Below are 144,179 nucleotides of genomic sequence, written 5' to 3'. Positions count from 1 at the left end.
TCATGCAGTGCAACACATCTCCTTTGCATAGAGTTGATCAGGTTGTCAGTTGTGGCCTGTGGAATGTTGGTCCACTCCTCTTCAATGGCTGTGTGAAGTTGCTGGATATTGGCAGGAACTGGTACACGCTGTCATATACGCCGGTCCAGAGCATCCCAAACATGCTCAATGGGTGACATGTCCGGTGAGTATGCCGGCCATGCAAGAACTGGGACATTTTCAGCTTCCAAGAATTGTGTACAGATCCTTGCAACATGGGGCCGTGCATTATCCTGCTGCAACATGAGGTGATGTTCTTGGATGTATGGCACATCAGTGGGCCTCAGGATCTCGTCACAGTATCTCTGTGCATTCAAATGCCATCAATAAAATGCACCTGTGTTCTTCGTCCATAATAGACGCCTGCCCATACCATAACCCCACCGCCACCATGGGCCACTCGATCCACAACATTGACATCAGAAAACCGCTCACCCACACTACACCACACACGCTGTCTGCCATCTGCCCTGAACAGTGTGAACCGGGATTCATCCGTGAAGAGAACACCTCTCCAACATGCCAAACGCCAGCGAATGTGAGCATTTGCCCACTCAAGCATCTTGATATGGCACACCTGTGAGGTGGGATGGATTATCTCAGCAAAGGAAAAGTGCTCACTTATCACAGATTTAGACTGGTTTGTGAACAATATTTGAGGGAAATGGTGATATTGTGTATATGGAAAAAGTTTTAGATCTTTGAGTTCATCTCATACAAAATGGGAGCAAAACAAAAAGTGTTGCGTTTATATTTTTGAGTGTAAGTAGATCAGATCATCTTAAGGCACTTCTATCTTCCAGTATTTTTCAAGATTAAAAGTCTTAAAATGCAACAAAACCAGGAGCAATTTAAAACAAAAATCTACATTTGTGTAAAATGTCATTCCTCTCGATCATTACAATAATTCAGTTATGTTTCTGGTTCATCCTCAGTTAACCCTCTTTCCCTGAAGCAAAGGATGACTTCTTTTGCCAACCACCTCCTCATGCGTATGGTAATTTATGGAACCTCTGGCAGCTTCTTGTGAAAGGCCACACAGTTGGATTGGAGTATGTTTTGACAAAATACAGGTTTTAAGGAGAGTAGTGAGTGAAGTATAATAATTTGAAGTTGTGCAATATGCTGCCTGGAATCGGGAACAAGCATATGTATCACCAAAAGGATTCCGATGGGCGGAAGTCACAGCATTTTTTACTTCCAGGATGGTAATAGAATCCAGATGAATGATCCAAGGGTAGCGCTCAGACCACCAATCCATCCCCACCAACTAGGGGTGGATGGAACGATCCCAAAATATTAAATAGATGATTCTATACCATGAATAGAATAAATACCTGTTTGTATTTCTCCCTTCTGTGTGGCACACATTTCATCAGAGTACAACTGTCTGAACAACTAATGTCCCATTGTTATAAACACATACAAGTGCATCTTATGTACTGATGCTGCTGCGTCACATGCATTCATCCATGCGCATGCATGTGTGCATTGTGTACCCAGCTACCGATGAAACACAAAGGCATTGACTGCATGAAGCAGGAGCATAGTGTGGAGATACTTTACAGTTCTAAAATGAAAATATTGTGAGTTGTGATGGATACAAGAAGGCTACTCCCTGTTTTATGGCAGGACCATGCACTGGTGCCATTTGTTGCCACATCCACAAAACTGCACAGCAATCTTCTCAACTGCAACCGCTCAGACAGTCGGTCCACACCTCCTGGAAGTAGCCATGTCTGCTACAGCCAGGTGAAACGTGGGTGTCGTCTTGGCCTTTTCCATTTTATTGTGATCCTCAATACTTGGAGACCTACATGCCAGATGATGAGAAATACAATGTATGGCCAGAATGTTGCAGCTGATGTTCCCTTACAATGCAAGTGGCATGCCTCATCTGCATCTCCATAAGTATACAGTTGACTGACACAAAGTCACTCCAGCAGTACTCAAAGATCCTCTGAAAAGACCCAGTGCCAAAGACATCCAGTGATCCAGCTCTAGGTGTTCTAGGCATGTGATGAGGGGAACCCCTAGTTATCTTCTTGAGGTCTTTCAGACAAATTCAACTGGTAAGAGAGGCCCCAGGGAAGACCCAGGACTCAGTGAAGGCATTACATTTCCCACTTTTCTTCTTAACATCTCAGGATCCCCCAGGAAGAGTTAGAGGGTGTGGCCTAGGATAGGGAAATGTAGGCTGAGGTGCTTAGTCAACTCAGGCTGAGATAAGACATAGCTAGAGAATGAATTAATGATTTTTTTGATTCGTCTGTCTTTTGATGTCTTCTGTTAATCTGCCAGATGGCTTTATCAGACAGTGACCTCTGATGCTCACTGAGCAGGTTTGAGGGTGAGTATGAAGCGGCTGGGATGAGAATCAGCATCTTCAAATTTGAGACCATGGTCCTCTGTCAGAAAAGGCTGGATTGTCTGCTGTGGGTAAGGGGAGAGTTACTGCCACAGGTGGAGGAGTTTAAGTATCTCAGGGTCTTGTTCACAAGTGGGGGAAAGACAGAAATTATGAGATTAAGCCGCAGATTTAGAAATCATTTTTCAGGGCATGAATTGTCTTTTTTTTGTGTGTGTGTGTGTGTGTGTGTGTGTGTGTTTTACTGGCTCTTGCAGCTGAACTTACTGCTGGTCAACCGTCAGCACCTGCCTGAAAGTACATCTTGAGTTGAGCGTGACAAATATAAACTTAAAAACATGACTGTACCACTCTCCGGATGTACTTCCAGTTCGAGGCTACTGGTCAGGATGTTCTGTACGATGCCTCTGTAGAAACATATGAAGACAGGTAGGAGAGTTTTGCTCTCTCCAACATTACCATGGATTATGAGTAGAGTAAATGCCATGCACTTCCCTCTGAAGTCAACAATGATCCAGATCCTTACTGTGGATGGCATTACCCTGACCTCTAGTAATACTGTGAGAAATCTTGGAGTCATTTTTGATCAGGATATGTCATTCAAAGCGCATATTAAACAAATATGTAGGACTGCTTTTTTGCATTTACGCAATATCTCTAAAATCAGAAAGGTCTTGTCTCAGAGTGATGCTGAAAAACTAATTCATGCATTTATTTCCTCTAGGCTGGACTATTGTAATTCATTATTATCAGGTTGTCCTAAAAGTTCCCTAAAAAGCCTTCAGTTAATTCAAAATGCTGCAGCTAGAGTACTGACGGGGACTAGAAGGAGAGAGCATATCTCACCCATATTGGCCTCTCTTCATTGGCTTCCTGTTAATTCTAGAATAGAATTTAAAATTCTTCTTCTTACTTATAAGGTTTTGAATAATCAGGTCCCATCTTATCTTAGGGACCTCGTAGTACCATATCACCCCAATAGAGCGCTTCGCTCTCAGACTGCAGGCTTACTTGTAGTTCCTAGGGTTTGTAAGAGTAGAATGAGAGGCAGAGCCTTCAGCTTTCAGGCTCCTCTCCTGTGGAACCAGCTCCCAATTCAGATCAGGGAGACAGACACCCTCTCTACTTTTAAGATTAGGCTTAAAACTTTCCTTTTTGCTAAAGCTTATAGTTAGGGCTGGATCAGGTGACCCTGAACCATCCCTTAGTTATGCTGCTATAGACGTAGACTGCTGGGGGGTTCCCATGATGCACTGTTTCTTTCTCTTTTTGCTCTGTATGCACCACTCTGCATTTAATCATTAGTGATCGATCTCTGCTCCCCTCCACATCATGTCTTTTTCCTGGTTCTCTCCCTCAGCCCCAACCAGTCCCAGCAGAAGACTGCCCCTCCCTGAGCCTGGTTCTGCTGGAGGTTTCTTCCTGTTAAAAGGGAGTTTTTCCTTCCCACTGTAGCCAAGTGCTTGCTCACAGGGGGTCGTTTTGACCGTTGGGGTTTTACATAATTATTGTATGGCCTTGCCTTACAATATAAAGCGCCTTGGGGCAACTGTTTGTTGTGATTTGGCGCTATATAAAAAAAAAAATTGATTGAAAAAAAATTGAATTGATCTCCATCTTGTTGACATTCATTGACAGTTTGATGATGTCGTCACACTAGATAATGAGCTGGTTCAACTGGTCTGTAGACAGTCATCTTCATTGCTGATAACAGCAACCGCTGTTGTATCACCTGAGAACCTGATGAGATGGTTCCAGCTGTATTAAGTACAGCAATCATGGGTCATCGGAGTGATCAAAAGAGGGTTTAGAACACATCTGTGGGGTATCCCAATGTTTATGATGATGGTGTCTGAGGTGGTTTATCCAACAAGTACTGTCTGGGGTCTGGTAAAATGCTGTCAGTATTGCATAATCAATAGAGCAGTTGGGTGGTATGCAAACTGGAGTGGATCAACAGTAGGGTGGAATCTGGATGTTATGTGGCCATTCAAAGTACTTCATCATGATGGAAGTGATGGTAATATAGGATGGTAATTATTGAGTGTTAATGCTGGTGACTTCTTTGGCCATAATATCATAGTAATGACCTTGAAGCATGAGGGTACTACACCTTTGGTCAAGGAGATGTTGTAGATGTCTTTCAGGATGGGTGTCAGTTGGTTGGCGAGTTCCCTGAGCACACACACTGGTATGATGTCAGGACCTGGTGCTTTCCATGGGTCGAGCTTGTGTAGACTCCTCTAGACATCATTTGGGTCATGCAGAGCACTTCATCCTCTTCATGTGTCTGCCTGTTAGCAGGATGATGCAAAAACTCCTTAAAAGATTTCCTTGAATCTTGGAAGGGTGAGGAGTGGGCCATGGAAGAAACTATAAAATTTTCCTTAATATTGTGAGATAGGACATTTTTCCGAATTTCTCAAGAGATATGGTAGATTTTAGCACTCTACATATGCTTGATTGTTATTTTATTATTATTATTTTTTTATTAAGATCTGTGCATTATCACTTGAGAAATTCACTGAAAGGTGTCATCTGGCTAACATTGCTCTCTGGCCGAGGTATGTGTTCTTGGAGCATTCTCTTTTCAGATTGTGTTGTACTCGTACATTGCCAGTACTCTGGTAAATGAAACAAATGGAAAGGCTGTTCCACGGATATGCCCTTCTCTGCCGCACTGTGCAGATTGTGCAGTTTCAGTGTAACCACCTGGAGTTGAGTCCTAATCATGATGTTATTGAGCCAATATTAGTCTACTCCTGGAATACCAAATTTGATTCCACCTGCTGTGGACTGTGAATGACAAATAGCAAACAGATTGCATTTACATAGCAATTTTTATTGTGATGCAGATGCACAAGGCACATTGTGACATCTCACAGTAGTATGCATCAGTGGTGGCTGCTGGTCTGTCAAAAAGGGAAAGCTCAATGTTGGCTTACATCATAAAATTTGTCAATTTATTTATATGCAAATTCAAATATGGAAAATGGAAATAACAGTCCCTAGTTGCATTTCACAATTTATATCTGTATTACATACAGTATTTTATGATGGCACAATTACCAAGTGGTTAGTGCGCTTGGTTTCAGCACGGAAGGTTTCCAGTTCAAACCCCACCCCTGCCACATTTCTCCATGTAATTTGGAGTTGCGTCAAGAATGGGAATCCGGCATAAAACTTGAGCCAGAAACAATATTGCAGGTCCACCGTGGATCTGCTGTGGTAACCCCAAGTGAAAACAATGGAACAGCCGTAGGGACTTACTTTTACAAGAATATTATTAATGTTTTCAACAAAAAAATCATCATATTTCAAGAAACACACAGAACCTTTATTAAACTTAGACTTTCTTTATTGTCATTGCACAAAAACACAACAGTGAGTCTGACAGCGAAATGTCGTTGCTTGGCTACCGGAGTACACAGCAAAAACTGGAACAAGTTACATATATATAATACTTGTATAATATAAATTAGTGCAAATGGAGCTAAATTTAAAAATAGTAAAAAAATAATTAAATATGTAATTAGCAGCAGTGTCTGGAGTATTCCACAGATAGTATTGCACTCAAGTTTTCTTCAAACAGTACCGGAGAAGGGCAGGGAAATGGGGTGAAGTGGCATTTAACAGTCTGATGGCCAGTGGAAAAGAACTGTTTTTGAATCTGGCTGTTCTGCAGTGCATGCTGCGGAAACTCCTGCCAGAAGCCAGCGGGGGAGAACAGTCCATGGTTGCACAGGGGAGTGTTGAGGCCCAGTTGGCCAATTTACATACCAGGTCCTGGGGGATGATCGTGTTGAATGCTGAGCTGAAGTCCAGGAACAGCATCCGCACATGGATGTTCTTCTCCGCCAGGTACTCCAGGCTCAGATGGAGAGCAGTAGAGATGGCGTCCTCAGTGGAGCAGTTGGGCTGGTATGCAAACTGGTATGGGTCAAATGATGGGGGCAGTATGGAGAGGATGTGTTCCTTAACCACCGGCTCGAAGCACTTCATGATGGTGGATGTGAGTGCAACAGGGCAAAAGTCATTAAGGCACGTAATGGTTGACTTCTTGGGCACAGGAATGATTGTGGCTGACTTGAAGCACGGGGGGATGACGGCCTGGTTGAGTGAAGTGTTGAAAATGTCCGTGAGCACGTTGGCCAGCTGGTCTGCACACTCCTTGATCAACCGACCTGGGATGCTATCAAGGCCTGTAGCCTTCCGTGCATTGACCTTCCTCAGGACTCTCCGCACAGCAGTGGTCCCGAGCCTGAGGGCCCGTTCATTGAGGTGGGGGGTAGCTTTCCTCGCAGTGGTGTTGTTTAAGCCTCTTTCACATTGGCGTATTCGTAGAGCTGCTCATTGTAGCGTATCGTCTACGCTGAGTTGAGCAGCTATACGTTGAGTTTTTTCCCCCCCCCATGCAGGAGTATGTTGAGGGCTATGCGCGTAGGACGGAAGAAATTAAACGTTTAATTTTCTTCGGCGTAGAGCGCTGGACACAGTTTTAAGCAGGTCTGCGCAGCACAGCGTTACTGCATGCAAGTCTGTGCAACACTGTGCTTCTGTACACAACCAAAAACTGAGTGCGTGAATCCAGAGTGAATCAGCTGAAAACATGATCACACAGCCCACAGCACCTGTGTGTGATCAGAACAGAGAACAGCAGGTCGGTCGCGCTCTCTCTCTCTCTCTCTCTCTGTGTCTGATCGAACCTGTGACTTTAAAATAAAAGCGCACTCGCTGCATGTCGGTGCACTCATCAAACGCCCTGATCAATCAGGTCTGATCAAACCTGAAAAGAGCTGTGACTCTTTAAAATAAACATGCACTCGCTGCATGTCGGTCGGAATTTTTTTTCCCCTCAAAATTCTACCCACAACATCCCATAATGACAACATGATTGTTGCATGTTTGTTAAAGTTGATTTAAATTTATTTAAGTTTTGCAAATTTATTAAAAATAAAAACTAATATGATGCCACAAGCTTGGTGCACCTATCTTTCGGCAGTTTTGCCCATTCCTCTTTGCAGCACCTCTCAAGCTCCATCAGGTTGGTTGGGGAGTGTTGGTACACAGTCATTTTCAGATCTCTCCAGAGATGTTCAATCAGATTCAGGTCTGGGCTCTATATCTATATCTATAAAAACTGAGTGCGTGAATCAGCTGAAAACATGATCACACAGCCCACAGCACCTGTGTGTGATCAGAACAGGGAATCGAACCTCAACTCAGAAATCCAGAAACACAACAGAAACAGCAGGTCTCTCTCTCTCTCTCTCTATCTATCTATCTATCTATCTATCTATCTATCTATCTATCTATCTATCTATCTATCTATCTATCTATCTATCTATCTATCTATCTATATATATCTATCTATATATATCTATCTATATATCTATCTATATATATCTATCTATATATATCTATATATATATATATATATATATATATGAGGGCTGTCCATAAAGTATAGGTCCTTTTTATTTTTTCCAAAAACTATATGGATTTCATTCATATGTTTTTACGTCAGACATGCTTGAACCCTCGTGCGCATGCGTGAGTTTTTCCACGCCTGTCGGTGACGTCATTCGCCTGTGAGCACTCCTTGTGGGAGGAGTCGTCCAGCCCCTCGTCGGAATTCCTTTGTCTGAGAAGTTGCTGAGAGACTGGCGCTTTGTTTGATCAAAATTTTTTCTAAACCTGTGAGACACATCGAAGTGGACACGGTTCGAAAAATTAAGCTGGTTTTCGGTGAAAATTTAATGGCTGATGAGAGATTTTGAGGTGATACTGTCGCTTTAAGGACTTCCCACGGTGCGAGATGTCGCGCAGCGCTCTCAGGCGCTGTCGTCAGCATGTTTCAAGTTGAAAACCTCTTCAGAGCCTGGTGACCATTGATCTGTCAGTTTGTGGTGAACAGATTAGTAAATGTGATTGAGTTGAAGAGGTAGTTAGGTTGCATTATGCGGCATTAGACCGCATTAGGGAGCATTAGTAACATACTGTTGGAAACAGAAGGCCACAGCACTGGGTGTTACATAATGAGTGAAATGGGTAAAAGGGCTAAGGGTTAGGTTGTCTGAGCGAGCAAAACACATAGGAGGCCCTAAGGGTAAACAGAAATGGAATATGATGTGGGGAAGAGAGTAAGAGTCTCAGAAGGTCATGATGTTTAATCAAAAAAGAGGCATCTCACAAGGACAGCAGACCTCATACAAAGAGGGTGATCTTCTCCCCAGAATAAGCAAAGCTGGAGAAAGTAATACACAAAGTACTCAACATTCTTTAGGCCCTGTTATTCCCTCGAGTACTGTTAGAATATTGTGGGTCTCACTCATTAATTTGAAATGTATAACAATACTTATTAAGATGGTATCATGGAGAGTTGTTGGCAGTTATCCCTTTAACCCCTTTAGTATTACAAAAGTTGAGTTAGAGGGTAGAATGTTTGCATCAGGTAGACTACAGGGCCCTGGAGATGATTTTAACCTGATTACAGTTACATTTGGTCCAATATCTCTGTGCAGCTTATGTCTCACCTCCTTTGGGTTGTGGATCAAGTTATCATGCACTAGTGCCACCTGTCGCCACATTAACTGTACCACAGATCAACCCCAGGTCAAAAAGGTCAAATGAAATGATGATAGCCATCTGAAGCTGCAGCATAGTATATTCCTTTGCTTGGTTTTTGACTGGGGATCATCACAAACCTTCTTCAAATGACCACCTCCAGAGGTAGTTTGGCCAATTGGATCACATGAAGAAAAAATGGAGATGGTATTGTGGGAATGAGGTGTTCAGATGTTTCATGTCAGGGTGCTGTGGTGGATGACAGTTGCTCCAGCCTGGGTACAGATACATTCCTTGCCTGAAAACCTCTCACTTTTGCGTTCACCATACAAGTAGCACCACCTGTTGCACTTGTGACACTCTGGTTTATTGTCTTACAAAACACACCCATGATGAATTAGGTGAAAAAGCTCTATTTGGACAGCATTAGTTTCACATGGGGAGGTGCCAAAATGCAGTTATTAGCAGTTTCTCAATTATTTTTGTCTCATCTGAATGGGCTGTGGACAACCATGTCAGCAATGATTCCTGCAACTTTTACCTTCTGGAAAATTATTCAAATTACAAAACAAAGTATCTTAGTTATGCGAATTCTGTGTGAATACACTCACTCACCCACTCATCTTCAACTGCTTATCTGGGATCGGGTCACAGGGGCAACAGCTCCAGCATGGGACCCCAGGCTTCCCTTTCCTGGGCCACATTGACCACATCTGACTGGGGGATCCCGAGGTGTTCCCAGGCCAGTGTGGAGATATAATCTTGCCACCCTGAATTTTATTTTGAAAACCTGTTTTGTTTTTGCTCAGGATGTGTTTGTATTATAAGATGAATAAATAAATAAATAAAGTAAAATAAATATCTGAAACTATTACGTCTGACAAATATATAAAACTATAGTAAGGTAGGACGGAGTTAGAAACTATAGCTTTGATTGAAAACAAATCAGCTTTTTTCTTTTAAATAAAAGATATAGAATTTAATAGAGCAGTTGACTACACCAATACACACTTACAGTTCATTTTCTATGGACAAAATATAAATCCAACTTTCTATAACACTTAATTAATTCTGTGAGTATTGTTATAGGGGTAACTGTCCATTACCTTTGGTATTACTTAGAATCTAGGGGTGTGACTTTTAAAAAAAAATAATGTTTACACGTTTTACTTTTCACATGCGATTTAAATGTCCCCCCTCCTTCTCCCCGCTTTACCATCACCACCATAAAAAACTAATTCTAGAAAGAATGGTTGTATTGCATTTACAAGATCATTTTATTTCTGGAGTTGCATGAATCATATGAATACTTTAAAACATATTTGGGATATTTTCTGTGGACAGTTTGAATGCACATTGATGAATGAACATTTATGACATTTATGAGGGCTTGAATCTACTCAGAAAGGACACATCCATCCACATACAAGGACATAAAAAAGGGAGGAATCAAAGACCATAGTTTTCATAACTTTGAGTTGAACAAATGTTTCTGAAATATTTTGGTTTTTTATTAGAAAACTTTATTACAGAAGTGTGGAAGACTTTCTGAAAACACATTCACCAAGAGCTGAAAAGAGTCTGTCTTTAGAAATCTTTGAATGAAGCATTTCAAGATTATACTTCAGACAGTAGCCCTGAACACTCACTCACTCATCTTCAGTAGTTTATTCAATCAAATTCAGTTTATTTAGACAGTGCCAAATCACAAGCTAAGTTGGTCGAAGGTGCTTTACGTGAGTGGGGTTTAAATCTGATATTTAATTCAAAAGCTGCTCTTGGTCCCCCTAAAAGATAAAAAAAAAAAAAGCGCAATCTGAGATTTCTGACATCCACCAATCCCGATCCGGATCACCTCTAAAATTCAGTGTAGTTTTCCATGGCCTAATATCTATCTGTAGTGCGAATCTGGTGAGAATCCATGAAGTAGGTTTGATATAAGTAGTTTTGACGTAACCCTTAAAAGTCTACAAAATAAAATCCAGATCCAGATCACCTCCAAAATCCATTGGAGTCTTCCAAGGCCTAACACCAATGTGTAGTGAAAATCCATGAGGTAGTTTTGACGTAATGCTGAATATCCGACAAAGTGAAGCGTACAAATTGAAATCCTGATCCAGAATACAGATCACCTACAAATTCAGTGGGGGCTTCCATGGCCTAATATGTATCTGTGATGCAAATTTGCTGAGAATCCATGAATGAGCTTTGATGTAATCCTTCAAAGCCTATACAAAGTGAAATCTTGATCCAGATCTAGATCCGGATCAGGATCACCTTCCAAAATTTAATGACTTCGTCTGTAGTGAAAATTTCCTCAAAATCTGTCCAGTAGTTTTGACGTTATCCTGCTAACAGCCAGACAAATAAATAAATGCTGATGATTTTATTACGTCCTTTGCAGACGTAACAAAGAAAAAAAAATACAATAACGAATAGCCAAACATATCAATACCACTGTTGTGACAAAGCACCCATATGCATATAAAGCCCAGGAAACCAAGAAGTGAAGAAGAGCATAGCTTGAGCACAATGAACTCCAACTGGTGAGTCAGCTTTTGTATTGATTCTAGAATGTCATTGAAATAGGACAGATTTTTACTCCAGCAATAATACAAGTCCAAGCTCAACCCCATAACTGTAACTGGGCAATCATGTGCCATGAAGGGCCGAGGCACTGCAGGTTTTCCTTGCTACCAATCACCTCAGCAGGTAATTTCATTGACGATCAGGTGTTTATGTTCAGGAGAAACCTGTTGCAAGGAAAACCTGCAGTGTCTCGGCCCTCATCGCCAACCCTGTGATAGACTGTGCACTGCAGCCCAACACAAACAACTGAAGCCCTGGTTCCACCAAATAATGAAGGATGAATCATGAGCCACGCAGCCTGTTTTTTGCTATGAGAGGTATCGTGGGAGAATAGAGGCTCTTAGAGGCAGTATCTTCGGTTAACGAGGCTCATCTCTTAATGTGGCGCTAATTTTAAGATGTTCAAAATTTTGCAACAACAGCGTGGCATTATTTGTGTATGAGGACTAACGAGGGTTATAGAAGCATATGTGTGGCAGCTACGGGATTATAGATGCCTCTTATCTGAGCTACCTGGCGGTTACGTGGACTAGCATGCCTCGCTATGTCTCCTATTTGCCCCGCCCAAACCTCGCATGGGCCAGGATAGAGGGCTATATTACCCACGCATTGCATACACGTGGTATGTCCTCATAGGCGTGGCGTATCGGCTATGTTGTGCCACATAAAGCCACGCCCGGAGCCACACAGGCACCATGTTGAGACTCGTTAGTCCCGCTAATACAGAAACACGTGACCATGACGCTCCCCCTCTTTATATAAACTTGTTCCGCCCGGTTGGCCACCATTTAACGACGGACCACGCACGCCATCAGACAAAGGACACATGAGGATGATGATGAAGAGAAGGATATTTGAAAAAGCAAGCCAGAAAAGTGCAACCTGGGCAACAGGTGCAGCTTCACCTCCATCTCCCGCACCATCTGAGCCTGGTTCCCCAGCTGTAACATCAGAGGAAGCCCTGAAGATGGCGGCGGATGTCTCGGTCAGACCGACCCCAGTAGCTGGGCAGCCAAGCCGGACTCAGGAGGTGCCAAACGCAGGAAGATAAGGCCTCCAGTTATTCTGCCGGTGGAAACAACGGCTGAGTTGTGGTGCGGTGCAGCCTATCTGTACAACGGGCGGGACGCACGGTACCATCGCATTGAATGGAAGAGGGCCGAGATAAGCAAAAAAGCAGAGGAGCATGGCCTAACATGAGTCTGACATTACCCTTCTTTTTTTTTGTGTGTTTTCGAATGTGTTTGCAGCGTGCATGTCTTCTTGAGTGTGTTTGGTGCATGCTTTTTTCCGAGTGTGTCTCATTGAGTATTAGGTCACAGCGTGGGGTGTCCACTCGTAGTAATATTGATGTATTTGTTTGTTTTATTTAAATAATTGCAAATGAACAGCTCGACCAATGGATGAAGAGGATTCACTCTCGGTTCGGTCGGAGGGAACCACCTCCAAAGTCAGGCTCTGGAGCTGGAAAAGGCCTGACAGACCCAGAAAAGAGGATCAAGACCATGTTCTCTTTTCTGAGGGACCATATTTATCAACAGCCTGGAGGGCAGTCTGCAAACATATGTTTATTTATGCTAACTTAATAATGAATTATTCCACTTCTTTTTTGTGCTTCTTTCTCTTTGTAAAATACACTAATACGTCACCGGCTGCAGACTGTTCGATTGTGATCAGCTCATCCTCGGCATCAGAGGAGAAGGGGGACTCCGCTGCTGACCCTGAGAACGCAGAAACCCAGTACTCAGACCCAACTGCGGCATCAGGGGGACATCAGAGCCTGGGTTAGAGCCAGAACCTTGTCAAGGGTGAAGGATGAAAGGATGGTCCTGGCAAGGCAATGCCTCACCCCAGGAAGAAGCGCCACGATTATCCGGGTCCTGTTGGTGCCCACGCATCATCTTCAACATCGTTGGGTGCTGCACTGACCAAGATAAATATCTACAGTACACGCAGCACTCTAGAGTAATAGAAATATTCTGAAAATCTGTGGAAAAATGCATGTTTTATGTATGTGGTGTCTGTTAGCTAGCTAACTCCTTTTGTTTTTGTCTTTGTAGTTCCTTGATGCAGCTGACTAGTCATCACTCCAACTGGTGGCAATGTCAGCACGACCATCAGGGTACGAGGGCAGAGTGGCATTGTTTATGGAACACACGAGGTCCACTATTGCTTGTCAGGTCAGAGAAGAGGACTTCATGAGTCTCACGTTAGAGCTAACGGCGTGGGTAAATGACTGGGTGCTGGCGAAAAACTAGCAGCACGAGAGGCAGCAGCAGGTTCAGTTTCAGCACCAACAGCAGTAGTTTCCTTCTCCTCCTCCACCACAGCCCCATCCAGCCCAACCCGGTTGCAGCCAGTGGTACTGGGTGCACACAGATGTGCGCTACCAGGATTGGGCTCCACAGCACTACCAACCAGAGGCTCAACCACCGCTCCAGACACCAGCAAGATCCTCCACACTATGAGCCTCCAGCACACCAGTGGCAAATAGAAGCCAAGAGTCCGCGAAAAAAAAAGAGGAAAAAAAAGAAGAAAAAAATGAAAAAAGAAAGAAAAGAGAAAAAGGAAAAAGAAAGAAAAAAGAAAAAACAAAAAAGTAAAAAAGAAAAAAGGAGAAAAAAGAAAAAAAAAAGTCTGCTAATGTCACTGGACTGAGTGGCTTCGGTGGTGGGGATGGTGACTTGCATCCATACACTGACTGAACCATGCCACTAGTCATTGTTTCACCTGCACATACCTCAGTTCATACATTTTTCACAACTTTTGCGATCTGTTTTTTGTACAACTGTTTTTTTAACATACTGTTAATTTTTTTTTGTTTGTTTTTTGCAACTGCACATAGTTTAAAAATAGTTTTTTACAACTGTACATAGTTTGTTATTTACAATAAAAGCAGTTACATTCCAACCAGTGCTTGTGCATTTTTGTAAATGCTGGTTTGACTGAAATAGTATTATGTGGTGAAATGTGCAAACATAGAATTCTAAATGACTTGATTTGAAAATGGTGCACAAAGCTGTTATGAAGCTCAGCTGACCTTGACACAATAGATCCCAAACATTGTTGGTGCATATTTTTTAATGCGGTTTTTAACTTTTCTAGTACTATTTTCATGATGCTACATTCATGGTAAATGTGAAATTTTTAATTTACAACAGGTTTTAGAATAAGCAGGTTTTCAGACAGGTGACAATATTAAATTGCTTCTTGGTAAATATGAAATGTTTGATCATTTTAAAACAGGTTTTAAAATGATCAGGTTTTCACACAGGTGTCAGCTTAAAATACATAGAATAACACCTTGAAACAACACAGAACAGAAATTTAAAAGGGTTTATTTGCAAATGGTACAAAAAAATGTTTAATACGCATATGGGCTTGAAACAACGCAACTACTTTTGAGGCACCATCCTGTCTTGCCATGGCACAGCACCAGCTTCTAAAGTATAGTAGGTCTTTAGGTACTCTCATCAGCTTTCCTGTTTTGGATGGTTGGAGAGCCTCCATTCCTCTCCATGCTTCATCTGTGAATTTATCTCTCCAGGTTCCTGGTATGAAGTTTCCCTCTTCATCTTCATGATCACCTTCTGCGAGTGCCTGGTTTGGATACCTCAGGCTAAGAAGGTTATGAAGAACACATGCTGCGAGGGTGATAGACGCAACATTGTCAGACCGCTGTGCCATGGTTATCAGGAACACCCTCCACCTGCTTGCAAGAATGCCAAAAGCATTCTCCACCACTCTCCCTGCTCTTGAGTCGATAGTTGAAGATCCTTTCCTCATGGCTTAGCTTCCTGTAAGGGAAAGGCTTCATCATCCACATCCTGAGGGTGAAGGCATCATCAGCAACCATGTGGTAGGGAATATCCTTGTCATCACTGGGCAGGGGCTCAGCAAGAGGAAATCCTGCATAGTCTTCATCCAAGGCTTTGTAGAGGTCAGTCTCTCTAAACACCCCACCATCAGAAGCACTGCCAACAATGCCAACGTCCACAAACAAAAACCTGCAGTTGGCATCTACAACGGCCATCAGGACAATAGAATTTTTTTTTTTTGTAATTGTAGTTCTCTGAGCCTGAGCCAACTGGTTTGTGGAGAGCAATGTGCTTCCCATCTATAGCCCCGCAGCAATTGTGGAACTGCCATCTGGTGCTGAATCCCTTTCTCTACCAGCTTCCACTCCTCCAGTGTCTTGGGGCACTGCAGAACTTCCTCCATATACTCTGAAATGATGGTCTCACAGGTTTCAGAGATGACACAACTGATACTGTTGTGACCAACTCTAAACCCATAGGCCAGACTTCTGTAGGAGTCTCCTGATGCCAAGTGCCTCAGTGTGATGGCCCGCCTCAGGCCAGGGCTGAGACTGAGTCTGTAATTAGTGTCTTGTTTCATGATTCTCGGGCCGACTCTGTCCACCAACTCCTGAAACAGAGCAGGTTCCACTCTGAGAAAGCCCTTGTACCCTTTTGCATCTGTTTCCTGCATTTCTTTCACAAGAACATCATATTGTCCATATTGTGGCCGATGCAGGATCCACTGTCTGACCCAGCACCTCCTCTTCCTTTGTTGCACTTCTTGCGTGTTGATTTCTGTCTGCAGTAAAACGCCAGCAGCAGCCATATTGTGGGTGAAGTTCTGAAAAGCAATCCTGATGTTCCTCTCATGCAACAACATCTTGAATGGATGCTGGGAATTGTAAACCCACGCTTTAATATAGGAAACTAGAAGCACTCAGAGAGTGCAAACCTCCACTAAGGCCATGGGGTCACTGATGCCATAACATCTAGATGCCGTGGAATCATTGAACCTAAAATGTGAAAGTGTCGTGTCACGGACCCACAACAGGGGCCGTTAATGAACGGACAATGGATAAGCCAAAAAGTAACAGTTTAATGTTGTGAATCACACAACGATGTACAGACAATAACAATACAGTGACTGTCAATCATACACCAGGTGACGTGTGGGCAGGCTCGACGATAGAAGATGCCTGGCGAGAGAAAAGCCGGATCCACACAGCTTCCACCGCCAACGGAGCTGAAGAACACCGGAGCCACCAAGCCCTGCGCCCCAGGTGGCCGCTGTCTTCAACAGTCAGACCCGGTACTGCTGGCAGAAAACAAACAGTCCAGATGAGTGTGAGGTCGCACACTCAGTAATCCCACAGTCTGTATTCAGTAAAGGAGGGAGAACCTCCACCTCCAATCATACACTCGTGCAGCTCCTGAGTTAACCACTTATCTGAGTGGGGTGTGAGGCGAATCCGTCGCAGTCCACACCAAACGCCAACTCCGCAGATAAGGCACACCACAGGAAAACGGCTGCAAAAAGAGATCAGACTAATACTCAAAGTTTAAGTCAGCAGAGAAAATTACCTGATTGGTAGTTGATTTCTCGACGGGGAGGTGGAGTTGCAGTCCGGCCTTTATGGTGGTGGTGATGAGTAGTGGATGAGTGACAGCTGGTACGGATGATGAGTGACAGCTGTCACTCCTGGTCGCTCCGACGCCCTCTCATGCTTGAAGCCCGCACTTCAAGCAGGGCGCCATCTTGTGGTGGTGGGTCAGCAGTACCTCCTCTTCAGCGGCCCACACAACAGGACCCCCCCCTCAACGGGCGCCTCCTGGCACCCGACCAGGCTTGTCCGGGTGCCGCCGGTAGAAGTCGGCCAGGAGGGCCGGGGTCCAGGATGAAGCTCCTCTTCACCCAGGAGCGTTCTTCGGGTCCATACCCCTCCCAGTCCACCAAATACTGGAACCCCCGGCCCTTCCGACGGACATCCAGGAGCCGGCGCACGGTCCAAGCCGGCTCCCCGTCAATGATCCGGGCAGGAGGCGGCGCCGGTCCGGGGGTACAGAGGGGTGAAACGTGGTGAGGTTTGATGCGTGACACATGGAAAACCGGGTGGATCCGCAGTGAAGCTAGCAGCTTCAGCTTCACTGCGGCTGGACTGAGGATCTTGAGTATGGGGAAAGGTCCAATGTATCTGTCCTTCAACTTCTGGGATTCCACTTGCAGGGGAATGTCCTTTGTGGAAAGCCAAACCTCCTGCCCAGGCTGATACGCAGGGGCCGGGGCACGCCGGCGGTCTGCATGGTTCTTGGCCCTTGTCCGGGCTTTGAGCAGGGCAGAGCGGGCGGTACGCCACACCCGACGGCACCTTCTCAGATGGGCCTGGACCGAGGGCACCCCGACCTCTCCCTCCACTAGCGGGAACAATGGGGGCTGGTACCCCAAACACACTTCAAACGGGGAGAGGCCAGTGGCAGACGAGACTTGGCTGTTATGAGCGTACTCGATCCAGGCTAGATGGTCACTCCAGGCCGTCGGGTGCGCGGAGGTCACGCAGCGGAGGGCCTGCTCCAGTTCCTGGTTAGTCCACTCTGCCTGCCCGTTCGTCTGGGGGTGGTACCCAGACGAGAGACTGACGGTGGCCCCCAGTTCCCTACAGAAACTCTGCCAGACCTGGGAGGAGAACTGAGGACCACGATCCGAGACAATGTCTGATGGAATCCCATGCAGACGCACGGCGTGGTGGACCAGGAGGTCTGCAGTCTCCTGGGCCGTCGGGAGCTTCAGGAGGGCCATGAAGTGGGCCGCCTTGGAGAACCGGTCCACTGTCGTTAAGATGGTGGTGTTTCCCTGGGACGGCGGGAGGCCCGTGACAAAGTCCAGGCCGATATGAGACCAGGGGCGATGAGGCACAGGCAGAGGCTGGAGGAGGCCTTGGGCCTTGTGGTGGTCGGCTTTGCCCCTAGCACAGGTGGTGCAGGCCTGGACATACTCCCGGACATCGGCTTCCATAGACGCCCACCAGAAGCGCTGCCGGACCACTGCCATGGTCCTTCGCACCCCTGGGTGACAGGAGAGCTTGGAACCGTGACAGAAGTCAAGGACCGCAGCCCTGGCCTCTGGTGAGACGTACAGTTTGTTCTTCGGACCTGTCCCCGGGTCCGGGCTCCGTGTCAGGGCCTCCCGGACGGTCTTCTCCACGTCCCAGGTAAGGGCGGCCACGACAGTGGATTCGGGGATGATGGTTTCAGGGGGGTCTGACAGCTCGGTCTTGACCTCCTCTTCGTGCACCCGGGACAGGGCGTCAGATCATTGGTTCTTTGTCCCGGGGCGGTAGGTGATCCGGAAGTCAAAACGCCCGAAGAACAGCGACCAGCGGGCTTGCCTGGGGTTCAGACGCTTCGCGGTCCGGATGTACTCCAGGTTCCGATGGTCCGTGAAAACCGTAAATGGTACCGATGCTCCCTCCAACAGGTGTCTCCACTCCTCAAGAGCCTCCTTCACCGCAAGAAGTTCCCGATTGCCGACGTCATAGTTCCGTTCAGCTGGGGTCAACCTGCGGGAAAAGTAGGCACATGGATGGAGAACCTTGTCGGACTCCCCGCTCTGGGACAGCACGGCTCCTATCCCTGAGTCAGAGGCATCCACTTCAACAACAAACTGGTGCTTGGGATCGGGCTGCACCAGAACCGGTGCAGTCGAGAACCGGCGTTTCAACTCCCTAAACGCGGCTTCGCACCGATCCGACCAGGTGAAGGGGACTTTTGTGGAGGTCAGGGCTGTCAGGGGGCTAACTACCTGACTGTAGCCCTTGATGAACCTCCGGTAGAAATTTGCAAAACCGAGGAACTGTTGTAGTTTCCTACGGTTCGTTGGTTGGGGCCAATCTCTCACCGCTGCAACCTTGGCCGGATCAGGGGCGACGGAGTTGGAGGAGATGATGAACCCCAAGAAGGACAAAGAAGTGCGGTGGAACTCACACTTCTCGCCCTTCACAAACAGCCGGTTCTCCAACAACCACTGTAGGACCTGACGTACATGCTTGACATGGGTCTCAGGATCCGGAGAAAAGATGAGTATATCGTCTAGATATACGAAGACAAACCGATGCAGGAAGTCCCGTAAGACGTCATTAACCAAAGCTTGGAACGTCGCGGGCGCATTGGTGAGGCCGAACGGCATGACCAGGTACTCTAAGTGACCTAACGGGGTGTTAAACGCTGTCTTCCACTCGTCTCCCTCCCGGATCCGAACCAGGTGATAAGCATTCCTAAGATCCAATTTCGTGAAAATTTGGGCTCCATGCAGGGGCGTGAACACTGAATCCAACAGAGGTAACGGGTATCTGTTGCGAACCGTGATCTCGTTCAGCCCTCTGTAATCAATGCATGGACGGAGTCCGCCGTCCTTCTTGCCCACAAAAAAGAAACCAGCACCTATCGGGGAGGTGGAGTTCCGGATCAACCCGGCAGCTAACGAGTCCCGGATGTAGGTCTCCATTGATTCGCGTTCCGGACGTGAGAGGTTGTACAGCCTGCTGGACGGGTACTCAGCGCCCGGTATCAAATCAATGGCACAATCGTACGGACGATGCGGGGGCAGCGTGAGTACCAGATCCTTGCTGAAGACGTCAGCAAGGTCGTGGTACTCGGCCGGCACCGCCGTCAGATTGGGGGGGACTGAAACCTCCTCCTTAGCAGTCACACCGGGTGGAACCGAGGATCCTAAACACTCCTGGTGGCAGGTTTCGCTCCACTGAACCACAACCCCAGACAGCCAGTCAATCCGGGGATTGTGTTTTAACGCCCATGGAAAACCCAAAATCACTCGGGAGGTAGAAGGTGTTACATAAAACACAATCTCCTCCCTGTGATTCCCAGACACCACCAATGTCACTGGCTGTGTCTGGTGTGTGATTAGTGGAAGAAGGGTGCCATCTAGCGCCCGCACCAACAATGGTGACGGTAAGGCCACTAGAGGGAGCCCAACCTCCTTTGCCCATCTGCTATCCAGCAGATTCCCCTCTGACCCCGTGTCCACCAGTGCTGGGGCGTGAAGGGTTAGATCCCCACTCAGGATCGTGACTGGGATTCGTGCAGATCGTCGGGGTTTCCCCACGTGGATGTTGTGACCCACCCTTAGCCCAGTCTCTAAGGACGAGTGCTGTTGTTTTGACCGTTTGGGGCATTCTCTCTGTATGTGCTCGGTAGAGCTGCAGAGAAAACACTCTCCACGGATCAGCCTCCTTTGTCTGTGATCTGATCATTTTTTTGCCCTGCTCGTTTCCATAGCAGCATCAGCAGGGGGAGCTGTTGTCACGTGGAGAGCCCTGGCAGTGGAGCGTGGGGAAGTCGGCTTCCTTTCGGACCCGGGAGGAAGAGGGACGGCTTGTGCCTGGCCACGCCCCTCGTCTCGTTCCCGTTGGTGTTCCGTTAATCGGTTGTCTAACCGTATAACCACGTCGATAAGCCCATCTAAATCCCGCGGCTCGTCCTTCGCCACCAGGTGCTCCTTAAGGACCAGAGACAATCCATTTACAAAGGCGGCGCCGAGCGCAACAGCAGGTGCTCCTTAAGGACCAGAGACAGTCCATTTACAAAGGCGGCGCGGAGCGCAACAGCATTCCAGCCGGCTCGCGCTGCCGTGATGCGGAAGTCGACTGCATACTTCGCTGCGCTCCGACGCCCCTGCCGTATCGACAGCAGCACACTTGAAGCGGTCTCGCCTCTACGAGGGTGGTCGAACACCTGTCGGAACTCCCTCACAAACTCAGTATAAACCGTTAGGAGCCGTGAATTCTGCTCCCAAAGCGCCGTAGCCCAGGCGCGTGCCTCTCCTCGAAGCAAATTGATCACATAAGCCACCCGGCTGGTGTCTGCTGCGTACATGACGGGACGCTGTGAAAAGACGAGCGAGCACTGCATCAAGAAGTCCGCGCACGTCTCCACACAGCCTCCATACGGCTCCGGAGGACTTATGTATGCTTCAGGGGAAGGTGGGGGGGTTCGTTGAACGACCAGCGGAATGTCTGTTTCTGGCACGCGGTCAGCAGGAGGAGGTGCTGCAGCAGCGCCCTGAGCACGCGCTTCCACCTGGGCGGTGAGAGCCTCCATCCTACGATTGAGAACACTGCTCTGCTCGGTAATTAAATCCAACCGAGCGGTAAAGGCGGTTAAGATGTGCTGCAGCTCACCCAACACGCCTCCTGCTGGCGCCTGTGCACCTCGCTCTTCCATTGGCTGTTCAAGCGATGGTTGACGCCCCTCGGGATCCATGACGCTGGCCGAGAAATCCTGTTGTGAAAGTGTCGTGTCACGGACCCACAACAGGGGGCGTTAATGAACGGACAATGGATAAGCCAAAAAGTAACAATTTAATGTTGTGAATCACACAACGATGTACAGACAATAACAATACAGTGACTGTCAATCATACAACAGGTGACGTGTGGGCAGGCTCGACGATAGAAGACACCTGGCGAGAGAAAAGCCGGATCCACACAGCTTCCACCGCCAACGGAGCTGAAGAACACCGGAGCCGGCAAGCCCCGCGCCCCAGGTGGCGCTGTCTTCAGCAGTCAGACCCGGTACTGCTGGCAGAAAACAGACAGTCCAGATGAGTGTGAGGTCGCACACTCAGTAATCCCACAGTCTGTATTCAGTAAAGGAGGGAGAACCTCCACCTCCAATCATACACTCGTGCAGCTCCTGAGTTAACCACTTATCTGAGTGGGGTGTGAGGCGAATCCGTCGCAGTCCACACCAAACGCCAACTCCGCAGATAAGGCACACCACAGGAAAACGGCTGCAAAAAGAGATCAGACTAATACTCAAAGTTTAAGTCAGCAGAGAAAATTACCTGATTGGTAGTTGATTTCTCGGCGGGGAGGTGGAGTTGCAGTCCAGCCTTTATGGTGGTGGTGATGAGTAGTGGATGAGTGACAGCTGGTACGGATGATGAGTGACAGCTGTCACTCCTGGTCGCTCCGACGCCCTCTCATGCTTGAAGCCCGCACTTCAAGCAGGGCGCCATCTTGTGGTGGTGGGCCAGCAGTACCTCCTCTTCAGCGGCCCACACAACATAAAAAAGTCTAACAATGATGTTTGCTCAGTAGTAAAAAAAAGTTTCATCTGCTGTGACTGGATAGCATGTATCCTTAGCACTTGGCATCACAGTTTATTGCAACTTGCACCTTTCCCAGAAGCTACTGTCATCTGAGCACTGATATTGATATTGCATGTGCTTACAGACAAAAACAAATAAGAGACAAAATTCAATTTATTATTCAACTAAACTGTAAATATATGAATTTTTAAACATTTATGAAACACTTCTCTAAACAAGGCCATAGGGTCACTGACCCTAAAGAGATTCCCTCCTTGGCACAGTGATCTATTCAACAATTCAGTGTTACAACCAAAACTATGATACATACACTTTTCTTTCCTTTATATTTGACATCCTTGACCATGAAAACATACCACTAGAACTTGGAATCACTTTTATGTCTTTATTAGTTCAAAAGTTATTGTATAAAAACGATTTTTCGGTAATGGCGGTTTTCTTCGGGATCTAGCTCCATAACATTTGAAGCTACATCAAATCTGATGACACCTTACTGAATCAGTACAGATTCAGCTACAATTTGGTGTTAGTTGTGCATCTCTAGCTTCATTTGTCACCTCACACTGACACATTTTCTATTTTCCCTATATTTTTACATATTCAGATCACCAGATCCGGAATACGGATCCGATCATCACCAAACTTTGTTGTTTGATAGAACATTTGACTATGTTACACCTTAATTTTTTTCAAGCCTTTCTGCCTTGTTTTTGTGGAGTTAGAAACTAGAATGTCAAAATTCCCCCTATCCCGCAATGGTGAAGAATCCTTAAAAAAAATTCCTGGATCCGGATCGTGATCTGGATCACCACTAAAATTTAATCACTTGTTCCTCTTGTCATTTCCAACCACTCCACAAAATTTCATCAAAATCCGTTCAAAACGTTTTGAGTTATCCTGCTGACAAACAAACAAACGCGACCGAAAACATAACCTCCTTGGCGGAGGTAACAAGTGTGGGAGGGGCGGAGGGTAGGATGAAGCATGTGCGTTTGCACACTGACGTCGTGCTACACGACACTGCATGGCTCATACGTGGCCCTACATGGCTTAGTGTGGCTAAGTTCCTGCACCTGCTGTCTGTCCTTATATGACCAAGCACATGAACGCTACACTCACTGGCATCTATATTCGGTACACCTAGCTAGTACCGGGTTGGACCCCCTTTTGTCTATAGACTTGTCTTAATTCTTCATGGCATAGATTCAACAAGGTGTTGGAAACATTCCTCAGATATGTTGGTCCATATTGACATGATACCATCATGTCAATATGGATCATTTAAATCCTCTTTCTTCCCCATTCTGATGCTCTGTTTGAACTTCATCAAGTCGCCTTCACCACGTCCAGATGCCTAAATGCATTGAGTTGCTGCCATGTGATTGGCTGATTAGCTATTTGTGTTAACAAGCAATTGAACAGGTGTATCTACTAAAGTGACCAGTGAATGTAGATGTTATGTCAAATGCTCTGGACCCACATGAACATTTAACATAGTAGACTGGCAAATCTCATCTTGCGGATAATGGAGTTCCCTATTACTATACAGTCTGCAGTGCTTCAACCTATCAGCAGGTGTTAAAGAAGTCTTCAAGTCAGTATGATACCCAACAGGGCTTGCAAGAGAAGAAAAATGGTTTGCAGTTCAAAGCATAGGCTCAGAACTAGGAAACACAATCAGTTGCTACACTCTACATGCATTCTGAAGCCACTCATACACAAACTCTGTGAGAGTGTGTGTGTATGTCTGTGGCAACCAATGGTGTGCTATACTCACCAACACATTTGTGTTTGCAGGGTGTGTAATCACTGTGTGTGAATGTTTGTCGTAGTGTGCAATCTGGGCGTTGTCTGCTGTTTCCTGGCCTGTGTTTTATCAACCTTATAGTTTCTGATCAACCTGCTGCTTTCCAACCTGTCACACAGACAGTGTGTGCGTGGCGTGTTAGTAGCATATAAGGGGCGACCATGCAACAAGTGAAGTTGAGTGGTGAGTGTTTTGGTCATAATCAAAACACTCACTACACCTTGACAAGTGCCGGGAACCATGTAATGTGTTGGTGGCAAGTAATTACATATTTGTGGCAAGTTGGGTGGCGAGTGCTACACGTGGCTGTGAATGCCACAAACATGGCATTTGTGTGACGGGAACTTTACTGTGCAAGAAATTACAGAACTTGACAGAATCCAACAAGCACAAGTTAATGATATCTAGTGCTGTAGCCGGCCTGAAGTCATGGTTGTTCATGGTTTTCCGAAAACAGTAGATGTCGTAAATAACAAACTAAATCTCACTAACTCTTGACACCTACTTAAGAATTTCAATTCACAGCTGCAAAAAACAGCAAATATGACTTTGTAAACTTTGTGCATCTCACGGTGTTGAAGGATGTGATGAAAGCACCTGTGTCTCACCCGTAGATTGGGGTCTACATGCACTGTCAAACTCAGTCAGACACAGGCCACCGTCACATTCAGGGAACTCGTCCAAGAACTAGGGATTGCTGTCAGTCAGAGTCCATGTAAAATTTAAATTTCTTTCTTGGATGAGAGCGGGAAATAAAGATAGCAAACTCAGAAAGTGATTCTGAAAGGGAAAAAAAAGTCCATGTGTGCAGCTGTTGGGTTCAAAGTCAGTCATTTCACACCATCATGATTAATTCAGGCAAATGAACCCAAATGTACAATCAAATGCATACTACTGTTGGTGAATGTTTTTTTAATTTTAGCTTTGCAGAAAGGTAACAACAACCCAACGGAGTACAGGTCTTGGGATGATTTGGCAAACAGGAACAGTGTGCACAAACTGGAAACTGGGACAGACAAAGGAGCAGGAGGCAGATTATTGACACAGCAGAACAATGACGTGCATTGATGAACACTGACAACAACCTGTCAAATGATGACCGAAAACAAGGAACTGAAATGGTAGGAGTGAGAAAAAATGTGCTTGAATAACAGTGAAAGACAGATACACAAACAAGACAGAAACAACTAAGGATGCAAATACTACAAATACTTAAACAATTAATGCTCACACACAGGAAAAGAAAACAAAGGTACATCATCATATTCTACTCGATAGGCTGAAGAATTATTTTGGGGTTACTGGGAGTGCCCCTGCACTCCTGACCAGTTGTTGTCACTGTGTGTCGTACAATAACACTACCTCTAACCTTAGTGACCTGAAATTTGGGGTTCCACAGGGGTCCGCCTTAGCCCCCTGCTTTTCTCCCTTTATATAGCACCCCTTGGGCACATATTGCAGCATTTTGGGATTACCTTTCACTGCTATGCTGATGATACTCAGTTATACTGTACATGCCGAAGATTAGAAGATTGCCTTGCATCAGTGAGAAGCTGGATGTCTAGCAATTTCCTACTTTTGAACGCCGATAAGCCTGGTCCATCGAGACATGGGCATCAATTTGACCAGCTAACACTTAGTCTAGGCTCGTGTGTCATACATCACACTGACAAAGTGAGGAACCTTGGAGTAACTTTTGATCCTGTGTTGTCCTTTGATCTCCACATTAGAGATATTACGAGGACTGCTTTCTTCCACTTGCGAAATATCGCGGATTCATCCCATCCTGTCTATGACTGATGCTGAGACCTTGATTCATGCGTTTGTCTTTTCTAGATTGGACTACTGCAATGCTCTATTTTCTGGTTTACTGCAGTCGAGCATTAGGGCTCTCCAGTTGGTGCTGCTGCCAGACTTTTGACATGAAGCAGAATGTTTGACCACACTGCACCCATTTTGTCATTTCTTCACTGGCTTCCTGTCCCTGTGAGATCAGATTTTAAGGTTTTGCTACTAACCTATAAAATTATTCATGGACTGGCACCTCCCTACTTAGCTGCCCTAATTAAACCCTACGTACCGGCCCAGTTCTCAGGGTGCAGGACTACTTTGTGTCCCTAGGGTGAATAAAAAGTCTGCAGGTCACAGAGCTTTTTCTTGTGCCCCTGTTCTGTGGAATGATCTCCTTGCATCAATAAAACAGTCGGATTTCTGTAGAGACTTTCAAGTCCAGACTTAAGACACACTTATTTTCCCTTTCGTATGGCTAGCACATTGGCGTAGTGTGTTGCTATGCTTTTTAATCTTTTAATTTATTTTATTCGGAAATGGAGCGTGCCGTGGCCTTAACTTTATCTAGATTCTGGGTCTTTTGGTGAGGCTTGGGGCTGATGGCCTGCAATTACCTTTGTATTTCTTTTGTTTTTCTTGTTGCTTAATGCTTGTTGCTTCCAACTGCGCTTGAACTACTGAAAGAACCTTTTATGTTTTCAACATTTTTTTTAATCATTTAACCACAGACAGCAACACATCCAAGTACAGGTGCTATCAAAATAAATATAAAATAGTTAAGCTATCAAATTTACATAAATTTACAGTTTATGATGACTCATTTAATTAATTTAAACCCTGATTTATGCTTCTGCAGCTCTGCAACTCTGTGTCATGCAATGATGTGTTTGACGGTTTTAAAGTTCTCTCACTGGATTACGCTTTATTCTGGACTAATTTGAGCCTCAACAAGCTTTTCTTTCTACAATCATCACTTCCAATTCAATTTCGTCTTTTTCCGACTTTGCTATGAAGTTGCGGACTTTCCTGATCCGTTTTTAATCAGCGTGTGCACTGCACAAACTATTAAAATATGATAGCAAATGAAGCAGTGAAAGCAGAAAAGTGTCAAATCACAGCCTTTTGCGCGGTCTGATTTAAGAGGTGCACGTCAGGCTGCGGCTCCAGGTCTGAGCATGATGTGAAAAAAATAAACGGTCAGGCTTTTAATCACAGAAATGACTCCAGTCTTACATGCGAGGGGTTTTAATGGAAATCCATTGTGATCAGATGAGACATTTTATCTGATGTGAGCGAAAAATCGGTTGTACAAAATCCGTTATATACGGTGTTTATTAGATGGAAAACAATACAAGAATTTTGGGACCTTTTTTTATCTGGTGACTGCGAATATACGGTTTATATGATGATGGTTTAGGTGAGTTTTACTGTACATGGGACTGAACAATAAATTAACATCTCAAAGCTTTGACAATGAAATCGGCTTCCATCTCACACAGCTGACTTTATTTTCCCAAATATTTTTTCTGTTCAGATCTAAAGGGAATCGGTACATCTTGAAACCCTTGCTGTGAATATTTGTGCATCCAAACACACAACAACCCGTAATTTTCAGCGAATAAAAAAATAAAATAGCTGGATTTCCATGCAGACAGATTAACAGCGAACCCAAGATGGCACCATGAGTCACATGATTGTTTTTTTGATTTGTCATGTCACCACTCTCTCAATTAAGTTACTCTAGTATGTGTGTTCCTCAAGGCAGGGCCCTCTACCAGAGGCCTGAGAGTTTGAGGGTTCGACAGAGTATCTTAGCTATTCCTCCTAGGACTGTTGTCTTCTGGACAGAGACCTGTGATGTTTTGCCTGGAAGCTGCTGGGTTACAGCTCCTAGTGCTCCTGTTATCACTGGGACCACTTTGGACTTTACCTTCCACTTCTGTTCCAGTTGTTCCTTCAGCCTCTGGTATTTTTCTTATTTTCTCATGCTCCTTCTTTCAGATGTTGCTGTCAGCTTGGATATCCACAACTGCGTTTTTTTCCCTTGTCAACCACCATTATGTCTGGTTGGTTGGCCAGCAGCTGCTTATCTGTCTGAAATTTGAAGTCCCACAGGACTTCAGTCCTGTTGTTCTCAACCACCTTTGGTGGCATCTCCCATTGGGACTTGGGGACTTCTAATCCATATGTAGCGCAGATGTTCCTGTACACGATTCAGGACACTTGTTTGTGCCTCTCAGTGTGTGTGTGTGTGTGTGCGCACAAACACACACACATACACAAACACCCTCTATTTAGATAGATAGATAGATAGATATATACTTTTAATGTCCCCATGGGGAAATTTGTCTTGGACGTCTCAAAAATCATGACCCATACAAAGATACAGAACAAGACATAAACAGTTCATAACAATAAATAAAGAATAAAAATAAATAAATAAAAAACATACAAATACTAAAACCTCCTAATGTGCCTGATTGTTAGCGGTGTTTATTATATTTGTTAAGGGCTATGATTGATATAGGAACAAAAGAGTTCCTATATCTATTCAGTCTGCAATGGGGGACTCTGAAATGCCGGCCCGATGGTAGCAACTCGTATTGCGTGTGCAGAACATGGGAGGGATCAGAAAGAATTCTGTCCGCTTGCTTCATCACACACTGATCAAAAATTGACTGAGGATTGTTATACTGTTTCAGATCAATGATTTTCATTGCTGTAAGAACAAGGTAGTTTAATTTTGATCTTAGGGACACAGGAAGGTTCCCAAACCAAGTGGTTATGCCATATCTTAGAATGCTTTCAAGAACTGCCTGATAAAACAGTAACAGAATTTTTTGGTCGACTCCATGAAAACGCAAACGCCGTAGAAAATAGAGTCGTTGATTCAAGCGGGAACATAACCAGTCAACATGAGTATTCCATGTAAGGGAGCTGTCTATACAGACACCAAGATATTTGTACGATTGCACCTGTGTGATTGGTTGCTGGTGTATAATTACAGGGTTGTGATTGCCAACTAACTTTGGATCAAAAATGACTTCCTCTGTCTTTTTAACATTTAAAGTAAGGTAACTGGAATCACACCAGCTATTTGACTATATATCACACCAGTTATTTATTTGAATAAATGAAGTGGCCGACATCAAAAAAGCTGGGACAGTGGTATGTTTACCACTGTGTTACATCACCTTTCCTTCGAACAACACTCAGTGTTTTAGAACTGAGGACAATTCATGATTGTGTATAAAAGGAGCATAAAAAAATGTGAGACTGGGCTGGACAATCCCACCTGTGTTGTGCGCTGGACGCTGTATATAAAATAATTATTTTGGAGGGGATTAATCTGTCCGAGTTTGGTTGTTGAAAACACCTCTAATCGCATCCGGAATCACAGAGGGCCGCTTCAGCTGCCGCTTTTCTTTCTCTCCCTCCTGCGCTGCATGAGGTGGAGAATGTATTTGGAACAGCCTACTAGCTTGGTAAAACAGTTGCATGTTCATTCCTTCTTATGAGTAGTTGTAAAAGTGTGTTTATGATAGATTTAACATCTCATTTATAATCGATCAGATGAGCACCGCTGTGTGCGCTGATGCAATCACAATCAATCAATCAATCAATTTTTTTATATAGCGCCAAATCACAACAAACAGTTGCCCCAAGGCGCTTTATATTGTAAGGCAAGGCCATACAATAATTATGTAAAACCCCAACGGTCAAAACGACCCCCTGTGAGCAAGCACTTGGCTACAGTGGGAAGGAAAAACTCCCTTTTAACAGGAAGAAACCTCCAGCAGAACCAGGCTCAGGGAGGGGCAGTCTTCTGCTGGGACTGGTTGGGGCTGAGGGAGAGAACCAGGAAAAAGACATGCTGTGGAGGGGAGCAGAGATCGATCACTAATGATTAAATGCAGAGTGGTGCATACAGAGCAAAAAGAGAAAGAAACAGTGCATCATGGGAACCCCCCAGCAGTCTACGTCTATAGCAGCATAACTAAGGGATGGTTCAGGGTCACCTGATCCAGCCCTAACTATAAGCTTTAGCAAAAAGGAAAGTTTTAAGCCTAATCTTAAAAGTAGAGAGGGTGTCTGTCTCCCTGATCTGAATTGGGAGCTGGTTCCACAGGAGAGGAGCCTGAAAGCTGAAGGCTCTGCCTCCCATTCTACTCTTACAAACCCTAGGAACTACAAGTAAGCCTGCAGTCTGAGAGCGAAGCGCTCTATTGGGGTGATATGGTACTACGAGGTCCCTAAGATAAGATGGGACCTGATTATTCAAAACCTTATAAGTAAGAAGAAGAATTTTAAATTCTATTCTAGAATTAACAGGAAGCCAATGAAGAGAGGCCAATATGGGTGAGATATGCTCTCTCCTTCTAGTCCCCGTCAGTACTCTAGCTGCAGCATTTTGAATTAACTGAAGGCTTTTTAGGGAACTTTAGGACAACCTGATAATAATGAATTACAATAGTCCAGCCTAGAGGAAATAAATGCATGAATTAGTTTTTCAGCATCACTCTGAGACAAGACCTTTCTGATTTTAGAGATATTGCGTAAATGCAAAAAAGCAGTCCTACATATTTGTTTAATATGCGCTTTGAATGACATATCCTGATCAAAAATGACTCCAAGATTTCTCACAGTATTACTAGAGGTCAGGGTAATGCCATCCAGAGTAAGGATCTGGTTAGACACCATGTTTCTAAGATTTGTGGGGCCAAGTACAATAACTTCAGTTTTATCTGAGTTTAAAAGCAGGAAATTAGAGGTCATCCATGTCTTTATGTCTGTAAGACAATCCTGCAGTTTAGCTAATTGGTGTGTGTCCTCTGGCTTCATGGATAGATAAAGCTGGGTATCATCTGCGTAACAATGAAAATTTAAGCAATACCATCTAATAATACTGCCTAAGGGAAGCATGTATAAAGTGAATAAATTGGTCCTAGCACAGAACCTTGTGGAACTCCATAATTAACTTTAGTCTGTGAAGAAGATTCCCCATTTACATGAACAAATTGTAATCTATTAGACAAATATGATTCAAACCACCGCAGCACAGTGCCTTTAATACCTATGGCATGCTCTAATCTCTGTAATAAAATTTTATGGTCAACAGTATCAAAGCAGCACTGAGGTCTAACAGAACAAGCACAGAGATGAGTCCACTGTCCGAGGCCATAAAAAGATCATTTGTAACCTTCACTAATGCTGTTTCTGTACTATGATGAATTCTAAAACCTGACTGAAACTCTTCAAATAGACCATTCCTCTGCAGATGATCAGTTAGCTGTTTTACAACTACCCTTTCAAGAATTTTTGAGAGAAAAGGAAGGTTGGAGATTGGCCTATAATTAGCTAAGATAGCTGGGTCAAGTGATGGCTTTTTAAGTAATGGTTTAATTACTGCCACCTTAAAAGCCTGTGGTACATAGCCAACTAACAAAGATAGATTGATCATATTTAAGATCGAAGCATTAAATAATGGTAGGGCTTCCTTGAGCAGCCTGGTAGGAATGGGGTCTAATAAACATGTTGGTTTGGATGAAGTAACTAATGAAAATAACTCAGACAGAACAATCGGAGAGAAAGAGTCTAACCAAATACCGGCATCACTGAAAGCAGCCAAAGATAACGATACGTCTTTGGGATGGTTATGAGTAATTTTTTCTCTAATAGTTAAAATTTTGTTAGCAAAGAAAGTCATGAAGTCATTACTAGTTAAAGTTAATGGAATACTCAGCTCAATAGAGCTCTGACTCTTTGTCAGCCTGGCTACAGTGCTGAAAAGAAACCTGGGGTTCTTATTTTCTTCCATTAGTGATGAGTAGAAAGATGTCCTAGCTTTACGGAGGGCTTTTTTATAGAGCAACAGACTCTTTTTCCAGGCTAAGTGAAGATCTTCTAAATTAGTGAGACGCCATTTCCTCTCCAACTTACGGGTTATCTGCTTTAAGCTACGAGTTTGTGAGTTATACCACAGAGTCAGACACTTCTGATTTAAAGCTCTCTTTTTCAGAGGAGCTACAGCATCCAAAGTTGTCTTCAATGAGGATGTAAAACTATTGACGAGATACTCTATCTCCCTTACAGAGTTTAGGTAGCTACTCTGCACTGTGTTGGTATATGGCATTAGAGAACATAAAGAAGGAATCATATCCTTAAACCTAGTTACAGCGCTTTCTGAAAGACTTCTAGTGTAATGAAACTTATTCCCCACTGCTGGGTAGTCCATCAGAGTAAATGTAAATGTTATTAAGAAATGATCAGACAGAAGGGAGTTTTCAGGGAATACTGTTAAGTCTTCTATTTCCATACCATAAGTCAGAACAAGATCTAAGATATGATTAAAGTGGTGGGTGGACTCATTTACTTTTTGAGCAAAGCCAATAGAGTCTAATAATAGATTAAATGCAGTGTTGAGGCTGTCATTCTCAGCATCTGTGTGGATGTTAAAATCGCCCACTATAATTATCTTATCTGAGCTAAGCACTAAGTCAGACAAAAGGTCTGAAAATTCACAGAGAAACTCACAGTAACGACCAGGTGGACGATACATAATAACAAATAAAACTGTTTTTTGGGACTTCCAATTTGGATGGACAAGACTAAGAGACAAGCTTTCAAATGAATTAAAGCTCTGTCTGGGTTTTTGATTAATTAATAAGCTGGAATGGAAGATTGCTGCTAATCCTCCGCCCCGGCCCGTGCTACGAGCGTTCTGACAGTTAGTGTGACTCGGGGGTGTTGACTCATTTAAACTAACATATTCATCCTGTTGTAACCAGGTTTCTGTTAGGCAGAATAAATCAATATGTTGATCAATTATTACACTCAACAAAAATATAAACGCAACACTTTTGGTTTTGCTCCCATTTTGTATGAGATGAACTCAAAGATCTAAAACTTTTTCCACATACACAATATCACCATTTCCCTCAAATATTGTTCACAAACCAGTCTAAATCTGTGATAGTGAGCACTTCTCCTTTGCTGAGATAATCCATCCCACCTCACAGGTGTGCCATACCAAGATGCTGATTAGACACCATGATTAATGCACAGGTGTGCCTTAGACTGCCCACAATAAAAGGCCACTCTGAAAGGTGCAGTTTTATCACACAGCACAATGCCACAGATGTCGCAAGATTTGAGGGAGCGTGCAATTGGCATGCTGACAGCAGGAATGTCAACCAGAGCTGTTGCTTGTGTATTGAATGTTCATTTCTCTACCATAAGCCGTCTCCAAAGGCGTTTCAGAGAATTTGGCAGTACATCCAACCAGCCTCACAACCGCAGACCACGTGTAACCACACCAGCCCAGGACCTCCACATCCAGCATGTTCACCTCCAAGATCGTCTGAGACCAGCCACTCGGACAGCTGCTGAAACAATCGGTTTGCATAACCAAAGAATTTCTGCACAAACTGTCAGAAACCATCTCAGGGAAGCTCATCTGCATGCTCGTCGTCCTCACTGGGGTCTCGACCTGACTCCAGTTTGTTGTTGTAACCGACTTGAGTGGGCAAATGCTCACATTCGCTGGCGTTTGGCACGTTGGAGAGGTGTTCTCTTCACAGATGAATCCCGGTTCACACTGTCCAGGGCAGATGGCAGACAGCGTGTGTGGCGTCGTGTGGATGAGCGGTTTTCTGATGTCAATGTTGTGGATCGAGTGGCCCATGGTGGCGGTGGGGTTATGGTATGGGCAGGCATCTGTTATGGACGAAGAACACAGGTGCATTTTATTGATGGCATTTTGAATGCACAGAGATACCGTGACGAGACCCTTAGGCCCATTGTTGTGCCATCCAAGAACATCACCTCATGTTGCAGCAGGATAATGCACGGCCCCATGTTGCAAGGATCTGTACACAATTCTTGGAAGCTGAAAATGTCCCAGTTCTTGCATGGCTGGCATACTCACCGGACATGTCACCCATTGAGCATGTTTGGGATGCTCTGGACCGGCGTATGACAGAGTGTACCAGTTCCTGCCAATATCCAGCAACTTCGCACAGCCATTGAAGAGGAGTGGACCAACATTCCACAGGCCACAATTGACAACCTGATCAACTCTATGCGAAGGTGGTGTTGTACTGCATGAGGCAAATGGTGGTCACACCAGATACTGACTGGTATCCCCCCCCCAATAAAACAAAACTGTACCTTTCAGAGTGGCCTTTTATTGTGGGCAGTCTAAGGCACACCTGTGCACTAATCATGGTGTCTAATCAGCATCTTGATATGGCACACCTGTGAGGTGGGATGGATTATCTCAGCAAAGGAGAAGTGCTCACTATCACAGATTTCGACTGGTTTGTGAACAATATTTGAGGGAAATGGTGATATTGTGTATGTGGAAAAAGTTTTAGATCTTTGAGTTCATCTCACACAAAATGGGAGCAAAACCAAAAGTGTTGCGTTTATATTTTTGTTGAGTGTAAGTGGCCTGAATGAACTCAGATAATCATGCACAGTGAACCAGCAATGACAAATGTGTATTTTCTGGGGGTGATTGAAAGTCTTTGGGTGGCTGCAGCCCCAACACCCCTCCCGCTAGAGCCGCCTCTGCTCCTCAAGCACGAAGATTCAAACCTCTCTTTTAACTTCTCACAGTACAGCTGTGGGTGAAGGATGTGCGCGCGTCTGAGTGTGTGTTTGTGAACAGACTGACTGATACGCGCATGAACACAGACATTGCCCGGAGCGCGGATTGGACGACACGCGCACAGCCAAAGTGTTTCCACCCCTCAGTGTTGCACATGAGCGTGTCAGAGGAGGGCATGGAGGCAAACCGGCCACTCGGAGTCTGGTAGATCACCAAACCTGGACTCCGCTCCACCACCTCTCACACCAAACTGCTCCTCGTTCGTGGACGCGTGATGGATTCTCGCTCGTGGGTCCCCACACCGGACCCAAACACCGGCGCAGCCTGGAACATCAGCTCCATCAGTCAGCACCACCGGATCACCGAGCTGCCTCCAGTGGTCACATCTGTAAGTGCTGCTCCCTCCTTTTCTCTCTCCCTCTCCCTCTTTCTCGCACATGGCGGAGTCCCCGCTGTTCGCCGCAGCGATGCGTAACTGCGCCAAGATCCGAACCAAGAGCGACATCCTCCTCACAACTGCCAAATCAAGAATCAGACTTTTCGCTTGTTTAAAAAAAATTCCTCCATCAGCTTTCTTTTAAAAAGTTCTTAAATAAATGTAGAATTGGAGACAGAAGTTTCCTCTCACGCGTGCGTCTCTGCGCACCGCTTCACCTCACACAAAACAATCAGGACGCAAATCACGTTTTTTTTCTGCTCTCTTATTTCAGCTTGCGCCAAAAATAACAGCAGAAAGTTCTCTTGCCACGTGGAAGTGCGCGTCGGTTTACTGTGCCACATGCGCGCGTCAGGTCATCCACAGAGAATCAGTGCGCACGTGAATATTCATCCTTCGTCAACAAATGTGAGCGTGATGTTTCGTTAACATTCGGCCTCTTTGGCGCTTTCAACTTCTTCACTGATCAAAATGAGCGACGCGCGTAAATCAGTGTTCCGCCGACCTGCGGCACTTTGACTTTGCGCCGCAACAGCAGCACAGATGATTTTAGAGATAAACTAATAAGAACAATGAAAACATGTGCTGCCAATGTAAATCCACCCTGACCTTGAAGTTTAAATCCTGTCTGTGCTGGAAATTTTTTGTTTTCTTACTGGGAGCGCAGCAGAGGTCCCTGAAGGCATCTTCGAATACAGATGGAACAACCCAGTTTTGCTTACAACAGTTTGATTAAAAAATAATCCTGCGTTTTTTGTCAGTATAAAGTTAAATTCCCAGCAGCAGCGTGTCCAGATTGATTTGGGGGGTGGCCCCAGAGGGGGCCACTGATTCGTGGGGATTCATCAAATTAATAACAAAAATGCAAGGAAGGCCCTCTGTCCATATAGTGTTTTTAACCCTCCCACCCCGTATGAATAGAAATCAGCATGCGTGTACTTTGGCCATTTTGTTAGGGCGATATCTCAACCAGATGACCAATTTCATTCATATTTAGCATAAGAGTGCACTTGGGTGACCCCTGACACCAGTCAATTATGGTGACCTTGGGGTTAATTTCAAGGTCACAATGAGAAATTTAAGACATTGTCATTGCCACCCTTGTTGGCTCAAGAACCAGTTGACCAATTTCACTCATATTTGGCATAAGAGTGTACTCTGGTGATCCCCAACACTTTGTATTACTGATTTGTGGTGACCGGGGGGATATGTTATCTGTTGATTTTTGATTTGTTTATTTTTTTAAATTTGTTTATTCGGCAGATAATGCATACAAACATGCAACATGTAAATATGACATTATAAAGCAGGATAATGCATGAAAGCATAAACGCTTATTTCCAATGTGGTCCTTACAAGTCAACAGGCAATCATGGTTACAGGTACAGTGTTTGTAATGCTAACAATAAAAAACAAAACAAGACAAAAAAACGAACAAATACATATTAATAGAGAAATAACAATCCAAAAGTAATGATGACAATATCTATAATAATAATATCTATAGTAAATATAATAACTAAGAATAATAAACAAATAATTATGACAAATAATGATAAAAAGATTGGCTAGAAAAACAAAAAAGATAGGATACTAAAGAAAAACACAGAAAACTGCAACTAAAACAAAAAGAAAAAATAGAAAACTAAATGACTTGTTTCAATTAGAATGACTAAAAAAAAAGAGAGAGAGAACAAAACCAAAAAGAAAAACCTGACTTTGCTAAAAATACATAAGTGTTTTGCTCCTGGTGAGTTAATTCCCTAAAAATTCTTGTTTGACAGGCAGCATTTTTTTTTTTTTTTTTTTTTACAGTTGAAAATCTATGAATTTTACAAAAAGGTGCTGTGTTGTCAGGGCAACACCCTTTCAGGCATCCAGTCAGATGCAGCAAAACATGCCACTCTCACAGAAGGAGGTTTTTTGTTTGTTTGTGTGCAATTTCTGTCTACAATGAGCTGATATGAAACAAAATCTATCACAGTAGAGACAAAAAAAAACAAAAAACTAATTTGTAATAGCAGATTAGACAGATGCTCTACTCCATCTGAGAGTGAGTCCATTTTATCACTGTAAATTATGATCTTGGCATTAGCTGTTTATTGTCATATAAACCACTCCCACAAGAAACAATTATTTTTTAGGAGTTGAGATGAGTTGCTGAAGGATGAAGTTCTTCTGGGTGCTATATGGACATGGGCTCGAAGGCCCATGTCCATATAGCGACAATCATCCAAGCTTAACTTGGATGATTGTCATGACCTAAAACATAAAATAAACTAGAAGCACTCAGAGTGCAAACCTCCGCCAAGGCCATGGGGTCACTGACGCCATAACATCTACACGCCGTGGAATCATTGAATCTAAAAAAGTCTAACAATGAAGTTTGCTCAGTAGTAAAAAAAAAAAGTTTCATCTGCTGTGACTGGATAGCATGTATCCTTAGCGCTTGGCATCACAGTTTGTTGCAACTTGCACCTTTCCCAGCAGTAATATTGATATTGCATGTGCTTATAGACAAAAACAAATAAGAGACAAAATTCAATTTATTATTCAACTAAACTGCAAATATATGAATTTTTTTAACATTTATGAAACACTTCTCTAAACAAGGCCATAGGGTCACTGACCCTAAAGAGGTTCCCTCCTTGGCACAGCGATATATTTCTTTTTGTCTCTTTCTCTAAAATTGTAATAATTATTACATTATTACATAATTGTAAAAAACTCCAACCACACACGAGAAAGTATTTTTTTTAACAGTTCTTGTTATTGAAAGAAACCGCATCTCCCTAACCGGATAGAGTTGTGACATCATCACGCCATGCGCTTACGCTCTGTTGAGCGGGATCTTGAAACTCCTCCATTACAATTTAACAGACTTTTCGGCTTTACAAATGCCTTTTTTTACAAATGAAAAAATAACATATTTTACAAAAGCACATTTATTTGTAAACACCAACACACATTACATTGATTCACTTGTATTGGTTTTTACATAGAATGAATTAGTCAACCAATCAGTAGGAGCAAAGGCTAAATTTACCCATAATCCCTTTGGGCATTTGTGTGTTAATGTTCAAATCTTCAGAATTAGTGCATTATTTTACAATTAACAGGTATGTGTTATATATCACTTTGTACATTTTAAGAGTTTACATTAATGTAGTTATTTTATCTGGATTAATTTGATTTATAAATCAAAACCATAAGTCAAACCTGCTTTCTGTTTCAAGACCTCCGCCTCATGGCTGGACCACTGTATGGTGTCAAGGTAGAAGCTTTGGCAATGTTTAAAATAGATATGTATTTATAAGACCCTTGTGAATGCAGTAAAGTAAATCTGTAAGCCCAAATTTGTAATTCAGCAGAGAAATCTTCATTTAAAAATGACAAATTTGCAGCTAAAATTTAGCCCTCTGTGAAAACAGCCGTATCATTTCCATGACGTCAGGGACAAGACGACGCGCTCCCGCCTTCAGTCCGATCCCACATTGAAATTGATTTTATCTGTTAGTAATGTTACTTATACACGTCCTGGTTTCAACATCCAAAAGTAAGCTGCAATGAATGTGAGATACAGATCTGTGTGCTCAGATCAGCAACGACATCGACAGCGGGCGCCGTTCTTCCTCTCCCGCTCTCTGCCTCCGCTGCGCTTATTAAGTCTGCGGGCTCGTTAACGAGCTCGTTAACCGCCGACGCGGGCCACTCACACCGCCCATGTCTGCTTTGCAGCCGGTGTTGTGCTAGATTCAGCGCACAACACTGGCATCACCTCTCTGTCTACTGAATGGAGGTGCAGCCAACTTGGAACAAGTCCAGAGACTACGCTCGCCGTTTTGATGTGGAGCGGCCGGTGACACCTGTTGCTGCAAGGACAGACTTCTTGCTGCAAAATCCACAGCACCGCACGTCTCGGCAATCGGAGCCCCAGAGCTCCATGGACGCTGAGAGAGGTTTATATATTTTTAATGACTGGGATTCTTTGCGGGTCTCGCCTCCATATCTCGCGATGGTACCGGAGGCGAAAGACAGTAGATTTTCATTGCGACACCACTCAATGAAATGGGCGTATGAAAAAGTTCCCCCAAAATAATTTTCAAGCACAAATAAAAGAAATGTGTACTCACCAAACGTGCCGCAAGACAATATGAAGTTTTAAAAAAAGTAGATCCTTCCGTATAAGGCAAGTAAAAGGTGCAGATGCAAACTGACGTAAATCTACAAATTACATTTGGCGCAATGCATGCTGGGAGAGGGTCTTGTCCGTGACGTCTCGGCAGCGTCCATGATGAGAGGGTCAATTTGCGGAGGGCTAAATGTTAGCTGTAAATTTGTCATTTTCAAATGAAGATTTCTCCGTTGAATGACAGATCTGGGCTTGCAGATTTACTTTACTACATTCAAAAGGATCTCATGTGTAAATGTAAGTCATTTTTTGTTCAAAAAATCTGACAGCATTTTTTTCAATGCAGGTCTCCTTTAAACTTGAAATCAGCTTGTTAGTAGTTGAGAGTATACGGGAGACAAACTTGAAAGTTATCAGTTAGCTGTAGCTTCCGATAAGTTTTCAGGCAGTTTATCGGTTTAGTATTATAAAAGATAACTTTTCAGTTAGCTGATTACCAGTTATTGAAGCTAATGTTTTGGTTAGCTGTGCCCACTATTGGTGAAAGGTCTGTACGGGGAAATATCAGACCTCGGTCTTTTTCACACAGACCTCACTGACACTTGGTCCGCACTTACACCTCTGTCTGATATTCCCGTACAGACTGAGCAAACAAGGTTAATAATTCACTTATTACATGGCTATTACATATATAAACACGCAAACCTACAGTATCGCTCTAATATGCTGCTGACGGTGTTGAGGTTGCCCGGTCATTAGCTGGTAAGCTTTCAATCTGTGGGTTTTTTTCCAATGCTGTTTAGATATTTATGGAGTACATTCATGTCTGAGTTGGTTGTTCTAATTGTGTTTTTAGATTACTGGTTTGTAAAGAAAATACACGTTGCGGGCCGATTGTCATGGTAACCAGTCTGATATGGGAAAATATCGGTAATCAGCCAACCACAGCATGCGCAGCATCACAACCATATAATAAATCTTGGTTAGTGGATGCTGTAATGATGATGGATTAGGAGCAGGTGTTGTTGTCAGTGACAGATTCAAAAATGTGCTAAACCATTGCTTTCTGATTGTTTCACAGCGTCCATGGTCTAAAAGTCAACACTGTCAAAACTTCACACAACCCTGCAGAAAGGATGTTGTAGAAATTTAGCCATAGCAGATATGGCGTAAATGTGATGTGAGAGAGAGAGAGAGCATGAGAGCACAATGTTTACAGTTATATTCTACATCTGAAATAACACTCATGCAGCCACACAACCCTGCTGACAGGACATTGCATGAATGTTGGTGAAACACTTCTTTAATCTCTTTCTCTTTCTCTCAACATATGTGTGGTTTTGTAACCAGTGGTGGGCACAGGTCCGCTAATCCACTAATTATCGAAGCTAATGTTTTCATTATCGGGTTAGCTTTTCCGATAACTTTAAAAACCATCAGTGGACCAATTAACTTCCGATAAATTTAGGTCCGATAATTTTTAGGCCGCTAACATATTTTTGCAGGCATAGTGAATTAAGCTTAACAGTTAAAAAAAATTGTGAAGTCTGAAACTAAAGACTTTAGTACCTACCTGTTAAATGTTTTTCAGCAGATAGACAGCTCTATCCTCTGCAGTCAGAGAAGAGCTGGTTACAGGAGCGAAAGGAAGGAAGGGAGAGCAAAAGAAGATTATTACTCTTTACACCATACCGACTCGCCGGAGTATCACGCAAGTCATCAACAGGCATACAGTTTTAATTTATGGTTAAAATTTTAACCAAACTAATTCCAGACAAGCTATTTAAATTAATGTCACATCTGGGATTTTATAAAGTGAAAATATCAGCTTTATGTTTTAGTTTTAAAGTAATGCACTAATTTTGAAGGTTTTAGTGTTTGGGAGACATATGCTGCAGTGCATTATGGGTAAAGTTTGTGGGTAAAGTTACATAAAACAAACACAATAACAACGTCTATAAACCCAGAGAATATATTCACCAGAGTTTTAGGCTCAAGAGTTGATGCTGTTGTCCATGTGCAGCGGTTAGAGTGCACCCTGAACAGTGTCTCAATGCATTTCTCCATTGTGAAACTTTACCCATAATGCACTGCAGCATGTGTCCCAAACATTAAAACCTTTAAAATTAGTGCATTACTTTAAAACTAAAACATATAGCTGATATTTTCACTTCATAAAATGCCAGACGTGACCTTAATTTAAATAACTTGTCTGGAATTAGTTTGGTTAAAATTTTAACCATAAGTTAAAACTGTTGCCTGTTGATGACTTGTGTGATATGCCAGTGAGCTTGTATTGTGTAAAGAGAAACTGTCTTTATTCCTCCTTTTTCTTGGTCACCAGGTCTCTTTTGCTGACTGAAAGCTAATCTGACACAGAAGCACTGGCTCATTATTGTGTCAGTAGCTGTTAGTGTACTGAAATCAATACTGAAAGTTATCGGTTTAGTTTTTATCTGTAACTTCCACCAAACGTTTAGGGGTTTATCAGTTTAGCTTATAAAAGGTATCTTTTTATTTAGTGGATAAACTGTTACCAAAGCTAACTTTATGGTTAGCTTTGCCCACCACTGCATGTAGCTATTTTTCAGTTTTTCATTTGTGAAGCTGAGGTCTGGTGCCACTAGTTATTAAAACTTCTTTTTTTCATGGGCTTCTTGTTAATCTAGCTGATAGAACAGAAACGTGAGGCAGAGTAATAGGAAAACAAGAGCAATCTGAGATTTCTGACATCCACCAATCCGGATCCAGATCGCCTCCAAAATTCAGTGCAGTCTTCCATGCCCTAATATCTATCTGTGGTGCAAATTTGGTGAGAATCCTTGAAGTAATTTTGACGTAATCCTTCAAAGCCTATATAAAACGAAATCTTAATCCAGAATCCAGAATCAATCCAGTTCACCTCCAAAAGTCTTCCATGGCCTAATATCTATCTGTGGTGAAACTTTTGTCAAAATCTGTGCAGTAGTTTTGACATAATGCTGCTAACAGACAGACAGACAGACTAATAATAATAGTTAGACACAGTTGAGACAGAAATTAGTTCACCCTAAGGACAGGATCCCTAGTTACAAACAGAGCAATGTAGGGTATTCTATCAGATGTCAGGAAAACTGTAACGAAGACTACATAGGTAGACTAAGCAACCTTTACACAAAAGGCTATACCAGCACCGCAGAGAGGGCGCCAGTGGACCTCAGTCTGCAGTTCATCTCCACCTGAAAGACACTAACCACACGTTTGAGGACAAGGAAGTTAAAATCTTAGCCAGAGAGAAGAAATGGTTTGAGAGAGGGGTCAAGGAGGCATTCTATGTGAAACAGTTGAAACCCAGCCTTAACCGGGGAGGGGGTCTGAGACACGCTTTGTCCCCTGTTTACAATGGGGTACTCAGGTCAAAGCAGTTTCAGTCTTTTGTTCATGGTAATGAGTCATTCACGTCATCAGGAGAGTCGTCAAGGTAGCCATCAGGAGAGGCGTCCATCCCATCATTAGGAGGGACAGCTGCCCTGTCATTAGGAGGGTGCTAACTAGAGCACAATAGGTGCTAATTAGAGCTATTGTTTAGTCACTAGCCTATAGCAGTCGGCCTCTCGGTAGGAGGGGTCTGGTTATGTTTAAAACTCCAGCTTTTGTGGCTTCTGTTTGTTCTTCTACAAGAGTCAAGACAGAAGTCAGACTACCAGAGCAGAATTTTAGCTGAGGAAGCTTCTGCGATTTGAAGCAAAACGTCCTCGCATCAAGCAACCCAGTCCAGTCGAAGATTCAAGCTTCTCTACTATCCATCCATTTCTACACCCGCTTACTCCAATTAAGGGTCACGGCAGTGCAAACCACTAAGCCAACGTGCTGCCTGGTGATTTTTTTTTTAAATATGCTATGCAATAATGCTGAGAGAATGTTTACTTTTATGATATCCTCTGTGCCATGGGGTTGTGCTCATTTTATGGAGGCTATAAAATGATGCTCTAAAATCTGCATTCAGGCTTTCTGCTGAGCGACAGGATGCCCCGATGCCTCACCTTTTGGGTGGGCTGTGCTGTGGGAATGCTTGCTGCAGGAAGTTCTGCTGGAACTATTGCCAGAGTTATGAATGCAATAACTCTCCATAGGACACCTACAAATCAGCAGCCTGTTCAAAGGCAAGGTCACAGCTCACATTAAATCAAAAGTAAAGATGTAGTTGAAAAAAAAAAAAAGCCCAACACAGAATTATGTTGTTTTTACTGTCAGAATATTTTCATAATAAATATGTCAGATGTCTTCAATCACACTACCACTCAAATCATTCCTGGAAATTAACATGAAAATATGAATTAAATATTTATTAGGGAGCCGTCCAACAGACAAAAAAGTCTTTGTGAATCCTCGTTTGGAATGGCACAGCAGCACTTCTCTTCAGGCCAATGTGTTATTTGTGAGCAGCTTTGGTAATTCGGGGGCGGGTGGGAGCTTTAAGGTGAACAGGAGCACTGTAAAAAAGAAAGCTTGAAATTGCTGAAGAAATACATTAATTGGCTATGAAAGCATATATATATATATATATATATATATATATATATATATATATATATAATGTGTGTGTGAAATGGAATGGCTCAGAGACTGCTGCTTTGTTTGATCAAAATTTTTCAAAACTGTAAGGCACAACTGAGTGGACACCATTCGATAAATTCAGCTGGTTTTCGGTAAAAATTTTAACGGCTGATGAGAGATTTTGGGCTGGTAGTGTCGCTTTAAGGACGGCCCACGGCGCCTGACGGCGATCTGCACTTCGAGGCGGCAGCGTCTCGCCGTTTCAAGTTGAAAACTTCCACATTTCAGGCTCTGTTAACCCAGTAAGTCGTCAGAGAACAGAGAACTTTCAGAAGAAGTCGGCATGAGGAGTTTATTCGGACATTCCATTGTTAACAGACATTTTGTAATGAAAGAACGTGCGGGCAGAGTCGCATGTTGGGCTGGACCCGACCACGGGGGGTCACGACAGGAAAAACACCTCCGTTGGAAACCTTAATGGGCAAGTTGGAACATGCCCAAACTGTTAAACAGTTTCTCAGTTACTCACTTGTTGAAAGCCATCAAAAGCCGCCTGAATTTTACAAATGGTTTTCAACACGGAGGTGTTTTTCCTGTCGCGGCGCACACAGATTCGCCGAGTCGTCACGGAAATGACTCGGCGAATTTGCGCGCACGTCTTTCATTAAAAATGTCCTTAAACAGTGGAATGTCCGCATAAAGTCCTCATGCCGACCTCTTCTGAATCTTCTCTGTTTCTCACGACGTCCTGGGTGAATTAAGCCTTAAATTAGGATGTTTTCAGGTCGAAACAGGCCGACGACGGCGCCTGGAAGTGCTGCACGACGTCCCGCTGTGTGGGAAGTCCTTACACTGACAAAAACACCCCATAATCTCTCATCAGCCGTTAAACTTTTCACCGAAAACCAGCTTCATTTCTTGAATAGTATCCACTCGGATATTCCTCACAGATCCAGAAAAAATTTTGATAAAGCAATGCACTCCGTCTGGAGCAGCGTGTGAAACAAAGGAATTCAGCCGAGAGGGCGGGACCACATCTCACTCAAGGCCTGCCCACAGGGAAATGACGTCACCGACACGCGTGAAAAAACTCATGCATGCGCACGAGGGTTCAAGCATGATTGGTGTAATCGCATGTCAATCAAATCCAGAATTTTTTTTTTTTTTTTATAAAACTGCCGATTAGTTTTATAAGATACCTCATGTATATATATATATATATATATATATATATATATATATATATATATATATATATATATATATATATATAATTTTGTTTTTATTATTAACTTGCGTTTGCCTGTGGGAATCCATGGGTTCTAGATTGGGTAGTGCTTATAAAAAAGGTTGCTCAAACTGAGCATCACAATGAGGAAGAAAGGGGATTTAAGTGCCTGTGAATGTGGTGTGGCTGTTGGTGTAAGACGGGCAGGTCCGAGTATTTCAGAAAATGCTGCTCTACTGGGATTTTCCACACACAACCATATATATATATATATATATATATATATATATATATATATAATGTGTGTGTGTGTGTTCATGACAGTCTTGCCGGGTTTACCCCATAACTTCAGAACATTCAGTCATAGATAGTCCAAACTATACCTGTTTGGAATCGTTATGATCAGACAAATAATGTGGTGTTGTTTTCAACATGACTGGAGCATTTTTAAATTTTGACCCTGTGTAATTCTTTATTGACCCCTGCAGCTCATTAGAGGTCAGCTCCAGGATGGCTCCGTATCTGAAAATAAACATGAGTTAATTTATAATATGCGTGCCAAATTCCATGCTTTTATCACAAAAATTTTTTTGCTATGTCGCCCCACTATTTCCATCCACTTGTTATGCACTTTTGTTTCTCAGTTTCCAATTTGGAGAACCATCATTTCATGCTTCAGTCATTTGTGTTGTCTGACGTTACAGAGTCCAAGCACATGTAAGAAGCTATGCAAAACAGTTCTTTTTCAAGGTTTTAACTCTCCAGCTCCAGTTGCAAGCCAGAGAAGGTAGTTTAAGACTTTGGAATGATGTGGAACTTTCTTTTCCTCTCCTTGAAAAAAATGTTCATCTTTGTAACAAAACCTGGTGAGCGAAGCAGAGGAAATTAAAGTGATGTCACCTGTGTTTGTGTGTGTGTGTGTGTGTGAGAGAGAGAGAGATAAAGTCAAATGAACAATCCAAACTTGTGTTTTTACCAAATTATAAAATTAATTTATACATTTATCTATATGCCATATCATAGGTCTTTGTTAAAGAGCATAACACAAAATCTTTCAGCAGCAAAGTACGTATTTTTAAATGCGTGACAGCATCTTGTATCGTAACTGAATCTCTGCTGTTTCAAACAAACCAAACTGTGGGAAAATTGGGACAAAATTGGTTACGGCTTATTGTAGTTGGCGATACACCTTCCACAGTACAAATAAATCTACTGGGGGCGCAACAGGGAACCCATCCAAGATGGCGGCCGCGCTGATACGCAGGGCTTAATTTGAGGGGGAGCAAGCCGGAGCACGCTCCGGAACCTCCGACGCACGCTCCGGAACCTCTGACATTGGCTCCGCCAACTATTTATACTGGATCCTGTGATCCGCCACCTCTCTTGACTAACAAAATATAAAAAAAAAAATATCACCGCGATTGCTCTCACTGCCACTCATACCGCCCTCCTGTCTGCTGTGCGGAATTGCGCCAAATCTGGCAACAGGTCCAGAGGCTACGCTCGCTGTTTTGATCCGGATGTTGACCGTAGCCGCAGAGCTCTGTGGCCACCGAGAGAGTACTTCGATTCTTTGCGGGTCCCGCATCCATACCCCCGGAGGCAGTGAGCGAAGGGAGAGCCGCGCATTGTGTTCTGCGTGTGTCTGTTTATAATCTTCTCGCACAGAAGAAAAAAGAGAGTGTTTACACAAGAGAGAAAAGTCAGAAAATGTGATGGATTTCATTTATCGCGGGTTATTTTTAGAACGTAACTCCCGCGATAAACGAGAGACCACTGTACATCATTAAACAGGAATTTGTACTCTATCCGGATTTGGTGTGACTAGTGTTATTAGGCCTACAATACATGCCCAGTTTATTTTCGGTGTGGTGCACAGCGTTGTTGCGCCCCACCCCCCTCCGCCCTTCTTTTTTTTTCTGCACCGGAGCTACCCATCCTCTGCGCTCCGGGACCTCCCACTTTATAAATTAAGCACTGCTGATACGTCATCAATAGGCAGCGGCAGTCCATGAGGTGTCTACGTATATAATGTCTATGGATACAGACTTTTCCAAAGCTGAGGAAAATCTGTTCACTGAAAGGTATATATTTTTCTTTTTCTCATCTTCTTTTTATAATCCTGCCAAAAATTACGGTGGCTGGGAAGTGCAAATCAAATGTGCATGCTATGAACCACTTTTTCAAAATGTAAATTATGTTGACTGTCATGACTGTCTCTCAGCTTGTAAATGTGTTTGCTACATGTCGTTTTTTTTAACTTTGTACTTTTATTTTCGAACATACGAGGTCTATTAGAAAAGTATCCGACCTTATTATTTTTTTCAAAAACCATATGGATTTGAATCACGTGTGATTACATCAGACATGCTTGAACCCTCGTGGGCATGCAAGAGTTTTTTCACGCCTGTCGGTTACGTCATTCACCTGTGGGCAGTCTTTGAGTGAGGAGTCGCCCACCCTCTCGTCGATTTTTTTTTTCATTGTTTAGGAATGGCTCAGAGACTGCTGCTTTGTTTGATCAAAATTTTTTCAAAACTGTAAGGCACAACTGAGTGGACACCATTCGATAAATTCAGCTGGTTTTCGGTAAAAATTTTAACGGCTGATGAGAGATTTTGGTCTGGTAGTGTCGCCATAAGGACGGCCCACGGTGCCTGACGGCGATCTGCACTTCGAGGCGGCTGCGTCTCGCCGTTTCAAGTTGATAACTTCCACATTTCAGGCTCTGTTGACCCAGTAAGTCGTCAGAGAACAGAGAACTTTCAGAAGAAGTCGGCATGAGGAGTTTATTCGGACATTCCATTGTTAACGGTCATTTTGTAATGAAAGAACGTGCGGGCAGAGTCGCATGTCGGGCCGGACCTGACCGCGGGGGGTCGCGACAGGAAAAACACCTCCGTTGGAAACCTTAACGGGCAAGTTGGAACATGCCCAAGCTGGTAAACAATTTCTCAGTTACTCACTTGTTGAAAGCCATCAAAGGCCGCCTGAATTTTACAAATGGTTTTCAACAAGGAGGTGTTTTTCCTGTCGCAGCGCACACAGATTCGCCGAGTCGTCACGGAAACGATTCGGCAAATTTGCGCACACGTCTTTCATTACAAAATGTCCTTAAACAGTGGAATGTCCGCATAAAGTCCTCATGCCGGCCTCTTCTGAATCTTCTCTGTTCTCTCACGACGTCCTGGGTCAACAGAGCCTTAAATTAGGATGTTTTCAGCTCGAAACAGGCCGACGACGGCGCCTGGAAGCGCTGCATGACGTCCCGCTCCGTGGGAAGTCCTTACACCGACAGAAACATAATCTCTCATCAGCCGTTAAACTTTTCACCGAAAACCAGCTTAATTTCTTGAATAGTGTCCACTCGGATATCCCTCACAGGTCCAGAAAAATTTTTGATAAAGCAACGCGCGCCGTCTCGAGCAGCGTGTGAAACAAAGGAATTCAGCAGAGAGGGCGGGACCACATCTCACTCAAGGCCTGCCCACAGGGAAATTACGTCACCGACGCGTGAAAAAACTCACGCATGCGCACGAGGGTTCAAGCATGATTGGTGTAATCGCACGTCATTCAAATCCATATAGTTAAAAAAAAAATAAAAGGGTCGGTTTATTATCTAATAGACCTCGTATACCTTTGATTTGCACTTTCCAGCCACTGTTGGAATCCAGTAGCCATCACTGAATCCATATCCACTTCAGTGTACAACATTTCCAGCCTAGGTTGACACTGTGCCTCGTGGCCACCCCATCTACAAACTCCTATTGCAGCCACTGGGGTAGAGACATCAGATTTGAAAAGGAAAAAATTGATGGAGGGACAATAAACACTGACTGGGATTCATGAAGGCTTCAAACTGGATGCAGCATGAGATTATCACTTTCACAGCATCTGCTCTCTTACTTTATGATTGTGCAGGGACGTGGTGCTGCTGAGACATGTTAGACACACAGACAGACAGACAGATGCTTAAAGGATTAATTAAAAAAAAAAAAGAAAATGTTCCAGCTTAAACTCTGAGGCTGCTGAGGAAGATTTACTTAAAACAGCTGCAGGGGTGACGGGATGTTTGAAAGAAACGTCCAGATTACAGAGGAGCAGTAAAGCAGGGAAATGTGTCAAGATTCCTGAAATAAATTTTAAAGTGAGTTCTGCATTGTAGCAACATATCGCAATGCAGAACACTACTTTTTTTTTAAAAGACCAACCTAATTTTTAGTCTATTCAGCCAGTCTGTCGCAGGGCCACTTATAGACAAAAAAAAAAAAAAAAACACTCACACCTGCATGCACACCTACAGACAATTCAAAGTTTCCAATCCACCTAACCTGCATGTCTTTGGATGTGGTAGGAAGCTGGAGCACCCGGAGAGAACCCATGCAAACACGGGGAGAAAAGAGGGATTCGATCCCATGACCTTCTCGCTGTGAGGCAACGGTGCTATGATGAGATATTCTGTGAAAAAAAGCTTGTTGAGGGTCAGATTAGTACAGAATAACGCATAATCCAGAGACGAAGAACTTTAAAACTGTCACACACGTCATTGCTGTGCAGCTGCAAAAATCAGGCTTTAAATTAATTAAATAAATCATCAGAAATTGTAAATTTATGTAAATTTGATAGCTTAACTATTTTTATATTTATTTTGAAAGCACCTGTACCTGGATCTGTTGCTGTATGTGGTTAAATGATTTTTAGAAATGTTGAAAACATAAAAGGTTCATTCAGTAGTTCAGTGCAGTTGGAACCAAAATGGCACCATGTTCTGAGTTGACATCACTCTTTCAATCAAGACACATTGAAAGAAGTGCTATTGCCCTGCCTTCTAGCTGTAGATGTCAAAAAAGCACTTTTGGTCCTTTTCACGTCATCATTACAGCCTAGTCATTGCACACGCATGGTGGAACAGAAGAAGATCAGTTTGGCCACAAAAAAGCAAAAATGAATACCAAAATACTGCATAATTTAAAACGGAAACAAGTTGTATGCTCATAGGTATGAATGACACCTGAAGAGAGAGAATGTCATGCAACTGGCTCATTGATTTGGAGGATACTGCAGTATGGACTAATGGTCATAAATTAAATGCATGATTGTCTCTAGTATGTTGTGGTAGAGGCCTTGCAGACTGACGGCCATTCTGCTCTTTGTTCTCAGTAGTGGTGGGTGAATTGATCCAAATATCATTAATATTAATACCAACATTGGTACTGATATTGATTTGTACCACTGTAACAAGATTGATACTTTAATGTAGTTTCAGTTTCTCTCCTGTGCGCATTGCTGTATTCAGAAAAGAAGTCTACTGAAGTGGAGAAATTTTGTTTTATTTTTGTATTGTATTTCCTGAACACACGTTCTACTTGAAATTCTATTTGTTTTATAATATTTGGGGAGCGATAATTTGTACACTTTGTTTATTTAAAAAAAAAAAATCCAGAAAAGAAGTGCAACGAAGGGAGAAATTTAACTTTTGTATTGTAGTTTCTGAAAAACTCTACCCCCCCCCCCCCAAAAAAAACCCCCAATTTGTTTTAATTTGTTCTTGAGTGATCTTTTTGTGCACTTTGTTTATTTAAAAAAAATGCAGACATGACAATCGGACACTCAGTTTGTTTTATTATCATCTTAAAAATGTAATAGAAACAGTCCTATAAAGCCAAAGTGGTAGAATTTCCAACAAACATTAAAGCTACAGTGTGTTGGATTTTGTGGTGTTTATTAACAAAAATGGAATATAATATTCCAAGCAATCTGTCCATTATTGCATAATTATCTATTACAATGGATTGATGAGTTTTCATAAGTTTAGATTAAGCCCTTTGTACCTACATGGGGTTGGACCCCCTCATGGAGGTCGCCGTGTTACACTCCCTTGCTGATACAGTGGAGCATAACATGGGACATGCAAGGGACATACTAATTTTGGCTTTTCCATTTTGCAGCGTGGCCACAAAACTGTAGACTGCACCGTCTTCTGGTTGCTACTGCAGGCTAACAAGTTTGAGAACACTCATTTTTGTAAAATGGAGAATTATATATGTTGCTTATCACAAGACAAGTTTGCATAAACCCCCATCACCAAAGAAACAGCAACCTGAGGAGAAACAAAAATTTACCAAAAGCACATTCTATACAGAGTATAAATAAGTCAGGAGCAGTGGTGGGCACAGCTAACCAAAAAGTTAGCTTCAATAACCATTAATCTATTCACTGTTAGCTTTTATAATTTTAAACGGATAAAAAAATTTTGTGGATCCCCTGCAATTTAGTGGAAGTCGCACCCACATCGGATTACACTGTCGGCAATTGATAAGCCAGTTTCGAGTTTAAGCGTTGCATGGGCAGCTGAGTAAATTCAAAGGTCAAGTCACATAACCCGTGAATTCCCAGGATCACAAACACAAAACAAATGCATGAAAAATAAATAAATAAAAAATATGATCCCAAACACGGCCATCACCTTTATAAAAAGCAGTAAATCACAGTATTAATAGTCACAGTTTATTTCTGTATTATATTTATAAACTGTTACATGAACGGCTGAGCCGTGTTGCATTTGTAAACATGACACAAAACGAACGCATGAAAAATAAATGAATAAAAAATAAAACCCCAAACACTGTTATCATCTTTATCAAAAGCAGTAAATCGCAGTATTAACAGTCACAGGGGAGCTCATCTCGACAGAACACCGGCCTGACTGTTGCAGACATACAACAGACAGGAACTAACGTATGATTTTACGGTTTACAAATATTTTCAACCGTTAAACTTTACTCACTTTACCAGCAAAAAAAAAATGTTAGTGGACTGAAAGTTAGCGGTACTAAATTTAGTAGAAGCTAAGTAGTCCGCTGATAGTTATGCTGAAAAGTTAATTCGCTAACAAAAGAGTTAGCTTTGCTAATTAGCGGTTAGCAGATTAGTGGAACTGTGCTCACCACTGGTCAGGAATAACAAAGAGGTATGTGAGGGCGGTGCAGGACATGTTGAGAACAGTATAACAGTATGTAGTAGCAGTGAAGTACAAGGCGTATCTCAAGCCTGACCAGAAACAGCTAACTTATTGCTTGTGGGAGCATGAAGAGCTAGCGCCGTGTCACAGATGTACATGGACACAAGTGCTGAACCACGCCCACTCCACTCGCTCATTAACCCATTTTTTTTCTACACTTTCCAGGGTTCTTTGATACCAAATCACCCCTTTCCAACCGTTGACGTTCCAGATCATGCCCACTATGCCATTGGTGTGGTCATCCTGGCTGTTGGGATCACAGGATTAGTGGGGAATTTCCTTGTCATATATGCTTTCTGCAGGTATGAAATTTTTCTTTTGAGTTATGAGCTTATTTTAAGTCCACCAACTGACAGAGCAAGGGTGGAGATTCTGTGATTGTGCCTGCCTGTCTTATTTAACCAAAGGCAAGATTTGTCCAAAAAAAATCATCATCATAGAGCTTTCTTTTATCGTGCCCCTGTTCTGTGGAAAGGTCTCCCTGCGTCAATAAAACAGTCAGATTCTGTGGAGACTTTCAAGTCCAGACTTAAGATGCACTTATTTTCCCTTTCATATGGCTAGCATACTGGCATAGTTTTGTTTTTCGCTTTTTACTCTTTTAATTCATTTTATTAGGAAACTGAGTGTGCAGCAGCCTCAACTTTACCTAAATACTGTCTTTTAGTGAAGCTTAGGGCTAGTGGCCTGTGATCACCTTAGTATTTCTTGTTTTTTCTTGTTGTTTAATGCTGACAAATTATACTGTATTTCTTGTCTTTCTGATGCCTGGTTCTGTTTTTTTCTCTCTGTTTAAGGTGTAGCTCCATCCAGAGACGGGAGTTGTATTTGTGCTGGAGACCCTTCTGTCCTGTGCACCAACAGCATTTCCTGTATATTCATTTTGTGAATTGTTTCTGTGAATTGTTCTGTAATTTATGTTTGCCCAAGGAGAGAGTCACCCCTTTGAGACTGGTCTGCTTGAGGTTTCTTCCTCAGAGTGAGTTTTTTCTTACCACTGTTGCTCTGGGGGGTTAGTAAGGTTAGATCTTACTTGTGTGAAGTGCCTTGAGGCAACTCTGTTGTGATTTGGCGCTTTATAAATGAAAATAAATTGAAATTGAAATCATTGACAAATTTCACAAAACGCTGTCAGGTCAGGGATTGGCTGGCTTTCTGCTGTTATCTCATTTGTGTTATTGTTATCATCGGCACATGGAATTGCAAATTCTTGCATTTTACAATCAACATATATCTGTCTTTGCCACTTTGTAACCCATGATGTTGAATAATAACGATTAGATACCCTAAAAGCCTTATCGCACACAGAGGCACGTAGAATTATTGTTCAGCCATGTGAAGCTGTCATTTGTCCACAAAAAACAAACAAAAAAATGCCATTCCTCCTCCAGACCTGTCACCTCATGGTAGTTTAGCTTAGCTTAGCTTAGTCCACGGTAGACACACCAATAACACACCTGGCTGGAATCTGGTTCACGTCACGGCCCTCAAAGAAGATTATTGATGATAATTCTTTATTTATTTAGAAGTCAGTTTATTTTACATTTCATTCACAAGTGATATGCACTTTAAAGTCCCAATCCATCATGCTAACTGCTAATCCACAACACTGCCATAATTTTTCATTTATTTCAGGAGGCAGAAGACAGCCTTTGTGGATGTTTTGAGCTGACCGACTGGGCTGTGCTCTGTGATGGGGGGGGGTCAAAAGGGTGATGGATTGCATGACGGATTATTATCTACGCCATTACACCAATAACAATCTGTGTGTGACCAAGAACATCAAGGTGACGCTGAACAGGAAGAAGGCTGCATTGAGGAATGGAGACAGGTTTCACAACATCTCCCACTCCCCTCCCTCATTCTGTTCAGTGCATGCCATCACCATCACTGCAGAGGATTTGAGAAGAGAATTTGGTCACCTGTGTCTAGGAAAGGCTGCAGGTCCTGACGGCCTCAGCCGCAGAGTGTTGAAGGGATGTGCTATACAGCTGTGTGCGATTTTTCAGCGCACCTTCAATTGAGCCTGAGCCAGATGGTTGTTCCTGAGCAGTGGAAAACTTTGTCTGGTCCCTGTGCCCAACACACACTTAATGCACTTAATGACTACAGACCTCTGGCCCTAACATCACATGTTTTGAAGTCACCTGAGAAGTTTGTCCTGAGGCACCTCTGCACAGTCACCAAATCAGCACTGGATCCCCTGCAATTTACATACCAGCCCAACAGGGGAGTGGAGGATGCCATCATCTCCACGCTGCACAGAGCTTATTCGCACCTGGAGGAGACAGGCAGCACTCTGAGAGTCATGTTCTTTGACTTCTCCAGTGGTCTTGTGACAAGGTCTTGGAGCCAATAACATAATTATTAACCCCCTACCACCTGCCTCATTTTGGCTTGTCAGTATCTCACAAATAAAAAGTGAAATTTCCCATCGATGGGATATACACCCTTAGAAGGGGTTAAAGGGATCATATTGTGCCAAGTCACATTTTACATTTTCACGGGTTTGATATTTAATGTTCAACTTTTCCAGAGTCCCATTCTATGAGCATTTTCACAGATATGCAACAGAAATAACCCAGATCCTATAATTTTACCTCAGATTATTAAATGCCCCACCCCAAACGTGCGTGCAAACACACATGCGCACTTTCTCTATAGCCCAGGATTACTGTTCTAAAATCACAAATCAACCCTCATATGCAAAGTGCCAATTGTTGTATCACACACTTTCTCTCTCACACACACAGACACACACCATCGTCTTAATTGATCAAAAATAACAAAAAATACAGTTTACAGCGTATCAATAAATCATGCTCAGTATTTTCATACTCCATTTTTGCAAAGTTTATAGATTGCACTGTTTATTTTTATAAATTATAATATATTTCTTTAAATGTTTTTAAGAGTGTGTTTTTTTTTTCTTCATTGTTTTTATATTTCTAGCAGGGGTGATGGCCAAGTGGTTAATGCGCTTGGTTTCAGTGCGGAAGATTCTCGGTACAAACCTCACCATTGCTACATCTCTCCATGTAATGTGGAACTGTGTCAGGAAGGGCATCTGGTGTAAAACTTGTGCCAATTCAACATGCAGATTCACCTTGAATCTGCTGTGGCAACCCCAAGTGAAAAAGAAGGGAGCAGCCGAAAGGGCTTACGATTGTTACCCCAGGCCATCCAATATGGCCATCGGGTATTGCGAAGGCTTTGTGTCTGTCCATCTGTCTGTGCTCAGCATAAGCCCAGTCCTATTACTGCCACAGTCTTCAAATTCACATGGGACATTCCTGGGACACAGACCTTGGACAAGTTCAAAGATGGCTAACCTTGACCTATTTTAAGAGCCATTTTAAGAGGTTAAAACGTCACTATCTGTTCCATTCTGTTCTCTTCTGTTCCATTTCTTTTCTTATTTATTTATTTATTTATTTATTTTTGAGGGACAGAGGTGACAGCCAATCAGAGTAGGGTGGCACTGTGACATCAGTGGTTGGTCTAGCTAGCTGCAAACTTCATTTGTGTGTAAATGTAACCTCTTTGTCATATATTATGTAAACACTATAGTGAGAATTAAACACTTCTAAAACTGAAAATGCTGTTTTTGGAACCTGATAACATCTCTGAAGTGATTTACGAGGTCTATTAGAAAAGTATCCGACCTTATTATTTTTTCCAAAAACCATATGGATTTGAATCACGTGTGATTACATCAGACATGCTTGAACCCTCGTGGGCATGCAAGAGTTTTTTCACGCCTGTCGGTTACGTCATTCGCCTGTGGGCAGGCTTTGAGTGAGGAGTGGCCCACCCTCTCGTCGTTTTTTTCATTGTTTAGGAATGGCTCAGAGACTGCTGCTTTGTTTGATCAAATTTTTTTCAAAACTGTAAGGCACAACTGAGTGGACACCATTCGATAAATTCAGCTGGTTTTCGTTGAAAATTTTAATGGCTGATGAGAGATTTGGTCTGATAGTGTCGCTTTAAGGACGGCCCATGGTGCCTGACGGCGATCTACGCTCTGAGGCGGCATCATCTCGCTGTTTCAAGTTGAAAACTTCCACATTTCAGGCTCTGTTCACCCAGTAACTCGTCAGATAAAGTTTGATAAAGCAACGCGCGCCGTCTCGAGCAGCGTGTGAAACAAAGGAATTCAGCCGAGAGGGCTGGACCAGTGCTCACTCAAAGCCTGCCCACAGGGAAATGACGTCACCGACACGCGTGAAAAAACTCACGCATGCGCACAAGGGTTCGAGCATGATTGGTGTAATCGCATGTCATTCAAATCCATATAGGTTTTTTTTTTTTTTTTTTTATAAAAGTGCCAGTTAGTTTTATAAGATACCTCGTATAAGATACTTTGCGGATGTTAGCATGGTGACATCACAGGCTGGTCTAGCTAGCTGCAGACTCCGTTTCGTTTGTGTGTAATTATAACCTCTTTGTCACATATTAAAAGCTAGAGAGAAATAAACACTTCTAAAATTGAAAGCTCTGTTTTTGTAGCCCAATAACACCTCGGGAGTGATTTTCAAGACATTTCACAGATATCAGCAAGCATGCTAGCTTCCACAAACTCAAAGCTAACTTCTGCTCTTGTCAAAAGCTCATATATGCGCACATGCACGCCCTCCTACAGACATCGTTAAGGGCCCCTTCACACATAACATGATTGAAGCCGACTAGCGCACGAAGGAGGAATTGCATGCCAGTCGCATGAGAAATGTGTGCCACATACTAGTCGGTCCTTTAATGCATCAGAAAGTCAATCTTTGAAATCACAATTTTGTGAAAGTTTGCGTAGTTTGGCCATGTAATCCGAAATCCTCTCATGCTTTGTTTGATTTCGTTTATTAAATCTAAAGCCCCCGTCACACATAGCAAGAATGTGGAGGAGCCATTCCGACACAGCAAATATTGCAATTATCCGAAGCAGTCGGGAGGAAAAGGGGCGTGGTCCAAAGACATCCGGACTGCCCATGTCAGTAATCCATGTTATGTGTCGACGCGGGTTGAGGAGCGGACCTGCATCAGACAGAACCCAGCGCTAAAAATAACCAGAAAGCGGTTCCAACAACAGAAACAATTTATTTTTCACCTGTGCATAATAATGTGTACAAAACTAAAAGAACGTCCTTCTGGTGGAGTGACTGTTGGCACGCTCTTAAGCGCCCAAAAGGATAGAAGCCCGGCGTTCCTGGACCCACTACCACCAGACAAACACCCCCCAGGTGGACACGACAAACTGACTCTCTGTGAAGCAAAGAAGAGGTGAGGTAAGTCAGCAGTTACAACAATATCTTTCAAAAGACACACGCTATCAGCAACACATTCAGGTCTGTATTTTTTAACTTTATGCAAATGAGCAGCTTCTCACAACAAGTGGAGGATCACTTATCCTGCACGCCACAGCAGTGAGAAGCAAACTGCACAATTCTCATCACAATTCCAGTATACTGCGTAACAAAACACCAAGTTACTATCAACAATTAGTCGAACACTTAATTACCTTTAACGTGTGCTGACAGCATGTGTCCTCACCCCTCCCTGCTTCACGGGCTCGATGTGTCAAACCCAGGCGCGGTCCTCAGCGTCTCACAAACGGACATCACAAGGTCGAGTTCCCGGCAGTTCTGCTTGAATCACACATGACTTAAATGCAGAACGCCATCCAATTATCTGCTTCAGCTGAGAGTCTTTAAGGTTGCATGTGAGCACCAGTCACAGGTGCTACACATGATGTTGATGAGGGTGAGAACTCTTCAGCCAGCACCTTCTCCACGGACAAATCAGTTCTCATGCCACCTGAAGAGCAAAGAAAAGAAAAGAACACCAAAACATCCAGCCACCCCCCCAACACACAACACGTTTCACGTTGCGGACCTCTATAAATCTTGTGCACTACATTCGTATGTCCGAGAGTGTGAAATAAATTATTTGTGAAGAATAAAATACAATTAATCATGGATCTGGTTGGTGAATGGCAGTTGAATGGTGTCTCTAGTAAATAATCATGAAGTAACGGCCTGGTCCATTTCCCTGAATGTTCTGTGTCATTTATTAGGCTTATAGACACATGCGCCTGTGATTTGGATCAATAAATAATGAACAGAGGTGGTATAAAACACACTGATTTGTATCACAGCAGAGCAAGGCGACAGATTACGCTGCCCTTTTAAAAGATCGTTCCCTGACTCGATATCCGAACTTGAATCTGGCGGATTGGATGATAAGAGATGGCATGACTCCATGGCACTGCTGCACATTTAACCTGTGCACTGCCGCACAATTCTCCGGGCCAACACGACCCGCTGGATGCTGCACTGTGTGCTGCTGGATACTGCGTTAAATAAAATAATTATTTTGCAGCGGATTAATCATTTGCTCTCAGAGATTTGCTGATAAATACCATCCCTAATCGCGCCGGAAACACAGAGGAATTTTCTCCAGCAGCTTGTCTTGTGCGCTTCTTGGGGTGGAGAAAGTGTTTGTGATAATCTCAAAGATAATTATTTTTAATATTTATATTGTAATGGCTTGGTAAAACAGTTGCATTTTTACTCCTTCTTATAAACATCTGTAAAATTATGTTTATTATGGATTTAGACAGTTATTTGACTGACGCTGTCACTGACCGACCGAGCGCTTGTTTACGTTTTTACACCTCTTGACCTTTGAACCAACCTGATCACGCAAGCACATTCCCAGAGTGTGAAAAGGCTTATTAAACAAATGCAAATTATAAAGAAGACAATGCTCATACGGCCAAGGATATTTTAGCATTGTATTATATGTTAAAAAAAATAAATTTCTAAGACCCTGTATATGTGTTTTGCGATTTGACGGGTGCTGTTTAAAAAAAACAAAACAAAAAAAAAATTATACATGTGATTAAATGTGATTATTCTTGATTTAATTAATTGTGAACCTTATAATTAATTAGATTGATTTCTTTATTTGCCTGACAGCACGATTTATTCTTTTTAGAAGTACAAAAAGGCACCTGATTTAAATAGCATTTTATCTTCATTTATCCAACCTATATTATGGGTGGGCCGCAGAATAATTTCAGATTTGAAAGTAGTCTTGACATCTTTAAGTTTGAGAATAGCTGCTGTCAGGCATTTTACCAATAAAGCAATGTTGAACCCACAATAGCATTACATTTTGGGATAGATCAAGAGAAACACTGTTCTCCCCCCCCTTTATTTTAAAATTGTAAGATGTGTTTTGGTCATTGGTGGCGGACGCGGTACATAGGTTAACGAGTGCCTTCTTTTTCCTACTATATCAGGCGCCTGTTTGTTTGTTTGTGCAGGAGCCGGAGTTTGCACACCCCATCCAACATTTTCACCATTAACCTGGCAGTCGCAGACTTGCTCATGTGTCTCACACAGACACCAACATTTTTCATCACCAGCATGCATAAGAGATGGATATTTGGAGAGAAAGGTAAGGAATGTGGTTGAAATAAAGCTGTAATTACTAATACTATTAGCAGAAATGGACTATGTCATTCTCAGCCATCTGTATAATTGCCTGCATTATTACCTCGGTTTTCATCAGCTTAGAATGAGCCCTTCACATATACATGGGATCGGGATCTACTCAAGGAGACAGCCATGTTAACTTACAGTAACCCAAAAGAGCCAAACATACTCCGTCATCAAAGAAGCAAAAGCATGAAGGAAAACAAGATCATGGCTGGTAATGGCATAACACAATCTCCAGCATCACCACTAGTTGGCCATAAAATGTACACACTGTAGCTTTAATTGCTCTGCTTTTTGTTGCATCGATTTTTTTAAAAGATATGTTTTATAACCAAGAAGACAGTGTATAATATTTCCAGAGCAATTGTGCAAATGGTGATATAAGCACCAAATGTGGTAGAGGTCAACTGAAGATTTATGCAGGGGTCAAAATTTTAAAATGCTCCAATCATATTGAAAACTATGCTAAAGTATTTGTTTGATCATAAAAAAAATAGAAAAAGGTATAGTTTGGACTAGCTACACAGTAAAATCACTAGTGTTAAATTAACGCTGACAGTGTACATATGGTCCCATTCTGAGCAGAGTGGGACCATATGTACACTGGTGATTTTACTGTGTATGACTCAGTGTTATGGAGTTTCAGGTAAAATCAGCAAGAATGGTGACAAAAGTCAATATCAGTTTATACAGGGGTCAAAAGTTGCGCCAATTTTGGTAAAAAGAGATGCAAATTATTGGTTGAGTTAATAGGGTTTTAAAAAGGAATAATTTGCACCATGTGTTGTGCTTAGTTATCACAATATGAGGTAAAATATGTCACATGTCATAGAATCCAAACATCATTTGAGCTTTACTTTGGATACCAAGCATGCAACACAGTCCATTTATTATTATTTATGAACACTCTTATGCACAAAGTCACAATGAGTACACAAAATCTTTCAAATTTTACATGATTACCAATCTAACATGAGTTTCCTGTGTAACAATCACTTCTGATTAATGTGTGAATAAACAAGAGAGACTGATTAGTAACCACTTTGTATTTCTGCCCACTCTCGACCTAGTAACGGGCATGGCAACGCTTTGGATTAAGTGTGAAACAACATGGATCATTTCCAGAGTCACTGGTGTAACATCAGAAGGAGAATCACTGACAAGAACATGGTCACATTTTTTTCACAGATTAGATTAACAAAATATGTGTGAACAAAGCAATTACAGAAATGCTCGGAACAAAAATTCAGGTATAAATGTCAAATTTCCTTAATGTAAATGTACCTGGCTCCATGGCTGCACAGAACAAGCTGTGACATATAAATGTTTACAATTTTACTACATTAAAAACACACACACACACACAAAAACACACACACACACAAAAACACACACACACTTAAAGCATAGTATTTATGAAGGGCATTGTGTGTGGGTCTGTGGCTATGTATGTGGGTCTGCAGCAAATGTGGCACTCTTGGCATTGTGTGTAAGCTGCCACCTCATTAGACAGAAAAACTGCAGCACACGCTTTATACGCATCATTCGTTCACTGTTTAACTGCACAAGAAGCATATTATTACAGATATTTGTAATAAAATGCTCACAAAGGAACCATTCATTCAGGCTCACGTTAGCTGTTAGCGTAATGCTATATGATGCTAACAACTTCTAAATATTATGTCACTTTCAAGACACTTGAATGGTTAAATCCATCACGAAATACATCATTAACCCTCTAATGGTGATGAATGCACTCACACATTCAACTCATGGTTGAACTAGAAGCACTCAGAGAGTGCAAACCTCCGCCAAGGCCATGGGGTCACTGACGCCATAACATCTGCACGCCGTGGAATCACTAAACCTGAAAAAGTGTAACAATGATGTTTGCTCAGTAGTAAAAAAAGTTTCATCTGCTGTGACTGGATAGCATGTATCCTTAGCGCTTGGCATCACAGTTTATTGCAACTTGCACCTTTTCCAGAAGCTACTGTCATCTGAGCACTGATATTGATATTGCATGTGCTTATAGACAAAAACAAATAGGAGACAAAATTCAATTTATTATTCAACTAAACTGCAAATATATGCGTTTTTTAACATTTATGAAACACTTCTCTAAACAAGGCCATAGGGTCACTGACCCTAAAGAGATTCCCTCCTTGGCACAGTGATCTATTTCTTTTTGTCTCTTTCTCTAAAATTGTATATAATAATCATTAGATTATTAATATATAAACAAAAATCAATTTAAGAAATATTACAATTTGAAAACAAATGCACCCGAACGTGATGACAGCTGCAACTGCTTAATGCTAACTTTTAACATTGAAAATGCCATAGACATGCTAACGTGTTAGCATCGGGATCCGGATCATGATCCGGATCACCACTAAAATTGAATCACTTGTTCCTCTTGTCATTTCCAACCACTCCACAAAATTTCATCAAAATCCGTTCAAAACGTTTTGAGTTATCCTGCTGACAAACACACAGACAAACAAACAAACGCGACCAAAAACATAACCTCCTTGGCGGAGGTAATAAATCAGTGACAGAACTTCACGGACTTCATTCAACCACTTCCTGAAACTGCAGCATGTTATGTCTAGTTTCAGTCCCCGTTCTAGATAATCTTTGCCTACATACTAAAAAACTGACCTGTTAGCATGATACTTTTTTAGTTGTTATTAAGTTCTACAGAGCAAGCATAATGTCATAAAAAGCACACATACATGGATGGGTTATTTTCTTTTCCCAAGATCTACAATCTCCTTTCACCCCTTCAATGGAGTTTTTTGTCAGGGCCTTCCTACTTTTCATCCAGTGATAGATATTTGTGAACATTTCTGCATAACGGGGAAAAAGAAATCATCTAGCTAGAAATTAATGATTTTATTTTTCATTGATATATAAATTCCTTCATATATTACACTATTTTGTGAGCAAAATACTTGATGAATCCATTTCTAGCATCAAAACAGTTCATCCACATGAATAAAGGTGTATTTTCAATAAAGATTTCAGAATTGTCTAAAAATGCATTTAATTTTTCAGATGTAGAGCCAAAAATATTTCTACACACAGTGTCTTGACAAATATGCAACACGTATTTTGAAAAGTGAGATTGATGTGAACATTTTGATATGCAACACATTGGCATTATACTTTGAAAAGAGTACCTTAAAATGTGAATACCTGAATGTATGGTAAAATCTAGAAAATACCACTGGTGCAGGTGCATACTGCCACCTACTGTATCTGAGTGTGTGGAATCATGGCATTAATTATTCTGAATCTATACAATACAGAACATGAACATGAATAATAAATGACCATACATACAATATATATCTTAATACTATTAGGACAGCACAAGTATGATCATTTCAGCAAAATCAAATAGCACCTTTAAAGTCCAACTTTATACAAATGTTGAATAATGACTTAACTTTGGACTGTGCTATGACTAAAACTTGATTGCTTTTCCAGAATTTAAAAGACAGAATCAAGCAACATCATTAATTATTTTACCTTCTGTATTTGGTAACTACAGTGCATAAAAAAGAAATCTAAGTGCATGATTCTTAAAGGGCAACTATGCAACATTTTTACCTTAATTTTATAATTTGGGAGTAATTATAATCGCTAAATTACTTAAATTATTTGGGGTAGAATGGGGACCCCCCCCACACACACACACACCCTAGACGTCTCAGAGCAGAAAACCAGCCTTGCTACTTGAATGAGAGTCTCAGGTCTTGCAAGAAACACAGCCTGCTTCACAGCACTCCAACACATACAGGCTCCCCTACTGAGACACTTGCAAGTTATTAGCTGTTCGAACGAGCCAATGAAGGCTTTATTTTTTACATGTTCACTGTCATGGCAGAGCCAGTGAAAAAGACAAAAAGAAAAGAAATCACTGTCAGAGGAAGAGAAAGAGTGTGTGAGATATGGGTCAACCTCATTTGTGATTTATCGGAATAGCGCAAGCTGAAAGACGAAGAGGTGTGCAAAACAAATGCAGACCTGGCGTTCTTGCTATTGCACTTGTAAGTATATCAAGATAAGCTCTCTGTTCTCAATGCAAATTGTGTGTATTTTGTAATTTTTTGTAATTTTGTGACATATGTACTCTTGAGCTGAAGGGGAGCTTCATAGAGAAGAATATGACAAAAGAAAAAGAAAACAGCAGAAAAGTGAACAGAGATGCATAGTATCTCTTTAATAGGTATAAAATATGTGCACTTTATTTATTTAAAGAAAAACTCTTAAAACCTGTTATCTAAAAGTTGTGTTACATTAATGTAGAACGCACAGTTATAGCACAGTTATACAGAGGCAGAGCCTTACCCCAGTTCCTAAGCAATAAGGTTTATAATGTTGGTGTTGGTTGGTAATGGTGGTGGTTTATGTCTCTGACAATGGTAAATTCTTCCCTGTTCAGGAGTAATGAGGCTTTTAAATATGAGTTATTTAAAAAAAATGTACGAAAGTAGCCTTATGTCATGAAGGGCTAATCACTGCTTCACACAGTCTATTTGTAATACCAGAAATGATAGAATTAACAAACTGTTCCTCATATGCATGGACCTCTAACATGTACACTTTACTAATGCACAAGATCATGCATCCACAGGGGCGTTATTGTTTTTCCTTCTTCTCTGAGTGCAGCCTATAGTTTAATTAAGATTCTCTACATGCACATGCACAAGCAGATCTGCGCACCTTCATCATCCATTAATGCCAAACCAAGTTAAGGTTCTCTGTGCAGCCTCTGGACACCATCCATTAAACCAGCACAACAGCCCTATTCAGCGGCGTGCTGTCCATGTTGGCGTGCTTTGCAACATTGCAGTATAACGTAATTAACCGCAAACAGAAGAGTTGAGGCATTAAAAGTGGATACATAGTCAGCCGATGTTGGAGTGTGTGTGTTCCTTGAGGAGCTGTCATCCTGACCATGGAGAAGGTAGCCAATTGCTCTCACATCTGTGGCTCAGTGCTCAGACACCTATAGAGCAGCTGACACACTCCTCATCACAAGGCAAAGATGTAGATGTGGATCAAAGCAAATACACGAGGTGGTAGGTTTGAAGTAATCATTCAAAGCTTATACAAAGTGAAATCCTGATTCAGAATCCAGATTTGGATCTAGGTTACCTCCAAAATGTATTGGTGTCTCCCATGGCCTAATATCTGTTTGTGGTGAAAATTTGCTGAGAATCCGTGTATTCATGCTGACGTAATCCTTTAAAGCAGTGGTGTCCAAACTATTCCAGAAAAGGCTGAAAGGTTGCAGGTTTTCTTTGCAGCCACTGACTCCAGCAGGTGATTTCACTGATTAACATCCCTTTGAACAGGTGCGATGAGTTCATCAGTGAAATCACCTTCTGGAGCCCTTTCTGGAATACTTTGGACACCACTGCTTTAAAGCCTATATAAAGGGAAATCTTGATCCAGAATCCGGATTTGGATCTGGATCACCTCCAAAATTTATTGGAGTCTTCCATGTCCTAATATCTATCTGTGGTGATAATTTGGTGAGAATCCATGAAGTCATGTTGACGTAATCCATCAAAGCCTGGGTAAAATAAATCTTGATCTAGAATCTGGATCCAGATCACTTCCAAAATTTATTGGAGTCTTCCCTGGCATAATATGTATTTGTGTTGAAAATTTGGTGAGAATCCGTGAAGAGGTTTTGACGTAATCATTCAAAGCCTATATAAAGTGAATCTTGATCCAGAATCAGGATCACCTCCAAAATTTATTGGCGTCTTCCCTGGTGTAATATGTATCTGTGTTGAAAATTTGGTGAGAATCATTTAAGTAGTTTTGACGTAATCCTTCAAAGCTTATATAAAGTGAATCTTGATCCAGAATCAGGATCACCTCCAAAATTTATTGGAGTCTTCCCTGGCGTAAATATGTATTTGTGTTGAAAATTTGGTGAGAATCCGTGAAGAGGTTTTGACGTAATCATTCAAAGCCTATATAAAGTGAATCTTGATCCAGAATCAGGATCACCTCCAAAATGTATTGGCGTCTTCCCTGGCGTAATATGTATCTGTGTTGAAAATTTGGTGAGAATCATTGAAGTAGTTTTGACGTAATCCTTCAAAGCCTATATAAAGTGAATCTCGCTCCAGAATCTGGATTCAGATCCGGACCACTTCCAAAATTTATGGGAGTCTTCCATGGCCTGATATGCATCTGTGCTGAAAATTTGGTGAGAATCCATGAAGTAGTTTTGATGTAATCCTTCAAAGCCTATATGAGGCTGACCGTGTGTGTGTGTGTGTGTGTGTGTGTGTGTGTGTGTGTGTGTGTGTGTGTGTGTGTGTGTGTGTGTGTGTGTGTGTGTGTTTTGCGCATGTACACTTTTAACCTAAAGGCCCCAGTGACCTCCCCCTTGGTGCCCCCAGTCACTGTACCAAGTTTGGTGGCAATTGATTAATTACTGTGGCAGTTCACAACCAAAGTAATAGATTTGTTGTGTTTTCTCATTCAAGTAGTGCAGTCCATTTGGTGAAGAGTTGTTGTGACCATGATTGAAAAGTACCATGCTTTTGATGTCTTCTGCCACCGTCTGCGTTGTTGTGTGTGAAAAATAAATGACACTTCTTTGCGGTAGCTGGTCCCTTCTGCTGGAGCAGGGCTGAGCTCCTCACAGTGGCCTGACTGATGCAGACACACAACAGACAGGACCTTAACATGCATGATTTTAGGTTTACAAATGTTTTTGACCGTTAAGCTTCACTCACTATGCTAACAAAAAAATATTAGCGGACTGAAAGTTAGCAGAACTAAATTTAGCGGAAGGTAATTGGTCTGCTGATGGTTTTCAAAGTTAGCTGAAAAAGGTAGCTTTGCTAATTAGCGGTTAGTGGGTTAGCAGAACTGTGCCCACCACTGACTACATTCAACTAACTAGTGTGGTATATTTGCTTGCTGTGTACAGACCTGTAGTTAAGTTGTTCTGGGTTTGGAATACAGAGACGTGGGTTTGTCTGAAAGTCTATTTTTATGGCAGCGATTGATCCAAACTTTGTCCAGAGTGAAAATATATCTTGTGTCACTGAAGAGATACTAATGACAACTTGCTAAATGCTGCATTTTAACAACAGATCTGTTGTGAAGGACCGGTTGTTCCCATCGAATTGGTGCTGTCAAGTAGAGGGATGGGTATTCGGGCGCTCACTGACATTTTCACTTTCCCCGATTTGACCTGGAAAAAGTCAAGTGTGGTGAACCTTAAACTCCCACAAGAGGATTGAGAGATGAATTTGCAGTACGTGTGTTTGAGCTGAGATTCAGACTCATCACACAGTCGGGGCCAAAGGGCCCCAAATAATAATTTAACTTTACGTAGACTTACACATGTATAGTCACGAGGCGCACCACCTCAGTGAAATTGAAATGAAACAATAAGTGCTTACAATTATTTCTAATCCAGGAAATAGATGCATAAACATTTCCAAGTTACTGAATCAGTGTTCGAATTAATTTACATCAATGATTAAGACATCCAAACAGTATGGTGAATCCTATCCTACTCTTTATCTCCACTCTCTCTGCCCTTCCAGGTTGTGAATTGTATGCCTTCTGCGGTGCTCTGTTTGGAATCGGCAGTATGATGACACTGATGGTCATTGCGGTGGATCGATATGTGGTGATCACCAAGCCGCTGGCCTCTCTGGGGGCAATGTCTCGCAGAAAAGCCCTGAGCCTCACAGCTGCTGCCTGGATCATTCCATGGCTGGAGCCTACCACCCTTCTTTGGTTGGAGTGAGTATAGCTGTACTTTGAATACATTAACTTCCTCAAAAAGATCATTTAATCATCTGCATTTGTTTGTGTGATAAGAGGCCTGTCTAGATATTTTTGCATGGTCTTATCAAGTAGATGAACCCATTACCTTCTGCCATTTCTCAGGATACGCAGGGATTGTGAAAGTATTGGACCTGAAGACTGAAGGTGTCAAAAGAATGGCCTAGCATGAAGGACAGAGAGCTGTTTTTTTATGGGGGAACCCATCAGAGGCATTCCACCAAACACTGGGCATAGCCAAGTACAACTATTTGAAAGTCCTTAAGATGTCCTTAAATAGGCTAATACACCCAGCTGTAAATGGGTACTGTCCTCAGCTGGGGAAGTAGCCTGATTCAGATTGGCATCCTGTCTAGTGGCATTCGTAGATTCTCATCTGCTTCACGTTACAGAATCCAAAAATAAGCAACAGCACCTACAGGTCCATATAGGACTTATGTAAAAAGAAAGAAACTAGTGGTTGTCCTGAGCAGCAGACATTGAATGGGTTGACTAACAGCAGTCAGTAACATAGGCAACAAACAACAAACTGGTAACATCAGCTAGTTGTGAACTCGAAAATAAAATAGGAACGGCTGAAACCTGTTACCACGCGTTACAATTAATGGCACGTGTTGCTGGAGAATTATCAGGAACCATTATGCATGGTCAAGAATAATGTTCCATGTAGTAACAGCACAGTTAAGTTCTGTTGCGTTGTGAATGAGGCCATACTCATCCAACTATCAGTTGCTGAACAATTTAGATCGCTCCAGTTTGCTCTTCAAAATCCACAGCAGAAGAACTTTGTGATTGCATGCTTATTTGGGCTCTGTGCCATGTGACGCAGAAAGAAGGAGGACATTGAAAGAACCAGATGTGTGGCTTCATGCGGCTCTCGTCTCGCTCGTTTTCCCAAACGTCGGACACATACAGCAGGTGGAGCACCTGCAGGAGCGCACTGAGGAGCTTTGGAACGAAACTTTAGCAGACTTGGCGTCACTCGTCCTTCTTCGGCATACTGCAGCAATGAAACTGCGGTGCAGCAGGGTTTAATTGTGTGTATGTTCAGGAAGAATGCTGTCAGGCTCTGTTAAGGATCACCACTAATCAAGACGGATCAACACGCTCAGTTGCGACCTCCAACGACATGAGGTGTAAAATGAGGTGGTGGCGACAGTCATGGAAGATTTTTTTTGACAGCCAAAAACATGCTCCACGAATATTCACGCACCAACACGCATTATTAAGAAAAGAAACCTATTCAGTCATGTTAGAATGTCAGGAATGTGCCAAGAATGATGCAATATGACATTCGGAACGCGCCTTGCCTATGTGTAAACACACATTAGATTTCGTAGAAACTAAATCAGTCAGTTTAGTGAATTTTGAATGGCTGTATAGCTTTTTCAATTATGCATTCAGGAGATGTGTACATTGAGAGCTTTTGCGGTTGATCTGTGTGGACTGCTTTTAAATATGGGAAGTTTTTTCTTGTACATATGTGTCATTGAAATTTATGTGTAAAGTATGATGAATTAAAATTTGTGATGGGCAACATAGTGTCACACAAAACAAATCTAACCTTCGCACCAAGCTGCCCAAACATGCCAGAAAAGGGGTTGTTCCTTCTCAATAAAGTAACTTTTAAACTGACAGACGCTCCATAATCTGTCATGTCTAACAATGCCTCCCTCAGATTGTCGGTTTCAGCCCCGCGGCTTTGTTTTAAAGCAGCACATGTGACACAAGGTCAGATTCAAGCTCAAATGCATGACTGGCCAAAGATGTCATGATGATGTAACAGAGTTTAATCTTTTGGAAAGTACAAAGAATAAAGAAAATAATGAAACGGAAAACACTCTGAGGGATTGAAGAAGTATTTCAGCAAAGTCCTTATTGGGGCAGATGTACAGAAGCTATGCTATTGTAGATTGACAGAAGCTGGGACCTTGAGGTTAATATGGGGCGGGGGGAGCCCAGTGCCAGAGTCATTGCTTGTTTTTACCCGACACAGTTGTCATTTTTGCGCCCTTCATCCCAGAAATCACAATACCTTTTGCATTTGTAAGTGTTGGTCTAAAGATGAGGTGTAGTCTGTTGAAGAGCTGCCATGTTTCCATCTCCAGAAAAGCATTCGTGCACTCATTGTTGTCTAGCACTTGCTTGCCTGCATGTATTGGCACCAATCACGTGCACTGATGTAATATTAAAGGGGAAGTGCTGGATTTTTTCAACCTGGGTCCTACTTTTGGTTTTACTGTACCTTTTCAAATGATGACAGTCAGTCTAGTATTATGTGAGAACAAGAGGATTTTCACAGAGTAAACACCAATACAATGTAAGCACATAGGGCAAGCTACATACCTCAGTGTATATTGCTTATCACCACTAAATAGGCGGAAATGTCATTAGAGGTGTCTGGTAGTATTGAAAGGATCCCAATGGAGGTACATGTGTTTATGTTTACCTCATAAATGTAAAGATAAATTGATTGATTATAGGTAGTGTCTTACCTTAGCCTGCCTCCTGCATGGCGTCACTGCTCTCCACTAAAACCATACAAGACAAATGTCCATGAGGGGCTCATTCCGGTTATAAACAGAAGAACCTCAACAAAGGAGTCATGTGTCAGGACCGTGTCATTTAAATTCAACTTTAAAATTCCCCATTATTTATTAATCGGGTCAGAGTACACAATACTAATTGATGAGACTATAAATCATATGTGCTTGCCTTAGAGAGAAAACATTTTTAATGCTCAAAATGACATTATGTGCAGCTTTTTTTCCAGATGACACATCAGTTAGAATTTTTATTTAAAAAAATATAAATCTGCTGTCATGGTCTCCATTGAAGCCTAGAAAATGTATTGCCATCTCTTGAAGGTCTGTGGCACAGTATTCCATTGTTACGTCCGCCAAGGACAAAATAAAATCACCAGCATTTATTTATTTTTATTTGTCTGACTTTTGGCAGGATTACATCAAAAATAAAATTTTCACCACAGATAGATATTAGGCCATGGAGGACTCCATTCAATTTCAGAAGTGATCTGGATCTGGATTCTGGATCAAGATTTCACTTTATATAGGCCTTGAAAGATTACTGTCAGCAGGATTACGCCAAAACTACTACACAGATTTTGTAGCAATTTTCACCAGATACATATTAGGCCGTGGAAGACTCCAATAAATGTTGGAGGTGATCTGGATCCGGATTCTGGATCAAGATTTTATTTTATATACGGTAGGCTTTGAAGAATTATGTCAAAACTACTTTATGGATTCTCACCAAAACTAGACCACAGACAGACATTAGGGCATGGAAGACTCCACTGAATTTTTGAGGTGATTCAGATCCAGATTGGCAGATGTCAGAAATCTCTGAGTACTCTTGTTTTGTTTTGTTTTTGGGGTGGGGGTTGGTCTGAGCCACTTTTATTGTTGTGGTTGCTCGGAGGCTTGTCATCTGACATCAACTTGTCTCTTTTCTCTTGCCACTTTTTTGTGGTGTGTTCAGACGCTTGTGGTTTTGCAACTTTTATCGCAGCACTGTTCCATGATGTGTTTAATAGTGTTGTATCCAGTGCACTGATGTAGATTTTCTCATTCCTCAAAGATTCATATCCACGCTGGACCTCATCCATCGTCTTTGCATCCTCATTACTCCATCTGTCTTGTTTTCGCTCCAATGCAGTTCTTCTGCTCGTTTCCGCTTGCTTTCACTTTCATAACTTTTGGTGTTGTCACCTTTGCATGCTTAAGTTTGACCAATCAGCCTTGAACCCTGCTTGAAGTACATACCCCAAAGCGGGGACTTACTTGTCCCTTCTTTTAGGGGTTGTTCCTGCTGTGGAGACAGGACAAAATGTGAGGCCTCCATAAAACGCGCTGCAAATTTCCAGAGGTAGAAACGGGCTGTTTGATGCATCAGATCAATCATACCATATACGATTATACCATATATACGTACCATATACCTGTCTGTAGGGGCGTATCAATGCACAATGAATCATGATACTCACGAAGCCTGTATTAAATCAGTTTGGGTTTTTGTATTAGTATCACAATACCATGAAATATGTTTGTGTGGCTGTTTTCCACAGGTGCGTATGTCCCTGAAGGTCTAATGACGTCGTGTTCCTGGGACTACATGACTTTCACCCCATCGGTCCGCTCCTACACAATGCTGCTCTTTATTTTTGTCTTCTTCATCCCCCTCGCCATCATCATTTTCTGCTACTGCTGCATCTTCAGAGCCATCCAACACTCAACCCGGTTGGTGTTTCTTTGCACTCTATGACTGGCACTTTGCCACTGGCGCCCACGCAGTGTTCACATTGAGCGACGCATTAGTCGAAAACATAACCGTGTCAACTCACATTCGTCACAGCAAAGTGTCTCACACTTCTGAGGGTGTGTAGTATTTTGGATGTGCAGGCTACATCAGTGTGTAGAAATTAATTTGGTCTTGCTTGTGATTTTCTCTGTATTTGCACATTTGTCACATTTTCATGCAAATTTATCATGATAAATACATTCTACCATACTGACTGGAGGACTTGTTTTTCAATTATTTTTTGAATTATTAAGCATTCTATGTTGCTCACATAAAGCAATTCTGTGAAAAACAAAGAGCACTAGGACAGAATTCCTCTGATTAACACAATGCTATCAGAACGGTCTGATTGCAACTTTGCTTAAAGCAGCAATATTGTTCTAGTGATGCAAATTATTTTAATTTTTTTCATGCAGGTCATTTAACTTTTATGTCACTTTTCTTTAATAAACTCCAATCATTTCTTGCAAATAGGTTGAGCCATTTAAGAAGCAAATTCCCCTCTGCCTGTCAATCACGGTCACCACTGCATTAACGCTGCTGTCTGAGCCTGGCCCCCACCTCCAACACAGCTTCCACCTGTGGGGGAATAATTTGGATATTATATCATAATTCCCAGTGATGTGCACAAAAGAAGCCAACCTCCCCTGAAAACATAGTATACAAATAATGAATGTTTATGAGTTCAATGGTACGAATATTTCACGAGGTGAAAGATGGAACACTCCATCTTTCACCGAATTAAATTTTTGTTCCATTGAAAGAATGCAAAAACATTCATTATTTGTTTTATATGACGGCTAAAATAGATCCTTGTCATTTGATATTTTATTAATTTATAAACAACAGAAAAGGGACTTACATTTTGGTGTTCCACTGGTGCTTTGACATCAATAATCCAACACAAACTTTAAAAAGAAGTCCAACATTCTAACGATGTAATCCGCGATACTTCAAAAAAAAAAAAGACTTCATATACTACCTCAGTCCAGCAATAAATTCATGTCAGAAATTTGTCCAGCTTTTCATCCTAACAGCTCTTCATGCCTCCAGAAGGCTTATGGTGTAGTGGATTTGCTTGTGTGTGTGTGTGTGTGTGTGTGTGTGTGTGTGTGTGTGTGTGTGTGTGTGTGTGTGTGTGTGTGTGTGTGTGTGTGTGTGTGTGTGTGTGTGTGTGTGTGTGTGTGTGTTAGATGAATTAACACCGTCAGTTAGCTTGTTCAAATATTCGTCCGTTAGCAAAACCATCAGCTAAACAAACTCTGCCATATTTAGCTAAACGCCACTCACACTCATATGTGTGTGGGCGGGGTTCACGGGATGCAATGGTACAAAATGTATGGAACCAGATTTGCATGGTAAATGGAACAAATAATCCATGTCGCCCAGTGGTAGGCCCAGTTCCATTAATCCGCTAACTGCTAATTATCGAAGCGAATGTTTTTTATTATCGGATTAGCTTTTCAGATAACTTTGAAGACCATCAGCAGACCAATTATCTTCCGATAAACTTTGGTCCAGTAATTTCTGCAGGCATAGTGAATAAAGCTTAACAGTTAAAAACATTTGTGAAGTCTGACATCAAAGATTTGAGTACCTACCTGTCAAATGTTTTGTAGTACGAGGTCTGTCCGTAAAGTATCGTACATTTTTATTTTTTTCAAAAACTATATGGATTTCATTCATATGTTTTTACGTCAGACATGCTTGAACCCTCGTGCGCATGCATGAGTTTTTCCATGCCTGTCGGTGACGTCATTCGCCTGTGAGCACGCCTTGTGGAAGGAGTGGTCCCGCCCCCTCGTCGGATTTTCATTGTCTGGAAATGGCGGAATGAAAAGGACTTTTTTTCCATCAGAATTTTTTCAGAAGCTGTTAGAGACTGGCACCTGGAAACCATTCGAAAAATTTATCTGGCTTTCAGTGAAACTTTTACGGGCTTTACAGAGAATAAGGACTTTAACTACAGGTTTAAGGACCCCTTTAAAGGACGGTCGGTGCGCCGCGCTGCGAGCTGTGACGATGCGGCACAAACCACTGGATCATTTCTAAGCTGATGGCTCTGTGGATACGAGACCGTCGTGTGCTCTTTCTCTGGTTATCACAAGACCTGGACATCAGCCATTTTCCGGCAGATTTCACTTTTAACAAGAGATTTTGTCATGGAAAGCCGCGCGGAGGCTTCGCGCGTCACGACCGATTCGCTGATGAAGCGAGACAAAGGAACACCTCTGTTTCGGAGTGTTAGAGGACAAGTTGGGACATGTCCAGCTCTCCACAAGTTCTTTTATACTCACTGGGCTGGTAAGCACTGAAAGCCGAGATAGACATGTCCCAACTTGTCCTCTAACACTCCGAAACAGAGGTGTTCCTTTGTCTCGCTTCATCAGCGAATCGGTCGTGACGCGCGAAGCCTCCGCGCAGCTTTCCATGACAAAATCTCTTGTTAAAAGTGAAATCTGCCGGAAAATGGCTGATGTCCAGGTCTTGTGATAACCAGAGAAAGAGCACACGACGGTCTCGTATCCACAGAGCCATCAGCTTAGAAATGATCCAGTGGTTTGTGCCGCATCGTCGCAGCTCGCAGCGCGGTGCACCGACCGTCCTTTAAAGGGGTCCTTAAACCTGTAGTTAAAGTCCTTATTCTCTGTAAAGCCCGTAAAATTTTCACTGAAAGCCAGATAAATTTTTCGAATGGTTTCCAGGTGCCAGTCTCTAACAGCTTCTGAAAAAATTCTGATGGAAAAAAAGTCCTTTTCATTCCGCCATTTCCAGACAATGAAAATCCGACGAGGGGGGCGGGACCACTCCTTCCACAAGGTGTGCTCACAGGCGAATGACGTCACTGACAGGCATGGAAAAACTCGCGCATGCGCACAAGGGTTCAAGCATGTCTGACGTAAAAACATATGAATGAAATCCATATAGTTTTTGAAAAAAATAAAAAGGTACGATACTTTACGGACAGACCTCGTAGATGTACAGTTCAATCCTTTGCAGACAGATGACCACACGTTTCAGGATAAACCACTCTATTCTCTGCAGACAAAGGAGAACTAAAAGAAAAAAGATCATTTCTTTTAATACCATACTGACTTGCTGGCAATATCACCCAAGTCATCCAGAGGCATACAGTTTTAACTTATGGTTAAAATTTAACCAAACTAATTTCGGACAAGTTATTTAAATTAACGTCACGTCTGACGTTTTATAAAGTAAAAATATCAGGTATATGTTTTAGTTTTACAGTAGGGGTGGTGGCCAAGTGGTTAATGCACTTGGTTTCAGTGTGGAAGGTTCCCGGTTCGAATTCCACTCCTACCACATTTCTCCATGTAATGTGGAGTTGCATCAGGAAGGATATCCAGCGTAAAATTTGTGCCAATTCAACATGCAGATCCACCTTGGATTTGCTGTGGCGACTCTGAGTACAAAACAAGGGAGTAGCCGAAGGGACTTACTTTACTATGTTTTAGTTTTAAAGTATTGCACTAATTTTGAAGGTTTTAGTGTGGACATGCTGTCTCCACAGTGCATTATGGGTAACACTACTGCCATCTCCTGGCCAGTAGTGTTCATGACAGTATTTGCCCTAAGTATTGAGATATCCCATAATCCTTTGCACGCCAAAGAGTTGCTGCAGCCTCTTGCTGCAGCGGATGAAAAGCATGAAAATGTACATTTGGGTTGTATAATGCTTATTTACATTTGTCGTCATGTGGATTTTCTCTGTGCTGTTTAAATTGCAGCAACTCTCTGGTGTGCAAAGGATTATGGGTTAGGGTCTGAGTGTCTGGGCACCAGTAGATGACAGTGTTCTATGCATTTTGACCCTGGTTATATCAGCTGGTTGTTTAATCACAACTTGACTTTTGGCTTTTGCAAATGGCTTTTATTTTTTTTTTTTTATGAAAAAATGGCATATTTTACAAAAGCACATTTATATGTAAACACCAACACACACGTCACATTAACATATTGGTTTTTACATAGAATGAATGAGTCAACCAATCAGTGTTAGCGGAGGCTCATTTTACCCATAATTCCTTTGGCATCTGTGTGTGTTTGTTACAAAACTTCAGAATTGGTGCATTATTTAAAATTAAAAGATATGTGTTATATTTTAACTTTGTACAAATGACAGAATTGACATTAATTGAGTTATTCTATCCGGATTTATTTGATTTATAAAGCAAAACCATAAGCCAAGACTGCATTATTTTCCGAGACCTCTGGCTCACGGTGGTACTCTATGTGGTTAAGGAATAATGACTTTTCTTTTTTGTTTTTTGGCAGTTGGGCCCCTTTTGCTGGGGTGGAGTTGAGTTTAGCACCTCTCAATTGCTTCACTGCTGCAACATACATAACAAACAGGAGCTTCCAGCAGTGGGCAGGATGCACAAAGACAGAAGTGTTGATTTATTGTTTGGGTTTGTGATCGCCTTTGACCATAAGCAATTGCGGTGTTAATAATCAAAGTCAGCTTGTTAATAGCTGAGAGTGTACTGGAGACAATACTGAAAGTTAGCGGTTAGCTGTAGCTTCTGATAAATTTTTCGGTGGTGTATCGGTTTAGCTTTATAAAAGATAACTTTTCAGTTAGCGGATTACCTGTTATCAAAGCTACGTTTTTGGTTAGCTGTGCCCACGTGACATACAAAGCACCAATCAAATGATAAGGAGCCACTCAGCCATTATATAATCTACCCTATTTTGAAAGGAAAATATCAGTAAAATGTCCATATAACTAAAATGATGGTATGTGTTTGACAGAGCACTAACAACCATCAAATGTGTGGGAAACAGAGACTCTGTAAAGAAATTTTGTAAGATGAAGAGTGAATGGAAGATGGCAAAGATCGCCCTCATCGTCATCTTTCTGTTTGTCATCTCCTGGGCTCCGTACTCCTGTGTGGCCCTCACTGCCTTTGCAGGGTAAGTGTGTGTATGTACAGCATGTGTTAATATCTATTTAACTACTGTAACGCAGATAGAATAGTGGGTTGTCCATTACCCAAAAACTTGAGTGTCAAAATAGTTTTGGGTAAGACAGCTGCTTAACCTTGGGTAACACTCACCCAACAACAAATGTAGTAAAATTATATAGCCAAAAAAGACAAATGGAAGGAAATATAAAAAACACTACTTACCGAAGTACAGGGTATAGTCAGTAGGTCAGGCAAAATTAGAAATATTCTTTTGGAGTGCTTTTCACATTGTTAAAATGCATTGGAACATTTGTGGCATTATTAAAGGTCTTATTGTTTTCTTTTTTTTAGCTTTGCTCTAACCCCCAAAGTTCCTCAAACTCTTGCCCATTTGAGCAAGGATGTGAGGACTGGATTACCTAAAAGCATTATAAGGTTAAGATCTCAGCTGGGGCTTATTGCAAGATTCCATAGCAAGAATTGAATGAGAGTCTACAACTCTTCCTACACTCCGCTGTGTCAACGAGAAAAAGTAATGTAACAATTTGCACAGATCTTTTTAAAAGTTATTTCAACTTAACTAAAGTTATTTCAACCTAACTAGAGATATCTTGTGGCATTAACTCATTTGAAAGTTGAAATAACTTCTTGCATCAGTTATTCTCGTTGAGACAGCAGTTAGAGTGTGTATACAGTGCCAGCCTGTTATAGGTTACTTTCCCAGCCAAAGCCAATACCATTTAGTTTAGTGGACTAAGGTAAAGCAAATGAAGTGGTCTGTCCAAGGACACAGACAGGTAGCATGACCAGGTATCACAGCCAAGTTTAATATACTATATTGGCAGTCAAATTCCTTTCCCACTGACCTACCTGAGAAAGATGATTAAATGGATGGTAAATGGACTGCATTTATATAGCTCTTTTCCATCTGCATCAAAGCACACCTCAATGCCTCACATTCACCCCGATGTCAGGCTGCTGCCATGCAAGGCGCTCACTACACACCGGGAGCAACTAGGGGATTAGACCTTGCCCAAGGGCAAACAGTGATTTTCCAGTCAGGCTGGGATTTGAACTGAGGATCCTCTGGTCTCAAGCCCAACGCTTAACCACTAAACCATCACCTCTCCTATGATACAAAAATCATGTTACTGCAGTCAGCAGTGGAAAATAACAAAGAATTGTTCTGTTGAAGGACCCTCCATAAAGGGCAGTGAATGCGAATCACAGCTGTAGCCATAGAATACGGTTTTGTTGGGGGGGCGGTCATGATAGGTCAACTTCTGTATAAATAAATTCACCTTGGTTCACCTTGAAAAAGCTAGCCTAAACACTCCTTTCCCTAGCTACATCATCAGTTTGCAGGACAGATGGGGTGTACAATCTCTCCAGCATGTTCTAAGTCTACACCAGCCATGCCTTAGGATGGCTATACTTCAAAGGGAAGTGTTTTAGATTCATCCCAATCCAATCCCAAACCGCGTCAACTGGCTCCATTCAACACAGGGCAGTAGGAGTTCTGCTCTGACCTCAGGAATATTTGTACCTTAACCCTGTGGAGTCAATTGACTTGCCTCCTCCTCAAAAGATGCATGACCTAATTAAGCAGATGTAGCACACAATTTTCGCCACTCTAAGTCTTTGTTTGAATGCGTGATGAACGTGTGGACCTCAACCTGTATACCATTTTTTACATTTTGTTAACAGGCCAAGTATAACTTGAATTCTGATTAATAATTTACGTGGTGATTTTTCCTGGATAATATGCTCATATTTGCTGCACGTTTTGCAGACACCCGCAGCAAAAACCATTAATTTCCTCATTTGCTGTAAGAGAGACGGGTGAGAAGAAACACAGCTTGTTGTGTGGGCCGCCAGAAGAGGAGGTACTGCTGGCCCACCACCAGAGGGCGCCCTGCCTGAAGTGCGGGCTTCAGGCACGAGAGGGCGCTGCCGCCACGGACACAACTGGGGGTGACAGCTGTCACTCATTATCTCATGACAGCTGTCACCCATCTACACTTCATCATACTACTCCATAAAACCCGGACGTCATCTCCACCTCATTGCCGAGATATCATCTACCTGTGCAGGTAATTCTCTGCTAAACTGAAAACACTGACTAACAGTCTGAACTTCTTTGCAGCCGTTTTCCTGTAAGTGTTTCCTTATCTGTGGGATTGGCGTTTGGTGTGATCAGCGACGGCTTCGCTTCACACCCCAACCAGATAAGTGGTTGACAGGAGCTGCACGTGTGTGTGATTAGAGGTGGAGGTGACTTTCCACCTTCTGACTGTTTTCGTTACTGGGTGTGCACACACCCACATCTCACTGTTTGTGCTCCTCGCCAGCAGTACCAGATCCGACAGTCGGGGACGGTGATCACCTGGGAATTCGGGACTTGGCAGCTCCAGTATTCACCAGGTTTGGTGGCGGCGGAAATCGTGTGGTTCCGGCTCTTCTCAGGACAGACGTCTTCTATCCTCGAGCCTGCCCACACGTCACCTTTGTGTATTGACGGCTATCATATTCTGAGATTGTCTGTATAGTCGTTGTGCACATTCACAACATTAAATTGTTACCTTTTGTCATCTATTGACCGTTCATTTGCGCCCCCTGTTGTGGGTCCGTGTGACTACACTTTCCCCAACAGGATATCTCGGCCAACGTCATGGATCCCGAGGGGCGTCAACCATCTGTTGGACGGCCAATGGAAGAGCAGGGTGCACAGGCGTCGGCTGGAGGCCTGATTGGTGAGTTGCAGCACATCCTCACCGCCTTTACCGCTCGGATGGACCTGATGACCGAGCAAAACATCATCCTTAATCGCAGGATGGAGGCTCTCACCACGCAGGTGGAAGCGCGCGCTCAGGGCGCTGCTGCAGCTCCTCCTCCTGCTGACCCAGTGCCGAATACAGACATTCCACTGGTCATTCAACGACCCCCCCCCCCACCATCCCCTGAAGCATACATAAGCCCCCCAGAGCCGTACGGAGGTTGTGTGGAGACGTGCGCGGACTTTCTTATGCAGTGTTCGCTCGTCTTTGCACAGCGTCCCCTGATGTACGCGTCTGACGCCAGTAAGGTGGCTTACGTGATTAATTTGCTTCGAGGTAAGGCACGCGCTTGGGCTACAGCGCTTTGGGAACAAGGTTCACGGCTCCTTGCCTCTTATACTGGGTTTGTGAGGGAGCTCAGAACTGTTTTTGATCATCCCAACAGAGGCGAAACCGCGTCTACCGTGCTGCTGTCAATGAGACAGGGGCGCCGGAGCACAGCCGAATATGCAGTTGACTTCCGCATCACGGCTGCGAGATCCGGCTGGAATATGACTGCGCTCCGAGCCACCTTCATAAACGGACTGTTGTCGGTCCTGAAGGAGCACCTGGTGGCTAAGGAGGAACCGCGGGATTTGGCTGAGCTTATCGATTTGGTTATACGATTGGACAATCGGTTAGAAGAACGCCGAGGGGAGAGAGGTGAAGGGCGTGGTCAGGCACAAGCCGTCCCTCTTCCTCCCGGGTCCGAAAGAGAGCCGTCTTCTCCACGCTCCACAGCCACAGCGCTCCATGTGGCTACAGCTTCCCCAGCTGACGATGCTAGGGACACGAGCAGGGCCACATTCAGACAGAGGAGGCTGATCCGCGGGGAGTGCTTTGTCTGCGGCTCGAGTGAGCATCAGCAGAGAGACTGCCCCAAACGGTCAAAACACAAACGCCCGCCCTTAGAGACTGGGCTGAGGGGGGGTCAAAACATTCACGTGGGTCATACACATCTTTCAACATGACTCCCAGTTACAATCCTGAGCGGGGATTTAACCCTTCAAGCCCCAGCACTGGTGGACACGGGGTCAGAAGGGAATCTGCTGGATAGCAGATGGGAAAAGGGAGGTAGGGCTCCCTCTGGTGGCGCTTTCTTCGCCAGTGAAGGTGCGAGCACTAGATGGCACTCTTCTCCCTTTTATCACACACAAGACACTACCTGTAACCCTGGTAGTGTCTGGGAATCACCGGGAGGAGATTGAGTTTTTTGTAACTCCTTCTACCTCCCGCGTGATTTTGGGCTTCCCATGGATGATTAAACACAATCCCCGGATTGATTGGCCGTCTGGGGTTGTGACTCAGTGGAGCGAAACCTGCCACCGGAATTGTTTAGGATCCTCGGTTCCTCCCGGTGTAAATGCTAATGAGGAGGTTAAAGTCCCTCCCAATCTGACGGCGGTGCCGGTTGAGTACCACGACCTTGCTGACGTCTTCAGCAAGGATCTGGCACTCACCCTTCCCCCGCACCGTCCGTACGATTGTGCCATTGATTTGGTCCCGGGCGCTGAGTACCCGTCCAGCAGGCTGTACAACCTCTCACGTGCTGAGCGCGAATCAATGGAGACCTACATCCGGGACTCATTAGCTGCCGGGCTGATCCGGAATTCCACCTCCCTGATGGGTGCAGGTTTCTTTTTTGTGGGCAAGAAAGACGGCGGACTCCGTCCATGGATTGATTACAGGGGGCTGAACGACATAACGGTTCGCAATCGATACCCTTTACCCCTGTTGGATTCAGTGTTCACGCCCCTGCATGGAGCCCAAATTTTCACCAAACTGGACCTTAGGAATGCGTATCACCTGGTTCGGATCCGGAAGGGAGACGAATGGAAGACGGCATTTAACACCCCATTAGGTCATTTTGAGTACCTGGTCATGCTGTTCGGCCTCACCAACGCCCCCGCGACGTTCCAAGCTTTGGTAAATGACGTCTTGCGGGACTTCCTGCACCGATTCGTCTTCGTGTATCTGGATGACATACTCATCTTTTCCCCGGATCCTGAGACTCATGTCCAGCATGTACGTCAGGTCCTGCAGCGGTTGTTGGAGAACCGGCTGTTTGTGAAGGGCGAGAAGTGAGTTTCACCGCACCTCTTTGTCCTTCCTAGGGTTCATCATCTCCTCCAACTCCATCGCCCCTGATCCGGCCAAGGTTGCGGCGGTGAGAGATTGGCCCCAACCAACAAGCCGTAGGAAGCTGCAACAGTTCCTCAGCTTTGCAAATTTCTACAGGAGGTTCATTAAGGGCTACAGTCAGGTAGTTAGCCCCCTGACAGCCCTGACCTCTCCAAAAGTCCCCTTCACCTGGTCGGATCGGTGCGAAGCCGCGTTCAAGGAGTTGAAACGCCGGTTCTCGTCTGCACCAGTTCTGGTGCAGCCCGACCCTAGCCGCCAGTTTGTGGTTGAAGTGGACACCTCTGACTCAGGGATAGGAGCCGTGCTATCCCAGAGCGGGGAGACCGATAAGGTTCTTCACCCATGTGCCTACCTTTCTCGCAGGTTGACCCCCGCTGAACGGAACTATGACGTTGGCAATCGAGAACTCCTTGCGGTGAAAGAGGCTCTTGAGGAGTGGAGACACCTGTTGGAGGGAGCGTCTGTGCCGTTCACTGTTTTCACTGACCATCGGAACCTGGAGTATATCAGGACCGCCAAGCGGCTGAACCCCAGGCAAGCCCGCTGGTCACTGTTCTTCGGACGTTTTGACTTCCGGATCACCTATCGCCCTGGGACCAAGAACCAGAGATCGGATGCTTTGTCCCGGGTACACGAAGACGAAGTCAAAACTGTGCTGTCAGATCCACCGGAGCCCATCATTCCGGAGTCCACTATCGTGGCCACCCTCACCTGGGACGTGGAGAAGACCGTCCGGGAGGCCCTGGCACGGAGCCCGGACCCCAGAATTGGTCCGAAGAATCGTATGTACGTCCCACCAGAAGCCAGAGCTGCAGTCTTGGATTTCTGTCACGGTTCCAAGCTCTCCTGTCATCCAGGGGTGCGAAGGACCATGGCAGTTGTCCGGCAGCGCTTCTGGTGAGCGTCTATGGAGGCCGACGTCCGGGAGTATATCCAGGCCTGCACCACCTGTGCCAGGGGCAAGGCAGACCACAAAAGGTCTCAAGGACTTCTCCAGCCGCTTCCTGTGCCTCATCGCCCCTGGTCCCATATCAGCCTGGATTTCGTCACGGGCCTCCCGCCGTCCCAGGGCAACACCACCATCCTCACGATAGTGGACCGATTCTCCAAGGCGGCCCACTTCGTGGCCCTCCCGAAGCTCCCAACGGCCCAGGAGACAGCAGACCTCCTGGTCCACCACGTCGTCCGTCTGCATGGGATACCAACTGACATAGTCTCGGATCGTGGTCCCCAGTTTTCCTCTCAAGTCTGGAGGAGTTTCTGCAGAGAACTGGGGGCCACCATGAGCCTCTCGTCCGGGTACCACCCACAGATGAACGGACAGGCAGAACGGGCCAACCAAGAGTTGGAACAGACCCTCCGCTGTGTGACATCCGCGCACCCGACGGCCTGGAGTAACCATCTGGCCTGGATCGAGTATGCACATAACAGCCAGGTGTCTTCTGCCACCGGCCTCTCCCCATTTGAGGTGTGTCTGGGGTACCAGCCCCCATTGTTTCCCGTGGTGGAGGGAGAGGTCGGTGTGCCCTCGGTCCAGGCCCACCTGCGGAGGTGCCGTCGGATGTGGCGCACCGCCCGTTCTGCCTTGTTAAAGGCCCGGACGAAGGCTAAGGCCCATGCAGACCGCCGGCGGTCCCTGGCCCCTGCATACCAGCCCGGGCAGGAGGTGTGGTTATCAACCAAGGACATTCCCCTGCAGGTGGACTCCCCCAAACTGATGGACAGGTTCATTGGACCATTCAAGATCGTCAAAATCCTCAGTCCTGCTGCAGTGAAGCTCCAGCTCCCGGCTTCACTGCGGATCCACCCTGTTTTTCATGTCTCCCGGATTAAACCACACCTCACCTCACCCCTCTGTGCTCCCGGTCCGGCGCCGCCTCCTGCCCGGATCATTGACGGGGAGCCGGCTTGGACAGTGCGCCGGCTCCTGGGCGTCCGTCGAATTGGGCCGGGGGTTCCAGTATTTGGTGGACTGGGAGGGGTATGGACCCGAAGAACGCTCCTGGGTGAAGAGAGCTTCATCCTGGACCCGGCCCTCCTGGCCGATTTCTACCGCCGACACCCGGATAAACCTGGTCGGGGCACCCAACACAGCTCCCACTTTATCATTGGTGGAAAACTCACAGAGCTAACCAATTCGAAATCACCAAGCCCACATGGGTTTGATGACAAACCACAGACCCCTCGCACTGTCTGCAGCAGCAACGACAAATAAAAATACACAAATGTCTATTTATTATTGGTGTAAAATATATTACCTAAACAATGATCCCCAATCCACGTAATTTGGTTACAGAAGGAAGGAAAATTGTGGTTTCTTGCAGAGCGAAAGCAGACAGCAATCAGACAGTTTTGGTATTTGAAACAGCTGCGATATTTGCTGTGCTGGAGTGTGTTTTTAGTGTGTGGTGTTGTAGGGTTTTTGGTTTGGTTTGTGCGTCACAATACTGAGGTGCCTTGGACCAGCGCTTCCCTTTTTATTTTTTAACTAGATGAAGACAAAGCGCAGAGTGCATCATCAGAGCCTGAAACCAGAGCGCGATCAGTCTGATGATGATGGGGACTTTACTGTTCTGGTCTCTATGACATGAGAACAGGTGGATCCACTGACGTGCGCACAGATCTGCACAGTGATTGGACCGCGCGCTTCTCTTTCCAGCTTATCCAGGTCTCCGCTCACGAGGCGCTGCACAGCTCCGTGCTAGAGCTGACTGCTGGAGGACAGAGCAGGATGCAGACAACACACTTCACTCCCAGCAGTAAGCAGGCTCCAGGCGCAGAGAACACAGGAGTCCAGGTAGAGAACCCCCCAAAGCCCAAAAGACTTTTTTGCTTTTTTTTTTTTTGCCAGTAACACAGTGAGACAGTCTGGTACCAACACCAAAAAAAATGCTGCAAAAACAAGAAATTAGGGGGAAAATACTAAGAATTATTAACCGAATCGAGAGGTCTGTACAGCGAAATATCAGACGAGGTGTTGACAGTACAGGCCGAGTGTTACCCGATGTCCGTGCAAAAAAAACACAGGTCTGATATCCCTGATATATATATATATATATATATATATAATTATATATATATATTATGCTGCTGATGGTGTTGGGCTCATTCAACTTTCTTCACCTCCACTAGCTTAACAGATGGTCTATTCGTGACTGGTAAACTTTCAATCTGTGTATTTTTACCAATGCTTAGCTTAGATATTTATGGAGTTACGTTCATGTCTTCTTGATTTTGTAATCGTGTTTTTAGCTTCCTGGTTTGTAATGAAAAATATGCATTGTGGCATTGATTGTCATGGTAACCAGTCCATATGGGAACATATCTGACCAGTAATCACTCAATCAGAGCGTGTGGTAGCATCGCAACCATGTAATGAAAAAATTGATATTGAGGTGGAAGATCTGTACAACGTTTTGGGGCTTCTGATGTGCATTGGACAGGAATTGTTTTTCTGAGTGGCGCAAATATAATTTATGTGGCATCTTATTGCATGTAAATAGCCACAAAAAAAAAACACCCTGAAGCAATTTAATGTGAATTGTTGTATATAACTTTGTTTATGCTACATTTTTACATATGTTTTGAAATTTACAATTTATGTTTGCATTCTAAGTTATAAAAATGGTTTGTTAAACATGTTTGTGATTTTCACAGTAAAAAAATGTTTTTTTTTCTATTTGGATTTTAGATTTTAGGGTGAATTTAGGGTCAGTGCAGTAAGTCAGAAATGTAAGAAAAACTGTAAAGTCACATATGTGAGGTTTTGCTGAAAACAGTGACACCAAACAAGGCAAGGTAAACAGTTTGTTTTAAGGTAAATTATGAAGGTAAAACCAACAGTAGTCCAAACCACCCAATTATACCCGGCCTCCAGAGGGTTGAAGAATGAGTCCCAACATGATGTTAGGGAAAAGCTTTTCCACTGCTTGTATTGTGAGACCTCATTGTTTCAGTTACTACTTAAAATTTCTGTACTTAAAAAATCAGAGTTAGAATGTAAGTCGACAACTAAAGTTAGAGCTCCACCTTCAGCAACAACCACAACTCCATCTGACTGTTAACACTGCTGGAAGGGTCTTACATTTGGCAAAGGAGAGCTCAGTGCACCGCAGGAGTCCATGAAGATCTTTACCACCACAGAACGGTCAGCGGCACGCCACATTATTTCTTCCACATTGCTGCTATTGCCAAATATGGCCACAATCTTGGCTTGACTACTTAACAAATTGAGGAAACATCATTAACAGTATCTTGTCCTCTGTTATGAGCACAGTGACCACCCTTCCAAAGGGTGACCAAAAAAACAACAACCCTTAACCCATAAAAATTGTAATAAATCCCACAAACTTCAGTCTGTGTACAGTCATTCTCCAAAGTTTCAGTTATCTTGGTCGCTTTGTATAAAAGCCATGTTCTTTCAAAATTATGCTCCAAATTGTATGATTTGTTGGCGAAATAGGCCTCCAAACAAAATGCCATTTCCTTGGTTTCACCACCTTCAAGTTCAAGACTGAAGTTTAAAGGAGACATTGAAAAAAATGCAGTCAGATTTTTTTGAACAAAAAATGACTTACATTTACACATGAGATTCTTCTGAATGTAGTAAAGTAAATCTGCAAGCCCAGATCTGTCATTCAATGGAGAAATCATTTGAAAATGACAAATTTACAGCTAACATTTAGCCCTCCGCAAATTGTCCCTCTCATCATGGACGCTGCCGAGACGTCACGGACAAGACCCTCTCCCAGCATGCATTGCGCCAATTGTAATTTGTGGATTTACGTCAGTTTGCATCTGCACCTTTTTCTTGTCTTATACGGAAGGATCTACTTTTTTTAAAACTTCATATTGTCTTGCGGCACGTTTGGTGAGTACACATTTCTTTTATTTGTGCTTGAAAATTATTTTGGGGGACTTTTTCATACGCCCGTTTGATTGCGTGGTGTTGCAGTGAAAATCTACTGTCTTTCGCCTCCGGTACCATCGCGGGATATGGAGGCGAGACCAGCAAAGAATCCCAGTGATTAAAAATATATAAACCTCTCTCAGCATCCATGGAGCTCTGGGGCTCCGAGATGTGCAGTGCTGTGGATCAAGAAGTCTGTCCTTGCAGCAACAGGTGTACCGGCCGCTTCGCATTAAAACAGCGAGCGTAATCTCAGGACTTGTGCCAAGTGTGCTGCAGCTCCATTCAGTAGACAGAGAGGTGATGCCGGTGTTGTGTGCTGAATCTAGCACAACACCGGCTGCAAAGCAGACACGGGCGGTGTGAGTGGCCCGCGTCGGCGGTTAATGAGCTCGTTAACGAGCCCGCAGACTTAATAAGCGCAGCAGAGAGGGGAGAGGAAGAACGGCGCCCGCTGGTTGTTGCTGATCTGAGCACACAGATCTGTATCTCACATTCATTGCAGCTTACTTTTGGATGTTGAAACCAGGACGTGTATAAGTAACATTACTAACAGATAAAATCAGTTTCAACGCGGGATCGGACCGAAGGGGGAGCGCGTCCTTGTCCCTGACGTCATGGAAATGATACGGCTGTACAAACTGTTTTCACAGAGGGCTAAATTTTAGCTGCAAATTTGTCATTTTTAAATGAAGATTTCTCCGCTGAATTACAAATTTGGGCTTACAGATTTACTTTACTGTATTCACAAGGGTCTTATAAATACATATCAGCTATTTCTTTCTGAAATCTGACCACATTTATTTCAATGCAGGTCTACTTTAAGTCCAGAAAATTTCTTTGTGGGATTTATTACAATTTCTATGGGTTCTGCGGGGTGTTTTTTTTTTTGGGGGGGGGGGGGGTCACCCTGTATATGCTCACTAACTGCAACTACAAAAGACAGCAGGGTGAGTGAATAAAGTTCAACAAATTTGAACTTTAAATGTAGTGTGTGCAGTATCCGCAATCTGTATGGTATGTGAATAATCGTTATGCATTGAGTAGTAGGCAAATAGTGCAGCAGATAAGTGAATATTTACTGAGGGATCCTTCAAATGGTGATGCAACCACCAAATTTGGCACACATACTCCTTAGACATTACTCTTTTAAAAATGCCGGGTACGCACGTGAACTTTCAATAGGCGGCCAAGAAGGGGTCAATTGAAGTATTACACAGGGGTCAAAATTTAAAAATGCTCCAATCATATTGAAAAGTATTCCATATTATTTGTCTGATCATAAAGATTCCAAAAAGGTATAGTTTGGACTATCTTTGAATGAATGTTCCGGAGTTATGGGGTAAAAACAGCAAGAACAGTGACAAAGGTCAATTTCAATTTGTACAGGGGTCAAAAGTTAAAGTTGCTCCAATTTTGGTAAAAAGTGATGTAAATTATTAGTTGGGTGAATACGGTGTATCATGCTTAGTTATCATGTTATAGGGTACCATATGTCACATGTCATAGAATCCAATGGATGCTGATATTGTTTAACCTTTACTTTGCAAACCAAGCACGCAGCACAGTCAAAACTATTCCATTTATTAATCCTATTAGCCTATCCTATTAATCCTATTATGACTGGAGCATTTTTAAATTTTGAGTAATGTCTAAGGAGTATGTGTGCCAAATTTGGTGCTTGCATCACCATTTGAAGCACTTTTTTCAGTTATCCACTGCACTAAAAAGGTACCCAGATGATCTACTACCTTCACAGTGGACAAGCAGACAACACTACCCAATCCCATGATGTACCTGCAGCCTGGTAACCAAAGAACAAGAATAACAGAAGAGTAACCGAAGAACAAAGAAGACAGTGGACATAGTGAACTTGAAAGTGGTCACAGCTTACTGACTGGCTTACTCACTGACTGTGGAATTTAATTTGTTAATTTGTTTCATTTATATAGCACCAAAGCACAACAAAGTTGCCTCAAGGCGCTTCACACAAGTAAGATCTAACCTTACCAACCCCCAGAGCAAGCACACAGGTGAAAGTGGTAAGGAAAAACTCCCTCTGATGATTTGAGGAAGAAACCTCAAGCAGACCAGACTCAAAGGCATGACCCTTTGCTTGGGCCATGCTACCAACACAATTTTAATTTCAGTTTTTATATAGCGCCAAAGCACACCAAATCATTAACACACTCTTTTAAACTAGTGCAAACCACATATTCAGATAGCTCTAAATATATGGTAAAATTGTCTAAACCAACATTAATCTGGCTAAATTTGAGCTCCTCTGTTTTAAATAGGTTTTGAAGTGTTTCATCATGAGAACAGAATGACTTTAAGTCTTTTAAATCCAATTTAACCCATTAGTTGTTGAACTGGTTGCTTGAAGAACTGCAAACAAATTAAAAAACAATTTAAACCATATTGGGAAATGGAAATTTTATGGATTTTAGAATGTTGCTTACAAAAAACAACTGATCCTTTTATATTCTGAAAAAAAATATGCACAATTGACAAAACAATTTACAAATTGAATATACAGGGAATTTTGCCATGCACAGGACGGGAGGGTTGCAGGAGACAACACCACTCCCATCCAGAGATGGGAGTGGTGTTGTCTCTCAAACAGAGATAAAACAGAATCAGGCATTGGAAAGACAACAAATACAGTATCATTTGTCAGCATTAAGTAAATGGAATTTTACAAATATACACAGGAGCCATTTAAAAAAGTCTGCTGTTGGAAAATATAAATTTGGTGGTGTAGTTGGTCTGAATTGTGGCCCTAGTAGTGACTCCCTTACTTCTAATGCATATTACAGTAACAATTAAATAGTATACAAATGATGAATGTTTATGAGTTCAATGGTATGAATATTTCATGAGGTGAAAGCTTTCACAGAATTAAATATCCGTTCCATTGAAAGAATGTACCATTCATTATTTGTTTTATATAATGGCTAAAATAGATCCTTCTCATTTGATATTTTATTAATTTATAAACAATAGAAAAGGGACTTACATTTTGGTGTTCCACTGCTGCTAAAGTCCAAATTGTGACGTGTAGTCCGCGATGCTGTGCAATGACTTCGGACTTCCATAAAAAAAAAAAAGACTCAGTCCAGCCAAAAAAATTTTCATGCATCCAGATGTTTACAGCGTAGTGGATTTTGTGCTTGTGTGTGTGTGTGTGGGTGGTGTGTTACAAGAACGAGCACCGTCAGTTAGCGCAATTAAATTGTCTCGCTTCTTTTGTTGTCCTGCGTGCGCGCTCACACAAAAGGGATGCGCTTGTGCGCGCGTGTACTACCAAAAAAGGACTGTGTATTTCCTCAGTGCAGCGAAAAAATAATCAGAGAAATTAGTCCAGCTTTTCATTCTAACTTCCTGCCAACAGCCTCCAGACAGCTTACAGTGCAGTGAATTTATTTTGTGTGTGCGTGTGCACACATTTGCACGTGTGTGTGCGTGCGAGCATGTGTATGTGTGCACGCGTGTGTGTGTGTACCAAATGCAATGGTACCAGATTTGCACTCTAAATGGAACCAAATCACACTCTAAATGCAATGCAACACAAATGGGACAAATAATCCATGTCATGTGACATACAAAGCACCAATCAAATGTCAAGGATCCACTCAGCCGTTATATAAAATATAATAACTGGCATTAAGTATGTACTATTAGGAAGCAGGTTCACTGCAAAATATTATTAGAGACACAAATATTGTTTAAAATATAGTTGTCCCACACCATAAAACATTTTAAAAGTTGAAGTGAGGGCATGCTTTTTGTAAGTAACATGAAAATTTTTCAGGTTTCGTGCATTCCCCTCCAAACGTCTGACTGTCTGGAAGCAGTTTGGCAGTGATTTTATGTAATTTGTACTGAATGGACTGGAAATCACTTTTCAGAAAAAACATGAATTAAGAAGTAAATGTGCAGCCCTCTCCTGTATTTCCACATAATTCCTGCAGCATTTCTCGCTGAGAAGTTTTTTTTTATGTCTCCTGGCTGTGTCAGGTATGCTGACATGCTGACCCCCTACATGAATTCTGTTCCGGCAGTGATCGCCAAAGCTTCTGCCATCCACAACCCCATCATATACGCAATAACACACCCTAAATACAGGTACAAACTTGTTCCAATCTTCAGGTTTGGGGCTCAGATGATATTCAAGTGTCAGGAAGTTTTTTTTTTCATTATCTTTCTGTCTCTCAGGGCGGCACTCAGCAGGTACGTCCCCTATCTCGGTGTCATCCTGTGCATTACCGGCAAAGACCGTCTCAGCAGCAGCAGTTTCATATCCACACGGAGGTCAACCTTCATCAGCCATTCAGTAGGAAATGGCCACAGCAAGCCGCACACCTCCCAGTCTGAGAGTGACTCAGTGAGTGTACTTCATATCTAATATGGTATGTCTTTGTCTTACCGTTTCCTACAGTAAATCCTTGGAATACAGCTTTCCTGATTTTTAGTTTGTGTGTGGTGTGTGTGTGTGTGTGTGTGTGTGTGTGTGTGTGTGTGTGTGTGTGTGTGTGTGTGTGATTTGGTGCGTGTCTGTTTGTGTGGATCGGTGTGTGTCACAGGCAAACTTTTCCGACATGGAGGAGGACTGCTCGTCTCAGATGGCTGTCAGTCGTCAAGTGTCCAGTAATGTCAGACAAATGCATCGTGGCAGTCAGAGGTCAAAAGGGAGTGGCCAACACTTAGGAGATTTTGAAAGAGTTTCCACCCATACCAACGCCAACTCATCCATATGTTACCTCTCACAGATCACTGTGAGTATGACCATCTGCTTTGTGTCAGCAACCTTGAACTGACACTTAATTGATTCTATCCATCTATAATATTCATTTTCTTACCTGCTTATTCCAGTTAAGGGTCATGGGGGGGGTTCTGGAGCCAATCACTACGGTCACTGAGCGAGAAGCTGGGTACACCCTGGACAGGCCGCCAGTGTATCGCAGGGCCACATATAGACAGATAAACACATTCACACCACGGACAATTTAGAGTCACCAACTCACCTCATCTGCATGTCTTTCAAAGTGGAAGGAAGCCGTAGGGAACCCATGCAAACATAAGAAGAATGTGCAAACTCTAAGCAGAAAAGACAAGGTGGGAAGCGATTCCAGGACCTTGTTGCTGTGAGGCAACAGTGCTAACCACTAAGCCACCGTGCCACCCTCTATAATATCAATTAAATGGTTCTTCATATATACTGTATGCATAATACAAGCCTGACTCCACTGTATTTTTACTGTTTTCATTTCATTCCCAACTATGACCGTTTAGGGCCCCTTAACACATAACCGGCCGAATGGTGCAAAAAGGAGGATTCGAATGGCACTCATGAAAAATCAGAGCCGCACTCAAACGCCTTGTACAGCAGTCACCACTTCCATTCACTTCCATTCCATTCCACTCTACATTCACATGCCGCTCGTGCCGGATACCCATTTGAACAGCGGGCAAGATGAGGTCGCACTGCCATCTGATCGTGCTTCCAACATTTGCCTGGCATGTTGAATGCAGGTTGGACATATCGTGCTACAGCTGAGGAGCTGCACGAAATCATTGGCCATGTCGAACCCTGGCTGAATGGTGTGATCGAGGCAGCCTTCACACCAGTGGCCGAATGACGGTGAATGGTGGGCGAGTGGCCATTTGACCCACTCTTGGCCGGAGTCGGCCAAAGTCCAGGTGCCACCCACGAACATCCAACACCACTCGCGGGGCACTTAGAAAAGACAGGGTCATTTGTGCAGCCAGCACGAAAGTAGAAAGCAGGCAGACAACAGTCAAGGTGGCTGTGCAAATGGCGCCATATTTTCTAAGTCCCCTGCAAGGCCAACCTGGTCTCACGTCAAGTCGTGATCCAGCAGCACGAAATATACATTATTCTATTGGTTCGTGATATTGTGACGAAAAGTGCCTCATTTTCGTAATGGCAGCATGAATTCGTTCTAATTCATTCTGTGATGGCTGCACGAAATTAAAAGTGAAGGGGGGGGGGGGGGGGGGAGTAAGATTAGTTTATGGTTAAGGTTAGGCGGTCGGGGGTAGGAGTGGGGTTAGGAATAGTGAGTTAAAAACACCCCGTCACGAAAATTTGACTCATTTTGTCACGGGAGCACGAAAAAAAAAAAAAAAAAATGTGAGACTGGGCTGGCAAGGCTGATGTGTTAATGATATGAGTGCATGGCTTCATTCACGTCAGTAAATTACTTCTTTATTATTTTAACTATAATTAATTATATTATATTTAAATTTTAAATGAAATCCATTTGTTTCTCTTTTCCAACATAGACCGTTGCATCATCAGGCATCAATTACACATCATAAGAATAATAAGAAGAACTTTAATCCTGAAGGAAATTGTTTTGCCAGCGTACCGAAACAGTAACAGTATTGCTTTTTAATTTTGTTTCAGGTTTGTTGTTTGTTTGTGTGGTGTTTTTTTTTACAATGAGAACAGAATCATTACCAGTAACATGGCTGTCTTACATTTAAAGAGTAAATTAATTGTTTATAATGTTCTGTGAGCTCTCATTATTCTGTCCTTATACATTTTCGTCATTTTATGTACATTTGTCTAACATGTGATTGCTTCCGATGCAGTGTGAGCGCGATGTGGTATCACACCTCTTACGTGCTCGCACTGTGTTCATGCGCATGCTCACGACCGTGCACGAAACCATCGCCGTGGGATTGTTCAAGTCTGTCTGACCGTCTGTCCCTCCCAACAGCAGCTGGAATTTTTTGTGGTTCGTCAATTTGTTTTTTCTGACCTTTTTTGCCCAGTTTCTACCTCTTTCACCCAACTTTGTGTTATGTGTGAAGGGGCCATTAGTGTTTTTGATATTTCATAAATGTTGTGGCCATATGAAGGACAAAAGATGTGAAATTATTTCTTTGCTCGGTCTACTCAAATGGTAGGAGATAGAACCTTGATGCTGCAGGTACGGTGTTGTCAATGTGGAAATAATAACGAGAGCACCGCGCTCACAGAGTGCAAACCTCCACCAACAATAGTTTCCAATTCCACAAGTTTTTACCTTGGAAAAATTTTCAAGGTCAAAGTCCTGTTAGAAGTGACTTTTTCATAAGCTAAAATATAATACAGAATATAGATTAAAAGGACTTTTCTGTTGGGGTTCGGTTCTTTTAGTTGTCTTTTAAGTCAGTCACCTGATGTTCTGCTGTCTGAGTCTGTGTCTTCTGGCATGGGTGTGCGTGTGTGAGCAGCCCAGTCACATGTTTAATTTCATGCCTGTCACGAAAAATGCCCCATTTTCTTGACACTTTTTTTTATTTTGCTTTTTAGAATCCTCCCCCTTCTCTTAAGTCTAACCATAACCATAGCGTACATGTGTTTCCTCCCCTAAACATTTGTGCCTCCGTTACGAAAAGTGTCCTGTTTTCGTGTCCCTGTCATCAGCCCATAAATAAAGTACTTTTCATAATGCTGCCACAAACTGCCATGAGACTGAGTTGGTGTGAGTGTGTGACCATATGTTCTGCTCCCCAGTTGCGTGTGCGTGGGTCATTTCTGTCCATCATGTACACCTCCTCCTGTCTTCGATCTGTGTGTGGGTGTGTTCCTCCTATTGTCTGCGTGTGCACCTGTCATCCCGTTGTTTGCGTGTAGGTATGTGATTCGTCCAGTGTCTGTCAGTCATGGGTGTCCCATTTCTGTGTGTGCATCCATGCATGTCTGAGTCTGGTGCATGTGGATTGTGTGTGGATGTTTCCCCCACTGTCTGTCTGTGTCACGATTTGTATGCCGTCTGTATATCGTGACACTCCCTGGTTCCTGATCCCACTTATCTGTGTTTGCTTCTGTCATGTCTGTTTTCCCCGTCCTTAGTTCTCCATGACTCTGTGGTTTTTGTTCTCCATTGTCATTTATTGTTCTCTATGATTTATCTTCTTACCTAGTCCTGCCTTTTGTTACTTACATGTGTATTTTGGATCATAGTTTGCTCTGCTTTGGCACTGTGTTCACTCTTTAGTTTTCTACATTTGTCTCTTAGTTATCTCATCAATGTTTCATTCATCTGTTATGTTGTCTTTTAGTTCCATTGTGGCACTCTGCATGTGTCTTTGTCATTTCCTGTTCTGATGTGATGTGTGCACCTGTTACTCATTAGTTCAAGTGATTTTTAAGCCACGTCCATTTGTTATTCTGTGCCAGTCGATTACATCTGTTTTGTCATTCCACCACATGTCCTGTCAATCTTCAGTTATCCTGTTTGTAAATATGTGCACCCAGCCGTGTTATTCATCAGTTGTTTTTTGGTTCGTCACTCAGTTGGTCTTTTATGTAGTCTTTTGTGGGTTGGAGTTTTTTGTGTCGCATTGGATCATCATGGTCACCACTGTATATCACGGTCACCTGGGAGAATTAAAGTATTTTGGTTTTTGCACTTAACCCTTTGTTTCTTGGCTGCCTTGCATCTTGGGGTCCAGTCCTCATTCTGAGTGGCTAAACCACAACATTGTCAATGTTAAAATCAAATATCCACTAAATCCACAATATACATCACATGCGGATCAAACGTAGTCTTTTCACTGAGAATACCAGTGTGCACCTCATTTTTTAAATGGCCTCAAAATCTGTAATCTGAATCAGGTCTGGATCAAACTTTGTCAGCCAATAAAGGATACCATCCTACATAATACTCTCAAAGATGAAAGAAATTCAGTCTTTTTGACAGTTGTGAATTTTTGAAAATTTGTTCAGTGTTAAAGCTAGGGATTTTGCCTTTTGACCTATGACATTAAAAATTGAATAAGTTCTTCCCTATCAGGATATGAATCTTCAGTAAAAAAATTTCACAATGATATATGAAAAACTGTGGGCTCCAGGCTGTTCACAATCAAACAAACAGACAGACAAACAAACAGGGCTGAAAACATAACCTCCAACTTTGTTGGCAGAAATAATAATAATACCAACATAAACTATATATATATATATATATATATATATATATATATATATATATAATATATATGAGTGTAAACTATTTTTGAATAGGTAGCAGTCTGAAGTTTTTGAGAAACTTCCAATAATTATGTAATAATCTGCACAGTAGATAGTTCAGTCAGACTACCAGTATGTAGACCTGTGTTTGAGTCCCAGTCACACAACCCGTTTGGGTACTTGGGAAAGACACTTCATGTTTATTGTCTCCGTCCACCCAGCTGTAAATGGGTAACGGGCTGGGGATGTAACCTGCATCTAACTGGCATCCTCCTCTCCAGGGGGAGTCATAGACTCTACTGTAGAATCTGGGGCTAAGCACTAGTACCACTGGGTCTTTGTGGCATATATAGGAGTCATTTAAGTTGTTTATAACTGGATGCAAACTGTATCAATCTGGTTTTTGTTTGTAAGTTTATACTTCACTGACATTGAATTATAGTATTAACTGGTGTGGAAATCCATTGAAAGCCATGGTAGCTAGCTAGTGCATTTTATTTAATTTAACCTTTATTTAACCAGGTTGGTTCCATTGATATCAAGATCTCTTTTACAAGGGAGACCTGGGCAGTTTTTAAAAGTTCAATTCACCTAGCCATTGAATTGAATAGTACTGAATAGCCACAAATAAATTAATGATATGTCCAATCATTTTTTAAGTTAAGATGTCAATTATCAATAAATATTCAGTGTTCTTGGGACACAATGCTGTTTTTTGTGCACTGCATGTACTTTAGTTTTCATTGAACATTTTGGACGTTTTGAACATCGTGCTGTCAGGAAATCTGGAAGATCACAAGTCAGTTTATGTAGGGCATCCAAAATGGAGCATGTCCTTCTCTTTCTAATCATCTTAGCTCACACGACAAAAAAAGTTGCTCGCATGCACAGTGTCATGCAGGTCATGCTCACTAAGGACTGCATTACAGAGAATCTAAATGCAAATCCAGTAATCTGGGAGTTTGAGACTTAATCCACAGATTGCATGACTCACTGTACTGCACTCACTGAAGGCAACTGATACTTAAGGCAGTGTTTTGGTTCCCGAGGGTCCACAAAAAATAGTCAGCTGGTCTGCATAATCATCAGGAAACCATTAAATAATTAATAAAAGTACGAGGTCTGTTAGAAATTATTTTTTGCAAAAACCTTGTGCTTCTTTAATCACTTGTGCTTGCATGAGCCAACCTTGAACCTTCGTGCACATGCGTGAATTTTTTCACGCCTGTTGATTGCGTCATTTGCTGGTAAGCAGCCTTTGTGTGAGGTCGTGTGTTGTGCTCTCGACGGATTTTCATTGCAAGGAAAATGGAGGAACGACTGGAGCAGCGCTTCTGCCTCAAATTTTGCCAGAAACTAGGCGACAGCCAGGTGGAAACCATGTGGAAGATTCAGACGGCTTTCAGTGACGATCCTATGGGCATCACACAGATTAAGGAGCGCTACAACCGGTTTAAAGATGTCCGCACAACGGTGGAGAGCGCGCCACGCTCCGGGTGGCCATCAACATGCTGAAATGACCAGATCATTTCCAAAGTGAATGCTGTGGTGATGCGGGACCGTCGTGTGACTATCCGAGAAATTGCGGAAGAGGTGGACATCAGCACTTTTTCGGCACATTCCATTGTGACAGAAGATTTGGCCACGAAAAGAGTGGTGGCGAAATTCGTGCTGAAGCTGCTAACGGCGAAGCAAAAGCACCTTCGTGTTGAAGTCTCACAGGACATGCTGGACTCCGAAAAATGATGCCCACCTCTTCCGCAATTTCTCGGATAGTCACACGACTGAAAAGCCACCGAAAGCCGTGTGAATCTTCCGAATAGTTTCCACCTGGCTGTCGCCCAGTTTCTGGCCAAATTTATTGCAGAAGCGCTGCTCCAGTCGTTCCGCCATTTTCCTTGCAATGAAAATCCGCCGAGAGCATGACACACGACCTCACACAAATGCTGCTTGCCAGCAAATAACGCAATCGACAGGCGTGAAAAAATTCACGCATGCGCACGAAGGTTCAAGGTTGGCTCATGCAAGCACACGTGATTCAAATCCATCAGGTTTTTGCAAAAAAATAAAAAGGTCGGATACTTTTCTAACAGACCTCGTATGTTCTGTCAGTGAGCTGTACATCTGTGAGTGAAGAGCACTTGTAAATTTACATACCTCGGCAGAAACTCACTGACACACTGGCAGCTTTACCACCAGAGGAAATAAACACCTTCATCCGCAACTACCACAAAAGACTCTGAGCTGTCATTGATGTTAAAGGGGGCAATACATGGTATTAAGAACTGGGGTAGGCACACTTTTGATCAGGGTCATTTGGGTAGTTTGTGTTTTCATTATGATTTCAAAAGTGGCTTCACACAACCACTAACCATGAGTGAACAAAAGTTTTGGTGTTATCATTCGTATTCTCTGAAAAATGACTAGTAATCAAAAATTCTGCCAGGGTATGTAAACTTATGAGCACAACTGTATAGTAGTACATCTTTTATTGTCATTGTACATACATACAACAAAATTTGTCCTCTGCATTTAACCCATCCTAATCATAGTTAGACACAATCCAACCACTAGGAGCAGTGGGGAGCCACAGCGCGCCGTTCAAGGACAAACTGCATATGCAGAGTTGCTGCCTTGGTCAGGGGCAGAGAAGGAGCAGATCCTAAATACGCATGCTTTTGATTGTGGGAGGAAACCAGGCTACCTGAAGGAAACCCACACAGACACAGGGAGAACATGCAAACTCGTGACCAATATAGAAGCTCGGGTGGGAAGCGATCCCACAACCTTCTTGCTGTGAGGCATCAGTGCTAACCACTAATCCACCGTGCCACAAGCATTGAGGTAGCTTCTCCCATGTTAGTTTGGAACCAAAAGTATTGCTGTTCTTAATTGTCTTACCTATTCGTAGCTACTTTTACCATTTTATAACCTTATAATTAATCTCATAAGGACATTAAAGGATTTCCGTGTGCGGTTTAAACTTTGGTCCTTATCTTCCACAAAACATCATCATTTCTAGTGCACAGCCGGCACTGTTGCAGTTTACATTGGGGACAGCACAATACCACTTTCTGATGTCCGATACGACACAGGATCCGTCAGTATCTCTTCAGTGTCTACTGATACAGAAACCATTCCAGTACATTTTTCCCTGTCGTGAACCAGCTAATCTGTTAATAAATGTTAATAAATACATTTGTCTGGATGTACTTGATAAACTAGCCATCCAAAAAACCAACTCAAACTGTGAAACAAATATTTGACTTCCCTAAAGGAAAACATACACATCCCACAACATGACTAATGTCCAATAAAAGACTTGGGTTGAGTTGGATTTTAAAATTTTTTATTTATTTGTTTATTAAATTTCCAATATCCAATCCAGTAATTGTGGTGAATATTGGAGTGATATCGACCCAAAATATCAGATTAGCGCACCTCTAATTTTAGTAGAACCAGCAGATGACAGTGCATCCTAAATCATCACTGACCATGGAAACTTCACACTGGACTTCAAGCAAATTAGAATCTGCACCTCTTCACTCCTCTGCCAGACTCTGGGACCTTGAATTCCAAGTGAAATACAAAATTTACTATCATCTGAAAAGTGGACTTTGTGACTACTGAGCAATGTCCAGTTCTTTTCCTCCTTAGCCCAGGTAAGAGACTTTTGGCATTGTCTCTCGTTCAGGGGTGGCTTGACACTAAGAATGCAACACTTGTAGTCCAGTTCCTGGACAAATCTGTGTGTGGTGGCTCTTGTTGCACTGACTCCAGCCTCAGTCCACTCCTTGTGAAGCTCCCTCTGTTGTATGGCTGGGGGGGCCTGGCTGCCTTTTTGTTTCTGTCTTTTGTTTTTCCTTCCAGGTGGCTTGCATTTGGGACTGAGTGGCTGTGTAGCTGAGTTTATCAGGACCTCACCCTGATCACCTGAGGCTGATCACCTGCGGCTCGTCAGGACTCACAGCTGTGGTGCATCTACATGGATTGGAACATGGTGGCATTTAAGACTGGAGTACACAGTGTGTATTGCCAGAGACTCGACCTTGTGACCAGACGGGTGAGATCGTCATCTCGGGAGCCATCTCATCATCAGTGGATGCAGAGAACGTCCAGGTTTGATGCATGGTCTGTGAAAGAGGAGGGGGTGAGGTCTCACGCTCGTCAGCACACTTCCTGAGGTACGTTAGATTTTGTGACTAACATTTATACAGTCAGTAAATGTGGTGTCCCTCACACCTTATTATATTGAGCTGTATGTTGGTCGTGTAATCAGCTTCCTCTGCAGTGGAGTTTTGTGAACTGGGGTTTCCATGGCTGCTGGGGTGGGAAGCTGATTAGTAATTAAGCCAGGAAGTGTTTGCTTTGTGCACTTTGAGCGTTCTCTCGTGTGTTGAGTGTGAACTCACATAATGATTCCTTCTTTCACAGACTCGGTTTTGTCGCGGCCACCTGGGGGGTGTCGGTCGGCGGGGTCCTTGGGTCCGGGTTGGTTTGGCTCGGACCGTGGCGCTGCTTGGAGCGCACCGCAAACAAAACCACCACGCCAGCAGCGCACTTTTATATTTTTTCACAGCACTGTTATGTTCATTAAACTCTGTTATCCTTTGTACCGTGCTCTGCTTATTTTATACTGGGTCCTTCAAACGCTGGTCGGTTCTCCGGGCTGCGTCCGACACATAACACCCTCAAGCTCTTGAGTTGCCTTTGCTTGACAATCTTGTCCAGACTGTGATCATCCCTAGCACTGTTGCCTCATGGCCTTGTGGGTTCGAGTCCCACCTGTGGCCTTGCTGTGTGGAGTTAGGATGTTCTTTCCGGGTGCTCCACCTTCCTCACATGTCTAAGAACATGCATGTTAGGTGAACTGTAAACTTTAAACATAGGTGTGTGTGCAGGTGTCAATGTCTTTGTTCCTCTATATTTGGCCATGCAACAGACTGGCATCCTGTCCAGGGTGTTCCATGCCTCACACTCCATGACTGCTGGGATAGGCTCCAGCCCCCTTCCCCCGTGACCCTTAATAAGCCTTTTCACACTCTGGGAATGCGCATGTGTGACCGGGTTGGTTCAAAGGTCAAGAAGTGTAAAAGCGTAGATGCTTGGTCGGTCAGTGACAGCGTCAGTCAAACAACTGTCTAAATCCATAATAAACAGAATTTTACAGATGTTTATAAGAAGGAGTGAAAATGCAACTGTTTTACCAAACCATTACAATGTAAATATTAGAAATAATTACCTTTGAGATTATCCCAAACACTTTCTCCACCCCAAGAAGCACACAAGACAAGCTGCTAGAGAAAATTCCTCTGTGCTTCCGGAGCGATTAGAGATGGTTTTATCAGCAAATCTCTGAGAGCAAATGATTAATCCACTACGAAATAATTATTTTATTTAACGCAGCATCCAGCAGCACACAGCGCGGCATCCAGCGGATCACCCTGGCCTGGTGAATTGTGCGGCAGGGCATGGGTTAAGTGCACGGCAGTGCCATCGAGTCATGCCGTCTCTTATCATCCAGACAGCCGGACTCAAGTTCGGATATCGGGTTGAGGAATGATTTGCCATCATCATCTTTTAGAAGGGCAGCATAATCTGTCGCCTTGCTCTGTTCTGATACAAATCAGTGCGTTTTATCCCACATGTGTTCATTATTCATTGATCCAAATCACAGGCACGTGTCTATAAGCCTAATCAGCGACACACAACATGCAGGGAAATGGACCAGGCCGTTACTTCATGATTATTTACTAGAGACACCATTCAGCTGCCATTCACCAACCAGATCCATGATTAATTTTATTTTATTCTTCACGAATAATTTATTTCACACTCTCGGAAATACAACTGTAGTGCACAAGATTTATAGAGGTCCGCAAAGCGAAACAGTGATCAGGTGATTCTGTGTTTATGAATAGACACTGTCTGGGTCGGCAGTGCGTCGAGTCGGGCAAAACCTGAATTTTCAAGCTTCAGTTTTTCTTCCTTGAACATCAATACCACATTTCCACAAAAATCTTTCAAGGAATCAACACTCCAACGGGAAAAATAATCAAAGTCTCTGTCATTCTCGCTACCCACACAGTCAGTCATGATGCCTCCAGACTGCAGTTTACACGTCTTGCACTTTGACATCGCGCGTCAGACCCCGAAGAGAGCGAGAGTGTGAAAAGGCTTATTGGAGTAAGCGGGTATAGAAAGTGGATGTGTGTTTTGTAAGCTGACTCCCTAATGGATCTTTTCGTTTTTGTGTGTATTGTTCAGAGTCTGAGAGAACCTGAAGACATCTGTTTGACAGAAATCAGCCACCAACCAGCGAGTCATCTTCTGCCTGCAACTGTATGAGTCCTCCTTCATCTGTCCTGTAAAGTAAAAAAAAAAAAAAAATAGCAGTATTAATGATTAGCAGTATTAATTTTTATCATGCAAACAAACAACTCATGAAGAAAAAGAGATCTAAATCATGACAAACGTGATCCAAATAGATTTTCTATGCACCCAAAGCTTGCTGTTACACTAAATGTGTAAACAGAAACAAAAACAAGGTTACAATCGGCTAAGGAAAAGCAATCGTGGACTGTGGATGACTGGATGAAAGTCATATTCAATGATGAATCCCGAATCTGCATTGGGCAAGGTGATGATGCTGGAACTTTTGTTTGGTGCTGTTCCAATGAGATTTATAAAGATGACTGCCTGAAGAGAACATGTAAATTTCCACAGTCATTGATGATATGGGGCTGCATGTCAGGTAAAGGCACTGGGGAGATGGCTGTCATTACATCATCAATAAATGCACAAGTTTACGTTGATATTTTGGACACTTTTCTTATCCCATCATTTGAAAGGATGTTTGGGGATGATGAAATCATTTTTCAAGATGATAATGCATCTTGTCATAGAGCAAAAACTGTGAAAACATTCCTTGAAAAAAGACACATAGGGTCAATGTCATGGCCTGCAAATAGTCCAGATCTTAATCCAATTGAAAATCTTTGGTGGAAGTTGGAGAAAATGGTCCATGACAAGGCTCCAACCTGCAAAGCTGATCTGGCAACAGCAATCAGAGAAAGTTGGAGCCACATTGATGAAGAGTACTGTTTGTCACTCATTAAGTCCATGCCTCAGAGACTGCAAGCTGTTATAAATGCCAGAGGTGGTGCAACAAAATACTAGTGATGTGTTGGAGCGTTCTTTTGTTTTTCATGATTCCATAATTTTTTGCTCAGAATTGAGTGATTCCATATTTTTTTCCCTCTGCTTGGTCTAAAAAAGTAACCGTTACTGACTGCCACAATTTCTTTCCTGATTTCTTATAGTGTTTCTTAAAGCCAGAAAGTTGCCATTTGAAATAACTTTAGTTTTGTGTCATGTCTGTGATCTGCTTTTTTCTACAAAATTAAACAACTGAATGAACATCCTCCGAGGCCGTTGATTCCATAATTTTTGCCAGGGGTTGTAATCTAACTTAGTTACGTTTACAATTGAGTAATCAGTAAAGTAACTAAGTTACTTTTTCAAGGAGTAATCAGTAATTGGATTACTTTTTCAAAGTAACTGTGGCAACACTGATTATTGGCTGTTACATACATAAACACGCAAACTACAGTATTGTCCAAATATGCTGCTGACGGGTTGGGCATGTTCACTTTCTTCACCTCCACAGATGGTCCAGTCGTTAGCTGATAAGTTTTCAGTCTGTGTTTTTTCCGATGTTGAATAGATATTTATGGGCTTGTTTTTTTCTGATCATTTTTAGCTTCCTGGTTTGTAAGGAAAATGCGCATTGTGGACTGATTGTCATGGTGATCAGCTGATATTGGGAAAATATCCAGCCAGTAATCAGCCAATCAGAGCGTGTGTAGCGTCGCAGCTATATAATAAAAGATTTGATTCAGCTTTACTTACTGAAACGGTGTACAAATAGTGAAAAATTTGTGTTAGCAAAAAACGGATTTTAGCTAATGTCTCCTCAGTGTTGTCAAGTTAAACTCAGTCGCAAGGAACACTAACAGCATGTGTTTCACAGTAAAGTTTGCTGGGATGGTGGCATTTAAATATTTTATTGTGAAATGTGGTGCAAGCAACATGAACTATCTGATGTTGTTTAACTTTGCTACCAGTAACATCAACAAGCCATTCCATCTTGGAAGCACAAATGTTACAATGTTGAAAATAAATGTTTAAAATAGGTTTTGATAATTACTTCCCAAAATTTTTGTAATAAAGGATGCACATCATTGTGCCATGCACAAGCCATATCCCAAAGCTGAGGGCAATCTGGCAAATAGTCCAAGAGATATGCAAGCCACATACTCGCACTCACACAGACACTTCTTGCTTTATAGATAGCTATTATGTACTTACACTGAACTTGATAAATAAAATCATGGATGCATGCAAGCTTTTAATATGTAAATGATTTTCTGTCCCCTGCTGGAATGGCATGTGACTGTAAGGTAATTATCAATGTCCATTGTTCAGTATTGTTAACTAATATCTATAGGTTCTCCCAAAACATTAGTCCTATCAACGTTCTGTTTTGGCATACATATGCATACCAAACAGGAAATGTCAGCTCTCCCCAGTTTGTCTGTGATCAAAGTTAGATGCATGCACACACACAGACAGCCAGCCAGCCAGCCAGACAGAGCTTTTTGTCTTTTCTGCATACTGCCCTAAACAAGTACATTTATTTTTACCCACAAGAAGAGTGGCTGAAGACATCAAGCACACTATACTTTTCACTCACTGTAATGGCAACATAACACTTGACTAAATTAACTAAGCCAATTGAAAAAAAAGGATTGATGATGATGATAAATCAATAACAATAACAACACTGTTAAACTAACATGAACCACAAACATTTAAAAACCCAAACTCCCACGGTGCATTGCAGTCCAATGTCCATTGTTCACTGTTGTTAGTTAATGTCACCAATTTCTCCAAAATATTAGTTCTATCAACTTTCCATTTCTGCAGCATTCACTTGACCCAAAATACATAAGCATACCAAATGGTAAATGTCAGCTCTCCCTGGTTTCTCTGTGATCGAAGCTGTACACACGCACACACACAGAGGCCACTTGGCTATTATAATATAGATAATACAGCCTTACAGTAGATACATGCAGCTGCACTTCTCCATTTCTGTTGAGGTACTTTCTCAGTGGGTCAACTAAATGATACAGTCCAGCTCTATCAAGGACACTGTTGGAAAACCATTGGTCTGTTAATCAATACATTTGATCAGCTGTGCCTGTTTCATTTCCCTGATCAGTCACATGGATAAAAGAGTAGCTGAAATGATCCGAATCAAACACCCCTCTCCCTACTTCCCTCTAAACACAAAATTGACATGTAGCAGTCCAACATGACAATTTCTGTCTGTGTGTTGACACAGCTGGATAACACTATGGAGGAGTCCAGGAACAGCGTTGCGTACAAGGCGGTGTCATCTGTCATCGCAACATCCATGTCCAGCCCTTCCATCCTGCATAGCTCATCAGGTTTCTGTGGCAATCTCAAAATGACCAATAAGGCATAGCTCCATTGGAGGTTATCCACCATGAGTCACTTCTGTGGGACTTTCGTCTCCCAGCATGTACTTCACTATCTGCGGCATCTAAAGACATGTAAAAATTTTTATGTGTGTGTGTGTGTGTGTGTGTGCGTGTGTGCGTGCGCCTGCGTATGTGCGTGCACCCACACCCACACGTTTTATTTTTTGCAGGCATATCATGATTGTTGGAGTCTAATGTTTAGCCACACATGAAAAAATTAGCCTTATAAGATCATGTGAAAGGTCTCACTCAGTCTAGCACAATTAGGTTTTACTTCATTCTTGTTATTGATTGTGATTCAAATCAGTTCTATTTCAGTTTTGTTTTGTTTTTTTAATCAGTTGCTGTTCTTGTCAGCACCAACTCACCCACATGGGGTGTACAGCTAGTGCATTCTAAGTGCCGGTCCCAAGCCCAGATAAATGAGGAGGATCGAAACAGGAAGGGCATACACCAGGGGTGGCCAAGTTCGGTCCTCGAGAGCCACCTTCCTGACACTCTTAGTTGTCTCCCTGCTCCAACACACCTGAATCCAATGAAGGACTCGTTAGCAGACTTTTAATGAGCCTTTCATTGGATTCAGGTGTGTTGGAGCAGGGAGACAACTAAGAGTGTCAGGAAGGTGGCTCTCGAGGACCGAACCTGGCCACCCCTGGCATACACCATCGTGTTGTCAAATGTCAACCACACTGGGTGCACAGCTAGTGCATTCAAAGTGCTTGTCCCAAGCTTAGATAAATGAGAACACAAATCAGATTTCTATATCGGGTCAGTCAAGACCCGGCTGGATTAACAAGAGCCTCCACTAGTGCTGTTTTTGAACCAAAATGCATAGAACACTGCCATCTACTAGATGGGAGTGTGAATAGAGACCAACTATCACACGGTTGCTATTCGTTGTGCTGAATCACACTTAACAAACAGAATTTTTAGTTTTGCAAATGCCTTTTTTAAACAAATGAAAAAAATGACATATTTACAAAAACACATTTATATGTAAAAACCATCACACACGTTACAGTAACTTGTGTGTTGGTTTTTACAATAAACCATCCAACCAGTGATAAGAGGAAGCTCATTTTCCCATAATGCCTTTTGGCATCTGTGTGTGTATGTGTGTGTGTGTGTGTGTGTTAATGCTCAAACCTTCAAAATTAGTGCATTGCTTTAAAACTAAAAGATATGTACAATATTTTTCACCTTGTAAAAATTACAGCGTTGACATTAGCATAGATAAACTGTCCGGAATTAGATTGGTTTATAAATCAAACCAGAAGTCAAAACTGCTTTGCTTTTGATGTCTTCTGTCACACATCTGGGGCACTCTATGTTGAATGTAAATTACTTTATTTTTTTGTAGCACCCTGGCAGCCAGTCTCCTTCTACTTAGGTGGGGTTGAGCTCAGCTCCTCACAGCTGCCTGGCTACTGCAAAACACGTAACAGACAGGAACGAACATGTATGATTTAAGGGTTTACAAATGTTTTTGACCGGTTGGCTTTACTCATTATGTAGGCAAAAAGTCAGTGGGCTAAAAGTTAGCGGAACTAAATTCAGCGGAAGCTAATTGGTCCACTGATGGTTTTCGAAGTTAGCTGAAACGCTAATCCGCTAACAAAAGTTATCTTCACTAAGTAGCGGTTAGTGGACTAGCGGAACTGTGCCTCCAAAAATACCGTATTTTCCGGACTATAAGTCGCACCGGAGTATAAGTCGCACCACCACTTTATCCATTATAAAGAAAAATAAACCATAGATAAGTCGCACTGGAGTATAAGTCGCATGGACATACAGGTATGTTAACTTAACATGAAAGTTCAGATGATAATATTATGATATTATGATGATAATATCTGCACATTGTTCGAGCACCCATGTGCAGACTCGTTCCTCTAGCTGTGGCCGTCTAGCTTTTAGCCCGCGATTAGCTTTTTTTGTTTTTTTTTCATGGTGGTTAGAGTAACCTCTGCTTTCCTCCAGTCCCTCACAAGTTTCTCACTCACTCCAAACTCTCTCTCTGCTGATCAATTACCGTTTTCGGATGCATATTTCACCAGTCGCAACTTGTAATCTGCAGAGTATCCTTTTCTTTTTGGTGGCATTTTTTTCTGGCCTTCTCCATTGTCTTGTTAAGTTATCAGTAATGTTGAAATTTCTATTTTTCTATGGTAGTCAGAAGTCGCAGGAACAGTCACACAAGCCTTGAGCGCCCTCTCGTGAGCTGCATTTTACCTATGGATATGTTTGCATTTTGCGGACCACATTGCGAGCCGAACCATGCAGCACCTACCTGCGCAGCTCATGACCTCCTGTGGTGTCGAAGCCAGCTCCTTCCAAGTGCAGATGCTAATCCTCCGCCGTCGCTCACCCAGTGCTCCCACACAGCTCTGAGCATCAACTCTGCTCACACTGATATCCAAGGGTTGAAGCTGTTTTGTTAGCCCTCCCGGAATAAGCACCGTGTTCGTCTGCTTCACACGCTGTTTCACAATCATTGTCTGGGTGAAGTGAGGAATACGCGTCCAATGTTCTGTTCTCTGATTGGTTATCGCGACCAGCGTGACCTATAGGACGGCTGCCATACTACAGTGCCCATGATGCATTGCATTTCCGGCCATTTTAAATCTTAGAGCGACTCTGTCACGTAAAATTGTTTTATTACGGTAAATTAATTGAGAATCTACCGGTATATTTTTCATTTATAAGTCACACTGGAGTATAGGTCGCACCCCCTGCCAAAACATGTAAAAAAGTGCGACTTATAGTCCGGAAAATACGGTATATAAATGTAAAGTGCCACTGAAAGTACAGTAAAGATCTGTGTGGACCAGCGGAGTGTAAAACTTCAATAATGTGAACACCTTTACGATTATATTCCAACAAGTTGTTTATAAAAGCTTTAGCTAATTTTTGTTGAGCTAATGTATTGAACATCCTTGAAACACTACATGTGCAATGACGTGTGCGCAACTCTTTTTGTGGTATTAAATAAATCAGGCATCCTGAGCTCTTACAAATACAAAAGCAGTTCATATTATGATGATAATTTCTGCTGCACAAAAGACATGATTGAAATTCAAATAACTGAAAGGTTTTCTTAAATGGTTAATTAATTAGCATAAAATTGTTTTGTTTTTCAAAGACCATTTTTGTAAATGTAACACTGCTGATTCGGTGCCAGATCGCTGTACAAACTTGCTCACTGCTGATCGATGGGCTGCAACACAGTGAAAATGAATGCTGCTCAGCAGCCTTTTCTGGCCGGTAGCGGTAAAAATCACTTAGTGCAACTTTAATGTGAGACATTTTAATTTGTTAATGACAGACATGCATGCACAGAACAGGACAGAATGCAATCTACTTCTCCTCCAGCTCTTTAATGATTTTTCCGGTAGCGCGAGGTGGATCAGGACATTGAATGTGTCCACTTCAGCACTGTCTGTGTGAATCAGGGGCTACTTTTGCTTGACTTTTCTTTTCTTTTCTTTTCTTTTTTTTTTTTGTGAGGGAGAGGGGAAGCACTGTGTGCCGGATGTCACCATAATATTATTTGCACATTCATGAACAATGAATTATTTCAAATGCAAATGTTTCATTTACCGTTTTAAGCAAGTCAAAACACTGAATCATTTTCCAAAGGAATTCGCAAATTTAGTGTTTCTAGTGTTTCAATTGCTTCTTCTTTTTATAAGTATTTAAATACAATGAATCATTTTCTGAACAAAAGAAACCTTCATGACTATGTTAGCATTTGATGATATTTTAAATACTTTTTTTTTTTAATTAAGTTTTTAGAATCAGTTCAACTACTTTGTGTTTTGCACAAATAAAAACACTGAATCATTATCCAAAGCAGTGAATTGATTTAGTGTTTCACATTTTTAAAAAAATAATGAATTAATTACTGATGCAAATTGGGGTATTGGTGTTATTTGTTTTGTTGTTGTTGCTGTTTTCCCCAAAACAATAAATAATTTTGGATAAAAAGATTACTATTGTTATATGTTAGTATAGGGTTTTGAAACAGTGAGTTGTTTTCCAAATTGTGGCTTCATTCAGTGTTTTGAGCAATTTAAAATGCATTCTTTTGTCAAGCAACTGTTTCATTAAACAGTTAACAACTTTTTATCCAATTGTGAAGCAAATTCTGATTGATCTTTTTAATTGTTTTCAGAATAGTAAACAGTTTTCTGACTAAAGAAAAAAAATGTTCATTTACACTACAGATTTCCAATTTAGTGTTTTGAGCATTTTTTTAACAATAAACCTTTTTGAGATATGGTTGTTTCATTTAGTGTTGTGAACTGTTAAATACAATGAATCACATTCGGAATAAAGGAAGCCATACCATTCACTAGATGTAGTGAATGGTAGTGTTTTGAGCGTTTCAAAAAAACATGCGTGATTTTTATGAACAATTGTTTTAGTTTGTGATTTGCACTACTAAAGACACAGAATTATTTTGTGAAATAATTGTTTTATTTAAAGTTTGAAATTTTTTTGTTTTTTTTTAAATATTTCAAAACTGAATATTTAATGATGGCATTCCTGCTGTCCCTAGATATTACACTGTAGTGTTTTGAGTATTTCTGAACCATGACTTGCTTTCCAACGTAATTGTTTCATTTTCCGTTTAGAGTATTTCAAAATTGTGAATCACTTTTTGACACTGTTTCATATAGTTTAAGCATTTCAAAACCATAAATCATATTGATTGAGAGAATCCCCACTGGCCACTTAGTGGTACCATTGTTGTGTTTTGAGCATTTTCAAAATAGTTGAGCATTTTTCAGAACAAATGTTTTTGCTTTGTGTTTTGAGCCATTTAAAACAATCGTTTTGCATAAATAGGTGTTTAATGGCGGGTGTTGAGCATTTCTACACATGCGATATCCCCTGAATCAGTGTTTCAGTGTTGTTACAGTTAATCACAATCTGAAGCAATCACTTCATTTGATTTTTTTATTGTGGCTCCAAAAATATTCAAAACAATGAGTCATTTTCAGGATCAGTGGCTTTTTTTTTTTTTTGGAAGGGCCCGGGGGGGGGGTTAAAAGTAATTGTTTCCAGAGGTTACACCTACTTCTAATGTGGACCTAAAACAGGTGATTTCACTGATTAGCTCATCTTTCTGAAAAACTGAACTAATTAGGACCAGCTGGATTAATGGGTAGATGGAACAAATATGTGGTAGGATTTTCAATCACTGAAGCCGGGATAACCCACCTGGTGACTGTTTCATTTAATGAATCAATCTTCACTGTTCACTCAATATTTCCACTGAAACTTTTTGAGCAAAAAGATGTAGTTATTTTTCAGAAGCTTTTGATTCATTTAGTGTTTTGAGTAACTGAAAATGTATCATTTTGTCAGAAGCTATTGTTTCATAACACAGAATCATTTTCTGAAGCAAATGCTTCAATCTGCGAATGTTTCGGTTTGAGCGCATTTGAAAACAGTGACTCATTTTATGAATGAAGGAAGTTCTGTTATCCACTACATGCTACTGTTGTAGTGTTTTGAACCAGTGACTCATTTTAAAAAGAAACTTGTTTCAGTTAGTGTTTGAGCCATTTAGAATGTTCTGAAACATTTGTTTCATTTCATGGTTAAAAGGTTTAAAAACGGCTAACCATTTTTTTAGCCAACAGATTCATTAGTTCAAGCATTTAGAAATAATTGTTTCATTTATTAATTTAATTGTTTCAAAGCAGCAATTCATTTCCAACAACTTGATGCTGAACCTTTTAATTGTGTTTTCTGTTTTGTGTGGAATATATGGCCACTTGAACTGTCATCACAGGTCACACTGCCAGTCCAACTCTCTGTCCCAAGCACAAAGCAAATCATAAACCAATGTATTGTTCTTTAAAATGTTCAAAATGTTTCCAAACTGGGTTTGATTACTGAGTTTCATGTTTGTACAACTGTGTGTTTCAACTGTTTGTGTGTTAAAGCTTCTTTGTACTTCTTTGTAGGTGGGAAAACTTGCAAAATTGACAGTGTATCAATTAATTATTTTCCCCAATGTATGTGAAATATATAATTGCAGTTCTGCTTTAATTAAGTGATGGGTCTATATTGATTTTATTTATTTAAAATGTACTGTCTTGTTTTTATTTATTTTACAAATAAACTCCATGAGGTTGCTCTCTGTGTCTCCATCTCCATTTTCAAGTTATGTGATATTAGTGTTAAACTGACCTTTTATTAACTGACTTTTGGTTTGCAATGGCTTTTTTTTTTTTTTTATGAAAAAATGGCATATTTTACAAAAGCACATTTATATGTAAACACCAACACACACGTCACATTAACATATTGGTTTTTACATAGAATGAATGAGTCAACCAATCAGTGTTAGCGGAGGCTCATTTTACCCATAATTCCTTTGGCATCTGTGTGTGTTTGTTACAAAACTTCAGAATTGGTGCATTATTTAAAATTAAAAGATATGTGTTATATTTTAACTTTGTACAAATGACAGAATTGACATTAATTGAGTTATTCTATCCGGATTTATTTGATTTATAAAGCAAAACCATAAGCCAAGACTGCATTATTTTCCGAGACCTCTGGCTCACGGTGGTACTCTATGTGGTTAAGGAATAATGACTTTTTTTTTGTTTTTTGGCAGTTGGGCCCCTTTTGCTGGGGTGGAGTTGAGTTTAGCACCTCTCAATTGCTTCACTGCTGCAACATACATAACAAACAGGAGCTTCCAGCAGTGGGCAGGATGCACAAAGACAGAAGTGTTGATTTATTGTTTGGGTTTGTGATCGCCTTTGACCATAAGCAATTGCGGTGTTAATAATCAAAGTCAGCTTGTTAATAGCTGAGAGTGTACTGGAGACAATACTGAAAGTTAGCGGTTAGCTGTAGCTTGATAAATTTTTCGGTGGTGTATCGGTTTAGCTTTATAAAAGATAACTTTTCAGTTAGCGGATTACCTGTTATCAAAGCTACGTTTTTGGTTAGCTGTGCCCACGTGACATACAAAGCACCAATCAAATGATAAGGAGCCACTCAGCCATTATATAATCTACCCTATTTTGAAAGGAAAATATCAGTAAAATGTCCATATAACTAAAATGATGGTATGTGTTTGACAGAGCACTAACAACCATCAAATGTGTGGGAAACAGAGACTCTGTAAAGAAATTTTGTAAGATGAAGAGTGAATGGAAGATGGCAAAGATCGCCCTCATCGTCATCTTTCTGTTTGTCATCTCCTGGGCTCCGTACTCCTGTGTGGCCCTCACTGCCTTTGCAGGGTAAGTGTGTGTATGTACAGCATGTTAATATCTATTTAACTACTGTAACGCAGATAGAATAGTGGGTTGTCCATTACCCAAAAACTTGAGTGTCAAAATAGTTTTGGGTAAGACAGCTGCTTAACCTTGGGTAACACTCACCCAACAACAAATGTAGTAAAATTATATAGCCAAAAAAGACAAATGGAAGGAAATATAAAAAACACTACTTACCGAAGTACAGGGTATAGTCAGTAGGTCAGGCAAAATTAGAAATATTCTTTTGGAGTGCTTTTCACATTGTTAAAATGCATTGGAACATTTGTGGCATTATTAAAGGTCTTATTGTTTTCTTTTTTTTAGCTTTGCTCTAACCCCCAAAGTTCCTCAAACTCTTGCCCATTTGAGCAAGGATGTGAGGACTGGATTACCTAAAAGCATTATAAGGTTAAGATCTCAGCTGGGGCTTATTGCAAGATTCCATAGCAAGAATTGAATGAGAGTCTACAACTCTTCCTACACTCCGCTGTGTCAACGAGAAAAAGTAATGTAACAATTTGCACAGATCTTTTTAAAAGTTATTTCAACTTAACTAAAGTTATTTCAACTAACTAGAGATATCTTGTGGCATTAACTCATTTGAAAGTTGAAATAACTTCTTGCATCAGTTATTCTCGTTGAGACAGCAGTTAGAGTGTGTATACAGTGCCAGCCTGTTATAGGTTACTTTCCCAGCCAAAGCCAATACCATTTAGTTTAGTGGACTAAGGTAAAGCAAATGAAGTGGTCTGTCCAAGGACACAGACAGGTAGCATGACCAGGTATCACAGCCAAGTTTAATATACTATATTGGCAGTCAAATTCCTTTCCCACTGACCTACCTGAGAAAGATGATTAAATGGATGGTAAATGGACTGCATTTATATAGCTCTTTTCCATCTGCATCAAAGCACACCTCAATGCCTCACATTCACCCCGATGTCAGGCTGCTGCCATGCAAGGCGCTCACTACACACCGGGAGCAACTAGGGGATTAGACCTTGCCCAAGGGCAAACAGTGATTTTCCAGTCAGGCTGGGATTTGAACTGAGGATCCTCTGGTCTCAAGCCCAATGCTTAACCACTAAACCATCACCTCTCCTATGATACAAAAATCATGTTACTGCAGTCAGCAGTGGAAAATAACAAAGAATTGTTCTGTTGAAGGACCCTCCATAAAGGGCAGTGAATGCGAATCACAGCTGTAGCCATAGAATACGGTTTTGTTGGGGGGGCGGTCATGATAGGTCAACTTCTGTATAAATAAATTCACCTTGGTTCACCTTGAAAAAGCTAGCCTAAACACTCCTTTCCCTAGCTACATCATCAGTTTGCAGGACAGATGGGGTGTACAATCTCTCCAGCATGTTCTAAGTCTACACCAGCCATGCCTTAGGATGGCTATACTTCAAAGGGAAGTGTTTTAGATTCATCCCAATCCAATCCCAAACCGCGTCAACTGGCTCCATTCAACACAGGGCAGTAGGAGTTCTGCTCTGACCTCAGGAATATTTGTACCTTAACCCTGTGGAGTCAATTGACTTGCCTCCTCCTCAAAAGATGCATGACCTAATTAAGCAGATGTAGCACACAATTTTCGCCACTCTAAGTCTTTGTTTGAATGCGTGATGAACGTGTGGACCTCAACCTGTATACCATTTTTTACATTTTGTTAACAGGCCAAGTATAACTTGAATTCTGATTAATAATTTACGTGGTGATTTTTCCTGGATAATATGCTCATATTTGCTGCACGTTTTGCAGACACCCGCAGCAAAAACCATTAATTTCCTCATTTGCTGTAAGAGAGACGGGTGAGAAGAAACACAGCTTGTTGTGTGGGCCGCCAGAAGAGGAGGTACTGCTGGCCCACCACCAGAGGGCGCCCTGCCTGAAGTGCGGGCTTCAGGCACGAGAGGGCGCTGCCGCCACGGACACAACTGGGGGTGACAGCTGTCACTCATTATCTCATGACAGCTGTCACCCATCTACACTTCATCATACTACTCCATAAAACCCGGACGTCATCTCCACCTCATTGCCGAGATATCATCTACCTGTGCAGGTAATTCTCTGCTAAACTGAAAACACTGACTAACAGTCTGAACTTCTTTGCAGCCGTTTTCCTGTAAGTGTTTCCTTATCTGTGGGATTGGCGTTTGGTGTGATCAGCGACGGCTTCGCTTCACACCCCAACCAGATAAGTGGTTGACAGGCTGACGTGTGTGTGATTAGAGGTGGAGGTGACTTTCCACCTTCTGACTGTTTTCGTTACTGGGTGTGCACACACCCACATCTCACTGTTTGTGCTCCTCGCCAGCAGTACCAGATCCGACAGTCGGGGACGGTGATCACCTGGGAATTCGGGACTTGGCAGCTCCAGTATTCACCAGGTTTGGTGGCGGCGGAAATCGTGTGGTTCCGGCTCTTCTCAGGACAGACGTCTTCTATCCTCGAGCCTGCCCACACGTCACCTTTGTGTATTGACGGCTATCATATTCTGAGATTGTCTGTATAGTCGTTGTGCACATTCACAACATTAAATTGTTACCTTTTGTCATCTATTGACCGTTCATTTGCGCCCCCTGTTGTGGGTCCGTGTGACTACACTTTCCCCAACAGGATATCTCGGCCAACGTCATGGATCCCGAGGGGCGTCAACCATCTGTTGGACGGCCAATGGAAGAGCAGGGTGCACAGGCGTCGGCTGGAGGCCTGATTGGTGAGTTGCAGCACATCCTCACCGCCTTTACCGCTCGGATGGACCTGATGACCGAGCAAAACATCATCCTTAATCGCAGGATGGAGGCTCTCACCACGCAGGTGGAAGCGCGCGCTCAGGGCGCTGCTGCAGCTCCTCCTCCTGCTGACCCAGTGCCGAATACAGACATTCCACTGGTCATTCAACGACCCCCCCCCCCCACCATCCCCTGAAGCATACATAAGCCCCCCAGAGCCGTACGGAGGTTGTGTGGAGACGTGCGCGGACTTTCTTATGCAGTGTTCGCTCGTCTTTGCACAGCGTCCCCTGATGTACGCGTCTGACGCCAGTAAGGTGGCTTACGTGATTAATTTGCTTCGAGGTAAGGCACGCGCTTGGGCTACAGCGCTTTGGGAACAAGGTTCACGGCTCCTTGCCTCTTATACTGGGTTTGTGAGGGAGCTCAGAACTGTTTTTGATCATCCCAACAGAGGCGAAACCGCGTCTACCGTGCTGCTGTCAATGAGACAGGGGCGCCGGAGCACAGCCGAATATGCAGTTGACTTCCGCATCACGGCTGCGAGATCCGGCTGGAATATGACTGCGCTCCGAGCCACCTTCATAAACGGACTGTTGTCGGTCCTGAAGGAGCACCTGGTGGCTAAGGAGGAACCGCGGGATTTGGCTGAGCTTATCGATTTGGTTATACGATTGGACAATCGGTTAGAAGAACGCGGAGGGGAGCAAGGCGAAGGGCGTGGTCAGGCACAAGCCGCCCCTCTTCCTCCCGGGTCCGAAAAGAGAGCCGTCTCTCCCCACGCTCCACAGCCACAGCGCTCCGTGTGGCTACAGCTCCCCCCTGCTGACGATGCTAGGGACACGAGCAGGGCCACATTCAGACAAGGAGGCTGATCCGCGGGGAGTGCTTGTCTGCGGCTCGAGTGAGCATCAGCAGAGAGTCTGCCCCAAACGGTCCAAACACAAATGCCTGCCCTTAGAGGACTGGGCTGAGGGGGGGTCAAAACATTCACGTGGGTCATACACATCTGTTCAACACGACTCCCAGTTACAATCCTGAGCGGGGATTTAACCCCTTCAAGCCCCAGCACTGGTGGACACGGGGTCAGAAGGGAATTGCTGGATAGCAGATGGGCAAGGGAGGTAGGGCTCCCTCTGGTGGCGCTTTCTTTGCCAGTGAAGGTGCGAGCACTAGATGGCACTCTTCTCCCTTTTATCACACACAAGACACTACCTGTAACCTGGTAGTGTCTGGGAATCACCGGGAGGAGATTGAGTTTTTTGTAACTCCTTCTACCTCCCGTGTGATTTGGACTTCCCATGGATGATTAAACACAATCCCCGGATTGATTGGCCGTCTGGGGTTGTGGCTCAGTGGAGCGAAACCTGCCACCGGAATTGTTTAGGATCCTCGGTTTCCTCCCGGTTGTAAACTGCTAATGAGGAGGTTAAAGTCCCTCCCAATCTGACGGCGGTGCCGGTTGAGTACCACGACTCTTGCTGAGGTCTTCAGCAAGGATCTGGCACTCACCCTTCCCCCGCACCGTCCGTACGATTGTGCATTGATTTGGTCCCGGGCGTTGAGTTCCCGTCCAGCAGGCTATACAATCTCTCACGTCCCGAGCGCGAATCAATGGAGACCTACATCCGGGACTCATTAGCTGCCGGGTTGATCCGGAATTCCACCTCCCCAATGGGTGCAGGTTTCTTTTTTGTGGGCGAGAAAGATGGCGGGACTCCGTCCATGCATTGATTACAGGGGGCTGAACGACATAACGGTTTGTAATCGATACCCTTTACCCCTGTTGGATTCAGTGTTCACGCCCCTGCAGGAGCCCAAATATTCACCAAACTGGACCTCAGGAATGCGTACCCACCTGGTTCGGATCCGGAAGGGAGACGAATGGAAGACGGCATTCAACACCCCATTAGGTCATTTTGAGTACCTGGTCATGCCGTTCGGCCTCACTAACGCCCCCGCGACGTTCCAAGCTTTGGTTAATGACGTTTTGCGGGACTTCCTGCACTGATTCATCTTCGTATATCTGGAATGACATACTCATCTTTTCCCCGGACACTGAGACTCATGTCCAGCATGTACGTCAGGTCCTGCAGCGGTTGTTGGAGAACCGGCTGTTTGTGAAGGGCGATAAGTGTGAGTTTCACCGCGCGTCTTTGTCCTTCCTGGGGTCATCATCTCCTCTAACTCCGTCGCCCCTGATCTGGCCAAGGTGCGGTGGTGATAGATTGGCACCAACCAACAAGCCGTAGGAAGCTGCAACAGTTCCTCGGCTTTGCAAATTTCTACAGGAGGTTCATTAAGGGCTACAGTCAGGTAGTTAGCCCCCTGACAGCCCTGACCTCTCCAAAAGTCCCCTTCACCTGGTCGGATCGGTGCGAAGCCGCGTTCAAGGAGTTGAAGGAGTTGAAACGCCGGTTCTCGTCTGCACCAGTTCTGGTGCAGCCCGACCCTAGCCACCAGTTTGTGGTTGAAGTGGACACCTCTGACTCAGGGATAGGAGCCGTGCTATCCCAGAGCGGGGAGACCGATAAGGTTCTTCACCCATGTGCCTACTTTTCTCGCAGGTGACCCCCGCTGAACGGAACTATGACGTCGGCAATCGAGAACTCCTTGCGGTGAAAGAGGCTCTTGAGGAGTGGAGACACCTGTTGGAGGGAGCGTCTGTGCCGTTCACGGTTTCACTGACCATCGGAACCTGGAGTATATCAGGACCGCCAAGCGGCTGAACCCCAGGCAAGCCCGCTGGTCACTGTTCTTCGGACGTTTTGACTTCCGGATCACCTATCGCCCCTGGGACCAAGAACCAGAGATCGGATGCCTTGTCCTGGGTACACGAAGACGAAGTCAAAACTGTGCTGTCAGATCCACCGGAGCCCATCATCCCGGAGTCCACTATCGTGGCCACCCTCACCTGGGACGTGGAGAAGACCGTCCGGGAGGCCCTGGCACGGAGCCCGAGACCCCAGAATTGGTCCGAAGAATCGTATGTACGTCCCACCAGAAGCCAGAGCTGCTAGTCTTGGATTTCTGTCACGGGTTCCAAGCTCTCCGTCATCCAGGGGTGCGAAGGACCATGGCAGTTGTCCGGCAGCGCTTCTGGTGAGCGTCTATGGAGGCCGACGTCCGGGGAGTATATCCAGGCCTGCACCACCTGTGCCAGGGGCAAGGCAGACCACAAAAGGTCTCAAGGACTTCTCCAGCCGCTTCCTGTGCCTCATCGCCCCTGGTCCCATATCAGCCTGGATTTCGTCACGGGCCTCCCGCCGCCCAGGGCAACACCACCATCCTCACGATAGTGGACCGATTCTCCAAGGCGGCCCACTTCGTGGCCCTCCCGAAGCTCCCAACGGCCCAGGAGACAGCAGACCTCCTGGTCCACCACGTCGTCCGTCTGCATGGGATACCAACTGACATATGCTCGGATCGTGGTCCCCAGTTTTACCTCTCCAAGTCTGGAGGCGTTTCTGCGAGAACTGGGGGCCACCATGAGCCTCTCGTCCGGGTACCACCCACAGATGAACGGACAGGCAGAACGGGCCACCCAAGAGTTGGGAACAGACCCTCCGCTGTGTGACATCCGCGCACCCGACGGCCTGGAGTAACCATCTGGCCTGGATCGAGTATGCACATAACAGCCAGGTGTCTTCTGCCACGGCCCTCCTCCCCATTTGAGGGTGTCTGGGGTACCAGCCCCCATTGTTTCACGTGGTGGAGGGAGAGGTCGGTGTGCCCTCGGTCCAGGCCCACCTGCGGAGGTGCCGTCGGATGTGGCGCACCGCCCGTTCTGCCTTGTTAAAGGCCCGGACGAAGGCTAAGGCCCATGCAGACCGCCGGCGGTCCCTGGCCCCTGCATACCAGCCCGGGCAGAGGTGTGGTTATCAACCAAGGACATTCCCCTGCAGGTGGACTCCCCCAACTGATGGACAGGTCATTGGACCATTCAAGATCGTCAAAATCCTCAGTCCTGCTGCAGTGAAGCTCCAGCTACCGGCTTCACTGCGGATCCACCCTGGTTTTCATGTCTCCCGGATTAAACCACACCTCACCTCACCCCTCTGTGCTCCCGGTCCGGCGCCGCCTCCTGCCCGGATCATGACGGGGAGCGGCTTGGACAGTGCGCCGGCTCCTGGGCGTCCGTCGAATGGGCCGGGGGTTTCCAGTATTGGTGGACTGGGAGGGGTATGGACCGAAGAACGCTCCTGGGTGAAGAGGAGCTTCATCCTGGACCCGGCCCTCCTGGCCGAATTTCTACCGCCGACACCCGGATAAACCTGGTCGGGCACCCAACACAGCTCCCACTTTATCATTGGTGGAAAACTCACGAGCTAACCAATCCGAAATCACCAAGCCCACATGGGTTTGATGACAACCACAGACCCCTCGCACGTCTGCAGCAAGCAACGACAAATAAAAATACACAAATGTCTATTTATTATTGGTGTAAAATATATTACCTAAACAATGATCCCCAATCCACGTAATTTGGTTACAGAAGGAAGGAAAATTGTGGTTTCTTGCAGAGCGAAAAGCAGACAGCAATCAGACAGTTTTGGTATTTGAAACAGCTGCGATATTTGCTGTGCTTGGAGTGTGTTTTTAGTGTGTGGTGTTGTAGGGTTTTTTGGTTTGTTTTGTGCGTCACAATACTGAGGTGCCTTGGACCAGCGCTTCCCTTTTTATTTTTTAACTAGATGAAGACAAAGCGCAGAGTGCATCATCAGAGCCTGAACCAGAGCGCGATCAGTCTGATGATGATGTGGACTTTACTGTTCTGGTCTCTATGAACATGAGAACAGGTGGATCCACTGACGTGCGCACAGATCTGCACAGTGGAATTGGACCGCGCGCTTCTCTTTCCAGCTTATCCAGGTCTCCGCTCACAGGCGCTGCACCAGCTCCGTGCTAGAGCTGACTGCTGGAGGACAGAGCAGGATGCAGACACACACTTCCCCAGCAGTAAGCAGGCTCCAGGCGCAGAGAACACAGGAGTTCCCAGGTAGAGAACCCCCCCAAAGCCCAAAAGACTTTTTTGCTTTTTTTTTTTGCCCAGTAACACAGTGAAGACAGTCTGTACCAACACCAAAAAAATGCTGCAAAAACAAGAAATTAGGGGAAAATACTAAAGAATTATTAACCGAACGAGAGGTCTGTACAGCGAAATATCAGACTGAGTGTGTTGGACAGTACAGGCCGAGTGTACCGAGGTCCGTGCAAAAAACACAGGTCTGATATCCTGATTATAATATATATTATATATATATATATATATATATATATATATATATGCTGCTGATGGTGTTGGGCTCATTCATCCTTTCTCACCATCCACTAGCTTAACAGATGGTCTATTCGTGAGCTGGTAAACTTTCAATCTGTGTATTTTTACCAATGCTGCTTAGATATTTATGGAGTACGTTCATGTCTGACTTGATTTTTGTAATCGTGTTTTTAGCTTCCTGGTTTGTAATGAAAATATGCATTGTGCATTGATTGTCATGGTAACCAGTCCCATATGGGAACATATCTGACCAGTAATCACTCAATCAGAAGCGTGTGTAGCATCGCAACCATGTAATGAAAATTGATATTGAGGTGGAAGATCTGTACAACGTTTTGGGGCTTCTGATGTGCATTGGACAGGAATTGTTTTTCTGAGTGGCGCAAATATAATTTATGTGGCATCTTATTGCATGTAAATAGCCACAAAAAAAAACACCTGAAGCAATTTAATGTGACTGTTGTATATAACTTTGTTTATGCTACATTTTTACATATGTTTTGAAATTTACAATTTATGTTGCATTCTAAGTTATAAAAATGGTTGTTAAATGTTGTGATTTTCACAGTAAAAAATGTTTTTTTTCTATTTGGATTTTAGATTTTTAGGGTGAATTTAGGGTCAGTGCAGTAAGGTCAGAATGTAAGAAAACTGTAAAGTCACATATGTGACGGTTTTGCTGAAACAGTGACACCAAACAAGGCAAGGTAAACAGTTTGTTTTAAGGTAAATTATGAAGGTAAAACCAACAGGTAGTCAAACCACCCAATTATACCCAGGCCTCCAGAGGGTTGAAGAATGAGTCCCAACATGATGTTAGGGAAAAGCTTTTCCACTGCTTGTATTGTGAGACCTCATTGTTTCAGTACTACTTAAAATTTCTGTACTTAAAAATCAGAGTTAGAATGTAAGTCGACAACTAAAGTTAGAGCTCCACCTTCAGCAACAACCACAACTCCATCTGACTGTTAACACTGCTGGAAGGGTCTTACATTTGGCAAAGGAGAGCTCAGTGCACCGCAGGAGTCCATGAAGATCTTTACCACCACAGAACGGTCAGCGGCACGCCACATTATTTCTTCCACATTGCTGCTATTGCCAAATATGGCCACAATCTTGGCTTGACTACATTAACAAAATTGAGGAAACATCATTAACAGTATCTTGTCCTCTGTTATGAGCACAGTGACCACCCTTCCAAAGGGTGACCAAAAAAACAACAACCCTTAACCCATAAAAATTGTAATAATCCACAAACTTCAGTCTGTGTACAGTCATTCTCCAAAGTTTCAGTTATCTTGGTCGCTTTGTATAAAAGCCATGTTCTTTCAAAATTATGCTCCAAATTGTATGATTTGTTGGCGAAATAGGCCTCCAAACAAAATGCCATTTCCTTGTTTCACCACCTTCAGTTCAAGACTGAAGTTTAAAAGGAGACATTGAAAAAATGCAGTCAGATTTTTTTGAACAAAAATGACTTACATTTACACATGAGATTCTTCTGAATAGTAGTAAAGTAAATCTGCTAAGCCCAGACCTGTCATCAATGGAGAATCATTTGAAAATGACAAATTTACAGCTAACATTTAGCCCTCCGCAATTGTCCTCTCATCATGGACGCTGCCGAGACGTCACGGACAAGACCCTCTCCCAGCATGCATTGCGCCAATTGTAATTTGTGGATTTACGTCAGTTTGCATCTGCACCTTTTTCTTGTCTTATACGGAAGGATCTACTTTTTTTAAAACTTCATATTTGTCTTGCGGCACGTTTGGTGAGTACACATTTCTTTTATTTGTGCTTGAAAATTATTTTGGGGGACTGTTTTCATACGCCCGTTTGATTGCGTGGTGTTGCAGTGAAAATCTACTGTCTTTCGCCTCCGGTAACATCGCGGGATATGGAGGCGAGACCAGCAAAGAATCCAAGTGATTAAAATATATAAACCTCTCTCAGCATCCATGGAGCTCTGGGCTCCGAGATGTGCAGTGCTGTGGATCAAGAAGTCTGTCCTTGCAGCAACAGGCTGTACCGGCCGCCTTTCGCATTAAAACAGCGAGCGTAATCTCAGGACTTGTGCCAAGTGTGCTGCAGCTCCATCAGTAGACAGAGAGGTGATGCCGGTGTTGTGTGCTGAATCTAGCACAACACCGGCTGCAAAGCAGACACGGGCGGTGTGAGTGGCCCGCGTCGGCGGTTAATGAGCTCGTTAACGAGCCCGCAGACTTAATAAGCGCAGCAGAGAGCGGGAGAGGAAGAACGGCGCCCGCTGTCGTTGTTGCTGATCTGAGCACACAGATCTGTATCTCACATTCATTGCAGCTTACTTTTGGATGTTGAAACCAGGACGTGTATAAGTAACATTACTAACAGATAAAATCAGTTTCAACGCGGGATCGGACCGAAGGCGGGAGCGCGTCGTCTTGTCCCTGACGTCATGGAAATGATACGGCTCGTACAAAACTGTTTTCACAGAGGGCTAAATTTTAGCTGCAAATTTGTCATGTTTAAATGAAGATTTTTCTCCGCTGAATTACAAATTTGGGCTTACAGATTTACCTTTACTGTATTCACAAGGTCTTATAAATACATATCAGCTATTTCTTTCTGAAATCTGACCACATTTATTTCAATGCAGGTCTACTTTAAGTCCAGAAAATTCTTTGTGGATTTATTACAATTTCTATGGGTTCTGCGGGGTGTTTTTTTTGGGGGGGGGGGGGGGTCACCCTGTATATGCTCACTAACTGCAACTACAAAAGACAGCAGGGTGAGTGAATAAAGTTCAACAAATTTGAACTTTAAATGTAGTGTGTGCAGTATCCGCAATCTGTATGGTATGTGAATAATCGTTATGCATGAGTAGTAGGCAAATAGTGCAGCAGATAAGTGAATATTTACTGAGGGATCCTTCAAATGGTGATGCAACCACCAAATTTGGCACACATACTCCTTAGACATTACTCTTTTAAAAATGCCGGGTACGCACGTGAACTTTCAATAGGCGGCCAAGAAGGGGTCAATTGAAGTATTACACAGGGGTCAAAATTTAAAAATGCTCCAATCATATTGAAAAGTATTCCATATTATTTGTCTGATCATAAGATTCCAAAAGGTATAGTTGGACTATCTTTGAATGAATGTTCCGGAGTTATGGGGTAAAAACAGCAAGAACAGTGACAAGGTCATTTCAATTTGTACAGGGGTCAAAAGTTAAAGTTGCTCCAATTTTGGTAAAAAGTGATGTAAATTATTAGTTGGGTGAATACGGTGTATCATGCTTAGTTATCATGTTATAGGGTACCATATGTCACATGTCATAGAATCCAATGGATGCTGATATTGTTTAACCTTACTTTGCAAACCAAGCACGCAGCACAGTCAAAACTATTCCATTTATTAATCCTATTAGCCTATCCTATTAATCCTATTATGACTGGAGCAATTTTTAAATTTTGAGTAATGTCTAAGGAGTATGTGTGCCAAATTTGGTGCTTGCATCACCATTTGAAGCACTTTTTTCAGTTATCCACTGCACTAAAAAGGTACCCAGATGATCTACTACCTTCACAGTGGACAAGCAGACAACACTACCCAATCCCATGATGTACCTGCAGCCTGGTAACCAAGAACAAGAATAACAGAAGAGTAACCGAAGAACAAAGAAGACAGTGGACATAGTGAACTTGAAAGTGGTCACAGCTTACTGACTGGCTTACTCACTGACTGTGGAATTTAATTTGTTAATTTGTTTCATTTATATAGCACCAAAGCACAACAAAGTTGCCTCAAGGCGCTTCACACAAGTAAGATCTAACCTTACCAACCCCCAGAGCAAGCACACAGGTGAAGTGGTAAGGAAAAACTCCCTCTGATGATTTGAGGAAGAAACCTCAAGCAGACCAGACTCAAAGGCATGACCCTTTGCTTGGGCCATGCTACCAACACAATTTTAATTTCAGTTTTTATATAGCGCCAAAGCACACCAACTCATTAACACACTCTTTTAAACTAGTGCAAACCAACATATTCAGATAGCTCTAAATATATGGTAAAATTGTCTAAACCAACATTAATCTGGCTAAATTTGAGCTCCTCTGTTTTAAATAGGTTTTGAAGTGTTTCATCATGAGAACAGAATGACTTTAAGTCTTTTAAATCCAATTTAACCCATTAGTTGTTGAACTGGTTGCTTGAAGAACTGCAAACAAATTAAAAAACAATTTAAACCATATTGGGAAATGGAATTTTATGGATTTTAGAATGTGCTTACAAAAAACAACTGATCCTTTATATTCTGAAAAAAAATATGCACAATTGACAAAACAATTACAAATTGAATATACAGGGACTTTTGCATGCACAGGACGGGAGGGTTGCAGGAGACAACACCACTCCCATCAGAGATGGAGTGGTGTTGTCTCTCAAACAGAGATAAAACAGACTCAGGCATTGGAAAGACACAAATACAGTATCATTTGTCAGCATTAAGTAAATGGAATTTTCCAAATATACACAGGAGCCATTTAAAAAGTCTGCTGTTGGAAAATATAAATTTGGTGGTGTAGTTGGTCTGAATTGTGGCCCTAGTAGTGACTCCCTTACTTCTAATGCATATTACAGTAACAATTAAATAGTATACAAATGATGAATGTTTATGAGTTCAATGGTATGAATATTTTCATGAGGTGAAAGCTTTCACAGAATAAATATCCGTTCCATTGAAAGAATGTACCATTCATTATTTGTTTTATATAATGGCTAAAATAGATCCTTCTCATTTGATATTTTATTAATTTATAAACAATAGAAAAGGGACTTACATTTTGGTGTTCCACTGCTGCTAAAGTCCAAATTGTGACGTGTAGTCCGCGATGCTGTGCAATGACTTCGGACTTCCATAAAAAAAAAAAGACTCAGTCCAGCCAAAAAAAATTTTCATGCATCCAGATGTTTACAGCGTAGTGGATTTTGTGCTTGTGTGTGTGTGTGTGGGTGTGTTACAAGAACGAGCACCGTCAGTTAGCGCAATTAAATTGTCTCGCTTCTTTTGTTGTCCTGCGTGCGCGCTCACACAAAAGGGATGCGCTTGTGCGCGCGTGTACTACCAAAAAAGGACTGTGTATTTCCTCAGTGCAGCGAAAAAATAATCAGAGAAATTAGTCCAGCTTTTCATTCTAACTTCCTGCCAACAGCCTCCAGACAGCTTACAGTGCAGTGAATTTATTTTGTGTGTGCGTGTGCACACATTTGCACGTGTGTGTGCGTGCGAGCATGTGTATGTGTGCACGCGTGTGTGTGTGTACCAAATGCAATGGTACCAGATTTGCACTCTAAATGGAACCAAATCACACTCTAAATGCAATGCAACACAAATGGGACAAATAATCCATGTCATGTGACATACAAAGCACCAATCAAATGTCAAGGATCCACTCAGCCGTTATATAAAATATAATAACTGGCATTAAGTATGTACTATTAGGAAGCAGGTTCACTGCAAAAATATTATTAGAGACACAAAATATTGTTTAAAAATATAGTTGTCCCACACCATAAAACATTTAAAAGTTGAAGTGAGGGCATGCTTTTTGTAAGTAACATGAAAATTTTTCAGGTTTCGTGCATTCCCCTCCAACGTCTGACTGTCTGGAAGCAGTTTGGCAGTGATTTTATGTAATTTGTACTGAATGGACTGGAAATCACTTTTCAGAAAAAACATGAATTAAGAAGTAAATGTGCAGCCCTCTCCTGTATTTCCACATAATTCCTGCAGCATTTCTCGCTGAGAAGTTTTTTTTTATGTCTCCTGGCTGTGTCAGGTATGCTGACATGCTGACCCCCCTACATGAATTCTGTTCCGGCAGTGATCGCCAAAGCTTCTGCCATCCACAACCCCATCATATCCGCAATACACCCCTAATAAGGTACAAACTTGTTCAATCTTCAGGTTGGGGGCGCAGATGATATTCAAGTGTCAGGAAGTTTTTTTTTTCATTATCTTTCTGTCTCTCAGGGCGGCACTCAGCAGGTACGTCCCCTATCTCGGTGTCATCCTGTGCATTACCGGCAAAGACCGTCTCAGCAGCAGCAGTTTTCATATCCACACGGAGGTCAACCTTCATCAGCCATTCAGTAGGAAATGGCCACAGCAAGCCGCACACCTCCCAGTCTGAGAGTGACTCAGTGAGTGTACTTCATATCTAATATGGTATGTCTTTTGTCTTTACCGTTTCCTACAGTAAATCCTTGGAATACAGCTTTCCTGATTTTAGTTGTGTGTGTGTGTGTGTGTGTGTGTGTGTGTGTGTGTGTGTGTGTGTGTGTGTGTTGTGTGTGTGTGTGATTTGGTGCGTGTCTGTTTGTGTGGATCGGTGTGTGTCACAGGCAAACTTTTCCGACATGGAGGAGGACTGCTCGTCTCAGAGGCTGTCAGTCGTCAAGTGTCCAGTAATGTCAGACAAATGCATCGTGGCAGTCAGAGGTCAAAAGGGAGTGGCCAACACTTAGGAGATTTTGAAAGAGTTTCCACCCATACCAACGCCAACTCATCCATATGTTACCTCTCACAGATCACTGTGAGTATGACCATCTGCTTTGTGTCAGCAACCTTGAACTGACACTTAATTGATCTATCATCTATAATATTCATTTTCTTACCTGCTTATTCCAGTAAGGGTCATGGGGGGGGTTCTGGAGCCAATCACTACGGTCACTGCAGCGAGAAGCTGGGTACACCCTGGACAGGCCGCCAGTGTATCGCAGGGCCACATATAGACAGATAAACACATTCACACAGGACAATTTAGAGTCACCAACTCACCTCATCTGCATGTCTTTCAAAGTGGAAGGAAGCCGTAGGGAACCCATGCAAACATAAGAAGAATGTGCAAACTCTAAGCAGAAAAGACAAGGTGGGAAGCGATTCCAGGACCTTGTGCTGTGATGGCAACAGTGCTACCCACTAAGCCACCGAGGCCACCCTCTATAATATCAATTAAATGGTTCTTCATATATAATGTATGCCTAATACAACCTGACTCCACGTATTTTTACTGTTTTCATTTCATTCCCAACTATGACCGTTAGGGCCCCTTAACTAACATAACCGCGCCGACTGGTGCAAAAAGGAGGATTCGAATGGCATCATGAAAATCAGAGCCGCACTCAAACGCCTTGTACAGCAGTCACCACTTCCATTCACTTCCATTCCATTCCACTCTACATTCACATGCGCTCGTGCCGGATTACCCATTTGAACAGCGGGCCAGATGAGGTCGCACTGCCATCTGATCGTGCTTCCAACATTTTGCCTGGCATGTGAATGCAGGTTGGACATATCGTGCTACAGCTGAGGAGCTGCCACGAAATCATTGGCCATGTCTGAAACCCTGGCTGAATGGTTGTGATCGAGGCAGCCTTCCCACCAGTGGCCGAAATGACGGTGAATGGTGGGGCGAGTGGCCATTTGACCCACTCTTGGCGGAGTCGGCCAAAGTACAGGTGCCACCCACGAACATCCAACACCACTCGCGGGGCACTTAGGAAAAGACAGGGTCATTTGTGCAGCCAGCACGAAAGTAGAAAGCAGGCAGACAACAGTCAAGGTGGCTGTGCAAATGGCGCCATATTTTCTAAGTCCCCTGCAAGGCCAACCTGGTCTCACGTCAAGTCGTGATCCAGCAGCACGAAATATACATTATCTATTGGTTCGTGATATTGTGACGAAAAGTGCCTCATTTTCGTAATGGCAGCATGAATTCGTTCTAATTCATTCTGTGATGGCTGCACGAAATTAAAAGTGAAGCGGGGGGGGGGGGGGGGGGGGGGGGGAGTAAGATTAGTTTATGGTTAAGGTTAGGCGGTCGGGGGGTAGAGTGGGGTTAGGAATAGTGAGTTAAAAACACCCCGTCACGAAAATTTGACTCATTTTGTCACGGGAGCTACGAAAAAAAAAAAAAAAAATGTGAGACTGGGCTGGCAAGGCTGATGTGTTAATGATATGAGTGCATGGCTTCATTCACGTCAGTAAATTACTTCTTTATTATTTTAACTATAATTAATTATATTATATTTAAATTTTAAATGAAATCCATTTGTTTCTCTTTTCCAACATAGACCGTTGCATCATCAGGCATCAATTACACATCATAAGAATAATAAGAAGAACTTTATTAATCCTGAAGGAAATTGTTTTGCCAGCGTACCGAAACAGTAACAGTATTGCTTTTTTAATTTTGTTTCAGGTTTGTTGTTTGTTTGTGTGGTGTTTTTTTTTACAATGAGAACAGAATCATTACCAGTAACATGGCTGTCTTACATTTAAAGAGTAAATTAATTGTTCTTATAATGTTCTGTGAGCTCTCATTATTCTGTCCTTATACATTTTCGTCATTTTATGTACATTTGTCTAACATGTGATTGCTTCCGATGCAGTGTGAGCGCGATGTGGTATCACACCTCTTACGTGCTCGCACTGTGTTCATGCGCATGCTCACGACCGTGCACGAACCATCGCCGTGGGATTGTTCAAGTCTGTCTGACCGTCTGTCCCTCCCAACAGCAGCTGGGAATTTTTTGTGGTTCGTCAATTTGTTTTTTTCTGACCTTTTTTGCCCAGTTTCTACCTCTTTCACCCAAACTCTTGTGTTATGTGTGAAGGGGCCATTAGTGTTTTGATATTTCATAAATGTTGTGGCCATATGAAGGACAAAAGATGTGAAATTATTTCTTGCTCGGTCTACTCAAATGGTAGGAGATAGAACCTTGATGCTGCAGGTACGGTGTTGTCAATGTGGAAATAATAACGAGAGCACCGCGCTCACAGAGTGCAAACCTCCACCAACAATAGTTTCCAATTCCACAAGTTTTTACCTTGGAAAAAATTTTCAAGGTCAAAGTCCTGTTAGAAGTGACTTTTTCATAAGCTAAAATATAATACAGAATATAGATTAAAAGGACTTTTCTGTTGGGGTTCGGTTCTTTAGTTGTCTTTTAAGTCAGTCACCTGATGTTCTGCTGTCTGAGTCTGTGTCTTCTGGCATGGGTGTGCGTGTGTGAGCAGCCCAGTCACATGTTTAATTTCATGCCTGTCACGAAAAATGCCCCATTTTCTTGACACTTTTTTTTATTTTGCTTTTTAGAATCCTCCCCCTTCTCTAAGTCTAACCATAACCATAGCGTACATGTGTTTCCTCCCCTAAACATTTGTGCCTCCGTTACGAAAAGTGTCCTGTTTTCGTGTCCCTGTCATCAGCCCATAATAAGTACTTTTCATAATGCTGCCACAAACTGCCATGAGACTGAGTTGGTGTGAGTGTGTGACCATATGTTCTGCTCCCCAGTTGCGTGTGCGTGGGTCATTTCTGTCCATCATGTACACCTCCTCCTGTCTTCGATCTGTGTGTGGGTGTGTTCCTCCTATTGTCTGCGTGTGCACCTGTCATCCCGTTGTTTGCGTGTAGGTATGTGATTCGTCCAGTGTCTGTCAGTCATGGGTGTCCCATTTCTGTGTGTGCATCCATGCATGTCTGAGTCTGGTGCATGTGATTGTGTGTGGATGTTTCCCCACTGTCTGTCTGTGTCACGATTTGTATGCCGTCTGTATATCGTGACACTCCCTGGTTCCTGATCCCACTTATCTGTGTTTTGCTTCTGTCATGTCTGTTTTCCCCGTCCTTAGTTCTCCATGACTCTGTGGTTTTTGTTCTCCATTGTCATTTATTGTTCTCTATGATTTATCTTCTTACCTAGTCCTGCCTTTTGTTACTTACATGTGTATTTTGGATCATAGTTTGCTCTGCTTTGGCACTGTGTTCACTCTTAGTTTTCTACATTTGTCTCTTAGTTATCTCATCAATTTTCATTCATCTGTTATGTGTCTTTTAGTTCCATTGTGGCACTCTGCATGTGTCTTTGTCATTTCCTGTTCTGATGTGATGTGTGCACCTGTTACTCATTAGTTCAAGTGATTTTAAGCCACGTCCATTTGTTATTCTGTGCCAGTCGATTACATCTGTTTTGTCATTCCACCACATGTCCTGTCAATCTTCAGTTATCCTGTTTGTAAATATGTGCACCCAGCCGTGTTATTCATCAGTTGTTTTTTGGTTCGTCACTCAGTTGGTCTTTTATGTAGTCTTTTGTGGGTTGGAGTTTTTTGTGTCGCATTGGATCATCATGGTCACCACTGTATATCACGGTCACCTGGGAGAATTAAAGTATTTTGGTTTTTGCACTTAACCCTTTGTTTCTTGGCTGCCTTGCATCTTGGGGTCCAGTCCTCATTCTGAGTGGCTAAACCACAACATTGTCAATGTTAAAATCAAATATCCACTAAATCCACAATATACATCACATGCGGATCAAACGTAGTCTTTTCACTGAGAATACCAGTGTGCACCTCATTTTTTAAATGGCCTCAAAATCTGTAATCTGAATCAGGTCTGGATCAAACTTTGTCAGCCAATAAAGGATACCATCCTACATAATACTCTCAAGATGAAAGAAATTCAGTCTTTTTGACAGTTGTGAATTTTTGAAAATTGTTCAGTGTTAAAGCTAGGGATTTTGCCTTTTGACCTATGACATTAAAAATTGAATAAGTTCTTCCCTATCAGGATATGAATCTTCAGTAAAAAAATTTCACCATGATATATGAAAAAACTGTGGGCTCCAGGCTGTTCACAATCAAACAAACAGACAGACAAACAAACAGGGCTGAAAAACATAACCTCCAACTTTGTTGGCAGAAATAATAATAATACACAACATAAACTATATATATATATATATATATATATATATATATATATATATATATATATATATATATATATATGAGTGTAAACTATTTTTGAATAGGTAGCAGTCTGAAGTTTTTGAGAAACTTCCAATAATTATGTAATAATCTGCACAGTAGATAGTTCAGTCAGACTACCAGTATGTAGACCTGTGTTTGAGTCCCAGTCACACAACCCGTTTGGGTACTTGGGAAAGACACTTCATGTTTATTGTCTCCGTCCACCCAGCTGTAAATGGGTAACGGGCTGGGGATGTAACCTGCATCTAACTGGCATCCTCCTCTCCAGGGGAGTCATAGACTCTACTGTAGAATCTGGGGCTAAGCACTAGTACCACTGGGTCTTTGTGGCATATATAGGAGTCATTTAAGTTGTTTATAACTGGATGCAAACTGTATCAATCTGGTTTTTGTTTGTAAGTTTATACTTCACTGACATTGAATTATAGTATTAACTGGTGTGGAAATCCATTGAAAGCCATGGTAGCTAGCTATGCATTTTATTTTAATTTAACCTTTATTTAACCAGGTTGGTTCCATTGATATCAAGATCTCTTTTACAAGGGAGACCTGGGCAGTTTTTAAAAGTTCAATTCACCTAGCCATTGAATTGAATAGTACTGAATAGCCACAAATAAATTAATGATATGTCCAATCATTTTTTAAGTTAAGATGTCAATTATCAATAAATATTCAGTGTTCTTGGGACACAATGCTGTTTTTTGTGCACTGCATGTACTTTAGTTTTCATTGAACATTTTGGACGTTTTGAACATCGTGCTGTCAGGAAATCTGGAAGATCACAAGTCAGTTATGTAGGGCATCCAAAATGGAGCATGTCCTTCTCTTTCTAATCATCTTAGCTCACACGACAAAAAAAGTTGCTCGCATGCACAGTGTCATGCAGGTCATGCTCACTAAGGACTGCATACAGAGAATCTAAATGCAAATCCAGTAATCTGGGAGTTTGAGACTTAATCCACAGATTGCATGACTCACTGTACTGCACTCACTGAAGGCAACTGATACTTAAGGCAGTGTTTTGGTTCCCGAGGGTCCACAAAAAATAGTCAGCTGGTCTGCATAATCATCAGGAAACCATTAATAATTAATTAAAAGTACGAGGTCTGTTAGAAATTATTTTTTGCAAAAACCTTGTGCTTCTTTAATCACTTGTGCTTGCATGAGCCAACCTTGAACCTTCGTGCACATGCGTGAATTTTTTCACGCCTGTTGATTGCGTCATTTGCTGGTAAGCAGCCTTTGTGTGAGGTCGTGTGTTGTGCTCTCGACGGATTTTCATTGCAAGGAAAATGGAGGAACGACTGGAGCAGCGCTTCTGCCTCAAATTTTGCCAGAAACTAGGCGACAGCCAGGTGGAAACCATGTGGAAGATTCAGACGGCTTTCAGTGACGATCCTATGGGCATCACACAGATTAAGGAGCGCTACAACCGGTTTTAAAGATGTCCGCACAACGGTGGGAGAGCGCGCCACGCTCCGGGTGGCCATCAACATGCTGAAATGACCAGATCATTTCCAAAGTGAACGCTGTGGTGATGCGGGACCGTCGTGTGACTATCCGAGAAATTGCGGAAGAGGTGGACATCAGCACTTTTTCGGCACATTCCATTGTGACAGAAGATTTGGCCACGAAAAGAGTGGTGGCGAAATTCGTGCTGAAGCTGCTAACGGCGAAGCAAAAGCACCTTCGTGTTGAAGTCTCACAGGACATGCTGGACTCCGAAAAATGATGCCCACCTCTTCCGCAATTTCTCGGATAGTCACACGACTGAAAAGCCACCGAAAGCCGTGTGAATCTTCCGATAGTTTCCACCTGGCTGTCGCCCAGTTCTGGCCAAATTTATTGCAGAAGCGCTGCTCCAGTCGTTCCGCCATTTTCCTTGCAATGAAAATCCGCCGAGAGCATGACACACGACCTCACACAAATGCTGCTTGCCAGCAAATAACGCAATCGACAGGCTGTGAAAAAATTCACGCATGCGCACGAAGGTTCAAGGTTGGCTCATGCAAGCACACGTGATTCAAATCCATCAGGTTTTTGCAAAAAAATAAAAAGGTCGGATACTTTTCTAACAGACCTCGTATGTTCTGTCAGTGAGCTGTACATCTGTGAGTGAAGAGCACTTGTAAATTTACATACCTCGGCAGAAACTCACTGACACACTGGCAGCTTTACCACCAGAGGAAATAAACACCTCATCCGCAACTACCACAAAGACTCTGAGCTGTCATTGATGTTAAAGGGGCAATACATGGTATTAAGAACTGGGGTAGGCACACTTTTGATCAGGGTCATTTGGGGTAGTTTGGTGTTTTCATTATGATTTTCAAAAGTGGCTTCACACAACCACTAACCATGAGTGAACAAAGTTTGGTGTTATCATTCGTATTCTCTGAAAAATGACTAGTAATCAAAAATTCTGCCAGGGTATGTAAACTTATGAGCACAACTGTATAGTAGTACATCTTTTATTGTCATTGTACATACATACAACAAATTTGTCCTCTGCATTTAACCATCCTAATCATAGTTAGACACAATCCAACCACTAGGAGCAGTGGGGAGCCACAGCGCGCCGTTCAAGGACAAACTGCATATGCAGAGTTGCTGCCTTGGTCAGGGGCAGAGAAGGAGCAGATCCTAAATACGCATGCTTTTGATTGTGGGAGGAAACCAGGCTACCTGAAGGAAACCCACACAGACACAGGGAGAACATGCAAACTCGTGACCAATATAGAAGCTCGGGTGGGAAGCGATCCCACAACCTTCTTGCTGTGAGGCATCAGTGCTAACCACTAATCCACCGTGCACAAGCATTGAGGTAGCTTCTCCCATGTTAGTTTGGAACCAAAGTATTGCTGTTCTTAATTGTCTTACCTATTCGTAGCTACTTTTACCATTTTATAACCTTATAATTAATCTCATAAGGACATTAAAGGATTTCCGTGTGCGGTTTAAACTTTGGTCCTTATCTTCCACAAAACATCATCATTTCTAGTGCACAGCCGGCACTGTTGCAGTTTACATTGGGGACAGCACAATACCACTTTCTGATGTCCGATACGACACAGGATCCGTCAGTATCTCTTCAGTGTCTACTGATACAGAAACCATTCCAGTACATTTTTCCCTGTCGTGAACCAGCTAATCTGTTAATAAATGTTAATAAATACATTTGTCTGGATGTACTTGATAAACTAGCCATCCAAAAACCAACTCAAACTGTGAAACAAATATTTGACTTCCCTAAAGGAAAACATACACATCCCACAACATGACTAATGTCCAATAAAAGACTTGGGTTGAGTTGGATTTTAAAATTTTTTATTTATTTGTTTATTAAATTTCCAATATCCAATCCAGTAATTGTGGTGAATATTGGAGTGATATCGACCCAAAATATCAGATTAGCGCACCTCTAATTTTAGTAGAACCAGCAGATGACAGTGCATCCTAAATCATCACTGACCATGGAAACTTCACACTGGACTTCAAGCAAATTAGAATCTGCACCTCTTCACTCCTCTGCCAGACTCTGGGACCTTGAATTCCAAGTGAAATACAAAATTTACTATCATCTGAAAAGTGGACTTTGTGACTACTGAGCAATGTCCAGTTCTTTTCCTCCTTAGCCCAGGTAAGAGACTTTTGGCATTGTCTCTCGTTCAGGGGTGGCTTGACACTAAGAATGCAACACTTGTAGTCCAGTTCCTGGACAAATCTGTGTGTGGTGGCTCTTGTTGCACTGACTCCAGCCTCAGTCCACTCCTTGTGAAGCTCCCTCTGTTGTATGGCTGGGGGGGCCTGGCTGCCTTTTTGTTTCTGTCTTTTGTTTTTCCTTCCAGGTCCTTGCATTTGGGACTGAGTGGCTGTGTAGCTGAGTTTATCAGGACCTCACCCTGATCACCTGAGGCTGATCACCTGCGGCTCGTCAGGACTCACAGCTGTGGTGCATCTACATGGATTGGAACATGGTGGCATTTAAGACTGGAGTACACAGTGTGTATTTGCCAGAGACTCGACCTTGTGACCAGACGGGTGAGATCGTCATCTCGGGAGCCATCTCATCATCAGTGGATGCAGAGAACGTCCAGGTTTGATGCATGTCTGTGAAAGAGGAGGGGGTGAGGTCTCCCGCTCGTCAGCACACTTCCTGAGGTACGTTAGATTTTGTGACTAACATTTATACAGTCAGTAAATGTGGTGTCCCTCACACCTTATTATATTGAGCTGTATGTTGGTCGTGTAATCAGCTTCCTCTGCAGTGGAGTTTTGTGAACTGGGTGTTCCATGCCTGCAGGGTGGGAAGCTGATTAGTAATTAAGCCAGGAAGTGTTTGCTGTTTGTGCACCTTTGAGCGTTCTCTCTGTGTGTTGAGTGTGGACTCACATAATGATTCCTTCTTTCACAGACTCGGTTGTCGCGGCCACCTGGGGGGTGTCGGCGGGGTCCTTGGGTCCGGGTTGGTTCTGGCTCCGGACCGTTGGCGCTGCTGGGAGCGCACCGCAAAACCACCACGCCAGACCGCGCACTTTTATATTTTTTTCACAGCACTGTTATGTTCATTAAACTCTGTTATCCTTTGTACCGTGCTCTGCTTATTTTATACTGGGTCCTTCAAACGCTGGTCGGTTCTCCGGGCTGCGTCCGACACATAACACCCTCAAGCTCTTGAGTTGCCTTTGCTTGACAATCTTGTCCAGACTGTGATCATCCCTAGCACTGTTGCCTCATGGCCTTGTGGGTTCGAGTCCCACCTGTGGCTTGCTGTGTGGAGTTAGGATGTTCTTTCCGGGTGCTCCACCTTCCTCACATGTCTAAGAACATGCATGTTAGGTGAACTGTAACTTTAAACATAGGTGTGTGTGCAGGTGTCAATGTCTTTGTTCCTCTATATTGGCCATGCAACAGACTGGCATCCTGTCCAGGGTGTTCCATGCCTCACACTCCATGACTGCTGGGATAGGCTCCAGCCCCCTTCCCCCGTGACCCTTAATAAGCCTTTTCACACTCTGGGAATGCGCATGTGTGACCGGGTTGGTTCAAGGTCAAGAAGTGTAAAAGCGTAGATGCTTGGTCGGTCAGTGGACAGCGTCAGTCAAAACAACTGTCTAAATCCATAATAAACAGAAATTTACAGATGTTTATAAGAAGGAGTGAAAATGCAACTGTTTTACCAAACCATTACAATGTAAATATTAGAAATAATTACCTTTGAGATATCCCAAACACTTTCTCCACCCCAAGAAGCACACAAGACAAGCTGCTAGAGAAAATTCCTCTGTGCTTCCGGAGCGATTAGAGATGGTTTTATCAGCAAATCTCTGAGAGCAAATGATTAATCCACTACGAAATAATTATTTTATTTAACGCAGCATCCAGCAGCACACAGCGCGGCATCCAGCGGATCACCCTGGCCTGGTGAATTGTGCGGCAGGGCATGGGTTAAGTGCACGGCAGTGCCATCGAGTCATGCCGTCTCTTATCATCCAGACAGCCGGACTCAAGTTCGGATATCGGGTTGAGGAATGATTTGCCATCATCATCTTTTAGAAGGGCAGCATAATCTGTCGCCTTGCTCTGTTCTGATACAAATCAGTGCGTTTTATCCCACATGTGTCATTATTCATTGATCCAAATCACAGGCACGTGTCCTATAAGCCTAATCAGCGCACACAACATGCAGGGAAATGGACCAGGCCGTTACTTCATGATTATTTACTAGAGACACCATTCAGCTGCCATTCACCAAACCAGATCCATGATTAATTTTATTTTATTCTTCACGAATAATTTATTTCACACTCTCGGAAATACAACTGTAGTGCACAAGATTATAGAGGTCCGCAAAGCGAAACAGTGATCAGGTGATTCTGTGTTTATGAATAGACACTGTCTGGGTCGGCAGTGCGTCGAGTCGGGCAAAACCTGAATTTTCAAGCTTCAGTTTTTTCTTCCTTGAACATCAATACCACATTTCCACAAAAATCTTTCAAGGAATCAACACTCCAACGGGAAAAATAATCAAAGTCTCTGTCATTCTCGCTACCCACACAGTCAGTCATGATGCCTCCAGACTGCAGTTACACGTCTTGCACTTTGACATCGCGCGTCAGACCCACGAAGAGAGCGAGAGTGTGAAAAGGCTTATTGGAGTAAGCGGGTATAGAAAGTGGATGTGTGTTTTGTAAGCTGACTCCCTAATGGATCTTTCGTTTTTGTGTGTATTGTTCAGAGTCTGAGAGAACCTGAAGACATCTGTTTGACAGAAATCAGCCCACCAACCAGCGAGTCATCTTCTGCCTGCAACTGTATGAGTCCTCCTTCATCTGTCCTGTAAAGTAAAAAAAAAAAAAAATAGCAGTATTAATGATTAGCAGTATTAATTTTTATCATGCAAACAAACAACTCATGAAGAAAAAGAGATCTAAATCATGACAAACGTGATCCAAATAGATTTCTATGCACCCAAAGCTTGCTGTTACACTAAATGTGTAAACAGAAACAAAAACAAGGTTACAATCGGCTAAGGAAAAGCAATCGTGGACTGTGGATGACTGGATGAAAGTCATATTCAATGATGAATCCCGAATCTGCATTGGGCAAGGTGATGATGCTGGAACTTTTGTTTGGTGCTGTTCCAATGAGATTTATAAAGATGACTGCCTGAAGAGAACATGTAAATTTCCACAGTCATTGATGATATGGGGCTGCATGTCAGGTAAAGGCACTGGGGAGATGGCTGTCATTACATCATCAATAAATGCACAAGTTTACGTTGATATTTTGGACACTTTTCTTATCCAATCATTTGAAAGGATGTTTGGGGATGATGAAATCATTTTTTCAAGATGATATGCATCTTGTCATAGAGCAAAAACTGTGAAAACATTCCTTGAAAAAAGACACATAGGGTCAATGTCATGGCCTGCAAATAGTCCAGATCTTAATCCAATTGAAAATCTTGGGTGGAAGTTGGAGGAAAATGGTCCATGACAAGGCTCCAACCTGCAAAGCTGATCTGGCAACAGCAATCAGAGAAAGTTGGAGCCACATTGATGAAGAGTACTGTTTGTCCACTCATTAAGTCCATGCCTCAGAGACTGCAAGCTGTTATAAATGCCAGAGGTGGTGCAACAAAATACTAGTGATGTGTTGGAGCGTTCTTTTGTTTTTCATGATTCCATAATTTTTTGCTCAGAATTGAGTGATTCCATATTTTTTTTCCCTCTGCTTGGTCTAAAAAAGTAACCGTTACTGACTGCCACAATTTCTTTCCTGATTTCTTATAGTGTTTCTTAAAGCCAGAAAGTTGCCATTTGAAATAACTTTAGTTTTGTGTCATGTCTGTGATCTGCTTTTTTTCTACAAAATTAAACAACTGAATGAACATCCTCCGAGGCCGTTGATTCCATAATTTTTGCCAGGGGTTGTAATCTAACTTAGTTACGTTTACAATTGAGTAATCAGTAAAGTAACTAAGTTACTTTTTCAAGGAGTAATCAGTAATTGGATTACTTTTTCAAAGTAACTGTGGCAACACTGATTATATGGCTGTTACATACATAAACACGCAAACTTACAGTATTGTCCAAATATGCTGCTGACGGTGTTGGGCATGTTCACTTTCTTCACCTCCACAGATGGTCCAGTCGTTAGCTGATAAGTTTTCAGTCTGTGTTTTTTCCGATGTTGAATAGATATTTATGGGCTTGTTTTTTTCTGATCATGTTTTTAGCTTCCTGGTTTGTAAGGAAAATGCGCATTGTGGACTGATTGTCATGGTGATCAGCCTGATATTGGAAAATATCCAGCCAGTAATCAGCCAATCAGAGCGTGTGTAGCGTCGCAGCTATATAATAAAAGATTTGATTCAGCTTATGTACTTACTGAAACGGTGTACAAATAGTGAAAAATTTGTGTTAGCAAAAAACGGATTTTAGCTAATGTCTCCTCAGTGTTGTCAAGTTAAACTCAGTCGCAAGGAACACTAACAGCATGTGTTTCACAGTAAAAGTATTTGCTGGGATGGTGGCATTTAAATATTTTATTGTGAAATGGTGCAAGCAACATGAACTATCTGATGTTGTTTAACTTTGCTACCAGTAACATCAACAAGCCATTCCATCTTGGAAGCACAAATGTTACAATGTTGATCAAAATAAATGTTTAAAATAGGTTTTGATAATACTTCCCAAAATTTTGTAATAAAGGATGCACATCATTGTGCCATGCACAAGCCATATCCCAAAGCTGAGGGCAATCTGGCAAATAGTCCAAGAGATATGCAAGCCACATACTCGCACTCACACAGACACTTCTGCTTTATAGATAGCTATTATGTACTTACACTGAACTTGATAAATAAAATCATGGATGCATGCAAGCTTTTAATATGTAAATGATTTTCTGTCCCCTGCTGGAATGGCATGTGACTGTAAGGTAATTATCAATGTCCATTGTTCAGTATTGTTAACTAATATCTATAGGTTCTCCCAAAACATTAGTCCTATCAACGTTCTGTTTTGGCATACATATGCATACCAAACAGGAAATGTCAGCTCTCCCCAGTTTGTCTGTGATCAAAGTTAGATGCATGCACACACACAGACAGCCAGCCAGCCAGCCAGACAGAGCTTTTTGTCTTTTCTGCATACTGCCCTAAACAAGTACATTTATTTTACCCACAAGAAGAGTGGCTGAAGACATCAAGCACACTATACTTTTCACTCACTGTAATGGCAACATAACACTTGACTAAATTAACTAAGCCAATTGAAAAAAAAGGATTGATGATGATGATAAATCAATAACAATAACAACACTGTTAAACTAACATGAACCACAATAACATTTAAAAACCCAAACTCCAAACTCCCACGGTGCATTGCAGTCCAATGTCCATTGTTCACTGTTGTTAGTTAATGTCACCAATTTCTCCAAAAATATTAGTTCTATCAACTTTCCATTTCTGCAGCATTCATCCTTGACCCAAAATACATAAGCATACCAAATGGTAAATGTCAGCTCTCCCTGGTTTCTCTGTGATCGAAGCTGTACACACGCACACACACAGAGGCCACTTGGCTATTATAATATAGATAATACAGCCTTACAGTAGATACATGCAGCTGCACTTCTCCATTTCTGTTGAGGTACTTTCTCAGTGGGTCAACTAAATGATACAGTCCAGCTCTATCAAGGACACTGTTGGAAAACCATTGGTCTGTTAATCAATACATTTGATCAGCTGTGCCTGTTTCATTTCCCTGATCAGTCACATGGATAAAAAGAGTAGCTGAAATGATCCGAATCAAACACCCCTCTCCCTACTTCCCTCTAAACACAAAATTGACATGTAGCAGTCCAACATGACAATTTCTGTCTGTGTGTTGACACAGCTGGATAACACTATGGAGGAGTCCAGGAACAGCGTTGCGTACAAGGCGGTGTCATCTGTCATCGCAACATCCATGTCCAGCCCTTCCATCCTGCATAGCTCATCAGGTTTCTGTGGCAATCTCAAAATGACCAATAAGGCATAGCTCCATTGGAGGTTATCCACCATGAGTCACTTCTGTGGGACTTTCGTCTCCCAGCATGTACTTCACTATCTGCGGCATCTAAAGACATGTAAAAATTTTTATGTGTGTGTGTGTGTGTGTGTGTGCGTGTGTGCGTGCGCCTGCGTATGTGCGTGCACCCACACCCACACGTTTTATTTTTTGCAGGCATATCATGATTGTTGGAGTCTAATGTTTAGCCACACATGAAAAAATTAGCCTTATAAGATCATGTGAAAGGTCTCACTCAGTCTAGCACAATTAGGTTTTACTTCATTCTTGTTATTGATTGTGATTCAAATCAGTTCTATTTCAGTTTTTGTTTTGTTTTTTTAATCAGTTGCTGTTCTTGTCAGCACCAACTCACCCACATGGGGTGTACAGCTAGTGCATTCTAAGTGCCGGTCCCAAGCCCAGATAAATGAGGAGGATCGAAACAGGAAGGGCATACACCAGGGGTGGCCAAGTTCGGTCCTCGAGAGCCACCTTCCTGACACTCTTAGTTGTCTCCCTGCTCCAACACACCTGAATCCAATGAAGGACTCGTTAGCAGACTTTTAATGAGCCTTTCATTGGATTCAGGTGTGTTGGAGCAGGGAGACAACTAAGAGTGTCAGGAAGGTGGCTCTCGAGGACCGAACCTGGCCACCCCTGGCATACACCATCGTGTTGTCAAATGTCAACCACACTGGGTGCACAAGCTAGTGCATTCAAAGTGCTTGTCCCAAGCTTAGATAAATGAGAACACAAATCAGATTTCTATATCGGGTCAGTCAAGACCCGGCTGGATTAACAAGAGCCTCCACTAGTGCTGTTTTTGAACCAAAATGCATAGAACACTGCCATCTACTAGATGGGAGTGTGAATAGAGACCAACTATCACACGGTTGCTATTCGTTGTGCTGAATCACACTTAACAAACAGAATTTTTAGTTTTGCAAATGCCTTTTTTAAACAAATGAAAAAAATGACATATTTACAAAAACACATTTATATGTAAAAACCATCACACACGTTACAGTAACTTGTGTGTTGGTTTTTACAAATAAACCATCCAACCAGTGATAAGAGGAAGCTCATTTTCCCATAATGCCTTTTGGCATCTGTGTGTGTGTATGTGTGTGTGTGTGTGTGTGTTAATGCTCAAACCTTCAAAATTAGTGCATTGCTTTAAAACTAAAAGATATGTACAATATTTTTCACCTTGTAAAAATTACAGCGTTGACATTAGCATAGATAAACTGTCCGGAATTAGATTGGTTTATAAATCAAACCAGAAGTCAAAACTGCTTTGCTTTTGATGTCTTCTGTCACACATCTGGGGCACTCTATGTTGAATGTAAATTACTTTATTTTTTTGTAGCACCCTGGCAGCCAGTCTCCTTCTACTTAGGTGGGGTTGAGCTCAGCTCCTCACAGCTGCCTGGCTACTGCAAAACACGTAACAGACAGGAACGAACATGTATGATTTAAGGGTTTACAAATGTTTTTGACCGGTTGGCTTTACTCATTATGTAGGCAAAAAAGTCAGTGGGCTAAAAGTTAGCGGAACTAAATTCAGCGGAAGCTAATTGGTCCACTGATGGTTTTCGAAGTTAGCTGAAACGCTAATCCGCTAACAAAAGTTATCTTCACTAAGTAGCGGTTAGTGGACTAGCGGAACTGTGCCTCCAAATAAATACCGTATTTTCCGGACTATAAGTCGCACCGGAGTATAAGTCGCACCAACCACTTTATCCATTATAAAGAAAAATAAACCATAGATAAGTCGCACTGGAGTATAAGTCGCATGGACATACAGGTATGTTAACTTAACATGAAAGTTCAGATGATAATATTATGATATTATGATGATAATATCTGCACATTGTTCGAGCACCCATGTGCAGACTCGTTCCTCTAGCTGTGGCCGTCTAGCTTTTAGCCCGCGATTAGCTTTTTTTGTTTTTTTTTTCATGGTGGTTAGAGTAACCTCTGCTTTCCTCCAGTCCCTCACAAGTTTCTCACTCACTCCAAACTCTCTCTCTGCTGATCAATTACCGTTTTCGGATGCATATTTCACCAGTCGCAACTTGTAATCTGCAGAGTATCCTTTTCTTTTTGGTGGCATTTTTTTCTGGCCTTCTCCATTGTCTTGTTAAGTTATCAGTAATGTTGAAATTTCTATTTTTCTATGGTAGTCAGAAGTCGCAGGAACAGTCACACAAGCCTTGAGCGCCCTCTCGTGAGCTGCATTTTACCTATGGATATGTTTGCATTTTGCGGACCACATTGCGAGCCGAACCATGCAGCACCTACCTGCGCAGCTCATGACCTTCCTGTGGTGTCGAAGCCAGCTCCTTCCAAGTGCAGATGCTAATCCTCCGCCGTCGCTCACCCAGTGCTCCCACACAGCTCTGAGCATCAACTCTGCTCACACTGATATCCAAGGGTTGAAGCTGTTTTGTTAGCCCTCCCGGAATAAGCACCGTGTTCGTCTGCTTCACACGCTGTTTCACAATCATTGTCTGGGTGAAGTGAGGAATACGCGTCCAATGTTCTGTTCTCTGATTGGTTATCGCGACCAGCGTGACCTATAGGACGGCTGCCATACTACAGTGCCCATGATGCATTGCATTTCCGGCCATTTTAAATCTTAGAGCGACTCTGTCACGTAAAATTGTTTTATTACGGTAAATTAATTGAGAATCTACCGGTATATTTTTCATTTATAAGTCACACTGGAGTATAGGTCGCACCCCCTGCCAAAACATGTAAAAAAGTGCGACTTATAGTCCGGAAAATACGGTATATATAAATGTAAAGTGCCACTGAAAGTACAGTAAAGATCTGTGTGGACCAGCGGAGTGTAAAACTTCAATAATGTGAACACCTTTACGATTATATTCCAACAAGTTGTTTATAAAAGCTTTAGCTAATTTTTGTTGAGCTAATGTATTGAACATCCTTGAAACACTACATGTGCAATGACGTGTGCGCAACTCTTTTTGTGGTATTAAATAAATCAGGCATCCTGAGCTCTTACAAATACAAAAGCAGTTCATATTATGATGATAATTTCTGCTGCACAAAAGACATGATTGAAATTCAAATAACTGAAAGGTTTTCTTAAATGGTTAATTAATTAGCATAAAATTGTTTTGTTTTTCAAAAGACCATTTTTGTAAATGTAACACTGCTGATTCGGTGCCAGATCGCTGTACAAACTTGCTCACTGCTGATCGATGGGCTGCAACACAGTGAAAATGAATGCTGCTCAGCAGCCTTTTCTGGCCGGTAGCGGTAAAAATCACTTAGTGCAACTTTAATGTGAGACATTTTAATTTGTTAATGACAGACATGCATGCACAGAACAGGACAGAATGCAATCTACTTCTCCTCCAGCTCTTTAATGATTTTTCCGGTAGCGCGAGGTGGATCAGGA

The 144,179-nt window shown here is 42.7% G+C and overlaps 1 protein-coding gene across 1 annotated transcript; it reads left to right on the top strand.

The window, feature by feature from the left end:
- Positions 1-34,863: 34,863 nt before the first annotated feature.
- Positions 34,864-105,136, top strand: LOC117531499 (melanopsin-A-like). Its single transcript, XM_034194612.1, is given in 12 exon segments — positions 34,864-35,083; positions 52,214-52,350; positions 59,370-59,503; positions 67,140-67,308; positions 67,310-67,341; positions 71,471-71,642; positions 76,477-76,638; positions 90,519-90,626; positions 90,717-90,885; positions 91,085-91,276; positions 101,755-101,829; positions 104,897-105,136. Coding segments are annotated over 12 exon segments (1,608 nt in total). The 5' UTR covers positions 34,864-34,969; the 3' UTR covers positions 105,041-105,136.
- Positions 105,137-144,179: the final 39,043 nt, after the last annotated feature.

This window comes from Thalassophryne amazonica, chromosome 18, assembly GCF_902500255.1.
Source record: "Thalassophryne amazonica chromosome 18, fThaAma1.1, whole genome shotgun sequence".
In the NCBI taxonomy this organism is placed as follows: Eukaryota; Metazoa; Chordata; class Actinopteri; order Batrachoidiformes; family Batrachoididae; genus Thalassophryne; species Thalassophryne amazonica.
Note: the sequence above shows the minus strand (reverse complement) of the source record. Positions and strands in the feature narration are given on the sequence as shown.